The 144,179-nt window shown below is 43.9% G+C and overlaps 5 protein-coding genes across 16 annotated transcripts in view; 2 read left to right on the forward strand and 3 right to left on the reverse strand.

Moving 5' to 3' along the window:
* Window positions 1–649: 649 nt before the first annotated feature.
* On the reverse strand, window positions 650–57,323 carry slc25a42 (solute carrier family 25 member 42). 2 transcript variants are annotated; one of them, XM_080212689.1, is made up of 8 exons: window positions 56,635–57,323; window positions 38,448–38,539; window positions 33,352–33,463; window positions 32,495–32,520; window positions 13,364–13,530; window positions 11,356–11,472; window positions 8,873–9,024; window positions 650–5,866 (listed from the first exon to the last, which is right to left on the reverse strand). In XM_080212689.1, the coding sequence occupies exons 2-8, from the start codon at window positions 38,490–38,492 to the stop codon at window positions 5,541–5,543; spliced, it is 945 nt and encodes a 314-aa protein (XP_080068815.1). In that variant the 5' UTR covers window positions 38,493–38,539; window positions 56,635–57,323; the 3' UTR covers window positions 650–5,540. The 2 variants fall into 2 exon arrangements, with proteins under 2 accessions (XP_080068815.1, XP_080068816.1); XM_080212690.1 differs by lacking the exon at window positions 56,635–57,323 and adding an exon at window positions 43,625–43,868.
* A 7,999-nt stretch (window positions 57,324–65,322) lies between these two features.
* armc6 (armadillo repeat containing 6) lies at window positions 65,323–80,895 on the reverse strand. 2 transcript variants are annotated; one of them, XM_080213047.1, is made up of 8 exons: window positions 80,867–80,895; window positions 79,406–79,560; window positions 77,497–77,576; window positions 74,517–75,087; window positions 71,583–71,728; window positions 69,396–69,527; window positions 69,100–69,237; window positions 65,323–67,362 (listed from the first exon to the last, which is right to left on the reverse strand). In XM_080213047.1, the coding sequence occupies exons 2-8, from the start codon at window positions 79,524–79,526 to the stop codon at window positions 67,150–67,152; spliced, it is 1,401 nt and encodes a 466-aa protein (XP_080069173.1). In that variant the 5' UTR covers window positions 79,527–79,560; window positions 80,867–80,895; the 3' UTR covers window positions 65,323–67,149. The 2 variants fall into 2 exon arrangements, with proteins under 2 accessions (XP_080069173.1, XP_080069174.1); XM_080213048.1 differs by lacking the exon at window positions 80,867–80,895 and adding an exon at window positions 80,587–80,649.
* An 8,585-nt stretch (window positions 80,896–89,480) lies between these two features.
* Window positions 89,481–90,293, forward strand: LOC145358511 (testis-specific serine/threonine-protein kinase 6-like). The gene has a single exon (XM_080212631.1). The coding sequence runs from the start codon at window positions 89,481–89,483 to the stop codon at window positions 90,291–90,293; it is 813 nt and encodes a 270-aa protein (XP_080068757.1).
* Window positions 90,294–99,890: 9,597 nt separating this feature from the next.
* LOC145358510 (testis-specific serine/threonine-protein kinase 6-like) lies at window positions 99,891–100,703 on the forward strand. Its single transcript, XM_080212630.1, has one exon. The coding sequence runs from the start codon at window positions 99,891–99,893 to the stop codon at window positions 100,701–100,703; it is 813 nt and encodes a 270-aa protein (XP_080068756.1).
* An 18,402-nt stretch (window positions 100,704–119,105) lies between these two features.
* The window catches only part of gatad2ab (GATA zinc finger domain containing 2Ab), a 126,964-nt gene continuing 101,890 nt past the window's right edge, over window positions 119,106–144,179 (reverse strand). For 8 of the 10 annotated variants that reach the window (XM_080212601.1, XM_080212592.1, XM_080212597.1 and 5 more), the window contains 7 exons: window positions 138,590–138,721; window positions 136,704–136,895; window positions 134,198–134,474; window positions 131,204–131,406; window positions 127,540–127,626; window positions 125,167–125,350; window positions 119,106–124,054 (listed from right to left, as the gene is read on the reverse strand). In XM_080212601.1, coding sequence (XP_080068727.1) covers window positions 123,921–124,054; window positions 125,167–125,350; window positions 127,540–127,626; window positions 131,204–131,406; window positions 134,198–134,474; window positions 136,704–136,895; window positions 138,590–138,721 — 1,209 coding nt within the window. In that variant the 3' untranslated portion in view covers window positions 119,106–123,920. The remainder of the gene's footprint in view (window positions 124,055–125,166; window positions 125,351–127,539; window positions 127,627–131,203; window positions 131,407–134,197; window positions 134,475–136,703; window positions 136,896–138,589; window positions 138,722–144,179) is intronic. The other 2 variants (XM_080212602.1, XM_080212599.1) reach the window with 1 other exon arrangement.

Below are 144,179 nucleotides of genomic sequence, written 5' to 3' on the forward strand. Positions count from 1 at the left end.
ACTACCAATCTTGGTGTCATTTGCAAACTTACTGACCATGCCTCCTATATTCTCATCCAGTCAATGTTATAATGTAGGAAATACGGCAGCCAATTTGTGCACAGCAAGCTCCCACAAATAGCAATGAGATAATGATCAGTTAACCATTTTTAGTGATGTTGACAGAAGGTAAATATTGGCCAAAATTTGGTCTGGTCTTCAGAATAGTGTCATTGAATATTTTACTGCGGAGGAAACAGTGGTGTAATGGCATTGTCACTAGACTAGTAATCCAGACACACAGGGAATTCTCTGAGACCACCCACCCCCCCACAACAGGTGGTGGGATTTGAATTCAATAAAAATCTGTAATTAAAAGTCTAATGATGACCATGAAACCATTGTCGATTGTTGTAAAAACCCATCTGGTTCCAGGTTCACTAACATCCATTAGGGAAGGAAATCTATCATCTCCTGGTCTGCAGGGGTGTGGTTGACTCTAACACAAAACCCTCAAATGGCCCTGCGAGCCACTCAGTTCAAGGGTAATTAAGGATGGACAACGAATGCTGGCCCAGTTAATGACACCAACATCCCATGAATAAATTTTTTAAAATGCATCCAAGGCAAAAGTTTTAAAGTAAAAGTTTATTTATTAGTCACAGGCTTACATTAACACTGCAAATGAAGTTACTATGAAAATCCTCTGGTCACCACACTCCAACACTTGTTTGGGTACACCGAGGGAGAATTTAGCATGGCTAATGCACCTAACCAGCACTTTGTTCAGACTGAGGGAGGAAACCAGAGCACCCAGAGCAAACGCATACAGACACAGGGAGAATGTGCAGACTCCACAAGACAGTGACTCAAGCTGGAAATTGAACACAGGTCCCTGGCACTATGAGACAGCAGTGCTAACCAATATGGCAACGTGCCGCCAAGGCAATGCCTTGGCCAGAAGGTACCAGTGTTGGTAACCAGTGTCAATATTGCACATTCAGCTGAATCACTGCCTCAATTTTTGCACTGCAGTCTGTGAATAGAATTTGAACACAACCTTCTGTGGCTTATTGGGTAGCATGCTCACCTGCGTCATAAGGAAGATTAGGGCAAGCAAGCAAGAGCATGGCAAAAGTTTTAAAGGGGCACCTTAAAGGAGATAGAGAAGTTTAAAGAGGAAATTCCTTAGGCAGCTAAAGATACAGGAGCAATGAAAGCGGGGGAAAGCACAAGACCCCAAATTGGAGGATTAAAGAGATTAGTGCCATCATTCCACTCTGAAATGTTTTAAATTTTGAAAATAAAGTAGCACTGCCATAAAACCAAACGTTGCGAGGGTGAATGCATTCATGGTGTAGCCAAGCATCTAACAGTTATTCCTGTCTCTTCCCTTTCAAAAGATGGCAGTATCGTCTTCATAAAAACCATCAAATCTTCATCTCCTGTGGAGCAGCACCCTCTGCTGCCAAAAAAATTTACTTCAGAAAGCAATGACAAAAAAGGGGAAGAGGTCTCCAAGTTTGGAGATTTCAACTATATTTATGACCCTCTTCTCTTAGGAAGGCAAGGCGGTCATCGTGTGGGGCCTGGATATAGTTATTAGAAGGTTTTTATTCACAGCAGAACCCAATCTCGTCCAGATTCCACTATTCCAACGTTCTCCTGGCTGGGCTCCAATCTTTAAACCGATTAAACATCATTCCAAAACACTGTTGCTCCATGTCCTAACTCGCACCAAATCCTGTTCACCCATCCTTCTCTGCTGTTTGACCTCCAACTCCCAGTTCAGCAATGCCTCAAATTTAGAATTCTCATTCTTGTTTTGAAATCTCAATCACTGATCCCAAACTCCTTAACTCTGCATTGCCTGCAGCCCTAGACACTGCTGGTTTCTTGCACATTCCCAATTTTAACTACTCGACCATTGGGTGCCATGCCTTCAGCTCCCCCTGCCCTAAAGCTCTAGAATTCTCTCTCTAAACCTCTCCCTCCTCCTTCAAGAGACTTCTTAAAAACTCTTCTTTGACCAAGTTTTTGGTCACTTGTGCGAACAAATACAAGGTGTTGCTCTCACCAAACGTGAACTGTATCAGGAGCAAGAACCTCCAATTTGCTTCCCCTGTCCTTTCCTCCCTCTCCGGGAAAATGAATGGGGACATCTGTTGGCACATACCAGCACAGCACGTCTCTACCAGGAGCAGGAACAGATTGGCTGAGGATTAAGTTCAGTGTTGAAGCAACTTTGAATGACTGATGCTTAAAACAACCCCATCTGTGATGCATTCACTCATTTCCACTGACACATCACACATGAGATACTAGAGGATAAAACATGCAAAGGCAACTTCTACATCAGGCTTTTTGAGACGCTTCTTCCCATTCAGACAGGATAACTCTCGTGCATCGATTCCCATGAGGAGTCTCCCATCCATTGGCTCTGGCTACACTTGCCCCTGCCTTAGCAAAGCGTCCAGCATAATTAAGGTCCCCACGCATCCTGGACATTCTCTCTTCCACCACCTTCTGTCAGGAAAAAAACTACAAAAGTCTGAGGTCATGTACCAACCAACTCAAGAACATCTTCTTCCCTGCTGCCAGACTTTTGAATGAACCTACCTTACAATAAGCTTATCTTTCTCTACAGCCTAGCTTTGTCCGTAACACTACATTCTGCACTCTCGTTTCCTTCTCTATGAATGGTATACTTTGTATAGCACACAAGAAACAATACTTCTTACTGTATACCAATACATGTGGCAATAATAAATCAAATCAAAACCAAGCCCCTTGGGTTGAATCAAGTTTGTGCAGACATAACTAAAAACTTAAGTCATGGCACTGGTACCACATGGAACTACAAATGAATTCTGCATCCTTGTACTTCTTTGAAACAAAATGAGGAACACAGACAGGATTCAAGCTCAGTTTCGTCTCCTCCCCCAGGATCATTGAGAGCAGATTACAAATGGAGATGAGAATTAAGCTTGACACATCCCATGCTCAAACAGCTGACAGTGTTCCTACTCTAGGCTGGCAATCCTGAGATGGGGGCTGACATTGGTAGAATGGCCCCTTATCCAGAGTCAAACCTTCAGGAGACAAGGTGGAATCAGATGAGGGTACATCTCAGTATACTCCACAATTGCCAGGTCCACTCCACAAACCTTCCCCCCACCTCCCCAAACCAAAACAAAATGCAGTCTTCTTTAAACTCAAATAATTTTATTTTTCATCAACGGAATCACTCAAGTAACTGACATCCAACATCTTTCAATCAAAGTCAATTGTGAGAAAAGGCAATTCCCAGTGGTCACATTGGGTCTTGATGCAGTTTTGGAATCTGGCAACAAAGGAATTAAATACAACTGGACTGACCTCTTCCCCCATCTCTCTCCCCACGCTGCACGTGGCCACACCAGGTCTACCCTGCTGGACACAATTACCAGCGCTGTAGCTTGTGGGTTTGGATAACAGACCAGGCCCCAAAGAGTCCTCACAAATATGAGGCCCCCATGGCTGAGATCCATTCCCTCCTGTTTGGTAACCAGGAATAGCAAGACAATGCCAGGGGGAAAAATATCATACAAGATAATGAATAGATTTTGTGAAAACGAGATTGAATGAGCTTTGCCAGAGAGATACTTTAGGGTTGGCCATGGTATGGGGAAAGGGAGAACTTTTGAGTGGGCTGAAGTAGAGGAGAGACACTTCGGATGAACTAGGCAAGGGGCAGGGAAAGTGTTACTTTGCTCCAACACTTCCTCATCTCCCATCAGAACCTCTGGGATTTCCTGTTCTCTACAGATTTTGTTGGGACCCCTGTTCCAAAACTGCACCTTTAGCAATGGAATCTTAAAACAGGAAAGTAGGAGTGTGTTCTAAGAAAAAGCATGATCTCCTTTCTATTTTTATTTAAACATCTCTCTTGGATTTATATCCTTTCCTGAATGTCTGGGGCACAGGCCAACGAGTGCCATTTCATCTCTGCACCACATCCGAGTTCTCACAAATTAGGAGCGCTCCTTCAATTTGGCTTTAAAGTTTTGTGTTCATCAAGGCAAGGGAATATTACCTGCTGCAAAATGGAACCTAATGCATTTCAGGCATCCAATGTCAGCTCAAGAAGTTCCAGATAAGATGCAAAGGTTAGATACAGAATAAGACTCCCTCTACACTCTCCAAGGCAGCCACAGCAAGAGCTTAGGGAAATGAAGATGTGCATTCCTTAAAAGGAATGTCATCGCCTCAAGAGATATATTAGAGTGAAACAGAGCAGATTTAGATAAGGAGCTTCAGTGTTTGGCAAAATCCAAATCACATGTCAATAACTCCATAATAAACAGACCATTTTAAGAAGTTATTAGTGCGCTCAAACTTTTCAAATGAGAGAACTGCAGGTTTGGCAACAATAAAATACTAGGATTCCCAAGTTCACTTGTTACTAAGAAAGTGGGAAGGAACCTTTGCAAGAGATGAGAGAGGAATAGTTGTTGCTATTAGGATTTGGATGATCCAAACAGTGTCAGGTTAAAGCCCCACATGTAATGTTCTAAACATCAAGAAAACGTCATCTTACCCAGTTCGGGTTTTTTTTGTTGGGGAATGTGGGCAGGAGCAGGAAAGAGGTGTAAGGTGCTCTGTGAATATTTTAAAAACTAAAATAAATTACTTTAAAATTTGTTAACGTGCAGTTGGAGACTCCTATTTTTTCCTCCCAATAGACTGCTGATTGTGAGCATGCAGCTAAACATTTTTAGTAGCGAGTTCCAGCTGTATTATAGTTCACAGTTTGGCTCCCAAGTAACTGGTCTTCAAGGGTGAAGCAGCACAGTTGTTGCTGCCAGCCATCCTTAGTGAAGCTGGGGGTTTGGGGGCAGGATGGGGGTAAGAGTACACACCTTGCTCACCCTTGACATGTCCAAAGAGTGCTGGGCAGCAATCAGAAATTCTATTTGCCTCCCACCACTCTCTTCCACCTGCCCACAGCTTTCCTTAATGCTGAGATCTGGGACATTCCACATGCATGAATCAATCATAGCCTCTCTACTGAATGGCAACATTATTCTCATATACAGTTGCAAGGAAGCTATGGAGGATACAGACTGTATTCCAGTGCTGTGTGAACTCATTACAACTTTATCTTGAAAAAGCAGACAACTTAAATCAATTTTAAATTAGGTTATTTCAACAGTGTCAGGTTGGAGAGGTGTGTCTGTGTGTGTGTGTGTGTGTGTGTGTGTGTGTATGCGCACAAGTAGTGTGCATGCGAGTCGTGTGCATGCGAGTGTGTGTGCGCACATAGGAGTAATGTGCGCAAATGCGAGTTGTGTGTGTGAGAGAAAATGCGTGCAAGTGATGTGCGTGTTCACGTAGTCACATGAGTAGTGTGCATGTGTGGATACCAGCCTTTCAAAAGTTATTATGTCACTGCCTGACACACTGTTGCTCCAGTTTGTAAATACTCATCCAGCAATAGTCACTTCCCATCCTGGGCACTTTAGTGTGACACTTCGTTCTTCATTCAGTCTCAAGTTCCAGAATGCCCGTCCTTCTAGTTACTACCTGTGTAAGGTTTCATGGTCCTGAAGTTTGCGGAGCAAGATCTGCATGAGGTCGAAGGTGGTGAAGCTGGTCCCCACTGCAATGGGGCCCTTTAACCAGTTCATGCTTAGGCCCTTGTACAGGCCAGCGATAGAACCTTCTTCTGCCACAATCTGGCGCATGGTCTCAATAATACCCGTGTACTTGCGGTACTGCACCCCTGCTGTCTGCATTCGCCGTCGCACCACATCCAGCGGATAGGAGGCCGATTGACCAATCAGGCCGGCACATGCTCCGAAAAATAGACGCTCATGGGGGTACGGATGAGGTCTCCCGGTGTACTCTGAAATCAAGTCACAGATTTACATTATAAGCTACAGACCCAATAAAGCACATCCTTTCCTAAAGGATGGTTTCACAAGATATTTATGAATGAGGAAGACTATTCAGCTCGCGTTAGTTAATCCGTACAGCACTTCAGTTATGTGGAGAAACTGGGCTTGCTTTCTTTAAAAGAGAAAAGGGGATGGGAGATTTGACAGAGGCGTTCAAAATTATGGAGGATTTTGATAAAACGGGGGAAAATGTTTTTCCTGGCAGGAGAGTTGGTAACCAGAAATCAGCGATTTAAGGGGATTAATGAAAGAACCAGAGGCAACACATGGAGGATTTTTGTGACTTTTTTTATACCACGATTAAATTCTGGAACATGCTGCCTGAAAGGGTTGTCGAAGCAGATTCAATAGGAACTTTCAAAGGAGAATTGGATAAATATTGGAAGGGAAAAGGGACAGGGCAGGGGACTGGATAGCACTGGTTACCAAAGAGTTGTCACAATCAGGATGGGCTGTATGGTCTCCACTTGTGTTGCATCATTCTTCAATCAATCTATTCATTTGCCCATTCAATGTATTGATCACACTTCTCAGATCTTCTGTCCTGTTGCATTTGATACTTCCTGCTTTACATGTTTAAGGCTAAAGGCTGCTGAATAAAACAAACCTTGGAGAACAAGCTTCAAAGGCCAATACTCAACCATAATCACTGCTCTGGTGATGCATCATTGAAAACAGAGAGAAAGATGCTGGCCTAAGTCTCTGACTCCTCAATCAATACTTTATAGGAAGTGTCACTTTCACACATGGGATTGCAGCGAGGAGGGTCAGTGGACAAAGTGGCATCACAAGGTGCTCTCACTTCTCACTCCACTCTCTCAGTGCCGGAGACCCGAGTTCGATTCCCAGCTTGGGTCACTGTGTCTGTTTGCACATTCTCCCCATGTCTGTATGCTCTGGTTTCCTCCCGCATTCTAAGTAGTCTTACAATACCAGGTTAAAGTCCAACAGGTTTATTTTGTAGCACGAACTTTCACAGCGTTTGGGGCAACGCTCCAAAAGCTCGTGCTATCAACTAAACCTGTTGGACTTTAACTTGGTGTTGTGAGACTACTTACTGTGCCTACCCCAGTCCGATGCTGGCAACTCCACATCATGGCTCCCACATTCTGAAAGGTGTGCTGGTTAGATTGCTCTCTGACTACAGCTGTAGAAACTGACACAGACCCTACAGAGCAGCACAACATAAGTGACAAGCGGAGTAAACCATAAAACCATCAATCCTACTCTGCCATTCAATACAATGAAAGCTGATCTTGGGCTTTAATTCCACTTTCCCACCCATTTTCTCCATATCTCTCAAGTGGGACTCACTAATTGGGCAGTACAGTAGCTCAGGGTTGACACTGCTGCTTCACAGTGCCAGGAGCCCAGGTTTGATTTCCAGCTTGGGTCACTGTTTGTGGAGTCTGCACGTTCTCCCCACGTCCACATAGGTTTCCTCCCACATTTCGGAAGACGTGCCGGTTAGGTGCATTGATCCCAAAAGGCGCTGAAGTGTGGTGATTAGAGGAATTTCACAGTAACTTCATTGCAGTGTTAATGTAAGCCTTACTTGTGACTAATAAATAAACTTTAGCTTTAACTAACTCATGGAAAGAGCTTGCGCAGACACACTGGGTTGCATTGCTTCCATACTGTACTCTTCCATGACGCTCTGTGATCTTTACCCAAGTTGTGTTAACTTTGCTGCATTTGGTCCTACACCCAGGCCAAATGACCCCTCCTTCTGTCCTCAGCATAAGGAAGATTTTTTTTTAAAATGGAGAAACCTGGGCTTTAACAGGGTGTGAGACACACAGTTAGATAGAATAGTTCAGGATACGAAAGAGATAAGCTGCGATTTTAGTTTTAATTCAGTTGTGATTAGGAAAAAGGGAAATAGATACAAACAAGTAATGCTAGCTCCAGCTCTATCATACACCTTCTCTTTCCTTTTTCTTCTTCCTCTATTACTTTCCTTCCTCTGTACTTGCTTAAAATCCATTATATTTCCAACATTCGACAATCTGACAAGGGGTCAGTGACGTGAAATGTTATCTTTGTCTATCTTTCTACTGACACTGCCTATTGTGCTGACTGCTTTCAGCATCATCTATTTTCATTCTAATCAAAAGGTAATGTTAGGACTGATAACAGGAAAATCTTTATGAATGAAGAACATGCTGCAGTATTACAGGGCCTTTGTGAGGCCACATCTTGAGAATTGTGTACAGTTTTGGTCTCCTAGTCTGAGGAAGAACATTCTTGCTATTGAGGGAGTCCAGCAAAGGTTCACCAGACTGATTCCTGGAAAGGCAGGACTGAATATGAAGTGAGATTGAATCAACTGGACTTGTACTCACTTGAACTTATAAGGAGGGGGGAATCTCATAGAAACATACAAAATCCTGATGGGAATGGACAGGCTAGATGCAGGAAGAATGTTACGGTCACGGTCTAAGAATAAGGGGTACAGGACTGAGATGAAGAAGAACTTCTTCACTCAGAGTTATGAACCTGTGGAATTCTTTACCACAGAAAGCTGGCGGGACCAGTTTGTTAAATATATCCAAAAGGGAGCTGGATGTGGCTAAAGGGATCAAGGGATATGGAGAGAATTAGGGATAGGATACTGAATGTACACGATCAGCCATGATCAAATTGAATGGTGGTGCAAGCTCAAAAGGGCCGAATGACCTACTCCTGCACCTATGAAACGGAATTGCAGAGGGAATAGTGGAGGCAAAAGTCTAAATTATATATCTCATGGGATGGGTGGGGTGGAGACAGTAGGATTACCACCCTAGATCAAATAGCCACCCTCAGTCAAAACAATATTGTAAATTGAGTTAAAAACCCAATCTGTTGATGGGACAGGGGTCTCACAAACCTAGTTCTACTCCCACTTGATCAATGTGGGAACTGCATTCTGAACACTCCAAGGGTCACCATGCCGTGAGTTGCAGTCATACCTGCGTGTAATTTCTTGCACGTTTCGTAAGTGAAGAAGCTGAGTCCAGCGTATGGAATTACTCCAAGGATGGTGGGCGAGAATCCGCTGTAAAGAGTTCTGAATCCTTCTTCACGTGATATCCGGACAAAGACGTGCAGAATATTACCATACCTATTGGCACAAGAAATAAAAAAATGCACCATCACCGTCAGGAAACACGCTCACAACATACCTTGATAGGAGTAAATTAAGAACATGTTTCCAGTGGCAACCAGAAGATAAAGATTTGAGGCTTTCGGCAAAAGAACCAGAGGTGACATGAGGAAACATTTTAAATGTCTACCTGAAAGGATGATGGAAACATTCCGTAACATTCAATGGCAACTCCCAAATCCTTAATTCCACAACTACCTAGAAGGACAAAGGCAGCAGATACATGGAAATACTCAAAGTACAAACAGTTTAGAGTTATGGGGAAAAAAGAAAATAGGAGTGGAATTAATTGAATCGGTCAGAGAGTCAGCACAGGAATAATCCTACGATGCTGTGACCCACAGAATAACCCACTGAATAAATATGTGTATATACCACACCATCAAAGTGTATCTAGCAGATAATTAATTGCCTTTGGTGCACTGTTCATGTTAATGGTTAACTAATCCAGGGAATTCAAGTTAAATTTTTAAACTGATATGGTTACATGTTAAGTTAATTTGTTTTAATGATTTAGGAATAAGAAAAACATACTGGAGTCTGCAACACCATCCAGGATAAAGCTTTACTGGCACCTCCTCCACCAGTAACTCATTTTCCCTCCACTTGTGAGCTCTGGCTTTTTATCTCTCTCAGAAGTACCACCCTTGGAATTAAATATGAAACTAAGACCTTGTCAGTTCAGTGGGTGCAAACCATCACATGGCATCATTGGTGCACAGCAGCACCATCTACAGGAGCCCCTACAGCAACTCACCAAGTCTTCTTTGACAGCACCTTCCAAATCCATGACCTCTACCACATAGAAGGGAAAGGGCAACAGATACATGGGAACACCACAACCTACAACAGTGCCCCCCCCCCCCCCCCACCCACTCCAAGACACACCATCCTGTGGGCTATTCCTTCATCACCTCAGGGTCTAAAGCCTGGAACACCTTACTTTAGAGCACTGTTGGAGCACCACCAGAATGCAATGGTTCAAGATGATTCACCACATGCTCAAGGGTAGGGATGGGAAAATAAACGTAGTTATTTTACTTTAGTGCAGTTTATTCCAAGCAACATCTAAGTCCTGAACAAAGGAAAAAAAGCCAATAAGAACAACGTGGCTGTTGTGTTTTAAAAATGCCTGGTTCACTAATGGCCTTTGGGGAAGGAAACCTGCCATCCTTACCCAGTCTTAGGCCTTTACATGACTCCAGTCCCACCCCAACAGCTATATGAAGTGGCTTAGCAAGCCAGGCAACTCAGGGCAACAAAAAAATGGGCAATAAATGCTGGTTTTGCCAGTATTGCCCATGGTTCAAGAATAAATTTAAAGAAATTGTTTAAAATATATGAATAAGATACGGTTTATGAATGTTGATTAAGGACATCAGAGCTCTCTGCTCTTTTTCAAATAACACTGAGATGGATTACACCCACTGAACAATATCTTAGTTTCATAACTCATTGCAAAGATGGCACATCCAAGGGAAAAAAAAGAGCCATAGCTTGTGAGCGAAGGTAAAGTGTGAAGAGACAAAGGGAGGGGAAGGGGAAACATTCATCCTGCATAACTGTCTGGACACTCCAAAGTGCATCACAGTCAACAATGTACTACTTGAAGTCTAGTCACTGCTGTAAAGAATGGAAATGCCACGGTAAGGTTGCACACAGCAGGATTCTACAAACAGAAAGCTGATAACGACCAAATAATCTGTTTTAATGATGTTAATTGAGGGATAAATATTGACCAAGGACTTCAAGGAGAACTCATGTTCTTCTTTGAAATAGTGCCATGGAACTTTTAGATCCACCTGAGAAAGCAGATGGATCCACAGTTTAACCTCTCATTTGAGCAAAGGCATTTCCAACAACACAGCACTCACTCAGTACTTGCACTAAAGTTTTTTTCTTTTGAGCACGTGGGTAATTTAAGTGTGCGATTCCTATCGAGCCACGCTTATGCAGTAACTTACATTATGTTAACAATTTCTCCCATCAATCTGACAAAGTTCTGAGTCTCCCGTTGATTTCAATGCGGAATACATTCCAGATTGTTGTATAGTGTGTGGTGCACAGACCTTTGAGGGAACATTGGAGCTGCTCTAGGTCAGTGAGCCCTGCATCATGGGTGAGCAGGATCTGTGCAGCTTAGGCTGGAGGGCAGCAGAGTCTTGGGCGAGCTCAGTTTTACAAAGAGTGCACAGTGGCCTGGTCAGGGAAGTCCTTTTCGAACGAGTTACAGATTATGGAGGATTCCTTCATTCATTCACTGCTTATGGGGCTGCTTTCAATACTCACATTTCTTTTGGAGTTACAGCCATCCGTGCTCGCACAAGGTCCAGTGGGTAGGTGAGTGTGGTGGCCGTGATACCAGCCATTGCACCAGCCAACAACCGTGGGAGGGGTGGCAGAGGCCTGGAAAAGAGAAACAGACAATCACAAAATGAAAATCCAGCAGAATGGTCTGTTGATGGATGCTCAACACAAGGTAGGACAGAGGAGGACACTGAGACCAACAACCACATTCCTTCTGCAGACTGTGTGTGCTTTCGTAGATTCCCAAGAGACCAAATTAATCTCCTCTGGGAACTTGCCCAGTTAAACTCTCATCCTATCTGGACAACCGGTGCCACATTTCAGAGGTCACAGTAACTCAGGAACAAATCTATTAGGATAATATAGTTCTCAACCCAAGAGACCCCAAGTCAACCAAATTATCCCAAAAACTGAGGGGATGTCAATAAATAGCTCCTTGCTTCACATTTACCCTTTAGAACCAAGGTTTGGACCCTGGGAGATAGAATTCTATCCATAACTCCATGTTACATCATCCATTGTTCATCAGTGTCCAAGCTACAATTTGCCAGCCCTCTCTCAGCTTCGTCCCTTGTCATCTATCCACTCTCTGTCAGGCAACTTATATTAATCTGTGCATGGAATATTTTATTTAGCTCATTCAAAAGGCATAAATTAACTCCAGTGCTCCTCATTTCATATTTTCTCAAACACAATTAACTCATTTAAACAAGTTCACAACTGCTTTAAAACAGCACAGAAAGGAGTCTTACTTATGATGACACATTAAAGTCACACAGCCGTAACCCCACTTCTGCTCCCATCAGCTCCCTCGCACTCAGGCTCACTGGCTCCTTCCTTCAGAGTGCTATCGTCCATAGTGGCTTTCCAACCTTCCGCGTACAAGCATTAGGAATGGGGTGCAAAGAGAATGACAAGGCAGTCTTTTTCTATTTTTGTCTTCTGAAGTATGATTGTTGAAAAAAAATGGAGAACCTTGCCCTTTATTTACAGATTTACTGTAAGAATCATCAAGAGAATCTAATTGGAGGCATTAGTGTGGTAAATAAGACAGTACAGGGGAACTCAGGGGCAACCATTGTTCTAAACAAATAGGTAAGCAAAGGACAAAGTTCTTGCTTTTCCAAAGACAGATAATCATATTTCAGAGAGCACAGCCTAGAATCCAAGACTGCTACCTGGTCCATCCCACTGCGCAAACTAATTAGGCAAGATTGGTACCAACTAAGCCTGACTCAGGACATCCATACAAACCCCAAACTTGTATTTGAATGTATTATTCAAGGTCAATATGCCAATGTACTACTGAAGAGGGTGTGTCTTTGTTGGAGTTGCTACCCTTTGGATGAGACACCAACTAAGCTTATTTGTCTGCATTTTCCTGTGAAAGCTGCACTGGATAGGTGGTCAGGCTGGGAAGAGGAAAGTGAGGAAATGTCACCACCAAATGGGCAAAAGATGCAACTACAGTGTGACAGGTGACCTGGCAAAATTGGAAATGTTGACGTGGCAATTTGTAATGGTCAAGGTAGAGACAACACATGGCCAAAAACATTGGAAAGTCAGGTTTGCAGACACCTTCTTTTAACGGACAGATCCTGGATTGATATCAGGAGGGAAAGTTGTCATGTAACTATTATTGCTGGATGAATCTGGAGGTTTGGTTAGATTCTTTAGATGCCTTTAGCACAACTGAATCATTAGTAAGTCATTCAAGACTAAAGATTTGGCCTTTGTGTAAGAAAACTTTCCATTATTAACTCCAGACAGGACCACAGATTCTGTTGCTTTTAGACCCCAAATACATACAGTTTATACACTCTGTAGCCATTTGAATTTACAAAGATTTCAGGGAAAGGGTGAAGAGATGGGAGTAAGAGAATGATCTATTCTGTGAGTTGGTGTGGTCGTGATGGGCCAAATGCTGCAAGATTGCATGACAGTCCCTGATAAGGACGCCTCAGTAATGGTCCAGTTCCTGCGTACTGACCTTCCATGGGTCCCGAAGTAGGATCCCAGAATCTGTTTATACTGTTCATGAGAGCAGAACTGAAGTGCAGCGTAAGGGATAACTCGGACCATGGTGGCAGAGTTACCCCGCCAGAGGCTGAAGAAGCCTTCATTCCGATAGGTTTGGTAAATCAGCTTCACAACTTCCTATAGCAAACAGCAAAAACAACAATTACTCTTTGGTGTGAAAGACGGAACTTGCATCTATTTCGAACCATTCAGCCCTCAAAACATTGCAAGCTAACTTGAGAGACAGTGAAAGCACACACAAGGGAGAGAGAAAGCATGCACACAAGAGAAAGAGAAAGAACACGGATGCAAGGGAAAATCTGCAGAGCATTATTTCAAAAGCAAAATTGTGCAGGGTGACAAGAAAAGGCAACAAGTAGCACTAAGTGAATCGCTCTTCAGCGCAAACACAACTGGCCAAATGGCCTCCTCTGTGCTGTGACCTGACAGAGGTAAAGAGCACAGATGAGGACGGCGGGCGGGCGGGCGAGCGCGAGGCGGAGGGGGAAGAGAGAAAAGGGAGGGGGAAGAGAGAAAAGGGAGGGGGAAGAGAGAAAAGGGAGGGGGAAGAGAGAAAAGGGAGGGGGAAGAGAGAAAAGGGAGGGGGAAGAGAGAAAAGGGAGGGGGAAGAGAGAAAAGGGAGGGGGAAGAGAGAAAAGGGAGGGGGAAGAGAGAAAAGGGAGGGGGAAGAGAGAAAAGGGAGGGGGAAGAGAGAAAAGGGAGGGGGAAGAGAGAAAAGGGAGGGGGAAGAGAGAAAAGGGAGGGGGAAGAGAGAAAAGGGAGGGGGAAGAGAGAAAAGGGAGGGGGAAGAGAGAAAAGGGAGGGGGAAGAGAGAAAAGGGAGGGGGAAGAGAGAAAAGGGAGGGGGAAGAGAGAAAAGGGAGGGGGAAGAGAGAAAAGGGAGGGGGAAGAGAGAAAAGGGAGGGGGAAGAGAGAAAAGGGAGGGGGAAGAGAGAAAAGGGAGGGGGAAGAGAGAAAAGGGAGGGGGAAGAGAGAAAAGGGAGGGGGAAGAGAGAAAAGGGAGGGGGAAGAGAGAAAAGGGAGGGGGAAGAGAGAAAAGGGAGGGGGAAGAGAGAAAAGGGAGGGGGAAGAGAGAAAAGGGAGGGGGAAGAGAGAAAAGGGAGGGGGAAGAGAGAAAAGGAAGGGGGAAGAGAGAAAAGGGAGGGGGAAGAGAGAAAAGGGAGGGGGAAGAGAGAAAAGGGAGGGGGAAGAGAGAAAAGGGAGGGGGAAGAGAGAAAAGGGAGGGGGAAGAGAGAAAAGGGAGGGGGAAGAGAGAAAAGGGAGGGGGAAGAGAGAAAAGGGAGGGGGAAGAGAGAAAAGGGAGGGGGAAGAGAGAAAAGGGAGGGGGAAGAGAGAAAGGAGTGAGAGAGAGGGTGAGCACGCACGTGAAGTAGAATTAAGTGTATGGGTGTGCAGGAGACGGGGAAACTAGGTAGGAAGAGAGGTAGCTCGGGGGAGAAGGTAATGAGAAAGACAAATGTTTACTAAGTTCTTTTAACAACCTTAGAATGCCCCATCCATTTTACAATCAAATGTTTGTTGAAGTTTGCAGTCACTATTGTGCAGGTAAATACAATAGCCTATTTGCATGCCACAGTTTTCACAAGTAGTGAGGAACAGGACTGCACCACTTTAAGTGATGTCATAGGTTGACCTGGACACTAAAAGGAACCAAACTGATCTTCAAATAATGCATTGGGATCTTTTAAATCCAACTGAAATAGCAGCTGGGATCTTCACTGAAATGTCTCATCTGAAGACTGGAATCCTGTACAGTACAGCACTCCCTCGGTACTGTAACAGAGTGTCAACCTGGGTTATAAGTACAAGGCTCTGAATTGGGACTCGAGTCCATAAATTTCTGGCACAGATGTGCGTGGGAGTTTCTTTCCCAGTGGAACAGCATATATGAATTTTGCTTCTTCTGCCCACATCAGGACAGTGTCATACAATTTGTGCTAGATTATTCAAGAGTGAAATGAGGAAGCGCTAGATAATACAGGCCCGATGTTAAAACTTAAAACAAAGAATTCGACTCAGGCAAGACTTTTTTACAAAATGTTATTTTGCACACGGTAGTACCATAGAAAAAATGATCATGGTTAGAGTCTCTAGATCAAGTTTTGAACTGCTGTGAGCAAGAGCAAACGCACAATGTCAAATACTGGGGGACAGGAGTGAGAGCATTGGGATGAAAAAGAAACAAAGAACAGGAACAGGCCCTTCGGCCCATCAAGCTTGTACTGACACATGATGCCTTTCTAAACTAAAGAATTTTTGGTTCTACACAGTCCGTATCCCTCTATGCCCCACCTATTCAGGCATGTGTCAAGATGCCTCAACTACTGCTATTGTATTTGTTTCCACCATCCCCTCTGGCAGTGCATTCCAGGCACTTACCACCCTCTAAAAAAACTTACCTCTCACACCCCCTTCAAACTTTCCCCTTTCACCTTAAACAAAGACCATAAGTACCATATTAACATGAGTAGATCATTCATTGGAACACAGGACTTAGCCCTTCAGCTCTTCAAGCTTGTTGCACTATTTGATAAGATCATGACTGATCTGATTGTGGTCTCAACTCCACTTTCCTGTTTGTCCCCATAAATCTCGAGTCCCTTGTCGATCAAAAATCTAGCTACCTCAGCCATGAATACATTCAATGATCCAGCCTCCACTGCTTTCTGGGGAAGAGAGTTCCACAGACTAACAACCTTCAGAAAAAAGTTCTTCTCATCTCCATCTTAAAAGGGAGAGCTCTAAATTTTAAACCATGTCCCCTGGTTCTGAGCTCACCACAAGAGTAAACATCTTCCGTTATTGACCCTATCAAGTCTCTTCAGGATTTTATATATTTCAACAAGGTCACCTTGACCTTGGAGCAGCACGATGGCACAATGGTGAGCACTGCCGCCTCGCAGCGCCAAGGACCGGGATTCAATTCCCAGCTTGGGTCACTGTCTGTGCAGAGTTTGCACACTTCCCCTGTGCCTGCATACATTCCCTCCAGTTTCCTCCCAAGGTCTAAAAGACGTGCTGGTTAGGTGCATTGGTCATGCTAAATTCTCCCTCAGTGTCATGAACGGGTGCTGGAGTGTGGCGACTAGGGGATTTTCACAGTTAATTCATTGCAGTGTTAATGTAAGCCTACTTGTGACTAATAAATAAACTTTAACCTTTCTCATTTTTCAAAACTCCAATAGGCATAGGCCCAGCCTGTTCTCCCTTTCTTTAGGAGATATTCCTGGGCTGAAGGGCATGAGTTGTGATCCACTCATTCTTTTTCAAATAAGGAGTCCAAACATCTAAACAACATCCTTAAGTGGTCAGGTTATTAGCCATAATCCACGAGGGTCCAGAGGCATCTCTCTCTAACAGAGGGAGAGGGAGAGTTGATTATTTAATTGAAATGCACAATTCCATATTAGAGCAAGGAGCAGACAATGAGGCAGGTGCTAAGTCTGCCTCAGCCAGAATTGAACCTACGCTATTGACATTATTCAGAATCAGACGCTAACCATCTAGCCAAGGCCCCTCCCCTTCCCAAACAAAATCCCATCCACTTCCACCCAGAAAGCTCTGACTGGCCCAATGTGCACAGCCGTTTGGGGACAGATTTTCCCGAATTCCACCAGTCCGTATTATCTAGTGCTTCCTCGTTTCACTCTTGAATAATCTAGCACTAATTGTATGACAGTGTCCTCTCTGCTTTAGATTACCTTCAAGGCACATGACAATGCAGAATCGCTGAGCAGAAACTGATAGTCAAGTTCTGCATGAGGATGGCCTCAATCAGGATCTTGGGTTCATGTCACACTATCTGTAACCCCCACCACTTGCCTAGGCTTGCAGAATCTCACTAACTATCCTGGCTGGAGATAATGCACACCTCTTTAATCTGTGCTTAACCCTCTCTCCACTCACACTGTCTGTATCTTTAAGACTTGACTACCTGTAAAGACTCACATTCCAACCATCATCTTGTAAATTGAGTTTATGTCTATATATGCCCTGTTTGTGAACAGAATTCTTCACTCACCTAAAGGAAGCTTGTGCTACCAAATAAACCTGTTGGACTTTAACCCGATGTTGTGAGACTTCTTACTTGGATTACCCCATCAGAAGAAGCAGATTCTCTCTTTCTCTACCCCATCAAATTATTTCATCATTTGAAACATCTCAATTAGATCACCTAGTGGCAACAGCCATAATCCAAGGATCCTTGTGCATGAGTTGCAAAAACCCAGCTTGCAGGTGGTCAGGAAGGCGAATGGGATGCTGGCCTTCATAGCGAGGGGGATTGAATATAAAAGTAGGGAGGTCTTGCTGCAGCTGTATAGGGCATTGGTGAGGCCGCAGCTGGAGTACTGTGTGCAGTTTTGGGCGCCGCACCTGCGCAAAGATATTTTGGCCTTGGAGGGAGTGCAGAGGAGGTTTACTAGGCTGATACCAGAGTTGAGGGGGCTGAGCTATGAGGAGAGGCTGAATAAACTGGGCTTGTACTCATTAAAGTTTAGAAGAATGAGGGGAGATCTCATTGAGACGTATAAGATGATGAATGGGATGGATAGGATAGAGGTGGAGAGACTCTTCCCGCTCAAAAAAGACAGTAGGACTAGGGGGCACAGCCTCAAGACAAAGGGGGGGGGGGCGGTTTAGAACGGAGTTGAGGAGGAACTTCTTCACTCAAAGGGTGGTGAATCTGTGGAATTCTCTGCCCGTTGAAGTGGTGGAGGCTGCCTCACTAAATATTTTTAAGAAGCAGGTTGATGGGTTTTTGATAAGAGAGGGGATTAAGGGTCATGGGGAGAGGGCGGGAAAGTGGAACTGAGCCACGACAGATCAGCCATGATCTTATTGAATGGCGGGGCAGGCTCGAAGGGCCAGATGGCCTACTCCTGCTCCTATTTCTTATGTTCTTATGTTCTTATCTCTCTCTATTAGAGAGATGAGAGAGAGAGAGAGAGAGAGAGAGAGAGAGAGAGAGAGAGAGAGGGAGAGAGACAGTTGATTATGTAATTGAAATGCACAGCTCCACAAATAGAGCATGAAGCATTCAGTGAGGCAAGTGCCAAGTCTACCTCAGCCAGAACTGAACCTACACTCTCCCCATGTCTGCATGGGTTTTCTCCGGATGTTCTGTCTTCTTCCCATAGTCCAAAGACGTGTGGGTTAGGTGGATTGGCCATGTTAAATTGACCCTCGTGTCAGGGGGATTAGCAGGGCAAATATGTGGGGTTATGCGAATAGGACCTGGGTGGAGTGTCACTGATGCAGACTTGATGGGCTGAAAAGCCACCTTCTGCACTTTAGGGATTCTATGGGATATGGTGCCATTTAGAAAAGCATAGTAATCATGTTTCTTTGCAGGTTTTTTCATGCAGCTCCAAGCATTTTACTGGTACCATTTTGTCTAAAAACGGTGTCCTCTAATTGTCACTGAAGTAACATAATTGATATCATGTTTATTTTTAATCTGGCATTATGCAGTGTCCTGGAGTCTTATGACCTTTTGTAATTGTTGGGTAGAGCATGGTTGACCGGTCAGCTGCTGCCTGGAGGAAGTCGTTCCATGTTAGTTTTACTTTTCTCAGATCTTGTTTGGACACAAGACAGAAAGCAGTGGCTCCATAATCCCGCCCACCTCCCCGGAGTTGAAAATTCTACTAAATTTCTGTTAGAAGCTACTGGAAGGAGGCAGTGTGCTTCTGTCTGTCAGTCTCTCTCTCTCTCCCTCTCTTCAGGGGTATGCTGATAATCCCAGGACTACAGAGCCTCAGAGATTTGAGCAGTGACCAAAATTCAAAAGGACCAGTTCACAGCAGGTGTTAAAAACTGCAAAAGTCAGCATCACATGAGCATATTTGCTTTTTTTGTGACAAGTCTGGAAAGAGATGCATTATTTGAGTGTAGTTTGACTTGGGTCATAGTCAGCTGGCTGCTAAGGTTTATATTGTATTATTCTTGTAATTGGTAGATGTTATGCTAATTTTCCTTATTTTAACTGTGTTCATAAATAAACTTTGTTTGATAAAAGCTTCCTAGTGGGTCATTTGGAGCATACCTGGAGTGAAACACCTTACGCTCAGCCTAATACCAAATTCAAATGTAAAACTTAGGGTCTAGGCTAGCTTCATAAAACACATTGGAGTTTCAGGCCTGGGTCATAACAACCCACAGACTTGAACACATAATCTAAGCCAACACTTTGGAAAGTACTGTACTGTTAGAGATGTTCTCTTTAGTTTAAGACATTAAATTGAGACCTGACCTGCCCTCTTAGGTGGATGTAAATCAATCCAAGGCCACCATTCTGAAAAAGAGCAGGGGACTTCTGAGACCTGACCTTGGCCAATATTTACCATCAAAACAAAGTATTTCTTGCTCACCATCACACAGCTAATCAGAGGATCTTGCTGAGTGCAAAATGGCTTTTGTTTCCTTCATTACAACAGTGACTACACTTCAAAAGAATTTTATCATCTGTACAGACATTAAGATATGAGATCATAAAAGGTTCTATGTAAACGCAAGAGTTTCTTCAAGTAGTTTCACCCTTTAACCCTGGGTACCAGAGCACAAATCTGGTTAACAGTTTACATTATTTTTTATTGCACAAAGAGTGGCTTCTGACTAAAGCTGCGCAATCTGTTTGAACAGCACATAAAAATAAACAATCAACACAAGGCAAGGACATACTTTTAACTTTAACCATTTCTGCAGGTTCCACACACTAGTGCTACCACCCTCCTCTCACTCCAGTCCAGCAAAGATTAGAGGTGTCACAGCTAATTTTTTTCACAAGTGTCTTGCAAAACCTATCCACCTTTAATCAAACCTCTTGGACCAAGCTCTCAGAAGCTCTCCTAGTTACTCCCCTCTATCATGAGCAGTTTTGGACCTCGTATCTAATGAAGGGTGTGCTGGCCTTGGAAACAGTCCAGAGGAGGTTCACAAAAATGATCCTTGGATTGAGGAGCTTGTCATTTGAGGAACGATTGAGGACTCTGGGTCTGTACTCGTCGTAATTTAAAAGGATGAGAGGGGATCTTATTGAAACTTATGGGAAACTGCTAGGCCTGTTTAGAGTGGACGTGGAGAGGATGTTTCCATGAGTAGGAAAAACTAGAACCAGAGGGCACAACCTCAGACTAAAAGAACAATCCTTTAAAACAGAGATGAGGGGGAATTTCTTCAACCAGAGTAGTGAATCTGTGTAACGCTTTGCCACAGAAGGCTGTGGAGGCCAGGTCTTTGAGCATCTTTAAGACAGAAATAGATAGGTTCTTGATTAACAATGGGATCACGTGTTACGAGGAAAAGGCAGGAGAACGGGGATGAGAAAAAAAAAATCAGTCATGATTGAATGGTGGAGCAGACTCAATCGAGTGGCCTAATTCTGCTCTTATGGTCTTATGATTCAACAACTGTCTTTCCTTTGGGAAGTCTCTTGGGACACAAACTTAACACAGCTGTGTGAAGAATGGACAAGTGTGCATTTATAGTGCTTCTGCGCACCTTCTCAGAACACAAAGTGCTGCAAAGACAAATTATTTCTGAAGTATAGTCATTGTTTGGTAAACAAACGCAGACCCAATTTGCACACAGCAAGCTCCCACAAATAACAAAGCAACAACCAAGTAGTTCTTCGTTGGTGTTTTGCTGGAGGATGGAATGTTAGCCAATGCACTGGACAGACCCATTCAAATGCTGTTTTGACAGTTCCAATGTCTAGTGCAATGCAACCACCTTATAATGTTGAAACTAAGTTATGGATTTTGCTCCCTTCCTCCCTCTCTCCTTAACAATGCTTCTTAATTCTACTCCTTTGAACAAGATTTTGGTCACCTGCCCAAATATCTCATGGTTCAGTATTAAATTCTGTTTGATAATGCCTCTGTGAAGTGCCTTGAATAGCTTTTGTATGAAGTTGCTACTTAAAGGCAAGTTATTACCACATTGACGTCAGTTCCAATACTTGTCAGTTGCAAGTCTCAAACTCAACCAAACACACCAGTGAAATGTTGAGTGGGGTGCACTGTACATTTACAATTGGATTCATATAGAATCTAGGTGCTAGCAGCATTTCTTAAGACTTTTCACCCCTGCCATAGCACTGGTTCACCTTGCCCATCATTCCCCCAGTGAGATCGCTGAAGATGTAAGGTCACTTTTCCCATTAATAGCTAAAATCACTGGCATAATTTGTGATGTAAAACAAACTACAAACAGTAGCCTCTGGATTATTTGACAGAACATAGAACATAGAACATTACAGCGCAGAACAGGCCCTTCGGCCCACGATGTTGCGCCGACCAGTTACAAAACAATGACCCACTAACCTAAACCAATCCCTTTTCGTCCATAAACCTATCCACGGATCTCTTAAACGCCCCCAAACTAGGCGCATTTACAACTGCAGCAGGCAGGGCATTCCAATCCCTCACCACCCTCTGGGTAAAGAACCTACCCCTGACATCCGTCCTATAACTACCACCCCTTAATTTAAAGCCATGCCCCCTCGTGCTAGATTTCTCCATCAGAGGAAAAAGGCTATTACTATCCACCCTATCTAAACCTCTAATCATCTTATATGTTTCAATAAGATCCCCTCTTGGCCGCCTTCTTTCCAGCGAAAACAACCCCAAATCCCTCAGCCTCTCCTCATAGGACCTCCCCTCCATACCAGGCAACATCCTGGTAAACCTCCTCTGCACCCTCTCCAAAGCCTCCACATCCTTCCTGTAATGTGAGGACCAGAACTGCACACAGTACTCCAAGTGCGGCCGCACCAGAGTTGTGTACAGTTGCAACATGACGCTGCGACTCCTAAATTCAATCCCTCTACCAATAAACGCCAAGACACCGTATGCCTTCTTAACAACCTTATCTACTTGACTCCCAACTTTCAGGGATCTATGTACACATACACCTAGATCCCTCTGCTCATCCACACTATTCAAAGTCCTCCCGTTAGCCCTATACTCGACACATCTGTTATTCCTACCAAAGTGAATTACCTCACACTTCTCCGCATTAAACTCCATCCGCCACCTCTCGGCCCAGCTCTGCAACCTAAGTCTTCCTGCAAACTATGACACCCTTCATCACTATCTACCACACCTCCGACTTTGGTGTCATCAGCAAACTTACTAATCCAGATCATTAATAAAAATTACAAACAGCAGTGGCCCCAAAACAGATCCCTGAGGCACACCACTCGAAACCGAACTCCATGATGAATATTTACCATCAACCACCACCCTCTGTCTCCTATCCGCTAGCCAATTCCTGATCCAATTCCCTAGATCACCCCCAATCCCATACATCTGCATTTTCTGCAGAAGCCTACCATGGTGAACCTTATCAAACGCCTTACTAAAATCCATATACACCACGTCCACTGCCTTACCCCCATCCACCTCTTTGGTCACTTTCTCAAAAAACTCAATAAGGTTAGTAAGGCACGACCTACCCGCCACAAAACCATGCTGACTATCTCCAATCAGTTCTTTACTCTCCAAATAACTATAAATCCTATCCCGAATAATTTTTTCTAAAACCTTGCCCACAACAGAAGTGAGACTCACCGGTCTATAATTCCCGGGGAAGTCTCTGTTCCCCTTCCTAAACAATGGGACAACATTCGCTAACCTCCAATCTTCCGGTACTATACCAGAGGCCAACGACGACCTGAAGATCAGAGCCAGAGGCTCTGCAATCACTTCTCTTGCCTCCCAGAGAATCCTGGGGTAAATCCCATCCGGACCAGGGGACTTATCTATTTTCAGACCCTCCAGAATATCTAGCACATCCTCCTTATCAACTGCAACACTGTCAATTCTACTCCCCTGCAATCCAGTGTCCTCCTCAGCTATATCCATGTCCCCTTGTGTGAATACCGAAGAGAAATATTGGTTCAATGCCTCTCCAATCTCCTCCGGTTCCACACATAACTTCCCTCTGCTGTCTATAACTGGCCCTAATCTTGCCCTAACCAACCTTCTGTTCTTAACATACCTATAGAACGCCTTAGGATTCTCCTTAATCCTATCAGCCAAAGACTTCTCATGTCCTCTTTTAGCCCTTCTTAGCTCACTCTTCAACTCACTCCTAGCCAATCTAAAGTCTTCTAGTGCACTACCCGAGCCCTCACGTCTCATCCGAACATAAGCCTCCTTTTTCCTCTTAACCAACGAAAAAACTTTTTTGGTGCACCACGGTTCCCTAGCCCTACCAATTCCTCCTTGCCTGACAGGGACATACCTATCACGGACTCGCAGTAGCTGCTCCTTGAAAAAACTCCGCATTTCAGACGTTCCCAGTCCCTGTAATCTCCTAGTCCAACCTATGCTTCCTAATTCTCTCCTAATAGCCTCATAATTACCCTTCCCCCAGCTAAAACCACTAGCCCAAGGTTCATTCCTATCCCTTTCCATCACTAAGGTGAACGTAACCGAATTGTGGTCACTATCACCAAAATGCACACCAACTTCCAAGTCTAGCACCTGGTCTGGCTCATTTCCCAGCACCAAATCCAATATAGCCTCACCTCTAGTTGGCCTATCTACATACTGAGTTAAAAAACCTTCCTGCACGCTTTGTACAAAAACTGACCCCTCTAACGAGCTAGAGCTATAACAATTCCAATCAATATTAGAAAAGTTAAAATCCCCCATAACAATTACCCTATTACTTTCACTCCTAACCAGGATCGTCTCCGCAATCCTTTCCTCAACCTCTCTAGAACTTTTAGGAGGTCTATAAAAGACTCCCAACAGGGTGACCTCTCCTCTCCTATTTCTAATCTCCGCCCATACTACCTCAACAGACAAGTCCTCATCAAACTTCCTCTCTGACACTGTGATACAATCCCTGACCAATAAAGCTACCCCTCCCCCCCCTCCTACCTCCTTCTCTACTCCGACTAAAACATTTGAACCCCGGGACCTGCAGCAACCATTCCTGCCCCTGCTCTATCCATGTCTCTGAAATGGCCACAACATCGAAGTCCCAGGTACTGATCCACGCTGCAAGTTCATCCACTTTATTGCGAATACTCCTCGCATTAAAGTATACGCATTTCAAACCCTGCTCCACCCCACCCCTGCGATGCTGTGCATTGCAGTCCCCATCTATGCCCCCCTCACTTTCAACCCCTCTACTCAGGATCCCACCCCCCCTCCGAATTAGTTTAAACCTAACTGGATAGCCTTAGCAAATTTACCCCCCAGGATATTGGTCCCCCTCTGATTCAGGTGCAGACCATCCCTCATATAGAGGTCCCACCTTCCCCAGAATGAGCCCCAATTGCTCAAGTACCTGAACCCCTCCCTCCTGCACCCCTCCCTCCTGCACCAACCCCTCAGCCACGAGTTCAAACTTTCCCTCTCTCTATTCCTCTCTAAACTATCCCGTGGCACAGGCAAGAGTCCGGAGATAACCACTCTATCAGACTTGGCCTTTAGCTTCCACCCCAACTCCATAAATCTCTGCTTAATATCCCCTTCCCTTAACCTCCCTATGTCATGTGTCCCCACATGAACTATAACTTGGGGTTGTTCTCCCTCTCCCCTAAGAGTCCTGAATACCCTTTCCGATACATCCCGGACCCTAGCCCCTGGTAGGCAACACACCAGCCCTGAGTCCCTACCTTTACTTCCAACTCTCTTATCTGTCCCTTTAACTGTGGAGTCCCCAATCACGAGGCCCAATCTTTTACAGCCCCTAACCACCTGAGCTTTCACACTAGGCTCTCCCCCAGCAGCCTGCTCCCTTTGGCTATCCCCAGTTGATTCCTCCTCAACTGTAGCCTCCAGGACCGAAAACCTATTTTGGAGGGGAACAGCCCCAGGGGATTGTCCCCCCACCTGCTTCTTTCCCCTCTTCCTGGCAGTGACCCAAGACTGATTTCTAGGAGTGACAATCTCCTTATAACTCCTATCAATGTCCACCTCTGCCTCCCGAATTATGCGGAGTTCCTCTAACTCCACCTCCAGCTCCTTTACATGCTCCTCCAGAAGCTGCAATCTAACACACTTCCTACAAGTAAAATCACCTGTTGCAGATAATGACTCAAATTCAGCATGGAAATGTACACCATGGAAAGAGGCCATTCAGCCCACCATGCCTGTGCTGATTCTACAGAAGAGCTATCCAATTAGTCCCACTCCTTCTGCACTTTCCTCATAACTTTAATTCATTCACGGGATGTGAGCGCCGCTGGCCAGGCCAGCAATTGTTGCCCACTCCTGAGGGCATTTACAAGTCAACCACACTGCTGTGGATCTGGAGTTACAAGTAGGCCAGACCGGGCAAGGGCAGCAGATTTCCTTCCCTAAAGTACATTCATGAACCAGATGGGTTTTTACGACAATTGACAATGGTCACGTGGTCACCATTAGACTTCCACTCCCACGTTTTTATTGGATTCAAATTTCAACACCTGCCATCTGGATCCCTAGAGCATTATGCTGGATCTCTGGATTTCTAATCCAGTGACAATACTGCTACGCCACTGCCTCCCCCTTAACCCTGCAGGTATTTGTTTTTCCAAGTAGCTACCCAATTCCTTTTGGAAACTGCTAATGAATTTGCTTCCATCACCCTTTCAAGCAACACATTCTAGGTGATACTCATTGCATAAAAAGAAATTTCTATCTCACATCAGGCTGGTTTACCACTTATCTTAAAATCTGCATTCTCTTCATCAACTCTTTTCCCAATGAAGACAATTTCTCCTCATCTGCTCTCATGAAAACTCTTTGGAGTTTGAATTTGTCCACCAAATCTTCCCTTAGCCTGCTCTGTTATGAGAACAATCCCAGCTTCACTGTTCTCCCCGACCCCTAGTAAAACTCCTCTGCATCCTCCCAAGACTTTGACATCCTTCATAAGGTGCAGTGACCAAAATGGGACACAATTCTTCAGCTGAGAGACGACAGGTGATTTATATCACTCAGTCTTTTCACAAGAGACACTGTTCGATTATCTCTCAATGTGGAAATAGAGTCAGAGGTTTACAGCATGGAAACAGGCCCTTTGTTCCAATTTGTCCATGCCGCTCTTTTTTTTAAACTGGTAAGCTAATCCCAATTGGGCACATTTGGTCCATATCCATCTTATCATGTAGCTATCTAAATGATTTTAAAAGACAACATTGCATCCGCCTCTACTACTACCTCTGGCAGCTTGTTCCAAATACTCACCACCTTGTGTGTGAAAAAATTGCCCTTCTGGACACTTTTGTATCTCTGCCCTCTCAGCTTAAACCTACGCCCTCTAGTTTTAGACCCCCCTACCTTTGGGAAAAGATATTGACTTTCAAGGTGATCTACGCTCATTATTTTTACAGACCTCTATAAGATCACCCCTCAGCCTCCTACGCTCCAGAGAAAAAAGTCCCAATCTATCCAGCCTCTCTTTATAACCCAAGCCATCAAGTCCCAGTAGCATCCTGGTAAATCTTTTCTGCACTCTTTTTAATTTAATAATATCCTTTCTATAATATGGTAAGTGTGGCCTTACCAAGGTCTTGTACAACTTCAACAAGCTGTTCCAACTCCTTTATTCAATGTTCTGACCGGTGAAACTAAGCATGCTGAATGTCTTCTTCACCATTCTGTCCACCTGTGACTCCACTTTCAAGGAGCTATGAATATGTACTCCTAGATCTCTGTTCTGCAACTCTCCCCAGTACCCTACCATTAACTGAGTAAGTCCTGTGTGGCCAAATGGGCCATCTAAAATGACGATTTGTAAAGCACTCTGGGGCAGTTGGCAAGAACTAAACCTACAGGCTGCAGTTTAAAGACAGAGACAAACAGGCTGCAATCCTGACGAGTGAATAAACAGGATATGGGTCATCTCCAGGATAAAAGGGACTTTATGGTCACACTGGGTTGTTTACCAGACATAGGGCACTGTGAACCCTTATTTAGGAAGGAGGTATGTGACTTAGGTACCTACAGACATGGCCATTGGGGACACAACCAGAGACTGGTGGTAGCAACTGACCGGACTCTTATCGATCAGGGGGATCAAGTCCTGATCAATTGATTGGCAACGGCCAAAAGGGGCATGAAACCCAACGAGGTATAAAGAGTGCTGCGCAATCAGGAATCTCTCTCTGACCCCACGAACGAGTTACAACAATGGTGACCATCGCCAGTGGTGACCAGCACAAGGACAGCCACCACACCTGAGAAGGAAGGAAGGCCAGAGCCAGAGTGCCAGACCAGGCCAGACCAAAGGACCAAATTACGCAGACAACTACTAAGACTAGTGCACAAATAAAGGCCAATTTCTGCTTGGGTACTTGCCAGTCGTGCAAAGTCAAGGTCCTGTAGTGGACTTGAACTTTAGAATTTTCCTGTAAGATAACTTATTGTCGGATGGGTGGGTGATTATTGATTGTGTGGGTTTAAATAAATATTGGTTGTACTCATAAGACATCTACTCATAGTTATTTGTCCACTGTATAAGGGTTACAACAGACTGTGTGGCAGGCAACACCTGCCCTGGTTCAATCAAAATGCATCACCTCACATTTATCTAAATTAAACTCCATCAGCCATTCATCAGCCCACTAGCCCAATTGATTAAGATCCTGTTGCAACTGGAGATAACTTTCTTCACTGTTCACTATGTCACCAATCTTGATGTCATCTGAAAACTTAATAACCATGCCTCCTATATTGTCATCCAAATCATTAATAGAAATGACACCTAACAGTGGACCAGCACTGATCCCTGAGGCACACTGCTGGCCACAGACCTTCAGTTTGAAAAACAACCCACTACAACCACCCTTTGACTTCTGTCAAGAAGCAAATTTTGTATCCATTTAGATACCTCACCCTGGATCCCGTGAGATTTAATCTTATGCAACAACCTATCATGCGGTACCTCGTCAAAGGCCTTGCTAAAGTCCATGTAGATATCAACTGCACTGCCCTCACCTACCTTCTTGGTTACCCCTTCAAAAAACTCAATCAAATGAGAAGTAAAATAAATGAGGCTGCAAACACTCAAAACTACCTTGCTGAACACAGCACCCTCAACCACTTCCCTAACTCCAATTCCAACTCCCAATCAAATGTTCAAACATGAAGGAAGCCTTTCTAGATAGTACGAGTAAGAGCTGTGGATGGATCCCACTGATTCCTATTCACTTACTGACAGCGGTATGTGATATCCAGGTATTCCGCCTCTACAGATACTAGCTATCCTGCTAACCATTTCTAGCATTTTCTGTACATATTTCAGGTCGACAGTATTTTGCTTTTTTTTTTAATTGCTTGTTATTTTGATGTGGTCTTGATCTTCTGGTAAATTTTCATCCCCTCCTCTAGCAGATTAATGCTCCCCAACCAAGAATATTAACAAGCCAAGGCAAAGTGCAGATGTCTGTGATCTCCTGTGTTTGGGTTGGAGGCAGTTAGTCACTGGGAAGTGAACAAAATTTGTACCCAACAGGCAGCAAAGTATATGAATTACTATGCGGGCCAGAATTAGAATAGCACGTTCAGTTTTAGGAACCATACTTTAGGAAGGATGCTGAAGCCATGGAGAGGGTGAAGAAGGAATTCACCACTATGATACCAGGGGCCGGAGTCATAACATCTAATAAAGCTATTCAAAATTTAGGTGAAGGGTCAAGGAAAATTATCTCGATTATTTCGAGAGGGGTACCATGAGGATACCAATTTAGATTTATCAAGAGGACGAGGACAGAAATTAAGGATTTATTTTATGCAGAGAGTTTGTTGAGCATGAAAATCCAAAGTGATGACGCAGAGTGGAAATGGAGTAAAGGGAAAGGAGGCTTCTGGCTGAATTCTGTGCAAGTTAAAAATAAAAAACCAAAAATAATCTCAGGCAAAAACAGGGTAACGTCGGTGCTGTAGTACATCAGGTGTGGAGTTTTGATAACATGTTCCATGAAAATATCAGCTTATGTTCCAGCAGTAATTTAACACCTGAACTCTTAACTCATCTCTGCATTTCTCACTCTTCACTACTTAACATAGACACTAATAAGCAAGTTCTCCTTGAAATCAAATGAAACTCCATGAAATTAACAGGAGGGTGTGTTGATTCACAGGCAATAATTTATTTTCTGTTGGACAGTTCTCCAAATAAAGAAGTGCAATGGAATTTCTTCCCTTAAATTAAGATTGAACAGACTGGGGTCTTTTCTCTAGAAAGAGAGGGAGGGGCTGAGGGGCAACATGACAGAGGACTTTGAAATTAAAAGCTCCCATAGGGCAAAATTCTAAAATGTTGCCATTTCTGAGGGAGTCCAAAACTAGGGCTCATAAATCATAGAATTCTACAGTGCAGAAAGAGGTCATTTGGCCCATCAAGTCTGCACTGACCACAATCCCACTCAGGCCCTATCCCCATAATCCCATACATTTACCCTAGCTAGTCCCCCTGACACTAAGAGGTAACGTAGCATGGCCAGTCCACCTAACCTGCACATCTTTGGACTGTGGGAGTAGACCGGAGCACCCGGAGGAAACCCACACAGGGAGATTGTCTGTAGAGTTTGCACAGTGACCTGAGCGAAGAACTGAACCTGGGTCCCTGGCGCTGTGAGGCAGCAGTATTAACCACTGTGCACCATGTTGCATGGTGTATAAAATACAAGATGGTCACTAAAACACAAGATAGTCACAAATGAATTCAATAGGGAATTCAGGAAAAACTTCTTTGCCCAGCGAATGGTGAGAATGTGGAACTCGCTACCATAAGGAGTAGTTGGGAGTGAATAGCACAAATATATTTAAGGGGAAGCTAGATGAGGGCATTTGCAAGAAATGAACAGGAGGATGTTGATAGGACGAGATGGGAAAGTGTGAACAGGCTTGCGTGAAGCAGAAATGCTAGCACAGATCAGTTGGGTTTAATGGTTTGTTTTTTTTTAAGCTTTCAAACAAGAATTTATTTTACAATTGTTAGTACAGAAAAATCTGCCAAGCAGAACCCATTGCATAATTTCAATGCTGAGCGAGCGCTAGATAAACAGTTGTATTCAGGAACTGGGGGCCAGAGTTTATCTCAGTGGAAATGGATTGGTTTTGACTAAGTTAAAATCAGACCTTAGATCTTTGCAGAGTTTGTGATCCAAAGAACATCTCTACTGCATTGCAAATTAAAAAAAAAATTAATAGATAGAAAGCCAAGTTTTGGTGCTTTAAAAATCTATGTAGTTAATTCCAGGAGATGCCCCATCACTCGCCACCAACCATCACAGCTTACAGCTCAGATGGCAACTAGTTGGTCCTTCACACCTGTGCAAGCGCTTTAAAAGCGCTGTTCAATTAAACCACACATTCCAGCTTTCTCTCATTGACTTGCAAATGAATCCTCTTCAAACACTGAATGAAAGCAAATTACTGCGGATGCTGGAGTCTAAAACAAAAACAGAAAATGCTGGAAAATCTCAGCAGGTCTGACAGCAAGGGGATTTTCACATTGCTTAATGTAAGCCTACTTGTGACAATAATAACTAAATCTGTGGAAAGAGAACAGAGCTAACGTTGAGCCTGGATGACTCTTGGTTAAAGTCATCTTACAAAGAATCGTCCAGACTCAAGGCATTAGCTCTGTTCTCCCTTCACAGAAACTGTCAGAACATTGAATGAAAACGTCTTCTTGGAATTTGCTTATTTCAAAACTCCATTTTCCCAAACTTTAGTAAGTGGGATATTCATCAGAAATAGATAAATATACCGCTCAGGAACAGGCTATTTCCACCCCATACATGCCAGCTACACTGCTTCACACAAGATAAACTGGGTGAAAAACAGAAGTTTACATTCACTCTTGAACTAAGCTACAGAGTTCCCTCCATTAGCAGTGGAAAGATACAGCAGCATATTATACATTCATGCGCAGTGCACAAAAAAAACTTGCATTTATATACAGTGCCTTGGAGGGCCTCAGGAAAACCCAGAGTACTTTACAGAAGTAAAAAAATGTTCTTAAAATGTAACCACTGAAAGTTTAAACATCATGGGGGTGATTTTCCCATTCCGCTGTGCTGCTTTTGTAGCAGAGTGAGCCAGGAGAATCGAGCGGAGGCTGTTTCATGCACTCCCCCAGTGGGTGCCACAGTCCCATGGGTCTCCCAGCGCCAGATTGCCAGCGTGGTCAGCTCCGTGCCAGAAATCGGCGTAGAGCAGCCTAATGTATTCACAATCTAATTTAAATATGATTAGTGGACCCAGGACACAAATCTCCAGGCCCATTAGTCCCCCCCGGCCAGTTCTGGTTCACTCCAGCACAGTTTAGTTTACCTCCCCTCTTGCAGGGAGCTGGCAGCTAGCCCCACTGGAGTGAACGGGGGAGCCATCAAGGTCCAAAAGAGGGTTGGCCAGCCTGAGTCAACTCTCTGCCACAGGGGCAAATTGCCAATGCCCTGGGGGTGTCTTGGTGCTGGCCACAAGGCATAAGGCGGTGCCAAGGGGACAATCTGTGGGGGTGGGGGATCCTGCTGCCCCTCTGCACTTTGAGCTAAGTAGTCATGATATGGGTATGCCGGCGTTGGACTGGCGTAAACACAGTAAAAAGTCTGACAACACCAGGTTTTAGTCCAACCGATTTATTTGCTATTATCAAATAAATCGGTTGGACTAAAACCTGGTGTTGTCAGACTTTTTACTTTGAGCTAAGTGACAGGGGTGGGACGGGGAGGAGGGGGTGAGATTTAAACTAGTCTTTCTGTGCAAAGACTTCCCAACATCAGTCATGAATTGCCTGGTTCTAATTTAAAAGGTCACGTTCCCTCATCTCTGAAACCATTTTGACAAATCTCCTTCACACCATCTCCAAGGCCATGACATCCTTTCTAAAATATGAAGTTCAGAAATGGACATAATGCTCCAGCTGCGATCTAACCAAAGATTTATGGTTCTATTAACTTAAATTCAACCTCAGGTATATTCACAAGACACTGCTCACACTAGATATAAGGAAAAATCACTGTATTTTGTACATGAATGGAATGTATAATGTATCGTTCTGCCAATAAAGGTGGTGTATGGTGTATACCTTTAAGACTACATGGTCTAAAGGGAAAAATAAATCCTCACCTTGGCCGAGAACCCTCTTGAAGATACTGTGGATAGGAGGAAGAAGAAAGTAACAATTAGACTTGACAGTGTTACAACAGACATTCCATCAACACCTATACAGAGGCTTGCATTAGGATGAATGCTGGTATCAAACACTAATAAGTCAGGTACAACATAAGGAAATCTCCCTCTAATCTTGACCCAAAAGTACCTCCACCCACTTTCATTAACTCAGCACATCTTGCCTCAGGCCAAGTAGCTTTAATTTCTTCTCTCTCCATTCCCCACATCAGGAGACTTAACAGTTGGGTTGAGGTAGCCGGTTCTGTGCTGAATTATGGGTGAGTTTTGTAAACTTACATTGTGAAGGAAGCAGATTGAATTCCCAAATTGATGGGGAGGAATGACAGGAAATGGGGACGAGACACAAGTACATTCAAGTCAAATGAGGGTGAGGGGCGTGTGGCGAGGGGCAGTTTGAAAGGAGATGGGGTTTAAAAAAAAAGACAAATAGAAAATTTACAAACTGGCTGTGAACCCAGGGTTCTGGGCCAGTAAAGTGGGAACTCTGGGTGATTCTCCCCCTTCACCCTAGCCCTGGTGCCAAACACAGTGATCACTGGTCTACTTAGTGTAAGGATGAAGTGTCTGTATGATACACATCAGGCATTAACTTTACCCACAACTTTGAGGCTCAAGTCTCTAGTGTATTCTACAAACCAGGTTCTAATCTGTCCATCACTACAACATATGTGTGAGTTCCACTGAACAGAGAACACATGAGTTTTTACCAAGACATTCTCCATCATATAAATTAAACATGCAGAACACATCCAGTATAAACAGTGACTTCCATTGTAGCCACCACCTCCTACCTTGAAATATTATTTTGGTTCTATCCAGTGGTGCCACCGTTGTCTTCGCAACAGCTCCAGCAATCGCCCCCGAGATGAGGGAATTAATGATTTGTTGCTTCCCTCTCGTATTCTGGAAAGTCAGAACAAAACACGCATCAAACCAGAGTGGTAATACCTTAACTTCCATTGCATAAGTTTGTGAATTTTTCAGTTCTACAGGGTGTTGGGATTTGGGAAGAAAAAGAGTTTCCAATTCAGGCATCAAGTGCAGATCATGGGTTAAAGTAAAATTCCCTTTACACTGTTCCCATCAAACATTCCCAGGACAGGTACAGCATGGCGTTAGATACAGAGAAAAGCTCCGTCTAAACTAACTAGGGTTTATTTTCCCATTGCTTGGCATTTTTAAAAAGGCAATCCATATGGTGAAGGTACTCCTGTTAAGGTTCGAGTGCCAAGATTTTGACCCAGTGATGAAGGAGGACTGAAAATATCAGAATGGTGACTTGGAGGTGAATGTGGAGATATTGATGTTCCCATGTGTCTGCTGCCTTTGTCTCCTCGGTAGCGGAGACTGCAGGTTTAGAAGGTCCTGTCAATGGAAGCTTGGAAAATTGTTGCAGTGCATCTTGTAGATGGTGCACATGCAGCCACAATGCATCAGTGGAAAAGCAAAACGAATCAGCAATTCGCTAATCGTGGTTAAGGCAGCAAACATAGAGCCTTCAGGATAAAACTGAAAAAAAGCTAGCAAACACCAACAATAATAAAGCACGTGGCTGTAGATACGACAGAACCTTAGTGTGAGTGCAAGTACGTGTATGGGGCGGGGGGCAGGGGTGCGCACGCGCACCAGGGAGCATGAGAAGGGCATTATAGATAACTCCAAGAAAAATAGGAGGATTTCAACTTTCCTAACATTGACAGGGAGAGCCAGAGTATTAGAGGTTTGGATGGAGAGAAATTTGTTTCAGGAGGAATTTCTCATTCAGTATGTGGATGGCCCGACTAGAGGGTGGGCAAAACCTGACCTCCTCTTGAGAAATAAGGAAGGACAGGTGACAGAAGTGTTTGTGAGGGACCACTTTGAGGCCAGTGACCATAATTCCATTAGTTTTAAAGATAGCTAAGGAGAATGATAGGTCTGGCCCAAAAGTTAAAATTCTAAATTGGAGCAAGGCCAATTTTGATGGTATCAGACAGGAACTGTCAAAAGCTAACTGGGGAGTCAGTTGGCAAGAGCGGTGTCTGGTAAGTGGGAGGCTTTCAAAAATGTATTAACAGGGTTCAAGGTAAGCACATTCCTTTTAAGAGTGAAGAGCAAGGCTGGTAGAAGTAGGGAACCCTGGATGACTTGGGATATTGATGCCCTGGTCAAGAAGAAGGAGGCACATGATGTGCATAGACAGCTGGGATCGGGGGGGGGGGGGTCCTAAATAAATTTAGTTTATTCAATATTTCTGTTATATTCAGTGATTTATTTTATTTTGCAAGCTGTTCCAACTAGATATGTACAGTTCTGCAAATGTACGTTATGGTATTTCCCCTTTGTGCCAGTTTTAAAGAAGTCATACTGGTTTTTCTCTCTTCACAGATGCTGCCAAACCTGAATGTCGCCAGCACTTCTGGTTTTTATTCTAGCTCGCACATTGTTTTTTTCAGGCATGAAACGTCCAAAAGAACCTAACTCTGGCTTTAACATATGTTCCGATAGGAATCAATCACTCACTTTGCGTTTTCCTTTGCAATTTTCAGAAGCAGCCACAACTTTATGTGAGGACTTAAGGCAGCACAGCAATATGATAATGACCAGTTATTTTGGGCCCTTGAGGGATATACAGTAGAGTTCCTACTCTTCACAGTTGCTATGCAACAATGAGGCAGAGACCAGCCGCTAAAAACAAATGTTCCTTGGTGGTAGGATTGTCTATAAAGAACCTCTTCGAATACACAGTCAGTTACAATTGTGCCAGTGTTAAATCTAAGGTAAATGCTTTCAGAATTTGAAATGTTAACAGGGAAAAGCAAACTTATTTACTGTTTAAAGCAAAAGTTTATTGATCAATTACAAATAAGACTTACATTAATACTGCAAGGAAGTTAGTTACTGTGAAATTTCCCAGGGGAGTTAATTCTTGGAAAAGTTTGTTACTTGCTTTTCAAAATCAAATATTCCAAATTGCAATATTCTGAAAACATATAAAATGGCTTCTAGTCTGACTGGAGTCATATCAAATACAGGAAGGGAATAAATTCTAATAACAGATGCAACATAATGGATGAATACAGTGTTACCACCAGATTTATTTAACATAGTGAAATCAACACCCTCCTTCTTCATCAGGTACCATGTCCTAGGAATACATTGGTGACCATGGATTTTCATTGCAATGGTCCATGGTTATGCTTGGCAAAGTACTGCAGTGGTTTGCCATTGCTTTCTGCAGTGTGACTGACCAGGAAACTCTCCTGCTGTTATCACTCACCATCAGCGATTTCATCCGCTGATAATAGACCAGTTTGGCCATATTATGAATGCACCTTCTGGTGCCATCAAGACCTGACGTGGTACTTGAACCCAAAGCTTCTGGCCCAAATATAGGCACACTAACACACTGCCATGAAAAAAAAAAGCATGTTACTTTCTTTGTCTCCCATTTACTAAATTCCTTTTCTAAAAGGAATGTTGCCGTTCAGGGCTATTTTTGTTTGGTTGCCCTTTTAATGCTCTCCTATTTGTTCATTAAATTGCTTATTCCTGATTTGAGAGCATTGACGAGTGTCAGAAAAGTATTTCACCGTGGAGACAATTGCAGGCAAAGCAAATTCAGTCCTCATCCAGTGGTTGATTTTTCTCTCCCTTGCTCACTGAAGCCCAAAATATCATCCCAAATTATCAGCTGTCTTTGTACAGATTATGGAATCTGACCCGTGTAGCAGTATGTTAATTGTATGATTAACACAAATTTCTCCACTCAATACATGCACAATAGTCACTGTCAAATCTGTATCTCCCAGTACTGCACCCATGTTATACAGCACTAACCTGTACCCATTACTAAGGTACCCAAGTGTTACAGTGACAGAGCTATACCGAATTCAACTGAAGCATACCTACTACATAGAACATAGAACATTACAGCGCAGAACAGGCCCTTCGGCCCACGATGTTGCGCTGACCAGTTAAAAAGCAATGACCCTCTAACCTAAACCAATCCCTTTCCATCCATAAACCTATCCACGGATCTCTTAAACGCCCCCAAACTAGGCGCATTTACAACTGTAGCAGACAGGGCATTCCAATCCCTCACCACCCTCTGGGTAAAGAACCTACCTCTGACATCCGTCCTATAACTACCACCCCTTAATTTAAAGCTATGCCCCCTCGCGCTAGCTTTCTCCAACTGAGGAAAAAGGCTATCACTGTCCACCCTATCTAAACCTCTAATCATCTTATATGTTTCAATAAGGTCCCCTCTTAGCCGCCTTCTTTCTAACGAAAACAACCTCAAATCCCTCAGTCTCTCCTCATAGGACCTCCCCTCCATACCAGGCAACATCCTGGTAAACCTCTTCTGCACCCTCTCCAAAGCCTCCACATCCTTCCTATAATGTGGGGACCAGAACTGCACACAATACTCCAAGTGCGGCCGCACCAGAGTTTTGTACATGCTTCTCCGATAAATAGAGTCATAGGATGTTTACAGCATGGAAACAGGTCCTTTTGCCTAACTTATCCAAGCTGCCCCGCTTTTAACCACCAAGCTAATCCCAATTGCCCACATTTGACCTATATCCCTCTATACTCATCTTACCCATGCAACTGTGTAAATGCTTTTTAAAAGACAAAATTGTACCTGCCTCCACTACTGCCTCTGGCAGCTCATTCCAGATGATCACCACATTGTGTGTGAAACAGTTGCTCCTCTAGACCCTTTTGTATCCCTCCCCTCTAACTTTAGAGTCTGCTACCTTTGTGGCAAGATGTTGACTATCTAACTGATCTATGCCCCTCATTATTTTATAGAACTTTGGCACCCCTAAGCCTCCTACGCTTCAGGGAAAAAAGTCCCAGTCTATCCAGCCTCTTCTTATAACTCAAACCATCAAGTCCAGGTAACGTCCTAGTAAATCTTTAATAAGGTGACCAGAACTGTACACAGTATTCCAAGTGTGGCCTTACTAATGTCTTGTACAACTTAAACAACACATCCCAAATCCTGTATTCAATGTGCTGACCAATGAAACCAAGCATGCCAAACACCTTCTTCACCACCCCTGTCCACCTGTGACTCCACTTCCAAGGAACTACGAACCTGTACCCCTAGATCCCTTTATTCTATGACTCTCCCCAATGTCGTACCATTAACTGATTTAATCTACCAAAATGCATCACCTCACATTTATCTAAATTAAACTCCATCTGCCATTCATCGGCCCACTGACCCAATTGACCAAGATCCCTTTGCAATCCTAGATAATCTTTTTCACTGCCATCAATCTTGATGTCATCTGTAAACTTACTAACCATGCCTCTTAAATTCTCATCCAAATCATTAATATAAATAACAAATAACTGTGGACCCAGCACACCTCTGGTCACAGTCCACCACTTTGAAAAACAATCCTCTGTAATCATCCTCCGTCTTTTGTCATCAACGCATTAAGAAATCTCACAACACCAGGTCAAAGTCCAACCAGTTTATTTGATAGTAAATGCACAAGCTTTCGGAAATGCTGTTTCTTCATTTGGACTTTAACCTAGTGTTGTGAGACTTCTTACTACGTTTACCCCAGTCCAACGCCGGCATTTCCACATTCTGTCATCAAGCCAATTTTGTATGCAATTGGTTAAATAGGAATCATACCAAATACCCAAAGTCTAGTAATTCAGTTCTATGCCAGAAACTGTCTGTCTTAGCTATTAGATCATTGGCACATTTTTTTCGTTTGTAGCCTCGTGCGGACATACCAGGCTACAAACCATGGTCATCATTTACCACATGGATATTATCATTTCCATTCTGAGCATCAACATACTAAATATTGGCTTGACAAGGTTATCAGAATCTTCGGTAAGGTCTCGGATCATTCTACTTCACTCTTACCATTACCTGAGTGGGAGTAGTTTCAAGAGATTTCTTCGCAACATTCTCCATATCAATCACCCTCACACATTCAGGGCAGGGTGAGGATCACAGGACTCCTGCAAAACAAAGGATTACCGTTAATGACTCATTGCAGCGCTGACTAAATTCACAGCTCGTGCGCCACATGCAGCTCATCTACACAAAGTGCAACTCGAAGAAAAATATTGTGCAGTGGTGGGTAGAGCAAGCTCACACTGTGTGGCAGTGCTGGAGACAGTGGGCCAGTCAGTGGGGTGGAAGGGATGGACAGACAATTGGTGGAGCAGCCTCATGCTCTAATGTGAAGGTAATGAGCTGATTGGCGACCATGCACTGTTTGTGACCACACCTGGAATCCTTCCTTTTCTTGGTGTTTGTTATTCATTCATTAACCATTCGGCAAACACATGTAAAACCTTTGCTGCGATCTAAACACAATGCGAATCGCGTTGTAAACAGTGGGCATTCTGGCAGGGCACCAGGTCTCTCCTCAATTGTGTGTGGGCTTGTGAAGAAGGAAGTTGGTATTGTGCTGGAGGTTGGCACAGTGATTAAAGCTGAGCTGGGGAAGGAACGCTAGATCACAAAATAAACTATGGGGATGGGAAGATAAATAAATACATATATGTTAATAAAGGTTCTTGCATACATATTTTTTTCTGCTACTTACATTTTCACTGCTAAAAATATTTCCTCATGAGGGCCCACAAACTGACAAAAATGTAACTGTAAATAGTATATAAACACACACATTAGAGACATCATCTATAACTCAGCTGACCACCTTTGGCAAACACAAGCAGCAGCATTCAGATTGGTTTAAAGCCCACTTGAAGAGATGGAACTATAGTCACCAACTGTGATGCACTGCTGAACTACAAGCAAGCCCCCAGCAAGAAAATATCCTCAGCTCTTAAAGCCTTCAGAAACACCACACAAAGAACAGCTCTGCACTGGGCAAAGGACTACTGGCAAGACCTATGCAGTCATAACCAGCTGGCCTCTGACACCAGAAACATCAGAGAAATGTACAATGGCATTAGGAAGGCTTTTGGGCCAACCATCAAAAACACCACTCTCCTCAAGTCTGAATCAGGGGAAACAATCACTGTCCAAATCAAACAAATGAACCACTGGGTGGAGCACTACCTAGAACCGTACTCTAGGGAAAACGGTCACTGATGTCGCGCTCAATGAAGTTCAGCCTCTGCCAGTCATGGACGAGTGCAGAGAACTGCTAACGGAAACAATGCTCAATAACAACACTGATTGTCTATCCAGCAGAAAGGTGCCAGGAAAGGGCAGCATTACTCATCAAATAATCAAGGCTGCCAAACCAGCTGTACTCAAAACTCCATGAACTGCTTTCCACTGCAGGGACGAGGGAGCAGTACCACAGGGCATGCACAATGCCAACATCATCATCCTCTATAAGAACAAGGGTGACTGCACTGACTACAACAACTACCATGGAACGTCCCTGCTTAGCACAGTAGGGAAAGCCATTGTACAAGTCATTCTAAAACATACTTCAGGAACTGGCTGATCGTGTCAACTGGGGCACAATGCTGCTTTCATGCAGAGAGATTCACTATCGACATGTTGTTCACCCTTCGCCAGCTACAGGAGAAATACCATGAAAACGGAAGCCCCTCTACATTACCTTCACAGATTTCGTCAGCAAACTAGCAAAGATCCAATGTCTGTCAAAACTACTAAGCACCACTGTTTAATTCCATAACAACAGTGCCTCATCAGACTCCTTTCCCATCTTGAGTGGCGTGAAACAGGACTATGTCCTTGTACCCACATTATTTAGGATCATTTTCTCATGCATTTAAGTCCTCCGCACAAAATCAGATGGCGGCCTGTTTAACCTTGCCCATGTCAGAGCGAAGGTAAAACTATGGAGAGTCCTCATCAGGGAGCTCCTATGGGACCCACATGAAGAGTGTCTGTAGAGACTTGTCATCAGGTTTAGGGCTGCTTGCAATGAATTTAGCCTAACCATCAGTCTCAAGAAAACAAACATCATGGGATAAGATGTCAGAAACGCTCCATTCCTCCTCACTGGTGATCACAATTTGGAGGTGATCACAATTTGGAAGTGATCCTAGAGTTCAACTACTTGGTCTCACCCACTAACAGCAACCTGTCCCTCAAAGCAGAAATCAACAGGCACATTGGAGTGGTTTGTTGTTATGATCAAGAGGGTGTGGGAAAATGGAGCACTCACATGGAACACAAATGTACGAGTATTTTAAATCTGCGTCCTCTCAGTATCCTGGACTGCAAAGCCTGGACAATGTATGTCAGCCAAGAAACAAACCTCAATACATTCCACCTTTGCTGCCTCCAACGAAACCTTTGCATCAGGTGGCAGGATTACATCTCCAATGGAGAAGTCCTCGAGGTAGCCAATATCACCAGCACATACGCCATACTGAGCCAGCGGCGCTCAAGATGGTTTGTACATATGATCCTTATGGAGGATGGCAGGATTCCAAGGACGCATTATACAGCGAGCTCACCAGCAGTACCAGACCTACTTTGCTGCCCATCCCTTCCCTTCAAAGAGGTTTGCAAATGTGACATGAAGCCCTGTGACATAGACCATAAGGATTGGGAGCAAGTTTCCAGAGACTGCCAAAGCTGGTGGATAGCAGTGAAGATAGGAGTGAAAAGAGGCAAAGAGAAGAGATGCAGCAGCTGACAAGACATGGCACGGCAGAGAGCAAGGCAGGTGCTGCCAAACCAGTGACTCATTTGCGCACACTCACTTGAGACAGGGAGGCCAAGAAGAATATTTTGTCATATGTGCGCACAATAGTAACAAAAATGTTTCTATACAGGTTGTCTTTTTCTTGTGACACAAGATTTTGTTGGAGCCGCAGAGTTTAGTTTTTGTCCCAAACAATTCAATCAAATTGGCAACAGTGAAAGTAAATATTGGTTTCCATATTTTGGTTTCTTTGCCCCTGTCCAACATGACCATTACAAATTTCAAGAACATTCTCATGGGGAGGCTCGACAGAATTCAGCACTCATTTTGCAAGGACAGGGAAACGGTTATGTAAGCATTCTCAGCTCAGAAAAATGTCCCACTGCACTTCAGAGTTGTGAGGGATTAGTGCACAACAAGCAAAGGTGGTGTACCTGAAGACATTTGGCCAAAATCTTTGCCAGATAGGAAGCTCCTACCGGAGGGGGAAGAATGAGTGTGTTTTGGGAGAGAACTCCACACAGTATGATCTTAGCAGCTTAAGGGAGAAATCGGTAGGGTAAAAAGTTGGGGATATGCGAGAGGTTCTAATCAGGGGAACAACTGATTGCACAGTGGAGTTATGGAGGAAGCTTTTGAGTAAGAGATTGAGGATGGAGCCATGGAGAGATTCAAATAGTATTGCAAAAAATTAATTTTGTTTTAATAGAATGTGGACATTGCTGGCATTTGTTGCCCACGCCTAACTGCCCTTGAGTGGCTTGCTCAGCATTTCAGAGGGCAGTTAAGGATCAACCACATTGCTCTGGGCCTGGACTCAGATATAGGCCAGGCCAGGCAAGGATGACAGATTTTGACGCCTAAGGGACACTAGTGCACCAGATGGGCTTTTATAGCAATTAATAATAGGCTATGATTCAGTCTGAAATCACGATGAGTGTCTGCTTGTATTTGTATAATGTCAAATTAGATATTCCTGCAATTCTTCTATTGCCAATTAGACAGCATTGCATAGTCTCAAATGTAACAAGCAGGTCATTTGAATGAGTAGCAGAAAGGCTGTCAGTGTTGCTGGAAATGCAATATAGCAAAAGTCAACAGCTTCTGAAGAGAAGCAAAAAATTTGCTGAAGAAACAAAATAGGAAAGGAAATATGGATGTATACAGACAAGAAAAGCTAAACACTAATTTAAATTAGAAATGAAGTGTGTAAAATGCAGATGAGTAAGCACCCAACAGAAAGAAACAGGCAAAGTATCAGCATTGATTAAAGATTAAGCTTCAGTTTCTGCTTATTTCAAATTTCAAGCATTCATGGTCTCTCTCTTCATCTTTGCTAGACTAATGCTAGATCACATGATGTCTTTCAAAGCAAACATTTATTCTTGGATTCAAGCCAACCTGTATCAAGGGTCAGTGCTGTCAATGTTTCTCAGCACCTGGCAACTGTTGCATGTCCCATGTTCTAAGTTACCAAGCATTTTGAAATGACTGATGTTGAAACACCATCTGCAGTCTGGCCCGCACGCGGTCACTCAGCACATGCAACACTAAATACAATGCTGTTCCAGCACAATCTTGTCTTACCAATAATGATTAAAGCTAAACATAGCATTTTATCCAGAACACAGAGCAGGAGGGTGAAGCAGGGAGAGACAGAGATGCAGAGGAAATTTCTCTTCATATCCTCAAAAGCAATACCCTGTGAATGTTGCAGATGTGCCAGTCCAGTTCATTTAACAGTCCAGTGCTGTTCTGAGAAAGTGCTGCATTGTTGGACGGGAGAATGACAAAACACAAAAGAACTTGCATTCATATAGCACTTCTCACCACCACAGGGCTTCACAAAGCACTTTCCAGCCAATGAAATTCTTATTGTATTATAGAATACACAACAGCTAATTTATGTCCAACAAGGTTTACAAATGACAACATAATACTGACCAGATCATTTACCTTAAAAGATATCAGCGGGGATTAAGTATTAGCCTAAGGAAGAAATCACTATCTCTTTTCAATGTAATGCCGTGGTATCTTTTATAACGACCAATAGGGTGCCAGTTTGACACCAATGCATAAAGCTTTGAAATAATGGGCCACAACCCAAACTGAGTAGACTGTTCGCACCGACTTTTAGAAAGCATTCTTTCTGATTGTATCACAGCGTGGTATGGCTCCTGCTGTGCCCAAGACCGCAACAAACTACAAAAGGTCACGAATGCAGCCCAATCCACCACACAAACCAGTCTTCCATCCAAGGACTCTGTCTACACTTCCCGCTGCCTCGGCAAAACAACCAGCATAATTAAGGGCCCCACGCACCCCATTCTCTCTTCTGCCTTCTTCTGTCGGGACAAAGATACAGAAGTCTGAGGTCATATGCCAACCGACTCAAGAACAGCTTCTTCCATGCTGCTGTCAGACTTTTGAATGGACTTACCTTGCTTTAAATTGCTCTTTCTCTACATGACTGTAACATTACATTCTCTCTCATTTCCTTCTCTATGAACGGTATGCTTTGTCTGCATAGTGCGCAAGAAACAATACTTTTCACTGTATGTTAATACGTGCGTCAATAATCAAATCAAAGACTATTCCTCCAGATCTGTCTCATTTCAGTCCAACAAAATTAGTGGGACATTTACTTGGAACTCGGCACTGCCTGTGACTAAAAACTGCACTGTCCCTGATTTGAGGCCAAAGTTTCACACTATTTTAATAGTCAGTATGACATACCTGGGCACTTCTGGACTCTGAACAGAATTCAAATATCTCAACTAAACAAGCATGGCTAACCAGCTGTTAAATATTGGAAGAAGATTAGTATGCTCATAGTGTAAATAATGAGCAAATCAAGCCAGGGCAGACTTTGTATCACTGAATTCAGCGCTGGAAACTCAGATCAAAATAAGCAATATCAGTAATTCAGAAATAAAAGGGGAATGGAAGTCACTTACATTTATGACAACAAAATCACAAAGTATATCTCAAAAATTATTGAATTGCATTCACTTATGGACAAACTTAGCAACCAACCAGTTACATATTGAATAGTTAACATGTTTAATGTGTTGGTTGGTGGGCATCAGGATTATTCCCTACCTTCTTTGCATAAAGGTCATTCAAATTCACATAAAGCAACCAATGAGCCTTAACCAATAAGCTTATCCTCAAGAGGATTTCTCAACAAGAACCAGCATTCATATACTGACTTGAACATATAAAAATATCCCAAGATATTCCAAAACAGTGTGTTAAAAAATCTGACAATGGGCCACCGAAGACAACATTAGGAATTGGACCGAGAACTTGGTCAAAGAGATAAGTTCTAAAGAATGGCTTAAATGAGAGGCTAAGAGGGTCAGAGAGGCAATTACAGAACTTACAACCTGGGCATCTGAAGACAGAACTACCAATGGCAGTGTTGGAAATCAGGGAGACCAGAGTGCAGAGCATCTCTGCAATAATATTCTGAAGCATTGAAGAGTGCTTAACTCGACTGTTGCTCAATGCTAATTATCATCTGATTCTCGTTCACTCCCAAGCTGGCTTAATGCTTCAAAACTGCCAGCTGGAGGCAGGGTTTAAGTCCTTTGTGCATTCCATCACGGTTTGCTCCAGTAACATGGAGAATTTGGCAGAAGGTTAATGGTATCACTGCATTGAAATCTGATATCAGATGTAAAGTTTACTTTATTCATTAATGAGATGTGGGCGTCACTGGCAAGGCCAGCATTTATTGCCCCAGGAAGGTGGCAGTGAGCTGCCCTCTTGAACCGTTGCAGTCCATACGGTGTAGGTACACCCACAGTGCTGTTAGGGAAGGGGTTCCAGGAATTTGATCCTGCAATAGTGTAGAGCGCAAATTGCAACACAGGCTGTTCAAATGCTGAATTGGTTGAAGTTTAAATCGGTCTTCATTCACTAGCAGCTATAATAGACCACTATCACATTAAGCAGAGAAGTATAGAAATTAGGATCTCTTGGATTGAGTACAAAAACTAATCTGAAACATGATAAAGTGACAGAATATCAGAAAGCTGAGAAGTTCTGAAAGAGATTTAGACTTAGATGATTGTCACAAAAAATTAAGAAACACAGCCTCCTTGTAACAGGTGCTAACTGGTAAATCTGACATCAGCCTCTCACCCTGTTGAAGACAGAATAGTTCCTGTTAATAGATTTTTGTTATAATTTTGATTACATTTAACATCCAACCTTAACTGGCAACCAGTTGGATGTGTGTTATTTGGAACTTCAGTTCTGCTTCCATCTCAGATTCATTAGAGTCAAATGATCCTTGCCACACAGATAGTGACACTGTTATGGTCATTTTTGTTTTAAAGTGCTAAATTATTACTGGATTAACACCCTGAAATTCCCTAGGAGCAGCTCAAGAAAAATAATTGCATTTTAGCCTCATCGGCCCATTAACTTCTTGTGAAGTATGGTCACTGTTGACCGCAAGGTCCCACAAACCAGCAACAATTTGATTTTTTGTCACATGCATTAGCATACAATGGAAAGTATTGTTTCTTGCACACTATGCAGACAAAACATACCGTTCATGGAGAATGAAAGAGAAAGTGCAGAATATATATAGTGTCACAGCCATAGCTAGGGTCTAGGGAAAGATCAACTTAATGCAAGGTAAGTCCATTCAAAAGTCTAATAGCAGCAGGGAAGAAGCTGTTCTTGAGTCGGTTGGTATATGACCTCAGACTTTTGTATCTTTTCCCCAATGGAAGAAGGTGGAAGAGAGAATGTCCGGGGTACGTGGGGTCTTTAATTATGCTGGCTGCTTTGTCGAAGCAGCAGGAAGTCTAAACAGAGTTAATGGATGGGAGACTCGTTTGCGTGATGGATTGGGCTTCTTTCACGTCCTTTTGTAGTTTCGTGCAGTCTTGGGCAGAGCAGGAGCCATACCAAGTTGTGATACAACCAGAAAGAATGTTTTCTATGGTGCATCTGTAAAAGTTTGAGAGTTGTAAATAACATGCCAAATTTCTTTAGTCTTCTAAGAAAGTAGAGGCGATGCAAGCTTTCTTAACTATAGTGGCAAGTGGGCAGATAAATTGTCTTTGGTTGTGATATAAATATTGGTTATGACACACGGAAAAACTCTGCAGCTCCTCTTCCAATAGTGCCATGGAATCTTTTACATGCACTTGAGGGGACAAGCAGAGACCCAGCTTGACATCTAGAAAATGACACCTCCAACAGTGCATCAATCCCGCAGTACAGCACTAGCAGCATCCAGACTATATTTTGGCACTAAAGTTTCTGGAGTCAGAAAATTGTAGATTCTCACTAAACCAAGGCTGACACCAGTGGGAGCACCACAAGGACTGAAACAGTTCAAAGAGAAATCGCCTACTCAAAACAACTGGGGATAGACAAGAAAATAAGAATCCTGTCATTGGTAATCATAACACAAGAATAATAATGGCAACAAAGACTGTAGCTGACACTACACTCATCAAGTAAAGGAAGTTGCAGCTTTTATGCCATTCCAAAATTAATTGCTGCACCAATAAAGAGGTGCTCGTATTCCAGAGTGTGATGATGATCCCATCCCAAACTCAGACAAGAAAATCTCAGTAAGAGCTCCTGCTACAATCCAACTGTGTTTTGCATCAGGATTGCTCTTCATAGATGTACACCAGCTAAATACAGAATCTACATCATGATAGTAAAAATTCTCTGTTCACAATAACAGCAAGAAATAAGGATCACAACTGTAATGCCACAGACAGTACTAAAAATTAAAACATAAAAGAGCATCAATACACTTGGCTAAATGTCTGACTGGAGGAAAGAAGGTCTCAATGTTGACAAAGAACTTGAGACTCAGTTTCAAGTCTTACATTGTTTTTTACATTCATTTCACGTGGGAAACATGCAGCAGAGATGTTGGCGCACCATCACCTCCAAATCTCACACCATCCTGACTTGGACATACGTCTCAATTTGTTTGTTGTCATAGAATCCCTATAGTGCAGAAGAAGGAGGCCATCCAGCTCACTGAGACTGCAGCGACAATCACACCCAAGTACTTTCACTTTAACCCCATGTATTTGCCCTGCTAGCCACCTGAGACTAAGGGACAATTTAACATAGCGAAATCAACCTAACCCTCATATCTTGAGGAGGAAACCAGAGCACCAGGAGGAGATCCATGCAGACTCAGGGAGAATGTGCACACTCCACACAGACAGCCACCCAAGGCCGGAATTGAACCTAGATCTCTGCTGCTGAGGCGCAACAGCGCTAACCACTGACTCACCATGACACCCCATTCGATCAGAATCCTGGAACTCCTAACTAACAGCACCTTCACACAAATTGTAGCAGGTCAAGGTGGCTCAAACACAACCTCAAGGGCAACAAAGGAAAGGCAAGGGTCTGTTTATTGCCAACAACAGCAACATTCCCAACACTTGATTTGCTACAGCCTTTAGAAAACTGTGAAAGTATATGAATTACGTCTCGATAAGAATCCAAACATGTCCTCCTTAATATCCCTACCCTAACAAGTGAACAAGGAGAGAGGTTCTTGCCCAGTTTTATAGCTACAGACTTGTGCTCAGGAACAGAGCAAAGAGGCCCAAAGGACAATTGCTGCCACCTCAGTTGTGTACCCATTTCTCAGATCAACGAAGGATTTTCCTTGCTGCCCAAAGTGGGTGTTTTTACAATGTGGCAGATTGCTAAGCAACTTCAGCAGGCGTTAATTAACGACTAAAATAAAAGCTAAACACTGCAGATGATGGAGATCTGAAATAAAAACAAAGTGCTGGAAAAGCTTACTTAGCAGGTCAGGCAGCATCCACAGGCCTGCTAAGCTTTTCCAGCACTATACTTTCATATGAAATCAACCACACACCAGCAGTGAGGCTACGTAGGAGTATAAGTTCATTACTTCCCCGAGGAGCAGTGAACTTTCCCTTAGTTTTAGGCAACTCATCACCACCTTCCCAAAGGCAACTAAAAATGGTCAAAAAGCTGAGCTAGCTATCCATATCCCATAAATGATTTTTTTTTAAATTTTTCTTGCAAAAATATATTTTATTCATATAATATTTGAAAGAAACATTACAAAACATTTCAAATTGTCCTAACATTAAAGTGCAATAATATTCACATTTTTCTCTAGATATCAAGATATACTCTGAAGTGCTTTAATTCAGTAATGAAAACATTACAAACACTGCAATATTTTCATTACAGGGAACACAATTCTTTTCAAGTGATCTATATCAATCATGTTGCATTCTGAGGTGCTTCAATACAGTTACATACAATAAGAATTAAGCACAGTCCAAGAGATTTTACAGTTACCAGCCCCTCAGTGTATATTGGTTGAAGGGGTGTACACAGCAGGCTTTCCCCATTGTTCCTTGGTGGTGGCAAGGCTTCAAGTTGGAGTGTGTTCCTCAGCATTTAGCCCTGGACGTTGGAATGTGCCAGTCTGCAACATTTCGTCGAAAACAATTCTTCGCACTGGAAGATCAACACGTTTTGGGCAGACTCAAAGAGCTCCTTTCACCAAGTTGATGACCCTCCAACAGCAATTGACGTTTGCCTCGAGGTGCTTTCCTGGCAACAGGTCATACAGCAAAGTCTGCATCACAGCTGCTCAGAATGAACTTCGACTGCATTTCTGTCCAGACCTTCTTTGCAAAGACACATTCCACAAGTAGGTGTGCAACTGTCTTTCCTAGTAGATTTCTGGACATACTGCAACAACTGCATCTTCAGCCACAATACAGCCTGTGTTTCCCGAGGCCATGTACCACATCCTACTGCTGGCCAACTGCTCAGAAGCATGAGTGAACTTTCTTCATTCCTCCCTTACATCGAACAACTTAGCAAAATTCCAATCTGCAAGCACCCATGCGTTTATCTGATTTCACTCCAGCACTTACCACTAGGACCCAAGTTTTGGCATACCAATTCCAATAAATCTATTCTCAAACACATGTAAGCATCATAAAAATTAGGCCCCATTCAAAAAGTGGCAAAAGCCAAAGAGAGCAGAATCAGTAAGAAATTTATCTGACAATTAAATGCAGATTAAAGTACACTTACAATTAATATGCACAAGGGCACGTTTTAAGGACAGGATATCAACAATCTACATGATGATCCTTATATAGGAGCCCAGCAAAGAGTATAACTTGTTTAAAATACTCTGCTTCACTATTAGGCACTGCCACTGACTCTGACTCAGGTCTGTTGTTGATTTTCCTTCTAATCAGGTTCCTGCAGACTCTCATACTAAATACTTTAAATGATAACTACATCATAAGCCAACCCTTCCTATTCCCCCTTTCACTATTGCTACTCTTTATCCCAAACCAGGAAAGCATAATTAATATCTTTCTACTGCTCCACAGAGCAGCCTCCTCACCATCTGATTCAACACAGTTTTCAATACACTATGAACTGTTCCTTATTAAGCAGCCAGAAGTGGAAAATTGGCACTGCTACAGCAACTCCATGAATTCTTGGGTCTCTGTTGGAAGGAAAGATCTGTGCCCTATGACATATGTTTGCATCACACAAAGCAAAAGGGGGAATTGCAGTGACTGCCACAATCTATCCAACAATGTGGAAAGCTGCTCGAGTATGTCCAGCCAAATCTATTACGCTCCATCAGTCTATGCTCAATCAGTAAAGTGATGGAAGGGCAGAGCAGTCAAGCTCTTGTTTTGCAATAACCTGCTCACTGACACACAGTTTGGGTTTCTCCTGGGCCTGACCTCACTACTATCTTGGTTCAAACACGGACAAAAGACTCAACTCTAGAGGTGAGAGTGACTGCCCTTGATATCAAGGCAACATTTGAATAAGTTTGGCATCAAGGAGCCCTAAGTCAATAGGAATCAGGGAAACTCTCCACTGATTGCAGTCACACCTAGCACGAAGAAAGATGGTTGTGGTGGTTAGAAGTCAGCCATCTCAGTTCCAGGACATCACTGCAGGAATTCCTCAGGGTAGTGTCCACAGCTCAACCAACTTCAGCTGCTTCAACTAACTTCTTCCCATCATAAGGTCAGAAGGAGGGACATTCACATAACATGCAACTCCATTCGCAACACCTCGCCATCTGCTCTGTGCGTACTGAAGCAGTCCATGTTCAAATGCAACAAGACCTGGGCAATATCCAGGCTTGGGCTGACAAGTAGCAAGCAATATTTGCATCAAGTGCCAGGTAATGACCACCTCCAACAAGAGAGAATCTAACTGCCCTCCCTATACATTCAGTAGCATTACCATTGCTGAATCCCTCACTATCAACAATCGGGAGTTACCATTGGCCAGTAACAGAACGGGACCAGCAATATAAATGTGTTTACAACAGCAGATCAGAGACTAGAAATTCTGTGGCGAGTAGCCCACATCCTGACTCCCCAAAGCCTGTCCACTATCTACAAGGCCTAAGGCCCAAGCAGGCTCGAAGGGCTAGATGCCCTACTCCTGCTCCTATTTCTTATGTTCTTAAGTCAGGAGTGTGATGGAATACTCCCCCCCTGCCTGGATGAGTTCAGCTCCAGTCAGGACAAAAGCTTGATTTCACCACCAACGCAGTACCATTTATAAGGTGCACGACAGGAACTCACCAAGGTTCCTTGAACATTATCTTCCATGCCCAACACCACTACCGTAAAAGGACAAGAATAACAGATACATGGGAACACCACCATCAAGAAGTTCCCCTTCAAGTCACTCATCATCCTGATTTGGAAATATACTGCCATTCCTTCACTGTTGTAGGCTCTAAATCCCAGAACTCCCTCTCCAACAGCACTGTGGGGTATACCTACATTCCATGGACTACAGTGGTTCAAAATGGCACCTTCTCAAGGGCAGTTACCGATAGGCACTGAATGCTGGCCTATCCAGTAAAGCCCACATTCCTTGAATGAATAAAAGCAAAACTGAGGCAGCTTTTTGCTCAGTATTGTGGGGAAGACCTTTGCTCGCATTGCTGTTTGATACAGACCCTGGCATCACTCAACTACCCTGCGTCTCAGTGCAGATTCAGAGCTGGCAGATCAGCAGAAATAATGAAAACAGTGCAAGCTACTCTATATTGCCTTAAAAACCTCACCAAGACAGAGGACTCTCCAAACTGCCATAGAAAATAGGCTGCCTCCTGGACTCCCGGGGGTCATTTCTCCTTACCATAAGAACTTGCACAGTTCCATCGAGTATCACTGGAAGCTTTCAAGATCAGCAGCAGGATGAAGCAGAGCTGCGTACTGGTGCCATCTCTCTGCGGGATAGTCTGATCCACGCTGGTATTGTACGCACAGAGCAGATGGCAAGGTGTTCAATTGGGCAAGATTGCATACCAAGACCACGGGGCATAAAAGTTCTAATTGGTGAGTTGCTGATGACAACATCCTGACATCCAATGCTAAGTTTTATTCGCAGCAGCTTGTAGATCTGCTTTTCCAGGTCTGCAAAGAGTTTGGACTAACAATCAACGCCAGGAAGATCAAATTAAAGGGGCAAAATATTGAGGCTCCACCTTCCAACAACAATGATCTCACTGTGGAGGTCGTTGACCATTCACATAACTTGAATCAACAATCACCAGCAATCTGTCCCTTCATGCTGAAATCAGCACTAGGTTTGCCAAGGTGGGAGCTGTTATCTCAAAGTTACTTGTGGGCTAACAGCAAACTAACCGAATATATAAAATTTCATACGTACCAGGCTTGCAATCTCAGCACCCTCCTTTACAGTAATGAAGCATGGATAACTTATGAAAACCAAACAAACTGAACTGCTTTCACCTCCACTACCTCAAATGAATACTGAGCACCTCCTGGCAGGACAGAGTGCTGAATACAAGAGTACACTAGTGAGCAGGGATCCCCAGCACGTTTGCCCTTGAGTCAGCGGCAACTCTATTAGCTGGGTCACAAGAGCTGAATAGACAATAGCCACATTCCCAAAGACACGCTCTATAGCAAACTATGGTACAAGACCAGCAGGTCACCCACACCAGCGATACAAGGATGTCTGTAAGCGAGACCTCAAGTTGAGTGGGATCAGAGTCAATCCATGGGAAGTCCCCGCAGCTGACCAGAGTGGCTGGAGACAGGCAGTCAATCAAAAAAGGGTATGAAGAAAGCAAAGAACAATAGAAAGAAACAACGAACGTACAACCCACCAGATGGGGAGAAAAGAAATCAGCCCTCAGGCCAACAGTATTCACCTGTGGAAGGGATTGCCATTAACAAGCCAACCTCCATACCCACAACGAACAATGTTCAATTCTGAAGTGATATGCATCCTGCGCACAGTCCATGATTTCCACAGACAGACAGATGCCTACTACTAAAAAGCCAAACAACATATCCAGAACATCACATATAAAAAGGATATCATTAAACTAGAATAAGTGCAGCAAAGATTTACTAGGATGCTACCCGGACTTGGATGGTTTGAGTTATAAGGAGGGGCTGGATAGACTGGGACTTTTTTTTCCCCTAGAGCATTCTAGACTTAGGGGTGATCCTACAGAAGTCTATAAAAAAATGAGGAGCATAGATCAACTAGACGGATAACATCTTCTCTCAGAGGGCAGCGAATCTTTGGAATTCTCTGCCCATTAAAGCAGTGGAGGCTACCTCGTTAAAGTGTTTAAGTTGCAGGTACATAGCTTTCTGATCAATAAGGGAATTAAGGTTTATGGGGAGCGGGGGTAAGTGGAACTGAACCACTGTCAGATCAGCCATGATCTTACTGAATGACGGGGCAGGCTCGAGGGGCTAGATGGCTTACTCCTGCTCCTATTTCTTATGTTCAAAGGTAGGGGAGACTAAAACTAGAGGGCATAGTTTAAGCTAAAAGGGGAGAGATACAAAAAGATCCGGGGGCAATTTTTCACACATAAGGTGGTGAGTATCTGGAACAAGCTGCCGGGAGTAGTAGTAGAGGCAGGTACATTTTTGTCTTTTAAAAAGCATTTAGACAGTTATACGGGTAAGATGGGTACAGAGGGATATGGGCCAAACACAAGGCAATTGAGACTAACTTAGTGATTAAGAAAAGAGATGGCATGGGCAAATCGGGCCGAAGGGCCTCCTTCCATGCTTTAAACCGCTTTGACTGTATATTCTATGACAGGACCTGAATTATCAGCCTCTGAACATTCCAAAACATCTTACAGCCAATTAAGTACTTTTTCGATAAATAATCGCTGCAGTGTCAAAAAAAAATAGGTAATTTGAGACAACAAAGCCACAAAGAACAATGTGATGTTGGTTGACATTTAAATATTGGCCAAGCCAATGGATAGAACTCTTCTACTTTCTTTCCCCAGTAATGATTTGGGAATCTTTTGTATCCACCTGAGAAGGTAGACAAGGGCCTCAGTTTAACATCTGCATCCAAAAGACTCTGATGGTGCAGCACCTCCTCAGTACTGGCACTCAACAACCTAATCCTATTAATCTGTGTTACATTGTCACTGCTCTATTATAAGAAACAACAGCCGAGAGTTCTCCTGATCTCTCTGAATGCTGTTCTAAATACCAGCAAAACAGAAAATTGTTTACTAATATTCAAAGGCTTACAATGATCCAGCATATCACCTGCAAGTGCTTTCTTTGCTCCAGATGCAACTACTTTGCAGAACTTTATGGAGTTAATGGCATAGAGTAAGTCAATTAGCTTAATAAGAAAAATAAACCCAACTGTCAGTCTGGATGTTGTAACAGTATATGCCCCCCTCATCTGCGCAGCATGGTGTCACAGTAGCTAGCACTGCTACCTCATAGCGCCAGGGACTTGGGTTCAATTCCCAGCTTGCGTCACTGTCTGTGTGGAGTCTGCATGTTCTTCCCGTGTCTACATGGGTTTTCTCTGGATGCTCCAGTTTCCCCCCCCTAGTCCAAAAGATGTGCTGGTTAGGTGCATTGGCCATGCTAAATTCTCCCTCAATGTACCTGAACAGGCGCTGGAGTGTGGCAGCTAGAGGATTTTCACATTAACTTCACTGCAGAGTTAATGCAAGCCCACTTGTGACATGAATAAACTTTACACCATACATTACAAAGTGAAGTCAAAATTACTTTGGAACAATGCAAAATATGCAACAGAATTGCCCATAAACCTGCCTTTGGGAACTCAAAAGATGACCCTTATAAATAATCCAAGCAAAATTAAAATCCTTTGCCCTGCAGTCTGGTAAATACACCATTAAAAACCTTCATCAGAGTGATGAGATGTCTGCATTTTCTCTGGCGCAGCTACAAAACCTCTTGCATCTGAAACTGAGGAGGCATAATCAGAAATGAAAAGCACCCATTTATGTTTTGATCAAAAGGAGAGACATGTGATTGTTTCATTAAAAAAATAAGCCCCTACAAATTTGAGAACAACAGAATGCTGAAATCTGAAAAGGAGGATTAATAGGCCTAATCAGAATTCCAAGAAATCACACCATCTTTTCAGATCTTACCAGGCATAGATCCATTATTTTCTTATTTTTTAACCTGCTCTTTGAAACTTATCAGAAATCTTTAAAAGACACATCATTTTTTTCTCCAAATATAAACTGTTCCCAAGAAAGCAATCTGAACTAAAGAACCAGGACATATTTTGGAGATAGTCTGAAATATTGCCTAACCAGACAGGTTCCCTAGATACACAAACAAAATGTAAAAATCCAAAATCAAAAACAGCAAAAGAGAGAATTTACAGCCATATTGTCAAATCTGAAAGACAAAAAGATTTAATTAATTAAAGACCATTCAGTATTCTGCACAAGTCTCTCCCCAAAACACCAACCTGTCAGTTCATTCCATAGACGGTGGCCCTCTAAGAGGCACATCACTGCATGTACTTATTCAAACTGTTCAAACATCAAACTGAACGTAGAAAATTCAATTTAACACTTTTAACAGATTGCAGAATGCCACCGACAGACCTCCACTGCATTGCTGGATCATCGCTGGATTCCGGGGAAGTGCCAGAAGATTGGAAAACGGCTAATGTTACGCCGTTGTTTAAGAAGGGTGGCAGGCATAAGGCAGGGAATTATAGGCCAGTTAGTTTAACATCTGTTGTAGGTAAAATGTTAGAATCCGTGATCAAGGAGAAAATAGCGAGGCATCTTGAGAATTGTTTGATAGAGCAGACGCAGCACGGTTTCGTTAAGGGGAAGTCGCGCCTGACGAATTTATTGGAGTTCTACGAGGATGTGTCTCGGGCGGTGGATAGAGGAGAGCCGGTGGATGTGGTCTTTCTTGATTTTCAGAAGGCATTTGATAAGGTGCCGCACAAGAGGTTATTACAGAAGGTTAGAGGGCACGGAGTTGGAGGTAGGGTGTTAGCGTGGATAGGGGATTGGCTGTCAAATAGGAGGCAGAGAGTGGGGGTCAATGGGTGCTATTCAGATTGGCAGTTGGTGACTAGTGGAGTGCGCCAGGGGTCGGTGCTGGGGCCTCAGCTATTTACCATTTATATAGATGATCTGGAGGAGGGATCCGAGTGTATGGTGTCAAAATTTGCTGATGACACCAAGATTGGTGGAACAGCAAATTGTGCAGAGGGCGTGGAAAGTCTGCAGAAGGATCTAGATAGGCTGGGCGAATGGGCCAGGAACTGGCAAATGGAATTTAATGTTGGCAAGTGTGAAGTTGTCCACTTTGGTAGGAATAATGGTAGGAAGGACTACTACTTACATGGCGAAAAACTGCAGTATGCGACGGTGCAGAGGGACCTCGGGGTCCTTGTTCATGAGTCGCAAAAACCCAGCCTGCAGGTGGTCAGGAAGGCTAATGGGATGCTGGCCTTCATAGCGAGGGGGATTGAATATAAAAGTAGGGAGGTCTTGCTGCAACTGTACAGGGCACTGGTGAGGCCACAGCTGGAGTACTGTGTGCAGTTTTGGTCGCTGCACTTACGCAAGGATATTTTGGCCTTGGAGGGAGTGCAGAGGAGGTTTACTAGGCTGATACCGGAGTTGAGGGGGTTGAACAATGAGGAGAGGCTGAATAAACTAGGCTTGTACTCGTTAAGAGTTTAGAAGAATGAGGGGAGATCTCATTGAGACATATAAGATGATGAATGGGATGGATAGGATAGAGGTGGAGAGGCTCTTCCCGCTCAGAAAGGACTAGAGGGCACAGCCTCAAGGTAAGGGGGGGGCAGTTTAGAATGGAGTTGAGGAGGAACTTCTTCACTCAAAGGGTGGTGAATCTCTGGAATTCTCTGCCCGTTGAAGTGGTGGAGGCTGCCTCACTAAATATATTTAAGACGCGGGTTGATAGGTTTTTGATAGGCAAGGGGATTAAGGGTCATGGGGAGAGGGCAGGAGAGTGGAACTGAGCCACGACAGATCAGCCATGATCTTATTGAATGGCAGGGCAGGCTCGAAGGGCTAGATGGCCTACTCCTGCTCCTATTTCTTACGTTCTTATTTACCTTAGTCCACGTGGTCACTGGATTGATCTTTTGCAAGGAAGGCTCTCTGATGTCCTCGTTCAGCCTAGCTGGAACCTGTTTAACTCAGCTATCCTGGCTCAGTCCACCATCCTGATCCTCACTATTCTAACTCACTCTGACTTATCCCTCACATTCAGAATGCTCTATTCTGCTTGACCTCCTTTACTCACTCTATCCTGCCACAGACTCAATTCCTACCCTACCTTCCCTTACTGTGGCCTATCCTTTTCTATCACTTCCTCAGTCTGCACTGCCCCTCAGCCCAGCTGTTTCCCACTGTACCTTGCCCCACCCTATCAATCTGTACTGTTCCAGAACACCAACTTGGGCAACCTTTCCCCCACTCTGGTTTGAATAAGGCTACCTCTTTTTTACTCTGACCTGGTCATCCCTTTGCTAATTCAACTTTCCTTACCCTGGCCTTGCCCTCCCTCAGTTCTCCCACTTACTCTGGCCTGGCCACTCAGACCCCTTCCCCTGACCTGCCTCAGTTTGCCTTGCACTGGCCTGACCTAATCCACTTTCAGCCCACCACAAGGCTTGGAGTAGTCTTCCTTCAGTGCTCCACTTGACACTGGCCTAGTCTTCCCTCAGTCCGCTTCACAGGCTTCCGCTTCACCCTAGCTGTCCCCTCACCTGAGCTCCCTCTCAGTCCCCATCACTTTCTATCTCCCTCAGTCCCCCACCTCACCCTGTCCCTCCCTCAGTCCCCCACCTCACCCTGTCCCTCCCTCAGTCCCCCACCTCACCCTGTCCCTCCCTCAGTCCCCCACCTCACCCTGTCCCTCCCTCAGTCCCCCACCTCACCCTGTCCCTCCCTCAGTCCCCCACCTCACCCTGTCCCTCCCTCAGTCCCCCACCTCACCCTGTCCCTCCCTCAGTCCCCCACCTCACCCTGTCCCTCCCTCAGTCCCCCCTCACCCTGTCCCTCCCTCAGTCCCCCCCTCACCGTGTCCCTCTCTCAGTCCCCCCCTCACCGTGTCCCTCTCTCAGTCCCCCCCTCACCGTGTCCCTCTCTCAGTCCCCCCCTCACCGTGTCCTTCTCTCAGTCCCCCCCCTCACCGTGTCCCTCTCTCAGTCCCCCCCTCACCGTGTCCCTCTCTCAGTCCCCCCCTCACCGTGTCCCTCTCTCAGTCCCCCCCCTTCACCCTATCCCTCCCTCAGTCCCCCCCTTCACCCTGTCCCTCCCTCAGTCCCCCCCCTCACCGTGTCCCTCTCTCAGTCCCCCCCCTCACCGTGTTCCTCCCTCAGTCCCCCCTCACCCCGAGTACCCCTCGCTTTAAGACCCCCTCAGACCACACTTCACCTTGAGCCCCAGTGCCCCCTCACCCTTCACCTCTCAGTCCCCCTTACCTTGCTGCCCCCTCGCCCTGGCCTCTTTCAGCCCCCACACCAATCCTGAGCTCAGATCCCGCCCCGCTTATCCCACTCGCCCTGCCTCAGCCTCTGAGAGTAAACTTCCAGCTCAGCGCAAGGTAATCTGGGATTCTGGAGGACCAATCTGGCACCTCGACCGCGAGGTGAACAACCGGCGGCGCGAGCAGCGGCCCCACCCCATCGCCTGGGCCCGGGCCTGGATTGGTCCAACGGAAGGGGCGTTCGCATCATTTCATTGCTGATATCCAATCAGAAAGCGGTATTGACAAAGGCGCGGCTGATTGGTTGTTGCTCTAGAGGGGCTTCATGACGATTGGCGTAAATCTGAGCCAGTCAGATGTCGGTATTGGAGGGCTGGACGCTAATTGGGCCGAAAAGCGATTGATGGACTAGGCTTTAGACCAATCACTATCCAGCTTGTGTACTACGTCGGGTGTAAACATAGACTGGGCCAATCAGGAAAGGGAGGAGGCGAGACCAGCGGCGCCGTGGGGAAGATCATTGATTATTTGTAAGTATGTGTATTTGCGACGCGACATGACAGAAAATTATTTATAAACGAAGAGAGCGGGGTGGAGGTATTTAATATGCTCTGACTTGGATGCTGCTATAAATTAAATTTCATTCACTTTTACTTCAGCTTCAATGCCGTTGAAGGGGAGGTTCGATGCTGTCAGCTGATTGGCGGACGGTCTGGCCAATAGGAGAGAGGGGCTGGGCCATGACCCGTCAATCAATTGAGTAAATGGGCGGGGCTTAGCAACTTGGAAACGAACTCCAAAAGTTCACATTATTAATAATGTCATTTTTCTCCCTTTTTTCCCTGAAAGTGCTCTTTGCTTGGGGTGCGGTCAGCTCTGGTGATGCTATGTGGGAAACACAGTAAGAAGTCTCAACACCAGGTTTAAGTCCAACCAGTTTATTTGATAGTAATCCCACAAGCTTTCGGAAACGGTGTTCCTTTGTCAGGTGTGTGGAAGGTTCTGATCAGAGAAAGACACACACACAGTTTACAGAATACTGATTAGAATGCAAGCCTTTACAGCTAACCTGCTATTCAAGTCTTAAAGATGCAGACAATGTGAGTGGAGATAGCATTAGCATAGGTTAAAGAGATGTGTATTGTCTCCAGCCAGGACAGTAAGTGAGATTTTACAAGCCCAGGGGCTTGTAGAAAGGGGATAATGGGGACATTGATGCTACGTGGGGGCAGCTCAGCCCTATGTGTCAATCAGCTGTTTAAATATAGGGGCTTCACAGGTCAGCTCTCCTCGCTCTAGGTCCACACACATCTCAACACTCCAGCAGAAATCACTGATCAAGAAAGGGAACCTTGAGTGAGTGCCCTAACTCCCCAAGCCTCAACACATAGTTCAGGGAAAAGACCTCATTTATGTACACCTTTCACAAGTAGGCTTCAATTAATACTGCAATGAAGTTGCTGTGAAAATCCCCTAGTCGCCATACTCCGGTGCCTGCTGGGTGCACTGAGAGAGAATTTAGCACGGCCAATGCATCTAACCAGCATGTCTTTCGGACTGTGGGAGGAAACTAGAGCACCCAGTGGAAATCCACGCAGACACAAGGAGAACATGCAGACTCTGCACAGACAACCCAAGCTGGGAATCAAACCCAGGTCCCTGGTGCTGTGAGACAGCAGTGCTAACCACTGTGCCACCATGCCACTCATATTGGCTGTCCCAATTCTACTTCTTGCAGCTTTCATGTATTGACTTCAACAGGGCCAATGAAGTGGGACTCTTGGAGTATGAGTTTCCTGATTGAAGTAATGATTGCCTCCCTGGACCTGGCAAAGCTTGCCATAAACAGGTCCAGGCAGCGGGCGAACAAGGGCGTCATCAGACCTAATTGGCTACCCCTCTACCACAGCTATATTCGCGACTGGGTGTCCCTGGAGAGGGAGCATGCAGTGTCCGAAGGTATTGTTAATGCCTTCCATGCCCGCTGGGCACCGCGGAGTTGGGGTACATTATTGACCCCATTAATCACATTTGTGTTGTTTCCTTTATTTCGAGCAGTTCCCCTCCTTTTGGGACTGCCCATTTTCATCTGACCACTTGTTAATTTGAGTTAGTTTATTTAGTTGGTCAAAAAGATTGCTAATGATTGCCTGCCCATCAGAGAGTCTCAACTGTGTATATATATTGAGGAGCGTCAGGTCTACTGGCACTCCGGATTCTGACTCTATACCTGAAGCTCTCTTATTAGTAGAGGTAAGTTTGTAAATAAAGGGAATCTGATGAAGGGACACCAGCCTCTGAGGAGTTATTTCACTTTGAAGTGCAGTTACTTGTTTCTTATGAAGTAGGGAAATGTGAAAGACAATTTGCACAGAACAATGTCCCGCAAGCAGCAATTAAGTTTTTGATGTGATTTATTGCTGTCACATGGATTAACTTACAGTGAAAAGTTTTGTTTCTTGCACGCTACACAGACATAACATACCATTCATAGAGAAGGAAACGAGAGTGTGCAGAATGTAGTTTTACAGTCATAGCTAGGATGTAGAGAAAGATCAACTTAATGCAAGGTAGGTCCATTCAAAAGTCTGACAGCAGCAGGGAAGAAGCTGTTCTTGAGTTGGTTGGTATGTGACCTCAGACTTTGTATCTTTCTCTCAAAGGAAGAAGGTGGAAGAGAGAATGTCTGGGGTGCATGGGGTCCTTAATTATGCTGGCTGTTTTGTCAAGGCAGTGGGAAGTGTAAACAGAGTCAATGGATGGGAGGCTGGTTTGTGTGATGGATTGGGCTACATTCATGACCTTTTGTAGTTTCTTGCAGTCTTGGTCAGAACAAGAGCCATACCAAACGGTGATACAACCAGAAAAAATGCTTTCTATGGTGCATCTGTAAAAGCTCACTCAGAGGGTGGTGAATCTTTCAAATTCTCTACCCCAGAGGGGTTTGGAGGCTCAGTCATTAAGTTCAAATCTGAGATTGATAGATTTCTGCCTATTAAAACATCAAGGAGTAGAGGGATAGTCCAGGAAAATGGTGTTGATGATGATCAGCCATGATTTCATTGAATGGCAGAGCAGGCTTGGAGGATTGAATGGCTTCCACCTGCTCCCATTCCTGGTCTGTACATTATTCTGAATCCTCTGACTCAAAAGGGACGGTGCTAGGACAGAGCCACAGCTGACAATCAGATAATTTGCACTGCCTCTCCTGTCATTTGAGATCAGCTAGTTAGTACTGACTCTTGTATCAGAGACCATATTCAGTACAGTTCAATATTGTACCTACTCTTATCCTATTAATTCTTTGCAAATATTCAACCTTTTATGGTGGGAAACTATGTTTCATTTTCTTCATCGCAACAGGACCTGGGCACATAACACTACTAGGTGATCTAGTCACTGGGGATTCTCACATTGCTGAAAGTTCTGTCCTTGATGTTAAACCAAGGGCATGTAAAGATGTTCTGCTGATAGTTGAGGATTGCACAGATTCCCTAGTACTATTTGAAGAGGAGGGAAATATACCTGCTATTCTGACCGAGATGTCTTCCCAAATATTCACCACAAATAGATAAGCTGGCTATTTATAAAACTGCAGTATGTCAGACTTTGCTGTGTGTAAAATGGTTGCTTTATTTGTTAGAGGAGTGTAATGCTAAGTGTAAGTACCATTACATTGCACATACATGATATAGTTGTGGGTAATTTTTTTTTCCAATGCTGCATGTTTTTCAACATAATTTACATCAGATCAGCTCATAATTTTTGGCTGAAGGAAATGTGCACAAATTTCAATTGTAAATTAGGCACACAGTTCAATATTTTTTGTAGATTAAGAGGGACAAGGATTTAAACTTGCCAAGATGATATGCAGCTAATTCACCCACGAACACTTCTTCAAGTACACCAAGTCCATGCTTTATAAGGAACCAGAGAGATAGAGGATGGAAGGGATTATAGTAACTCTGCAACTCATTTAGATCCCAGCCGATCTGTTCTTGACTCAATCCCATTGAGCTGTCTTTGCTCCACATCACTAACTAGCTTTGCTTAACAAAAATCTATTGATCTCAAAATTGACCCCCAACATCCACACACTTTTTTGGGGGAGAGTATTATTGAATACTAATATCTTCTTTATGAGGAGGTACTTTCTGGTTTTACTTCTGAGTGTCCTGGCTCTCATTTCAAAATTATGTCCCTTTCATTCTAAATTCCCCCACCAAAGAAAATAGTTTTTCTGCATTGACCACATAAAATCCCTTTATTATTTTAAAAGCTTCAGTAAAATTGCCCTAAACATTCTGTAATCAGTCCAATACTAGCCAAGATTATACAAACTTGTCATAATTTAACCTAAATTTGGTGGCATAGTAGCTAGTACTGCTTCAGGCCCACATGCTGGTCTTGAGTCACTATCTGTGTGGAGTCCGCGTGGGTTTCCTCCAGGTGCTTTGGTTTCCTCTCTAGCCAAGATTATACAAACTGTTGTCATAATTTAACCTAAATTTGGTGGCATAGTAGTTAGTACTGCTTCAGGCCCACATGCTGGTCTTGAGTCACTATCTGTGTGGAGTCCGCGTGGGTTTCCTCCAGGTGCTTTGGTTTCCTCTCACGGTCCAAAGGTCTGCAGTTTAGGTGGATTGGCCATGTTAAATTGCCCCTTAGTGTCCCAAGATATGTAGGTTAGATGGATCAGCCATGGGAAATGTGTGTGGTTACAGGGGCAGGGCCTAGGTAAGATACTCTGTCAGAGAGTCAGTGCAGGCCCAATGCACATATTACACTTCATCCTTAGTCAATCATAGAATCCTTTCTTCAAGGCCATTTGGCCCATCGAGCTTGCACTGACTACGATCCCATCCAGGCCCTGAAGCCGTTGCCCCACTCATTTACCCTCCTAGTCCTCCTGACACTAAGGGGCAATTTACTATGGCCAATCATAGTAGGTGGTGGCGTTGTGATATCATCACTGGACTACTGATGCACCGTAATGCCCTGGGGACCCAAGTTCAACCCACCAGGGCTGATGGTCAAATTTGAATTTAAAAAAGTCTGGAATTTTTTTAAAAATCTAATGATGATAATGAAACCATTTTTAATAGGGGAGGCAATGGCGTAGTAGTGTTGTTGCCGAACTAGTAATACAGGTAATACTCTGGGACTCAGGTTCAAACCCCACCAAGGCAGATGGGGAAAATTTGAATTGGGGAAAGTTAAATTAAATTTTGGACGGCATGGTGGCACAGTGGTTGGCACTACTGCCTCATAATGCCAGGGACCCGGGTTCAATTCCAGCCTTGGGTCACTGTCAGTGTGGAGTTTGCACGTTCCCCCAGTGTCTGCATGGGTTTCCTCCCACAGTCCAAAGATGTGCGGGTTAGATTGATTGACAATGCTAAATTGACCGTAGTCAGTCAGGGGGATTAGCAGGGTAAATATGTGGAGTTATGGGAATTGGGCCTGGGTGGGATTGTGGTCAATGCAGACTTAATGGGCCAAATGGCCTCCTTCTGCACTGTAGGGATTTTATGATCAACCTAACCCTCACATCTTTTGGAGCGTGGGAGGAAACTGGAGTACCCAGAGGAAACTCATGCAAATCGGGGAGAATAGGTCTGAGTTATGAAATTTTGCAACCAAATTCCAAGCTTTCGACAGCTTTTCTTTGGGTGGGGTGAGCAACAAGTTCTAGATTTCCACTCCCCTTTGTGTGGTGAATTGCCCCTAACACCTCTTCTGAAAGGCCTGGCTCAAATGTTAAGGTTATTCCACCCTTGCCTCTGGCTGATGAGTCAAAATTACAATGCAATTTTAAAGGAAAATAATATATTTACAAGGCACTATGCAAGTCTAACACTCACCCACTCCACCCACCTCAGTTGACAGAGGTAGACAGACTTTGCTCTTTAGCTATTTTTGCAGATCATGCTGACAATGCGGCAATGTTTGGGGCCGAGTTGACGCTATCAGTTCTTTCCAGAACCGCACTGCAGTGAAAGACCTTCTGTTTCTATTTTTAGCTGCATCAGTCCTACTGTTACAACACTTCACCCTTCAGTGATGACCGAGAGAGGCAGATGCAATACAGTAATGGTTGATACAAGGACAGAAGACCATTCAACCCCTCTATCTTAATCCATCATTCAATTAGATCACAAATGATCTGTAACTTAACTCCATCTTACTTACTTTCATAACCCTTAATATATTCCTTAACCTGGTTCTAAGGGGTGGCATGGTGGCACAGTGACACTGCTACCTCACAGGGCCAGGAACCAATTCCCAACTTGGGTCATCATCTTCACCGAGTCTGCACATTGTCCCTGTGTCTGTGTAGACTTATTAGTGATAAGCAGCATGCTTTTGTGAAGGAGAGGTTGTGTTTCACAAACTTGATTGAGATTCAAGAAGCAATAAAAAAATTGACCAGGGCATGGCAGTGAATGGTGCATACATGAACTTTAGTAAAGCCTTCAATAACGTTCCCATGGCAGGCTGATACAGAAAGGTGAAGTCATATGGGATCCGAGGTGAGCTGGTAAGATGGATACAAAATTGGCTTGACGTGTTGGTTAGATGCATTGACTGTGCTAAATTCCCCCTCAGTGTACCCAAACAGGCGCCAGAGCGTGGCAAGTAGGGGATTTTCACAGTAACTTCATTGCAATGTTAATGTAAGCCTACGTGTGACACTAATAAATAAACTTTAAACTTAAAAACTTGTGAAATTATTCATCAATATCCAGTCTATACAGCTATTTTTGTTAGGGAGGGGAAGTGGATCTTACCACCTTTTGTATGCAGAAGTGCTTCCTGACATCACCCCTAAGTGGCCTGGCTCGAATTTTAAGGTTCTGTCCCCTCGTTCTGGATTCCTCCCACCTCACCAGAGGAAACATCTCTCTATCGCCTCTATCAACTCCTTTCAGCATCTTAAACCCCCTTCATCTGATCACACTTTAATTTACCAAATTATAGATTATATGAGCCCAGTCTACGTTAACCGTTCTCATAATTTAACCTTTTTAGCTCCAGTGTAATTCTGTTCCACACCCCTCCAAGAATAATCTATCCTTGCTGAGGTTCTGTGTCAAGAAACTTTCCTTCTTCCGTCTTATGGGTGGTTTCACAAGGAGAAAGATTCTTGCAGTCTACTGTTGCATAGTTCCAACAGCAGGGTAAAAAATTCTCTAAACCTCTGACCCAATAAGCAGCTGGCACTACAGCACCTCCACAATTGAAAGGTTATAATTATAATGCAACACTTATATCGGCATTTCCATTATAAATATGGACAGAAGAATTTATAAAAGGAAAAAAGTTACACATGAATGCAACATTTTTAATACATTAGAATACATTTAAAACATCTGGGTTTGACTACCAACAAAAAAAAACAATAAAACAGCAAATGATGGAAATACACAACAGGTTAATCAAGTGAAAGGTTTACATAAGTATTGTCAGAGTATGGGTTAGCAGTGTGAAAATCAGTGAATATAGCGTGGGCTGAAAACTCATCCTCTGACTTCCCACAGACAGAACGCAAGTGACAACCTTAGTTAGAGCAGACATTCCTCCCAATCTCAAGGCTATGAAATAAATGCAACTTTGAATCCAAAGTTCAACCCAGCTGTTGTAGAATCACTTCACGATTCATACAGGACTTGCCTAACCCAGCAAAGCCTCAATCATTCATCCGTGATGTCAATAACACCCCCCCTAGATTCCTATACAAGCCAGAGCCTCAGTTGGGTGGGAGAAAGGGGACTGGATAAGAACAAAGAAAATTACAGCACAGAAACAGGCCCTTCAGCCCTCCAAGCCTGCTCTGACCATGCTGCCCGACTTAACAAAAACCCCCTACCCTTCCAGGGACCATATCTACCATAACTGGTAGAGAAAAGAATTGCTTTAAAATGCAATGGCAAAGATATCAGGCGGTAAACAACTTTGGCTGGGGGATTCTCAATTATAGAATCAATTCTGTTATCAGCCAAGAGAGGAGAACCTCCTCTCAATTATTAACAGAACTCCCATGTTGCAGGGCTGAGACACTGGTAAGCAGTCTTCAATCCTGGTGATAAGATTTAACATTTCCTTTTGGATGTTTTATATTACAATGTGTAACATTAACTAATAGCAGAAATCACTGCATCTAAAATTAACAGCTTTGTAATGTAAACTAAATTTTGCTCACAGACCCAGTGACATTGTTTTAGTTTTAAGAGTCATTGGGTTCTATGAACACAGAGACCCTTTGGCCGAACATGCCTGTGCATGTTCTATTCTAATCCCATTTTCCAGCACATGGTCCCAGCCTTCAATGTTATTGGGTTTCAAGTATTCTTCTAAGGCTTGTGAAATGTTGTGAGGGCTCCTGCCTCTTAAACCCTGCACCTTCTTACTGTCGACTGATATAATTAAGGAAGCAAGTGAGAGGGCAGTGTGAAAATGGAGGCACTGGGGCAGCACGGTGGTTAGCACTGCTGCCTCACAGTGCCAGGGACCCAGTGCCTTGGGTGACTGTCTGTGTGGAGTTCACATGTTCTCCCAGTGTCTGCACAGGATTCTTCCGGATGCTCCACTTTCCTCCTGGATTAGGTGGATTGGCTGTGGTAAATCCCAAGATGTGTAGGTTAGGAGGATTAGTGGGACAAATGTGTCGGGTTATGGGGATAGACAATATAATATTCATAACCACTAGTCTCGAAACACTTTGCATTCTGTTGCTGAAGTTCTTGGCGAGTAAAATAGGCCCTTGATGTCAAAAGAATGGGATTTCTAGAACCTGATTACCTGTCAAACTAGGAGAATGTTCAGATGTGGCAAATTTTCAGGGAAGGATCCTCAATGAGTTTGGCAGTGACCATCAGGCAACAACCTGTTCCCAGTCTCCCAGAACCTATCTGCAACGTGGGAAGTCCCAATCATTGAAGTAGAGGTGAGGCTGGTCGTTGGTATATCCTGAATCGACTGCAGCTGAACAGTCACCTTAGAGCTTTTCCGGTCGCTTAGTCATCGTCTCAGATGGCCACAGAAGAATTAAATGTTTGAAAAATCCAGCAATGTGCAACAAAACATGGATGTATGTTTTCTGGGTCCATTGTCTTATCTTAGCCCAAAGTGGCGTTCAACGGGAAATCCCACCTTTCTCCCCCGTCCAGAACTCCTGAAGCTCCACTTTGCAGCCGAGATCCCTCAGGGCAGCTTTTGCCAAGTCCTCGCAGTCTCGATGTGTGGTCTTAGCCTGCAGGATGAGCACCTCGGCTCCCATCTCCAGGATCAGCTGGGAGAAGTCAGGATTGCGTGCCACCAGGTTACGGAGCAGCATGCAGGCCTGCTTCTGTAAGGAGAAAAACATCAGCCAACATTAAAACGGAGATTCAGCAATGTTAACTGATGTTTACTTGTACTACATTCAGGTGTTGAACATTAACTGAAGATTTACTTGTGTTCCTATATACAGAACCTCAAAAATTACATTTTCATCTATAAAGTTCCCTTTAAAGTTTCAGTTTGTTTTCTTATAGTGGGTCAGCAGTGCCTTTCAAAACTGGCACTTAATTGCTAATGGGTTTACAACAGAGGTACAGTAGGAGCACTGAAGCTGCATTTGTTTGAGGGAACACACATGAAATAGATCAGTCTATGAATAAAAGCAGTGTCTAAATGTTCTATCCTTCATGGCCCAACTGTGAAAGAGAACAAGCAGTATATTCTTCAAGCTATAAGACAAAGGAGCAGAATTAGGCCACTCGGCCCATCGAGTCTGCTCCGCCATTCAATCATGACTAATATTTTTCTCGTCCTCATTCTCCAGCCTTTTCCCCATAACCCTGATCCCCTTATTAATCAACAGCCTATCTATCTCTGTCTTAAAGACACTCAATCGCCTGGCCTCCACAGCATTCTGCGGCAAGGAGTTCCACAGATTCACCGCTCTCTGGCTGAAGAAATTCCTCCTCATCTCTGTTTTTAAAGGATCGTCCCTTTAGCCTGAGGTTGTACCCTCTGGTTCTAGTTTTTCCTAGTAGTGGAAATATCCTCTCCACGTCCACTCTCTCCAGGCCTCGCAGTATCCTGTAAGTTTCAATAAGATCTCCTCTCATCCTTCTAAACTCCAATGAGTACAGACCCAGAGTCCTCAACTGTTCCTCATACGACAAGCTCTTCATTCCAGGGATCATTCTTGTGAACTTCCTCTGGACCACTTCCAAGGCCAGCACATCTTTCCTTAAATACAGGGCCCAAAACTGCTCACAATATTCCAAATGGGGTCTGACCAGAGCCTTATACAGCCTCACAAATACATCCCTGCTCTTGTATTCTAGCCCCCTTGACATTAACGCTAGCATTGCATTTGCCTTCCTAACTGCCGACTGAAACCGCACGTTAATCTTAAGAGAATTTTGAACAATAACTCCCAAGTTCCTTTGCGTTTTTGATTTCCTAAGCATTTCCCCATTTAGAAAATAGTCTTTGCCTCCATTCCTCCTTCCAAAGTGCATAACCTCACACTTTTCCACATTGTATTTCATTTGCCACTTCTTTGCCCACTCTCCTAACATGTCCAAGTCCTTCCGCAGCCCCCTGCTTCCTCAATACTACCTGTCTCTCTACATATCTTTGTATCATCTGCAAACTTAGCAACAGTGTCTTCAGATCATTCCTCCGAATCATTAATGTACACTGTGAAAAGTTGTGATCCCAACACTCACCCCTGATGCTCACCACTAGTCACTGGGTGCCATCCTGAAAAAGATCTCTTTATCCCCACTCTGACTTCTGCCACTCAGCCACTCCTCTTATCCATGCCAGGATCTTACCCTTAACACCATGGGGACTTAACTTATTTAACAGTCTTCTATGTGGCCTTCTGGAAATCCAAATAAATCACATCCACTGGTTCTCCTTTACCTAATTTCCTTGTTACCTCCACGAAGAACCATCAAAAGCCCTATCTCTTTGCTTTCCCCTGCCCTTTTCCTCTCCCCCATCCCTTCCACACCATTCACCATCCCTTTCCACACCACCGTGTTCCCCTTCCTCTCCCTTTCACCCACTTGCCCTACCATCTCACCTGGACGTTCACCTCAGCTGTGTGCGTCTTCATCGCCTGCAGTGCCATCAGTGCTCCACCACCCTCCATGATCACACGACAGTTTTCAGGTTTCCGTAGGGCAAACATCCCCAAGGCAGCACATCCCTGTTCACAGATCTGCGCCAAAATAAAACACAAACAGTGACAAAACTTCAGTTTCATCCTTCAGTTCTTTTGAGCAACAATGGGGGGAGGCATTACCTCCCCCATGCTGCCAAGCCTTATGAGTTTTTCCAGCATTTTCTGTTTTTATTCCATTTCCACTGACTCTATACCTGTGGGCTTCCCATGTGACGGTTCATGGCTAACACGATCAGGTCTGTTCCACCAGCATTAATGATTGCATCCTTCACCTCGTCATTACCTGCGATGGCTCGAAACACACTCAGTACCTGCTTCACCACTTCCTATAATTTGGGATGACACAAAAAAAAAGTCATGAGTACTTTCTTAACAATGGTGCACATAGTCTGGTATGCCAAGGGGGCTGTGGTGGCCAGCGTGGGCACACTGTACATTTGCAGTCACCATGTGCAATGACTGAGTTACCAAACTTACCCATGCCAATGGGAGCAGGAAATGGGAAAATACCCAAGTGAATCTGTTACCCACTGCCTCCTACCTCAGATCTCAAAGATGGATTGCCTTAGAGCTTGATCAACTTAATTCTAGCCATGGAGCCAGATCTTAGCCCCACAAAAAGATCTGCATTCATTAAGACCATTGCCAACTGTTCCCCCAATACACAACTTTCAAATACTTCATCCTGAAACTTCCCTAGAATTTTCTTCAGTCTAGTTTGCACCATTCATTCTTCCAACATTGAATCCTTTTGTCTGTTATGTTAACAACAACAGCCTCTAGCCATTAGACTCTATCCAAATGCCTTTACTACAATTCTTTCCAGGCTTTAAAACCCTCTTTACGAATCAAACCTTTGGTCGTCTCCCGAATCTCTCTCTTGTACTAAGTCTGCAACACATTCGAGGTACTTGCTAAGTGAAATCACTAAATGTAAATGAAAGGCTGTTGGGCAAAAAGTAGAAAGGTCTCCCTCTCACTAAAGAGAAAGATGTCACATGTTGGGATACTTACAGAACTACAACGCGTACTATAATGCTTGAATATCCTCCATTGATGAGGCCCAACAGTCAGGGTAATGGACATTTACCCAAGGAGGTTTCCAGCTAGCCATTTTTATTTCCTTTAAGTTTGAGTGAGTCGTTTTCAACTCCTTCACATAAAATAATTGCAAGTCTCCCTCATGCCCATGACTGCATATTTATATTGTCAAGTAATTCCTCATCCTATACATAATGTCAGCTATATAATTTAACACAAAAGGTTACAAGGAAGAATGAAATGATGAGAAATAGAGCTGAAGAAAAAGCCTTTTAAGAGGAATTATATAGAATTTACAGAACAGAAGCTAGGCTCTGTTAATGCTCGATACAAGCTTTCTGCTGCCTTACTTCATATCTATCAAAGTACCATTCTCTTCCTTTCTCCCTCAAGTATTTAACCAGCTTTCTCTAAATGTACAAAGAACAAAGAAAATTACAGCTCAGGAACAAGCCCTTCGGCCCTCCAAGCCTGCACCGACCATGCTGCCCGACTTAACTAAAAACCTCTACCCTTCTGGGGACCATGTCCCTCTATTCCCATCCTATTCATGTATTTGTCAAGGCACCCCTTAAAAGTCAGTTCAGTATCTGCTTCCCCGGCAGCGAGGTCCAGGTACCCACCACCCTCTGTGTAAAAAATCTGCCTTATATATCTCCTTTAAACCTTGCCCCTCGCACCTTAAACCAATGCTCCCTAGTAATTGACTCTTCCACCTTGGGAAAAAGCTTCTGACTATCCACTCTGTCCATGCCTCTCATAATCTTGTAGGTTCCTATCAGGTTGCCCCTCAATCTCTGTTGTCCTGGTGAGAACAAACCGAGTTTCTCCAATCTCTCTTCATAGCTAATGCCCTCCATACCAGGTAACATCCTGGTAAATCTTTTCTGTACCTTCTCCAAAGCCTCCACATCTTTTTGGAAGTGTGGCGACCAGAATTGTACACTATATTCCAAGTGCAGCCTAACTAAGGTTCTATACAGCTGCAATATGACTTGCCAATTTTTAAACTCAATACCCTGGCCAATGAAGGCAAGCATGCTATATATACCTTTTTGACTACCTTCTCCACCTGCGTTGCCACTTTCAGTGACCTGTGTTGCCACCTGAGTATCTGTACACCCAAATGCCCTTTGCCTTTCAATACTCTGTACTTAAACATAAATTCCTTACTGAATTTATGAGTCACTCTCTTATGGCCCTTTGTTTCGGCCTCTCCCAAAACTGAAAACTTCCTCTCAATGTTTACCCCAATGAATCTTTTTGTTATTCTGATTCTTCTTTCAGAATCAACTCTCAGCCCTCTGCTCTCTAGAAAAATGAAAGGACCTGGTCCGTACCCGATGTTCGATGCAGTCTGCTAGCAGGGCTACCATGAAGTTAAGGCCTCCAAGGTCCACGATGTCTTGACAGAACTCATTCCTGACAGCAAGGCGAGACAGTGTGGAACACAGTTCACTGAGGACAGACGGATTGTCCGTGAAAGCTGAATGAGAAAAGGAAGAATTTGCATTTAAGCAGATCCTTGCATGAGCTCAAGATGTTCCAAAGCATTTTACAGTCAATGAGGTTCTTTTGAAATTGTAGCCACCGCTGCAATGTGGGAAATGTGGCAGCTAATTTGCACAAAGCAATCTCTAACAAATTGCAATGTGATAAATAAATTTGGTTGAGGAATTCAGTTTTGAGCAGGACACCAGGGAGAACTCACCTTTTCTTCTTAAAAATAGTGGCTGCGGGATATTTTATGCTCATCTGAGAAGGCAGATGGGGTCTAAGTTATTTTCATCGGAAAGACAGAGCTAAGGGGAGAGCTGATAGAGATCTACAAAATTATGACAGGCATAGACAGGGCGGATAGTCAGAGGCTTTTTCCTAGATTGGAAATCTCAGTTTCAATCTCAAGGGGGCACAGGTTCAGGATGAGAGGGAGAAAGTATAAGGAAGATGTGCGGGGAAAGTTTTTCACACAGAGAGTGATGGGTGCCTGGAATGCGCTGCCAGAGGAGGTGATGGAGGCAGACGTACTGGCAACATTTAAGAGACATCTGGATGGTACATGAATATGGAGGGAATACAGAGGTATAGATTCAGTAAGGGCAGTAGGTTTTATTTTAGTTTAGTTAGGGCATCATGATCGGCACAGGCTTGGAGGGCTAAAGGGCCTATTCCAGTTTTGTACTTCTCTTTGTTCTTTGCTTAACACCTCATATGAGAGACATGTAGCACTCCCTCTGTACTGCATTGGAAGTGTCAGTCTAAACTCTGTGCTTAAGAATGGAACTTGAACCCACAATCTTCAGATTCAGAGGGGAGAGTGCTCTCCATCAAGCCATGGCAGAAGGAGACAGAGCTATATCAGCAAGTATAAATGTTAAATATTTGTTCAGTTGGTGGCAGGCTGAGAGCTGGGACTTATTTAACTGTATGGAAACATGTTACTCTATTTGGGCAGCACGGTGGCACAGTGGTTAGCACTGCTGCTTCACAGCTCCAGGGTCCTGGGTTCAATTCCCAGATCGGGTGACTGTCTGTGTGGAGTTTGCACATTCTCCTCGTGTCTGCGTGGGTTTCCTCCGGGTACTCCGGTTTCCTCCCACAGTCCAAAGATGTGCGGGTTAGGTTAATTGACCATGCTAAATTGCCCCATAGCGTCCAGGGATAGGTTAGCGGGATTAGTGGGCATAAGATGTAGGGATATGGGGGTAGGGCCTGGGTGGGATTGTGTTCGGTGCAGACTCGATGGGCCAAAGGGCCTCTTTCTGCACTGTAGGGTTCTAGGGTTCTGTGGTTCTATTTCTGCTGTGGGAAGGGGAAAAAATAGTCATCCTCACTCAAATTTTGTAACCAAATCTTCAATCTGTCTACAAACCATTCTAAAGGCTTAGGTAGTGACTGACAGAATTGAGATGGGGAGCTATTTGAAAAGGTTGTGCTGGTCTTGGCAGGGGAATAATGGTGGGTCTGCCCAACATGTGGTCTGAGACAATGAGGACAGGATGAGGCATAGTGATAATTCCTTAATGCTGAAGAGTTTCTTGTGCTCACTACTTAAGCTTATACGTGAATGGTTATTCTGACAGTGCCTGCAAAGCAACAAACACAAAAATAGGTGCAGAGAAATACACATGCAGAAGCAAAGAGATAACCAAACACATACACTAACATATTGACAGCACTGGATCATGGTCAAATATACAAGTAACAATACAAATACACTCACATAAAAGACTCTCAGAACTGGTACAGCATGGGGTTAGATAGGGTAAAGCTCCCTCTATACTGTCCCCATCAAACACCCCCAGGACAAGATGAGAGGTCACACATCAGGTTATAGTCCACATTTGAAATCACAAGCTTTTGGAGCACTTTTCCTTCATCAGGTAACTTCACCTGATGAAGATGAATAGAGTAAAGCTCCTTCTACACTGTCCCCATCAAAACACTCCAAGCACATGTACAGCACTGGGTTATATACAAAGTAAAGCCCCCTCTACACGGTCCCCATCAAACATTTGTAGGACAGGTACAGCACGGGTTTAGATACTAGTAAAGCTCCCTCTACACTGTCCCCATCAAACACTCCTAAGGCTTCTAACACAAGCAATCTATGAACTGAGACAGACAATTAATGAGGCAGAATAGAAGGAGATCTATGCTATTTATAAAATAGGAATGCTTAGTACTAACACTCCAAGCAAAACCTGGATAAAGAATTCATTCCCCTACCAATCATATCCTTTAATAAGGCCAATCCCTCCAATCCTTTCATTAGAGAAATTACCATATTCCTGCTGTTTCTGTGACTACAATGTTAGAATTATATAGAATACAGAAGCAGTAAAACATGCCAGTTGCCCTGACTGATCCATACTGGTATGACGTTCCACACATCTCCTTTGCCACTTCATCTAACCCTCCCAGCAGATTCTTCCATTCCATCCGCCCCCCCAATGCATTTATCTGACATCCCCTTAAATGCATTTATACTATCTCCTCACACATTCCAGTTGGTATTGAGCTTTCCATTCTAACCACACTAGTTTCTGCTGAGTTTACAATTGGATTTACTTGCAGCCCAAAGTTCTGGTCTCCCCAGTATGTGGATATAACTTCTCTTCCCCTATTCTGTCAAACCCTTTCATAATTTTAGGTGCTTCTATCAGACCACCCTTCTCTTGAGAAGAATCCCAGCCTGCTCAGGCTTTCCTGATAGTGGTAACCATTTAGCTTTTGGATATATTAGTGACAGCATTTCCTGTTGCAGTTTCTACCTTTTGCAGCTTCAATGATGATACGAAGTCCATCGTTCTCCATCACAATCAACTTGGCATGATCGTGGGCACGGCCAAAGGGCACTCGGATGTCGTCATCAAAGGTCATAACCCGCAGGGCTCTGCCCGCTTCCTTGACCACATCAGCCTGGGTGCCATGCTTCACAATGGCGCCCACCAGCAAGGCCAGGACCCCAAGCTGCACCAGGTCCTGGCGATTCTGCTCGTGTTTCAGGCAGCTGTGACGGATGGCGCGGATGGTCACAGTGGTCAGGGCCGCATGGTCCCGGTGCTGCTTTAGGATCTCCATGAGGAGTTGCCGGCCGTCCGAGTCAAGGAGGTCTGGCTGGCCATCCAACAGGGCAGCCAAGGCCTGGACACCCTTCAGCAGACTGGGCATATCAGACATCAGCTGTTTGCAGGAGGAAAGGACTGTGGGATAGGCAGACTTTTCAGCTGCCAGGTGGCGGTGAGCGAAGTCCAGGCTGCACTGCTCGCTGAAGTTAGTCAGGTGATCCCCCATTTTGTCAAGGGCTAAGAGATCCAGGGCTTTCCGAAGCTCATCGAGGGCCTAAAAACACACAAGTAATCGCTTAATCAGCCAATAAAAAATGTAGTTAAATAGCATGCAGTAAACTGTCCAGAGGTGCTTTACAGGATCATAGGATTGTGGGGCTGAAAGTTACAGAAATAGTAAGGGGTGAGGCTATCAAGGAATCTGTAAACAAGGATGGGAATTTTGAAAATTGAGGCATTGTTTAACTGAAAGGCAATAACAGTCAGAAAGCAGCGAGCATAGGAAAGGTGGGTGAACGGGACTCTATGCCAGTTGTGACAATTTGCCCTGTTACAATCTTTGTGTCACAATAAAGTATTCCACCCAAACCATGCACCCTCCCCAACACATGCCCATCCCAGCCCCAACCAATTGTCATGTTGAAACAAAGAATCAAGACAATGTGCCCAATGCTGACTTTGGCTCATCACATAATTTGCTCTATTAAAACAAGACATAAATTAAGCAGAATTCCATCCACCCACCCCGCCCCCACCTGCCAAATACCAGATGACGCCCAGTGCATCCAATGGCTCAAGCAAGGACTCCATCGGAAAGTTATTAACATTGATATGTTAATGCCATTAAGACTATTTCTTGCCAAGAATGTTTACTTGAGGTATTAACACTTGATGCACAAGTTCTGATGGAGTCACTAACTTCTCCCACTGAGAGCACGGGAAGCATGCCTCTGCCCTTCATCAAACCCCATTTGGATACACACCAGAAAACATGCAATAGCAGATCAGATAAACTTTCCCATCCAATTCTCTTCCAATTGGAGGTGGAGCAGAATTGTCACATTCAGAATATGAAAGCCAAGATTTGGAGTTGCTGGTGTTGGACTGGGATAAGCACAGTAAATAGTCTCACAACACCAGGTTAAAGTCCAACAGGTTTATTTGATAGCACGAGCTTTTGGAGTGCTGCTCCTTCATCACCTGAGGCTCAGGGATAGCATTCTTGCCTCCAAGTCAGAAGGTTGTGGGTTCTAGCCCCACTCTAGAAACATGAGCACATAATCCAGGCATTTTTGCAGGAGCGTTCCACTGTTAGAATATCAACTGTTGGATGAGACATTAAACTGCAGCCCATCTGCCCCCTCCAGTAGATATAAAAGATCCCATGGCATAATTTATACAGTTGGTGTGTTTTCCCTAGTGTTCTGGTCAATATTTATCCCTCAACCGACATCATTAAAATATATATAATCTAGTCACTATCAAATTGCCAATTGTGAAAGCTGGTACGCAAATTGGTTGGCACGTTTCCTCCATTACAATGACTACACTTCAAATATACTCCACTGGATGTCAAAGCCTTTTTAACAATTGTTGATGAAAATGCACATGTAAAGAAACAGGAAATCAAGCAATCTGGTGAAGCAGGACACCGATGGATGAAGAAGCTAACTCAAAGACTCCCATTTGATATCTCCCTCTCCCTAGGTATTTGCATCAAAACATCACCAGTCCACCCAAAGAATTGACAACCTGAGCCAGGCTCTTCATCACTTTGTAACCAAGACATGGATAGATGTAAAGCAATGAAGTGGAGAGACTGCACAGATATTGTTGTCCTCTGGTTTCAGCAGGGTATGGCTATGATCAAAAACTTGCTCCATGCACAGAATTGCACGATGTTGATGCTGGACAAATAATTGGGCAGCAGGAATGGTTCGTCTGCATGTATACAGAAGGCAGGCTGCGAATAGTGCTGTCACAGGAGCAAAACGCAGATGAGAAATAGGAGAGAGAACCTTAATGTAAGCCTGAGAAATCTGTGCAAGGAGGAAGAGAGAAAGCATTGCAGGTTACTGGTTACAATGTGGAGGAGAACCAAGTGAAATTGATGTCACAGAAGAGAAACAGTGCAAGAGAATGAAATGGTGCTACAGACCAGAGGAACATTAAATGGGAATAAAGAGACCAGGTCACTGACATGAAGGATTGTGGTTGTGACTTGGACCACCAGTCTCGGTATAATGATAAGACAGAGAGCATACCTGCGGGATTTGGACAGTGGCCAGTGGAAGAGGCAAGTAGTCAAGATTCTAGAGGCAAAGGTTAGAGATAAAGCAAAAGCTGAAGAGAATGGAAGTTTTGATGCTGGACTTTTTAAGGCAGAGTAAGAACATAATTTTTGGAGGATGAAGAGTAGTACTTGTGAAAAGGGAGTTGCTGATGACTTCAACATGAGCAATATGGCTGGTAGTCTGACATTTGATTTGGACGGGGCTGAAAGCACAGGACCTGCATTATCTGGTAAAAGAAACAGCTGTTTCAAAATAAATGGAATTGGCTCTTTGAAGATAGATGTCAGAGAAACATACCTATCATTTGACAGTTTCATTTTAAGAAAAAATATAAAGAGACAGATTTAAAATACATCAGAAGCATGCAGTGTCTCACACACTATCATCACCTGTAGGATATTATGCTTCTGGTCACTGGCTTCAGCAGCTGTATTCTGGACAGCTTTCACTACGTTAATGAGGTCGACACCTGCAGAGAGAGGGAAATAGATCCGAAGTTAAAAATCTCACACATTATCAACAGCTTTACCGAAATCTTTAACACATCCGGTGCCAATGCTTCTTGTTAACCATTCTTGGGCCGTGGTCATAGAATCCCTACAGTGCAGAAGGAGGTCATTCAGCCCATTGAGTTTGCACTGACTACAATCAACCCCACCCAGGCCATTTCCCCATAACTCCACACATTACCTTATCCCAGCTAGACTCCCTGATACTAAAGGGCAATTTAGCATGGCCAATCCAACTAACCCACACATCTTTGGATTGTGGGAGGAAATCAGAGCACCTGGAGGAAATCCACTCAGACACTAGGAGAACATGCAAACTTCACACAGACAGTGACCCAACCCATGAATTGAATCCGGATCTCTAACACTGTTAAGCAGCAGTGCTAACCACTGTGCCACTGTGTTGCCCCGGTCGTCACAGCATTCACTGCCTGTCATGATTTGACCTTGAGAACATAAGAATTAAGAGCAGGAGTAGGCCATCTAGCCCCTGAAGCCTGCTCCACCATTCAATACGATCATGGCTGATCTTTTCGTGGACTCAGCTCCATTTACCCAGCTGCTCACCATAACCCTTAATTCCTTTACTGTTCAAAAATCTATCTATCCTTGCTTTAAAAACATTCAATGAGCTAGCCTCAACTGCTTCACTGGGCAGGGAATTGCAAACATTCACAACCCTTTGTGTGAAGAAGCTCCTCCTCAACTCAGTCCTAAATCTACTTCCCCTTATTTTGAGGCTATGCCCCCTAGTTCTAATTTCACCCACCAGTGAAAACAAGTTCCCTGCTTCTATCTTTTCTATTCCGTTCACAATCTTATATGTTTCTGTAAGATCTCCCCTCATTCTTCTGAATTCCAGTGAGTATAACCCCAGACTACTCAGTCTCTCCTCATAAGTCAACCCTCTCAACTCCGGAATCAACCTAGTGAATCTCCTCTGCACCCCCTCCAGTGCCAGAATACCCTTTCGCAAGTAAGGAGACCAAAACTGTACACAATACTCCAGGTGTGGCCTCATCAGCAGCAACATAAGCTCCCTGTTTTTAAACTCTATCCGTCTAGCAATGAAGGACAAAAATTCCACTTGCCTTCTTAATTACCTGCTGCACCTGCAAATCAACTCCTTGAGATTCCTGCACAAGGACACCCAGATCCCTCTGCACAGCAGCATGCTGCAATTTTTTACCATTTAAATAATAGTCTATTTTGCTGTTACTCCTTTCAAAATGGATGACTTCACATTTACCAATATTATACTCCATCTGCCAGACCTTCACCCACTCACTTAGATTATTTATATCCCTTTGCAGACTTTCAGCGTCCTCTGCACACTTTGTTTTTCCACCCATCTTAATGTTATCTGTGAGGTGGTGGTGAGCCGCCTTCTTGAACCACTGCAGTCCATATGATGTAGATACACCCACAGGCCCAAACGTTCTGTAGTGGTTTGGTACAATTGAGTGGTTTGCTAGGCTATTTCAGAGGGCAGTCAAGAATCACCTGCACGTAGGCTAGACCAGGTAAGGAGAGCAAACTTCCTCCCCAAAGGACAGTAGTGAACCAGGGTGACATTTACAACAGTTTAATGAAACTAGCATTTTTGTCCACTTTTATTAAATTAATTTAAATTCCCTCAGCCACTATGGTGGGATTTGAACTCATTTCTCCAAGGCACTAGGCTAACTTGTGGATTACTAGCCGAGTAACAATACCATTATGTTACTGTCCCCATAGTGTTTTGTCCCAGTGTGATCCTTTCACTCTCAATATTCCAAACTTCACCCACCTTGCGACTCAAATTGTTGTATCGCTTCACTCAGAGCCTCCTCCGGCTCCATTTCAAACTCAGTTATGTTTTCTTGCACTACAGAATCAAACGTCTCCTGAGTAATCCGTCTGCTCGCCATTCTTGTGTAAATTTCACTGACTTACGGTAGATCTCTATGACATTAAAAACAATGTACAATTAGAAAACTAAAAAGTACTAATGGATTTGTTAGGGAAAGGTATGTGAAATCTCAGGGAAAATATTAGGCATGTCGTTTCAGATAGCCTCTGGGATAATTCCTGTAGCATGTAACGTGTATCGATTCCAGAAGGCAGCTGTGAGAGAAAAGGAAAATTCTACTTATAAAGAATAAGTTGCAGGTTAACTTGAATTCGAAGAACTTGGAATCACAGAATCTCTACAGTGCAGAAGCAGGTCATTTGACTTATCAGGTCTATACTGACTCTCTCCGATGCAGTATCTTACCCAGACCCCATCATTGTGGTTAGCACTGCTGCCTCACAGCACCAGTGACACAGGTTCAATTCCTGGCTTGGGTCACTATTGCATGAGTTTCCACCGGTACTCCGGTTTCCTCCCACAATCCAAAGATGTGCGGGTTAGGTTGATTGGCCATGCTAAATTGTGCCTAGTGTCAGGGGATTAGCAGTGTAAATATTGGAGTTACAGGAATAGGGCCTGGATGGGATTGTGGTCGGTGCAGACTTGATGGGCAAATGGCTTCGTTCTGCACTGTCGGGATTCTATAAGTGGCAAGTTAGCATGGCTAATCAACCTATCTCGTGGTGGGTTCAGGAGGGAGAACGGAATAGATTACATCAATGGAGGAAAATTAAGTAAGGGAGGCTCGCATGCAGCATAAAAAGCTACTGTACTGAAACACCCATTCTCGTGCTTTGTCTATATCATTGCTAAGTTAAACTCAGTCTTTTTTATTACCTCTCCCCTGGTTCAGCTGGGGGGGGGGGGTAAACCAATGGCAATACAATGTCAGGATAATTCCAGTTTGACTATTGTTGCTCTTTTCTTCACGTTTGCAGTCTGCCTGATCTCTTTCAAAAGGGAAATGAACAAAGCATCATACTCTTCCACACCGATAGGCTGGGATAGGGACAGAATGATCAGTGTGATTTCTGAGTTTGAACAATATGACACCAGGAACATCCCTGGCACCTTACCTTCTGAGCCAGGAGAAGCCACAAGTTAAACACATTTCATATCGCCCAATTCAGTAATTTTACACTTTGTGAAATGAATGAAAGTTAGGGATGATCCCTAAAATGTGATGCATCCTCGTGGTGACTACAAATGGCTTTTATTATTTTATAACCAATTCATCCTTTTTCTGAATAACATGCTCATGTGTTTGCAGATAGAAAGATCCCATTGCTGTGCTGGCAGCCGCTGAATTTATGGGCTTAATAATAATTCTTCATAACCTTTCTGTCTGCCACCTACCTCAGCTTTGCAGTGCCTCCAAGTGCCACACCCTTATCCCTCCCCCCACACCGTGGCTCCTCCTGTTACTATGGTAGCGGCGGAGATTCGTTCCTATCCACTTAGCTATCCACGGCGGCGGAACAGTTTTAACTGCGCACCCACTTCTGGTAAAATAATTTTTGTGGTTCATGGATTTGTTTTTTGAAGATGAGGAGGAGGGAGGATTTCTATTTATGTTCAAATGTGACTTTTGGCCACACGCTGAGAGTGACCTGGGCTTGCTTCAACCTCTCTGTTAGTAAATGCATTCTTTAATATTTATTAACTTAATTGTACAGAAACTCCTGCTAAAACATATGCACAAAATTAGATCACAAGCATTGATATCAAGTCTATAAAGAGGCCATTTGGCCCAACTGGTCCAGGTCTTTATAATTCATATGCTAGTTATGACTGTAACATTACATTCTGCACCCTCGCCTTTCCTTCCCTATGTACAGTGTACTCTGTCTGTATAATGTGCAAGTTACAATACTTTTCACTGTATACTAACTAATACATGTGACAACGTAATAAATCAAATCAAATTAAATTCACGGGACATTCCTCCCAATCTCTCCATCAAAGCCTATCAGCACGTTCTCACCACTCCCTTGGTAAAGAGTTTCTTTGGAATTCTCTGTTGGAGTTATTAGTGACTAATTTACAATTATGGCCAGTTGTGATCTCATCCACAAGAGGTGTTGTTGCTGTCACTCAAAAATTGGGTTTTTTTTTCCAAAAGTAGACTGTATTCATAAAAAGTCTGCAAGAACATTACAAACATTCCAAAATGGAGGTCCTTATAAAATGGTGCAAAGGTATTTCAAGGTTTCCTACATAGAACAAGTTGTACTCCAAGGAAAATTGAGCTATATATCATTCTTCTCTACATAATTTAAATTGCTTTACTGGAGGTGCGGTGGCAGAGTGGTATTATCGCTGGACTAGTAATGTAGCGAGGCAGAGTAGTGTTCTGGGGACCTGGGTTCAAATCCCACCAAGGCAGATGGTTAAAATTTGAATTCAATAAAAGATATATGGAATTAAGAATTGACCGATAATCGTGGAATCATCTGATTCACTAATGTCCTTTAGGGAAGGAAATTTGATTTATTATTGTCACATGTATTGACATACAATGAAAAGAATTGTTTCTTGCACGCTATATAGACAAAGCACACCGTTCATAGAGAAGAAAACGAGAGAGAGTGCAGAATGTAGTGTTACAGTCATAGCTAAGGGTGTAGAGAAAGATCAACTTAGTGCAAGTTAAGTCCATTCAAAAGTCTGAAAGCAGCAGGGAAGAAGCTGTTCAATTGGTACATAACCTCAGACTTTTGTATCTTTTTACTGATGGAAGAAGATGGAAGAGAGAATGTCCGGACTGTGTGGATCCTTAATTGTGCTAGCTGCTTTGCCGAGGCAGTGGGAAGTGTAGACAGAGTCAGTGGATGGGAGGCTGGTTTGCGTGACAGATTGGGCTACATTCACAACATTTTGTACTTCCTTGCAGACTTGGGCAGAGCAGAAGCCAAGTTGCGATACAATCAGGAAGAACGTTTTCTATGATGCCTCTGTAAAAGTTGGTGAGAGTCGTAGCTGATGTGCCAAATTTCCTTAGTCTTCTGAGAAAGTAGAGGTGTTGGTGGGCTTTTTTAACTGTAGTGTCAGCATGGGGGAACCAGGACAGGTTGTTGGTGATCTGGACACCTAAAAACTTGAAGCTCTTGACCCTTCCTATTTTGTCCCCATTGATGTAGACAGGGGCATGTTCTCCTTTATGCTTCATGAAGTCGATGACAATCTCCTTCATTTTGTTGACATTGAGGGAGAGATGATTGCTGCCACCAGATTCTCTATCTCACTGCTCTGTGTCATCATTGTTTGAGATCTGACCCACTACGGTGGTGTCGTCAGCAAAGTTGAAAATCGAATTGGAGAGGAATTTGGCCACACAGTCACAGGTGAATAAGGAATATAGTAGGGGGCTGAGAATGCAGCCTTACGGGGCATCGGTGTTGAGGATGATTGTGGAGGAGGTGTTGTTGCCTATCCTTACTGATTGTGGTCTATGAGTTAGGAAGTTCAGGATCCTGACAATTTCCAGGGTTTGGCAGACTACGTTCGGCTTGGTTTGATAATAATCAAGTCAACTCCGGATAGAAGATTTATACCTTTATTCTTCTATGACGTCGGGGCTAGTTTTCCTTAAGGTGGGCAGGCATCAGTGGTCCCGCACACCCAGGCAAAACTAGCTCCTTTGTTCTACTTTTTCCAAACATTTATCCCAGTCTGTAGGCGGGCTTCCAGAGCATTAGCCTATTACAACTTGTCCCCAACTCTTTTACACCAGTAGAGCGGTAGTATAGCTGCATGCACATTTCATGATGTTCTGAAAACCAATCAAATCTGTACACACTTTTATCGCAACAAATCCTTACATGACAGTTAAAACACTTGGTACCAGGTACAACTAGTCTACAAAGTGTGATTAATTACACTTCTGTATACGTGCAGGACAGCATGTTCACAGCATGAGAGTACAAAACGAGACATAAACCTCATGGCTTTTATATTCTCAATCCAGTCGCAGAAGGAGGTGCCGAGGCCCAGGCCATGGAGTTTGAAGATGAGTTTCATTGGAATAGTGGTGCTGAATCTGACCTGTAGTCAATAAATAGGAGTCTATCATAGGTGTCTTTGCTATCTAGGTGTTCCAGGGTTGAGTGCAGGGTCATGGAGATGACAGTCTGCTGTAGACCTGTTGTGGCAGTACGCAAACTGTAGTGGATCCAGGTAGTCTGGGAGGCTGGAATTGATTCATGCCGTGACTAGCCTTTCAAAGCACTTCATAATGATGGATGTCAGAGCCACCAGCCAATAGTGAGAAGGGACGCTGCTTGGTTTTTCTTAGATACTGGAATGATTGTCGTCTTCTTGAAGCAGATGGGGACCTCAGATTGTTGTAAAGAGAGGTTAAACATGTCTGTGAATACCGCTACCAGCTGATCCATGCAGGATCTGAATGCTCATCCAGATACCCCATCCAGGCCAGTCACTTTCCATGGGTTGACCTTCAAGAAAACTATCCTGACATCTGCAATAGTGACCCCAGATACAGGTTCATCCAGGGCTTCCAGGATGGAGGGCAGGCTCACATTGACCTCTTGCTCAAAGTGGGCATAGAATGTTTTGAGCTTATTAAGGAGGGCTGTGTTGGGGCCTACGACTTTACATGCCTTCATTTCGTAGCCTGTTATGTCTTGGAGACCTTGCCATAGTCTGTGGGGGTCGATGTGGGTAGCCTGGGACTCTAACTTGGTCTAGTACTATCTTTTGGCATCTTTGATGGATTTCCTTAGATTGTATCTGGCTTTCTTGTGTAAGTCAGTGTCGCCTGACTTGAACACCTCAGACCTGGACTTCAGCAAGCAGTGGCTATCCCTGTTCATCCATGGTTTCCAGTTGGGGAACACATGAATTTGCTTCTTTGGCACACAGTCTTCTACACATTTACCGATGAAGTCAGTTACTGTAGTGGCGCACTTGCTCAGGCTGGTAGCAGAGTTTTTAAATACTGACCAGTCCACTGACTCCAAGCAGCCGATTCCTCAGACCAGCATTGCGTGACTTTCTTTGATGAATGCTCCCGCTTCAGTTTTTGTTTGTAAGCTGGGAGCAGGAGCACGGCCTTGTGGTCTGATTTCCCAGTGTGGGCAGACGATAGAGTGGTTGGCATGTTTGATATTTATGTAGCAATGGTCCAGGATGTTTGGGCCTCTGGTGGAACAGGAGACGTATTGGTGGTAACTTGGTACTACGCTCTTCAGTTTGGCCTGATTGAAATCCCCGGCCACGATGAACAAGGCCCTGGGATGTTTTGTCTCAGGGCGATTCATAGTGGTGTACATTTTGTCCAGTGCGATCTTCACGTCCGCATGGGGTGGGATGTAAACTGCCATCAGGATAACGGAGGTGAACTCCTGTGGAAGGTAGCAGGGGTGGCATTTTAGCATCAGGTATTCTAGGTCTGGGGAGCAGAAAGTTGCCAGTGTTGCTACATCTAGGCACCACAAGGTATTGATTAAGAAGCAGACCCCATCTCCCCTACCCTTGCCTGAGGCCGCTGTACAGTCTATTCGATGGATTGAGAAACCCTCTGGTCGTAGGGCACTGTCCGGTGAAACAGGAGTGAGCCACGTCTCCATGAAACAGTGTACACAGCAGTCCCTCAATTCTCTTTGGAAAGTGAGTCTGGCTCTAAGTTCATCTAACTTGTTTTCCAGAGCCTGGACATTTGCGAGCAGTAAGGTGAGGAGGGGGGCCTTAGGATTACTTTGTTTCACACTTACTTGAAGGCCTGCACGTGTGGTGGCACAGTTGTTTTGTTGCTGGACTAGTAATGCAGAGAACTAGGTTCTGGGGACCTAGGTTCAAATCCCATCACAGCAGATGGTGTGAAATTTGAATTCAATAAAAGATATCTGGATTTAAGAATCTACTGATGACCATGAAACCATTGCTGATTGTCGTAAAAACCCATCTGGTTCACTAATATCCTTTAGGAAAGGAAATCTGCTGCCCTTACCTGCCCTGGCCTACATGTGACTTCAGACCCACAGCAATGTGGTTAACTCTTAAACACCCTCAGAGATGTGTAAGAAATGCTGGACCAGCTTGCGATGCTCACATCCCATGAACAAGTTAAATAAAATAATTACTTCATATTGCTATTTTGGCACAGTTGGTAGTATTTTTGCTTCCAAGTAATATGTAGGTTAAGCTAGCCTCACTTAGTTGTACTTAACTGATGCGATGTTGACTGTGTGCTGTACTGTCAGAGGGGCTGCCCTCAGAGATCACTGACTTCCTCAGCCTAGTTAATTACTTGGATGATTAGATACAGCATTTGCACCAAGTCTAAAGAGGCTAGCCATTTGCTCCATGTGGTCCATGCTGGTATCATATCTTTCACCGGGAGTCTCCTTAACACCACTTTGAAACCCTATGAGCAAATGAATCTATTTTCTTCACTCTCATGTTTATCTTACTACTTCCCCTTAAATCTACAATTTTCTCTAACAACGGGAAGACCAAAAGGTGTTGTCCTTGGTCCCTGCTACAAAACCCTCACCCTCTTCACCTACTCCATCCCAATGACCAGTCAATCCTCAAACTAAACCATTGTTAGTAATCTTGACCCTGAGTTGAGTTTTCACCCTCATGTCTGTTCCTTCATCCAGACTGTCTTATCCCCCTCTGGAATACCTCCTGCTTTCTCAGTTTATCAACCCGAATTGATGTCATTGGCAGCCTCCAGGTGTGAGTGTTAAAATATAAAAGCAAATTACTGTGGATGCTGGAATCTGAAACCAAAAGAGGAAATGCTGGAAAAATCTCAGCAGGTCTGGCAGCATCTGTAAGGAGAGAAAAAGGGTCGTCTGGACTCGAAACATCAGTTCTTTTCTCTCCTTACGGATGCTGCCAGACCTGCTGAGATTTTCCAGTATTTTCTCTTTTGGTGAGTATTAAAATGCGTTCCCCCCCCCACCCCTCCCCAAGCCAAACCTCACACCTACTCTAAATTTCACATCATCCAACACTTTGCTGCCCATATCTTACTATACCCAGTTTTCACGCCTCTCTGGAGTGTGACTTGAACTCACAATTTTCCAACTTAGAAGCAAAAGTGTTATCAATTGAACAAAGAACAAAGAAAATTACAGCATAGGAACAGGCCCTTCGGCCCTCCAAGCCTGCACCAATCATGCTGCCCAACTTAGCTAAGGTCCCCTATCCTTCTGGGAACCGTATCCCTTTATTCCCATCTTATTCATGTACTTGTCAAGACGCCTGTCAAAACTCACTATTGTATCCACTTCCACTACCTCCCCTGGCAATAAGATCCAGGCACCCACCACCTTCTATGTAAAAAACCTGTATCCCTTAGTAAATGACCTTTCCACCCTGGGAAAAAGCTTCTGACTATCCACTCTGTCCACGCCTCTCATAATCTTGTAGATTTCTATCAGGTCACTCCTCAACCTCCACCATTCCACTGAGAACAAACCAAGATTCTCCAACTTCTCCTCATAGCTGGTGCCCTCCATCCTGGTAAATCTTTTCCGTAACCTCTCCAAAGCTTCCACATCTGTCTGGTAGTGTGGCGACCAGAATTGAACACTATATTCCAAGTGCGGCCTAACTAAGGTTCTATAAAGCTGCAACATGACTTGCCAAGTTTTGAACTCAGTGCCCCAGCCGATGAAGGCAAGCATGCTGTATGCCTTCTTGACTACCTTCTCCACCTGCATTGCCATTTTCAGTGACCTGTGTACCTATACACCCAGGTCCCTTTGCCTATTGATACTCATAAGGGTTCTGCCATTTACTGGCTATTGGCAGGCTTTAAGAACATTGGAAAGTGAGGAAGAGTAAAAATAATTATTCACCCTATCAATCCCTCATAGAGATTTTGAACAATATTTTAGATTCTATCCCACCCATACGATTCCCTCTTGAGGAATTCTGAAAGGTTTTCGAATGAGTGGCACGTTGGCACAGCGGTTAGCATTGCTGCCTCACAGTGCCAGGGACCCAGGTTCAATTCTGACCTTGGGTCATAGAATCATAGAATCTCCAGCCCAGAAGGAGGCCATTGGCCCATTGAGCCTGCAACAACAACAATCCCACCCAGGTCCTGTTCTATCCCCGTAACTCCCCCTTAATATTTACACTCCTAGTCCCCCTGACTGTCACCGTCTGTGTGGAGCTTACACATTCTCCCCGAGTCTACGTGGATTTTGTCTGAGTGCTCCAGTTTCCTCCCTCAGTCCAAAGGTGTGTGGGTTGGTTATGCTAAATTGCCCCTTAATGTCAAGAGAACTAGCAGGGTAAATTTGTGGGGTTACGAGGATAGGGCCTGGATGGGATTGTTGATGGTGCCAGTTCGATGGGCCAAATGGCCTCCTTCTGCACTGTAGGGATTCTATGACTATCTCAAAGTTATGTTAAACAAACCTTCCTAATTATTGGCCTAATCTTACATCCAGTCCTGTAATTCGTAGACCAATTGCCTCCCTTGGCAAACATTTCCATACTTCCATGTAAGTATTATACTCCAGGCACACCTAGCACTATATTATCTTTCTCACTCTTAATTTTCAATATATACATTTCTCCAGCCCACTTTATAATTACAATGCGTGCAATCATGTTCATACAATCATTCAATGATATGATTTTCACACAGTTTAACTCATCATTGCTGCGCTGGCTATTTGATGAAGTCTCCATTCCATTCCATTCCTTCACTCCTTCCCCAGAGCCCTGTAAATATTAATCTATGAAACAAGATTAATCTATGAAACAAGCCAGAATTCTCCTGCCTCACACACCCCACTACCGATGCCAACGAGAATGGAGAATTTGGGGCCCAGCCGAATCTCCATTCACTGCAGCAGGACTGGAGAAGCCCAACAGCGGGTGAGGTCAGAGAATTCCGGCCATATTGTGTACAAAGGTACCTGAGAAGTCCTCGGTGCAGTTCGTTATGGAGAGGGCAAGAAGTTTATCTGTTCATTGAATACCACGATTACCTGTGTTATAAATAAGGATCACAACTAGGAAGGATGTTTGCCTCATGAATTAAACATATATCTCCCCTCCTTTCGTCTTCTCATTAAATCAGTGTTTGTCCCAGTGAAGTTACTCTAACTCATCAGTGAATCCCACAATGTAACTGACCTATTAGAGTAATGACCCCCTTTTGCCTTTCAACCCTATGATGTCATAGAGGTCAGCATATCAGTTTGACCTCTTGCCTCGAAGCGAGCTCAAAGATCACCTGATGTCATCCATGGAGATATCAAAAGGTTGCGTCAAGCTCGACATAACATATACGACACAGAATAAAAGCAAATAGGCAGTAAAACCACATAAAATAGTTTGTAAAGACACATTCAGTTAAGAAATTAAGCTCTGATTTGTGCATCAAGCAACCTCAAGATCTAGATATATCTCTGAGTTCAGTAAGAAATCTCACAATACCAGGATAAAGTCCAACAGGTTTATTTGGAATCATGAGCGTTCAGAGCACTGCTCCTTCAGACTCACCTGATGAAGGAAGAGTGCTCCGAAAGCTCATGATACCAAATAAACTTGTTGGACTTTGACCTGTGGTTGTGAGACTTCCTATTGTGCCCACCCCAGCCCAACACCGGCATCTCCACATCACATATCTCTGAGTTGATAGGGTAAAGTTCACTTAGCCTAAAGTGGACTTGGGACCAAGATAATGCAAATTTTCTTCTGCCATTGTTGATCTATCATTTAGCTCTTTACAATCTAATTCCTTTTCATAACCTACTGCACCATAACCTTTTTGGGGGATTCTCAGAATCAAAAAGATGTGACTTTTGACAACATTTTGAAACATTTCTTCCAAGGCCATGTCTATAAATGGCCACAGGGTGCATGATGCCTGCAGAAACTTCATAATTGCAAATTATTACAGCAGACGTGTGAACAGGTTTACTCATAAGGCTAATACCTCAAAAAAAAATTAGAAAAAAAAACATGGCTATGCACCATGTCCGGAGACACATTTCTGACAGAGTTAGGTTATAAACTAGGGAAAACAATCGGAGAGGGCAGTTATTCTAAAGTGAAAGTAGGGAGTTCCAAGAAATACAGGGAGAATGTTGCCATAAAGGTAGTAGACAGGAAGAAGGCGCCACCAGACTTTGTTAATAAGTTTCTGCCAAGGGAGTTGGCCATCTTGAGAGGAATCAAACACCCTCATATTGTTCAGGTTTATGAATTCATTGAGGTTTGCAATGGGAAGCTTTACATTGTTATGGAGCAGGCAACAACAGATCTTCTCCAGTTGATCCAGCACAGGGGCCACATCCCGTGCAATGAAGCCCGTCATTTGTTTACGCAGATAGCCTGCGCTGTCAAATACCTTCATGAGCACGACATTGTCCACCGGGACCTCAAGTGCGAAAACATCCTGTTGACCGAGGAAATGCAGGTAAAGATCACCGATTTTGGATTTGGCAAGAAGATTCATGGCTATCCTGACCTCAGCAGCACGTACTGCGGCTCTGCTGCCTACGCCCCTCCTGAGGTGCTCATGGGGGTCCCTTATGACCCCAAAAAGTACGACATTTGGAGCTTGGGTATCATCCTTTATGTGATAGTGACTGGGTGCATGCCTTTTGATGATTCGAACATTAGTAAGTTACCCAAGAGCCAGCAGAAAGGAGTGGTCTACCCAGACAGCATCCAACTAGAGGAGAAATGCCAGTCTTTGATTAGGGAGCTGTTGCAGTTCTGCCCCTCAGGACGACCGGCTGCCAACCAGATTGTCAAGCACGTATGGCTTAGAGACAACAAGTAGAATGACCCCAAAACCCTATGGGGCGTGAACATTAGTTTCTTCATAGTGTTACCATAATGAGTGTAACGACGTTTCTAAAACCATTCGCAATTAAAGCTTTGAAAATGCACACACTTCTTTTTTTCCGCTCACTAATGAAGCCTGGATGGAAGGAGATTCTACCCAATGAATCGTGCCTGAAGGAAAACCATTTTCCTGTTGTCACTTAAAACTCTACTGCTATCTTCACTGAGGCACTTGGCAGTTTGGAAAAAGAGCAGCCGCATATAGATTAAAAATCTGAACCAGAAGATTATGAGGGAGTTTGATATGATAAATGTTTCCACTTGTGAGAAAGAATGAGGGATCATAAACATAAGGTAGTCACTGTTAAATCCTAAAGGGAATTCAGGAGAAATTTTTGTACCCAGAGAGCGGTGAGAATGTGGAACTCACCACCACAGGTTGAGATGAATAATATTGACACGTTTCACAGAAACTAGATAAACATATGAGGGGAAAGGAATGGAAGGGCTTTTAAAAATCCATGTATAGAATGTAGGTGTCGCTGGCTAGGTCAATATTTATTGCCCATACCTAATTGCCCTTGAGAACATAATGAGCTGCCTTCTTGAACCGCTGCAATCCCTGAGGTGTTCACCAACAGTGCAGTTAGGAAGGGAGTTAACCCAGCAACGGTGAAGAAATAGCAATGTATTTCCAAGTCAGGATGGCATGTGACTTGGAGGGGAACTTCCAGGGGGTGGTAGTTCTCTTGTGTCTGCTGCCCTTGCCCACTTAGGTGATAGCAATCATGGATTTGGAAGGTGCTGCCTGAGGAGCCTTGGTGCTTTGCTGCAATGCATCTTATAGATGCTATACACTGCTGCCACTGTGTGTCAGTGGTGGAAAGAATGTTTAAGGTGGTGGACAGGATGGTGAGCAATCCTGTTTCACACATGGGAAGGAGAGAATTGAAAAAGCAAACTTGGCCCTAATTAAATAACGGTTAGTTCATTAACATGTATTAAATGAAATGCTATTAGTAATCTTTCAGCATCATAGGAATTGGGCAACTTTCCACCATCAAGCAATGTAAAATATACAATGATAATGTCATCTTTTGTTTTCCATTTTCAACTGAACGGAATTTGATCATTGTTTTTAAGAGCAATTGTATTTTCTCAACTTTTTTTCTAAAGAGAGGAACACAAAAGATATTCCAAACGGAAATTGATTTTCATTAATTAATGAAGAATTTATTCAGTCAAGAAAGAACGTAGTGACTGAAGGTATTTAGCCCCCTCAAGCCTTCAATTACATCACGGCTGATTTGTATCTTATTTTCCCATTTTCTTTCCCTAATAATTTGGGTCACCAGAAAGCCATCTTTCACCCATTGCTCCGGAAATTTTTTTGAGCTTGGCTGACCTGTGAAATTAGCCTTAATTCTAAAAGATAGATTCCGAAAAAGGCAATCTGGAGTTTGTAAACAGAACTCTGCATGGACAGCCAGGTCAGAAAAGCTTTTGGAAAAAATAGGAATCTGCAGGGAAAGGGGATCCTGCCCTGGACGATAGGTTAAAATGTAGAGAAGTGGGTAATATAGCATCATCGTCATTTTTCTGCTGTTATCTGCCCATCTCTGCATGATGTGGAGATGCTGGCGTTGGGCTGGGGTGGGCACAGTGAGAAGTCTCACAACACCAGCTTAAAGTCCAATGGGTTAAAGTCCGAGCTTTCGTAGTGCTGCTCCTTCATCAGGTGAGAAGGGGCAACGCTCTGAAAGCTCGTGATACCAAATAAACCTTTTGGACTTTGACTTGGTGTTGTGAAACTCTCTCTGCTGGCAGAGGGAGAAATGTGTGTTGACAATGTGAAAGGTTTCGCTCACACAGTTCCACAGGGTTGTGGTATCATAATATATGATATAATGGCAGCAATTCCTTGAAAAGTAAGATGGTCAACTCACTTCTGGTGGGAAGAGCTTGGGGGTGGGGGTGTTGTGGCGAGGAGAGAGTAACAGATTCAACTGAACCCAATAAGGTATCTACATAAATTTGGAAGTTGCTAAAATACATAAAAAAGAGAAACAAGGCTAGGAAATCTGGCCCTTTGAATATGCTCCATTATTTAACATGATCATCACTCATGCTCTACTTTCCCAATCACTCAATTCCACTTTCCCATCCAATCCCCAAATCCCTTGATTCCCGTAATGCCCCGAAATCTATCAATCAGCATCTGGAATATACTCGACAACTGAACATCGACAGTCCTTTGCCATAAACAATTGCAAAGCTTCTTAACTCTCTGAGTGAAGAAATTTCACGCAATGAAAGAATTGTCACAGCCTCATTTGGCCCCCCATCATGTCTGCACCACTCTCCAAATGGCTTAGTGCTATTCCACTGCCTTTTCCCTGCACCCCTGTACATTGTTTCTATTCAAGTAATCATCTATTGCCCTCTTGAATGCCTGAGTTGAACCCGCCTCCACCATACTTCCAGGCAGTGCATTCCAGGCCCCAACCACTCGTCGTGTGGAAAATAAATTCTCCTCGTCTTGGTCCTTGACCCTTTATCCTGAGATATCACCCCCAAGCTCTAGATTCCCCTTCCAGGGGTAACAATCTCCCAATGTCTAGCACTTCAAGCCGTCTAAGAATTTTATACAATTTCACGAGAGCACCTCTCATTCTTCTAAACTCTAGAGAGTATAGGCCCCTCTACATTATTCCTGTTGAACAACTCTGTCAGTGCAGGAAGTGAACCTTCATTGATCCTCTCTCTGTAAGACAAGTATACTCTTCCTTTGGTACGAAGACCAAAGCTGGGGAAAAAAAAAATTCTTTTAATTAAGGTGATTTGAAACACCTACAACATAACAGTTACTGGAAATAGAAACAGCAATACTGAGAGATTTGGGGGAGGCGGTGGTGTAGTGGTATTGCCGCTGGATTAGTAATCCAGAGACTGAGGAGCAATGCCTCAGCAGATGGTGAAATTTGAATTCAATAAAAATCGAGAATTAAAATCTAATGATGACCATGAAATCATTGTTGTAAAAACCCATCTGGTTCATTAATGTCCTTTGGGGAAGGGAATCTGTCATCCTTCCCCAGGGCACGTGACTCCAGTCCACTGCAAGGCCTTCAGGGATGGACAATAAATGCTGTCTCAGCCTGTAACACCCACATCCCATGAATGAATTAAAAAAAAATTAAAATCAGAGGTAGTTGTGCTTGAATTTTGCCAGATTGGGGGCTAATGAGGAAGCAAAGGAGTTCAAGCGAGAAATTGAATTTGAAATCAAGAAACATTACCACAGGAGGACATCATTCAGCCCACCAAGCTTGTTCCAACCTTTTGTCAGATCATGGCTGAATCTTAACTTTATCTGCTTACTTTGGTTCTATAACCTCTAAATACTTCCTCATAGCAAAAATCTACCACAGTCAGTTTCCAGTCTCTACAAGAATGTTCTTTGTGGAAGGGCCGGGGAGGGCAGGGGCTGGGGGAGTGGTGGGGAGATTTACACTAGTCTTTCTGTGCACAAAGACTTCCTAACATCAGTCCTGAATGGCCTGGTTCTAATTTAAAGGTCACGTTCCCTCGTTCTGGATTTTTTTCTACCAGAACCTGAGGAATGAAGAGCAGAAGATAATTGAGAAAAGGAGCGATGCAGATTGCAGGAGTGTCAATGACGTGATGGGTCACGTGAGTTGGTAAGTTATGGCAGTGTAGATAGATTGTCTCTGAAGAGAACACCAGCCCCAAGGGAGCACAACTAGACAGGTGGGATATGCCATGATTCGGAATGATTTTTCCAGAAATAGTTACTGATAAGCTGGGGGTTTTAACAACAATGCGTATTATTGCAGAGAAAAAGGTGCAAGCAAACAAATGGGCTAAAGTTGTTTCTCCCAGAGACCAGGCAATGAATGGTTTCCTAGCTTGTCTGGGTATTCAGAAACGCGCCTCTTATCCATTGTGCTGGAAAGCCCTTTGATCTGGATCTCTCCGTGAACACAGTAAAAAGTCTGACAACACCAGGTTTTAGTCCAACCGATTTATTTGATAATAGACTCACGAGCTTTCGAGGTTTCCCTCTTCGTCAGGTGAATGGAGAGTTCTGGCCTCAGACAGAGCATATAAAGCACAGACAGTTTAGAGATAATCTCAGCTTGTGAGTCTATTATCAAATAAATCGGTTGGACTAAAACCTGATGCTGTCAGACTTTTTACTGTGTTTACGCCAGTCCAACGCCGGCATACCCACATCATCTCTCTGTGAAGCCAGGGTGCTAAGAGCACCCAAACACAGAAATCAAAAAAAGACAATTCTGACCTGTGCAAACAGGACCCTGCACACACACACACACACACAGAGTCAGTCAATTAAAAACTCAGAATAGACAGGCACCTGTAACAAGAGGAACTCCTACTCTCAGCTATATACAAGAAGAGTTAATTGTTTAAAATCTGAGTAATGCAATGAAACGAGACAGTAAAGCATCTTCATTATTTTTCTATCATCAAATGGCAATAAAGAGTTGGAGCAGCACAGTGGTTAGCACTGCTGCCTTACAGTGCCAGGGACCCAGGTTTGATTCCTGTGTCACTGTCTGCTTGGAGTTTGCACATTCTCCCTATGTCTGCGTGGGTTTCCTCTGGGTGCTCCAGTTTCCTCCCACATTCTGAAAAACGTGCTCGGTTAGATGCATTGACCTGAACAGGCCGGACTGTGGTGACTCGGGGAATTTCACAGTCGCCTCATTGTGTTAATGTAGGCCTTATTTGTGACTAATAAATAAAGTTGCATTAATTTGAGCCTAGCAAGTCTCAGAGCACTTTTGAATTAATAAAGCTTTTTTTCATTATATCCATTCAAAGTCCAATTCAAAAGTCTCAATCAGTGAGACGTTATAGATCCAAGCTGACAAGACAGGCAAAGTTTTGCCATCTAGTGGCTGTTTTAATAGACAAAATGCATTGTTTGAACTAAGAAAACCCAATTGTGACTATTGCTCTGCACATTCAACTCACTGTGGAATAAATGAATCTCGAAATAAGTCTGAGTCTATTTGCTAAGATTGAAAAAAATAAACATGCTAAATAAAGTCACAGCCACCTGGTTTAGGTCACAAACTTCACTGTTACCCACCCACATCCCATTCCATACACACACTTACAGAACATAGTGGTATTGACTTGTAATATACAAATGAATGTTCATTTCCAAGATTCAATTCCAAAAGGATATTTATGTAACCGACTAGTGTATGTTATGTTGGACTTCCAAAGAGAGGGGAACTGATGTTGGTGCCAATTAAAGTTCTACAAAAATAAGGGAGTTGTCAGTTAATCATCACAATAATTCTCACCAATGAGTCTTCAACAGACCCAGACATGAGGTGAGAGGATTTGGGATGGATTCAGTCACTCCATGACATTGAATGCTTGATTGATGATTGCAGGACTGACAGATATTATCAATTATCAGGCTATCACAGTAATAGAACATAGAGTATTATGGCACAGGAGTCAGCCCTTCAGTCCATGATGTTGTGCTGAACATGGTGCCAAATTAAACAAATCCCTTCTGCCTGCCCTTGGTCCAGATTCCTCTATTGCTTGCATATTCATTGGCTTATGTAAAGGCCCCCATCGTATCTGCCTCCACCACCACCTCCAGACGTTCCAGACACCTATCACTCTCTGTGTAAAAAACTTGCCCCTCACATTTCCTTTAAACTAGAGGGTACTCTAATCCAGGCAGCATCCTGGTAAACCTCTTCTGCATGCTCTCCAAAGCCTTCACATCCTTCCTGTAATGTGGCGACCAGAATTGAATGCAGCCTATCCAAGGTTTTATAAATCTGCACAGTAACAATTGGATCTGCAATAAAGTGACAGAAAACGACTGGATTCTCTTTGAAAGAGCTATATAATAGTTTCACTCCCCATTGTTTTTTCCCACAAGCCCTGCAAATTTAGTCCCATTCAAATATTTTCCAAATCCCTTGTGAAAGTTCTTGTTGAATCTGCTTCTCCCACCCTTTCAGGCAATGCATTGCAGATCATAATCACTTGTGTGTGATGATTTGGAGTGATTGCCCCTTTAAGGGTAACACAGGAGAGTAGGAGTCACATGGTCTGTACAACCAGTTGGGAGTCAGAGTGGGTAATCACCCAGGGGTTAGTGTACTCTCTTAGGCAGGAGACATGTAGGGAATGAGGTGCAGCCATGTGGCTTCTATACAATTCTTCTTATTAATGAATACTCTTGTTTCTAATGAAGTATGTAAAAGTGCTGATATCATTACATCTGGCGATGAGGGTAAATTTGTCACAATACTGCCTCTGGCCCGACACCTGTGAGTATCCTGTTTTAATTGAAATCTGACAAAATGTACTCACCTGAATACCTCTCATTTGGTGAAATTACCCATTTGAGATAAACCAACCTACTTTAACCAATAATATAGCGGCCATTGTTCCTCTGATCTTCAATCAGACTATTATTTATTATAATATCTTCTGTTGAAGCCAATATTCATTGCACTGTCTCCTACTTGAATATTTTCTTTGTCAGGGCCTCAAAACTGGCCTTCTCTTCACTTCCCTCACCATTTTCCCCTCCTGTCCATGAGATGCAGAGCTTTGAAACTCCAACTTAGTGTCAGCCAATCCATTACTTCCTCACAAACCCCAGTTCCATTGTGCTCTCTCAAACGCTGGTCATTTCCCTGTGCAACAGGCTGTGAGCCTACACGGGGTTCCTCAATAAACCAAACACTAAAGAAAACATGCCATGGCCATACTGAGGTGACAATAGTGCTTGTTCTTTCTTCAAAGGGATACTGATTCCAAGAGCATAGCAACCATTAATAACAGGTTAATGTGGCCAAATGGTGCCCAAAATAATAAAGGGAGAGTATCCCAATGGGGATAAATCTCGTATTTTCTTTAAACCATCTCAGAGAACTTCATCGTGGACTGAGGGAGTCTGACTGCCTGAACTCCCGGTTTAAAGGCTTTCAAAGGAGACACTCTTTTTAAAGGACATTAAGAAGGTGAGACTTTGCACAGCTCTTAATGGAAACAGTTCATCAAAGTGGCAGCCTAAGCACAAACAACTGGGTCCAAAAAGAAGCAAAACCATGTTTATTGGCCTGCTGACAGACAATGATATCTTTAAATAGGAGAAATATAATCATTGAAAAGTACAGCACACAAAGAGGCCATTTGGTCCATCAAGTCTGTGCCATTTTTTCAAAGAATTCAGGGGTTGCCATATTTCTGAATGGTTTTCTTCATGTATTTATCCAATTTCCTCTTAAAGGTTACTATTGAATCTGTATATACCTATCCCAACAGGTAATGCAATCTAAATTCTAATTGCTTTTTCATAAAAGAACTTTTCCTTGTGTTGTCTCTGATTCTTTTAAATTTGTGCTGTTGGATTACCAACCCTGTAGCCATCAGAAACAATTTATCTTCATTTATCCAATCCAAACACTATTATTTTGAATATTTCTGCCTCTCAGCCTTCTCTGTAGGGTGAACAACCCCAACTTCTCCAGTTTCCCCATGTAACTACAATGCCTCATCCACAGAACCATTTTTGTAAACCCCTTCTGCCCCTCTCTGAAGATTGCATATCCTTGCTAAAGTGTAATGCCCAGACCGAGACACAACACTCAAACTAGGAATGAACCACTTGTTTTTGATGCATTATCCCCACTTGCCTGGATAGGTGCAGCTCCAACAACACTCAAGAAGACACCATCTAGGACAAAGCAGCCCACTTGATTGGCATCACCACAAACATCCACTCCCTCCACTTCCAATGCTCAGTAGCAGCAGTGTGTACTATCTACAAGATGCACTGCAGCAATTCACCAAAGAATTTTAGACAGCACCTTCCAAACCCACAGCCATTTGCATCGAGAAGGACAAGGGCAGTAGATACATGGGAACATCACCATCTACAAGTTTCTCTCCAAGTCCCTCACCATCATGACTTGGAAATATATCATTTTTCCTTTGCAGTTGCTGGGTTAAAATTCTGGAATTTCCTCCTAGAAGGCATTAGGTCAACCCACAGTATGTGGACTGCAGTAATTCAAGAAGGCAGCTCACCACCACCTCCTCAAGGGCAACTATGGATGGGCAATAAATGCTGGCCAGCCAGCGACACCCATGTCCCATGAATAAATAAAAAAGAATCCAACTTTCACAGATGTGTCTAGCTGTTCTCTGAGCAATTATTTATTATTTTGAGATTCTCCGGTTTTTCATGTTAATTATTTTCTTTAAACAATACTTAATTAAAGGGCTGTAAACAACTTTTTTCCCTCTTCTAAGCACTTTCTTTTCAAAAATATACTGATACATAAAATTTGTAAAAGTGCATTCCAAAACATTTCAAATTGAAAATGCAATATTTTTTCTCAGTACAGCAAGTTCCGCCCTGGGCTGCCTCAATAAAACTTCAATACTCTTGATATTCAGAATGTACATTCCATATCAGACATGCAACACGAGTTCTACACTCCTTGGACTATCTGTGACATGATATAAGCTGAATGTTGTCTGACTTTTCTCTCAGCTATGGTCTCCAGTCTAATTCCCTTCCTACCAATCTACTGTAACCAATAATATTGAGGCCATTGTTCCTCTTATTTCTTTTCTTCTGTTGAAGCCACTATTCATTGCATTGCTTCCTACTGGAATATATTCTTTGTTGGGACCTCCAAACTGGCCTCCTCCTCACCTCCCTCACCGCCTTCCCCTCCTGTCAATGAGCTGCAAGAGCTTTGACTTGGCGTCACCTGACCCATTCCAGCCCATGGAACAAGCCTTCCCCCCAACTCTGAACCAGACTGAAGGTGAGTATCCCTGTTTTACCCCTTCCCCAGGCAACACCTTTCAGAGTCACCGTAGATATTTCCAGTGGGATTGTGATTCCAGGTGAGCCAGGATGATCCTATTGAAGGAGCAAGAGAACGAGAGCCAAAACTCCTTGAGATCATCCAGTCAGAAATCTCAAGAAAGTAAGATCATCCAGTTGGAAAATAACTGCAAGTCAAGCAGGAAAACTTGCTCATTGGCCAGCCAGCCTGCCTGCCTTAGGTGATGCAATGCGACCTATCCTATCATTGATGAGGGTGATGTCATAACTCATGAGTGATGAGGTCAAGGGTCACCCCCATCTATGAAATACAGAAACAAACATGTCACATGTACCATTTCTATACTCTATTTTTAGCACCTTTAGTTCCTTATTTTTCTCCTTAAAGTTAAAATGAATTTGTTTGCGCCTTGCAATGGCTACAGTTGCATTTCATTATGAGGTAATAAAGAATTGGCAATTTTGGAAAGCTCAGGTAAAAGAGAGTCTGATAACTGGAAGTGATGAAGCTATTTATACTTACCTGCAAATATATTGCAATCAATACTTTTTGAAAGCATTTGGGCACATGTCTATAAAAGGTGATGGGTTGCGGGTGTGACACAAGGGAAACTTCACAAGTGCAAATTATTACAGCAGATGCATTGATAGGACAATTTCGCTCATCAGGGTATTGCCTTAGCAAGATGGCCGTGTAACATGTCGGGGAGCAAACTACTAGCACAGTTAGGTTATAAACTGGGAAAAACTATAGGAGAGGGCAGCTACTCCAAGGTTAAAGAGGCCATTTCAAAAAAATACAACAAAAATGTAGCAATCAAAGTGGTCGATAGGAAGAAAGTTCCAAAGGATTTTGCAAGTAAGTTCTTGCCAAGGGAGCTGGCCATTTTGAGAGGGATCAAGCATCCTCACATTGTCCATGTCTATGAGTTTATTGAGGTTCGCAATGGAAAAGTCTACATTGTCATGGAACTGGTCTCTACAAATCTTCTACAGTTGATCCAACAAAGAACCTGTGTCTCATGCCAGGAAGCCAAGTGCTTGTTTTCTCAAGTCACCAAAGCCATCAAATACCTCCATGAACGTGACATTGTCCATCGAGATCTCAAGTGTGAGAACATCCTACTGACAGAGCAGATGCAGGTGAAGCTGGCAGATTTTGGATTTGGGAGGAAGAGCAGAGGTTACCCAGAGCTCAGTACTACCTATTGTGGCTCTGCAGCCTACTCCCCTCCTGAGGTTCTCCTGGGTGTCCCTTACGATCCCAAGAAGTATGATATCTGGAGCATGGGAGTCATCCTGTATGTGATAGTGACTGGATATATGCCATTCAATGACTCCAGCATCAGCAAGTTACCAGAGAAACAGCTTATGGGTGTTGTTTATCCTGAAGAGATTACACTAGAGGAGAAATGCCAGTCTTTGATAGAGAAATTGTTAACGTTCAGTCCACCGATGCGTCCAACGGCTAACCAAGTTACAAGACATGCATGGTTTAGAGAACGCAAATAAAGGAATATGCTCTAAAGAGGGTCAAAAAAACAGCCTTGTTGAATTATTCCTGCGGGCACTATTCTAAATTTTCCCAAGTTGGTAAGTTGGTTTCAACAGACTTTGGTTGTCAATAAAGGTAGAATTAGGTACATGCCCAAACTTATCATAAGAAGTAAGAATAGGAGCTGGAGTAGACCATTGGCCTTTCAAACCTGCTCCAGCCTTCAGCAAAATGGCTGATCATTGACCTCAACTCCACCTTCCTATTCCATCACCATATCTCTTAATTCACTTAGTCCCCAAAAACTTACTGACCTCCATCTTGAGTACGCACAACAACTGAGTATTCACGCCTTTCTGTGATAGAGAATTCCAAAGATTCACAACCATCTGAGTCAACTAAAAGTTTCTTTTTTTAAAATTTGTTCATGGAATGTGGGCATCACTGGCAAGGCCACCATTTATTGTCCATCTCTTATTGCCCCCATGAAGGTTGGGCTGCCTTCTGGAACGCTGCAATCCATCTGACATAGGTACACCCAGAGTGCTGTTAGGGAGTTCCTGGACTCTGACCCAGTGACACTTAAGGAACAGTGATAAAGTTCCAAGCGTATGACTTGGAGTCCTTGGTGCCCTGGTTCTTCTGGGATTTAGGGGTCGCAGGTTTGGAAGCTGTCATGAGTCTCAAGGAAGTGAGTTGGGGGAGAAATATACAAATATATGAGAGGGAAAGAAAGACTTGCGTTTATATAGCACCAATCGCAACCTCATCACATCCCAAAGTAGCTTACAACTTTTGAAGTGCAGTCGCTGTTGTGATGTAGGAAATGCAACAGGCAATTTGCCCACAGCACACTCCCTGAAACAGCAATGAATAACGATCAGATTATTTTGTTAAAGTGCTGTTGTTTGAGGAATTAATTTTAGCCCCAGACACTGGGGAGGACTCAACTATTCTTCTAGGTAGTGACACGGCATCTTTTATATCCACCTTGATGGTCAGACAGGGTTTCAGTTTAGCGTTTCATCCACAAGGTGTAACTCTGACAATGCAGCAGTCCCTCAACACTAGCACTGGGAGGGCAACCTGGATTATGTGCTCAAGCCTTTTGTGTGGGACTTGGACACTGAATCTTCCAACCCAATGCCACCCATTGAGTTGCAGCTGACACGGAACTGTCAGGGTCATGGGGAAAGAGCTGGGGAGGGCGGATTAGTGTGAGGCTCAGCCTCACTGACTCAGTTAAGGAGATATTTTCAGTTCATGAGTTTGGAAGGTTGATTAATGGAAGACTATTAATGGGTTTGGTTATGGGGGTGGTGGGTACGGAAAGGCATCGGCAGAGTCTAATCCAGTCACGTAATGAGAAGCTTGGTAACTAGCTGGCCACTTGGACATGAATCCAGGGGTTTTACTAGTGCCCCTTATCCTGAATTGAACATTTAGGAAATAAGGGAAGTAACTGAGAGAGAATTAAAACTAGAAGCGGGCGAATAAATTCAGAGTCTTCTCAACCAATTATCAATTTGAGCAGATAGTCTAACTGCCACTCGATTGAATGGCTAATTGAACCAGTACAAAAGCCAATAGTGCTCTCTCCTGCAGAGGAATTTTCAGACACTGGGTAACCTTCACTCTGCCTTTGAACATCGCGGCTGGAGGAAAGTCAAGGTGAGTGAGTTTCACCTCCAGGACAACGAGACTGGGTCCAGAGTTTGGATGGATGGAGGATCACGTGGGATGGAGGGGAACTTCTGTCTCTTTCTGTCCACAACTCAATGTTGACGTCACACAGGCCAAGCGTCCTGTTGCTTGATACAGAGTTTGGCAGTTTCATTGGCCGGGTTATATAAATTACACACGACCTTCCCCTTCGGAACAGGGACAAATCCACTCAAAGTTCCGGCTCCTGATTTCTGTCCGGTGATGTTTACAGGATGTCTTCAAAGGATAGAATCATAGGATTATATGGCATGGAAACAGGCCATTCAGCCCAACAGGGAAAGGCCTGTGATTGTGCGGAACAGCAATGCACTCAGTCCCATTATCCACTTCATCTCAATAAGCCAGTGTGGTGAAGGTGTTTCTGCAGAGTTGCTGTGCTGGAGTTGGACCCTGCTACCTTTGGAGACACCAGTGAGACACTTCCATCCATTCCAACTGAGTCACTTCCATCCATTCCTATATTAGACTCATTGAATATCTGCGGGGCAGAAGGAAGCCATTTGGCCCAATGAGACTGCACCGACAACAATTCTACCCATCCTTGTTATCCCACGTATTTACCTGTTAATCCCTCTGACACTAAAGGTCAATTTAGCATGGCTGATCCACCTAACCTGCACATTTTTGGACTATGGGAGGAAACCAGAGCATCCAGAGGAAACCCATGCAGACATGGGGAGAATGTTTAGCGTTTTAAAGTTTATTTGTTAATGTCATAAGTAGGCTTACATTAACACTGCAATGAAGTTACTGTGAAAATCTCTCTAGTCGCCACACTCTGGGTACACTGAGGGAGAATTTAGCATGGTCAATGCACCTAACCAGCACGTCTTCCACATTGTGGAAGGATATCGGAGCACCCAGAGAAAACCTACGCAGACACGGGGAGAACGTGCAGACTCCACACAGACCGTGACCCAAGCCAGGAATCGAACTCGGATCCCTGGTGCTGTGAGGCAGCAGTGCTAAGCTAACCACTGTGAATGTGCAAACTGTGATTAGATGTTTCATAATCAAATGTTACACAAGATCAGGTGTTAAGCAGAATATTACTTGGTCAAATCTCCAAAAATGCCTCTAAACAAAGCTGGCAACCCTATTGTGAAACAGGAAAGGCTCACTTAACAAAAACAGGATATATCAGATGAATACAATGCTGGAGAAATGGTGTTGGAGAGAAGGATTCAGATCCCTGGCACATTGGGAACAGTCCTGTGGAAGGTGGAGCCAGTACAGACAGGAGGAAGGATATATACTTGGGCTGGACTGGGACCACTGACCTCTAGAGGCACAGCAAGGGCTGGCAGGGGGAGTGGTGGTGCTAGATGATGTTTCCTACTGCTGTCAGGGAGGGTTTGAACTCAGACGGCAAGGGGGTGGGAAACTAATAGACACATAGACTCATAGAACCCTACAGTGTAGAAAGAGGCCCTTCAGCCCATCGAGTCTGCACTGAACATAATCCCACCCAGACCCTACCCCCACGTCCCTACATATTATACCCAATAATCCCTCTAACCTATGCATCCCTGGACACTAAAGGGCAATTTCTTAGCATGGCCAATCGACCTAACCCACACATCTTTGAACTGTTGGAGGAAACCGGAGTACCTGGAGGAAACCCACACAGACACGAGGAGAATGTGCAAACTCCACACAGACAGTGACCCGAGCTGGGACTAGAGAGGTACCACAGGGATCAACATGTGGGTCCCAGCTGTTCACGATATATAGGAATGACCCGGATGAGGGAACAAAACAGAGCATTTCCAAGTTTGTTGGTGACACAAAACTGGGTGGAATTGTGAGTGGGTTGCAAGGATGTTTCAAGGTGATTCAGACAAGTTGAGTGAGTGAGCAAACACATGCAGATGCAGCGCAATGCGGCTAAATATGAAGTAAGTGTGAAAAACAGAAAGGAAGAGTATTATTTAAAAGGTGACATATTGGGAAGTGTGAATGTACAAAGGGATCTGCGTGTCTTTCTACACCTGTCAATGAAAGTGAAGAGGCAAGTGTAGCAAGCAATAAAGAAGGCAAATGGTATGTTGGCCTTCATTGCAAGAGGAATTGAGTTCAGAAATAGGCTGTCTTACTGCAGCTATACAGGGGCCTTGGTGAGACCACGCCTGGAGTATTGTTTTTGTGCAGTTTTGGTCTCCCTATTTAAGAAAGGATATATTTACCATGGAGGGAGTGCAGCCAAGGTTCACTAGGCTGATACCAGGGTTGGTGGGTCTGTCCCATGAGGAGAGGATTGGTTCAACTGGGCCTGTATTCACCAGAGTTTAGAAAGATGGGGAGGAGATCTGATAAAATTCTAACAGGGCTGGACAGACTGGATTCAGGTAGGATATTTTTCCTGGTTGGGGAATCTGGAACCAGGGGCACAGTTTCAGGATACGGGACAGACCATTTAGGACTGAGATGAGGAAATATTTCTTCACTCAGAGGATGGTGAACCTGTGGAATTCTCGACCACACAAGGCTGTGGAGATAAACACACAATATATTCTAGAAAGAGATGCATTTATTTTTCAGATTTTAATAACATCAAGGAATCTGGGGAGAAAGCAGGAACATGGCATTGAGACTATGGATCAACCATGACTGGCAGAGCAGGCTTGAAGGGCTGAATGGCCTACTTCTGTTCCTAGTTTCTATGTTCAGCAGAGAGGTCAGACACTATTGATTTGAAGTGATTGATATAAGATTAGAGGGGAGGTGAGGAAAAATGGTATTAATGCAGCGGGTAGTGGGGGCCTGGAACTCGCTGCCTAAAAGGTGCCTGGATTTGCACCTCAAGTGCCGAAAGCTGCCAGCTTACAAACCAAATGCTGAAAAACGGGATGTATAGGTGGCTTGATTCTTGGCAAGCACAGAAATGATGGGCCAAGTGGCTTCTTTCTGTCCCCTAAACGTTCTATACTTCTAACATAAAACAGTCAGAGGACTTAGATCGAAGGTATAACAGAGCAAGCCTTAATAATAAACTGAATTTAATACAAATGATGGAACCAACATTATATAACTGAGCCGCTTTGTTCAAGATAAAGTGGCAGAAGTTCTAAAGAAGGATCAAGCCGATAAGTGTGAGGGGTAAAAGTTCCAACTTTAAGTGAGGGCAGCAGAGCATGAGGACTTCACCAGCTGATATGCCCCTGACTGGCATCAGAATATTCAGGAGAATGGGGAAGAAAACTTGTGGGCAGCACAGTGGTTAGCACTGCTGCTTCATAGCACCAGGGACCTGGGTTCAATTCCAGGCTTGGGTCACTCTGTCTGTATGAAGTTTGCACGTTTCTGCGTGGGTTTCCTCCCACTGTCTGAAAGGTTTGCTGGTTACATGCTTTGACCCAAAAAAGCACTGGACTGTGGTGATTAGGCTAAATTCACAGTAACTTCATTGCAGTGTTAATGTGACTGATGTGACACCTTACTTGTGGCTAATAAATGAACTTTAACTTTAAAAACTCGCCCTCGCTGGACACAGATTCTGCTGTTATCCTGCCTGCTATATCATTTGCAAAAACACACTTTATCCATAAAATATCTGAAAGGACATGACAAACACTTCAACATGGCCATCACATCAAGTGCAATAATACTCAGATTTTTTACAAGCATCTTGTTACATTCTGAAACGCCTCATTACAACCGTGGAAACACTGCAAACATTTTAAAATGGTCGCTACAAACAGTGCTCTGAGCAAAAATAATAAGAGGCAATAAGAACATAAGAACATAAGAAATAGGAGCAGGAGTAGGCCATCTAGCCCTTCGAGCCTGCCCCGCCATTCAATAAGATCATGGCTGATCTGTCGTGGCTCAGTTCCACTTTCCCGCCCTCTCCCCGTAACCCTTAATCCCTTCTCTTATCAAAAACCCATCAACCCGCTTCTTAAAAATATTTAGCGAGGCAGCCTCCACCACTTCAACGGGCAGAGAATTCCAGAGATTCACCACCCTTTGAGTGAAGAAGTTCCTCCTCAACTCCGTTCTAAACCGCCTCCCCTTTATCTTGAGGCTGTGCCCCCTAGTCCTACTGTCTTTTTTGAGCGGGAAGAGTCTCTCCACCTCTATCCTATCCATCCCATTCATCATCTTATACGTCTCAATGAGATCTCCCCTCATTCTTCTAAACTCTAACGAGTACAAGCCTAGTTTATTCAGCCTCTCCTCATAGCTCAATCCCCTCAACTCCGGTATCAGCCTAGTAAACCTCCTCTGCACTCCCTCCAGGGCCAAAATATCCTTGCGCAGGTGCGGCGCCCAAAACTGCACACAGTACTCCAGCTGCGGCCTCACCAATGCCCTATACAGCCGCAGCAAGACCTCCCTACTTTTATATTCAATCCCCCTCGCTATGAAGGCCAGCATCCCATTCGCCTTCCTGACCACCTGCTGCACCTGCAAGCTGGGTTTTTGCGATTCATGCACAAGGACCCCGAGGTCCCTCTGCACCGTCGCCTGCTGCAGTTTTTCGCCACGTAAGTAATAGTCCTTCCTACCATTCTTCCTACCAAAGTGGACCACCTCACACTTGCCAACATTAAATTCCATTTGCCATTTCCTGGCCCATTCGCCCAGCCTATCCAGATCCTTCTGCAGACTCTCCACACCCTCCGCACAATTTGCCGTTCCCCCAATCTTGGTGTCATCAGCAAATTTCGACACCCTGCACTCGGTTCCCTCCTCCAGATCATCTATATAAATGGTAAATAGCTGAGGCAAGGACAAATCAAGACTACAAGTAAACACAACATGTTCAGACTGAGAGAAATGAACCTGAGGGCAAATTGTCACTGAATCTGCTAGCCATTGCTGGTGTGACAAATAGGACTAAGGGATGGGTGGCACGGTGGCACAGCGGTCAGCACTGTTGCCTCACAGCACCAGGGTCCTGGGTTCAATTCCCGGCTTGGATCACTGTCTATGTGGAGTCTATACGTTCTCCCTGTGTCTGCATGAGTTTCCTCCAGGAGCTCCGGTTTTCCCCACACATAGATGTGTGGGTTAGGCTGATTGGCCATGCTAAACTGACCCTTCGTGTCAGAGGGACTAGCAAGGGTAAATACATGGGGCTACGGGGATAGGGGCTGGGTGGAACTGGGATCGGTGCAGACTCGATGGGCTGAATGGGTGGCACGGTAGCACAGTGATTAGCACTGCTGCGTCACAGCTCCAGGGACCTGGGTTCGATTCCTGGCTCGGGTGACTGTCTGAACAAAGAACAAAGAACAACACAGCACGGGAAACAGGCCCTTCGGCCCAACGAGCCCGCGCCGCCGTCCCATTGTCTCAGTGACCTATTCATGATTTTAGTCTACGCCTAATGTGCGAGGATCAGGGAGGTCCAATATAGGGACAATTTGTTACCCAATCAATCAGCCTAAAAGCGCATCTTTGGGATGTGGGAGGAAACCGGAGCACCCGGAGGAAACCCACGCAACCACGGGGAGAACGCGCAAACTCCCACAGACACAGGCCCAAATCCATGTGTCCGCACAGCAACAGAGATAGTCTCTGAGCTGTCATGTTGCCCTCGAGATGGTCCAGTTTAAGCACACTAACGACATGAAGCAATAGGCAACTCCCGAAGCAACATCCAAGAGCAGCCCACTACAACCTGCCGCATGCATGTCCCTTGCTGGACTTAAATGCCTGTGGAGACAAAAAATTCATTATTAAACAGGCAAGACTGTAACATCCCTGAGGCAAAAACAGAATCCCAAGCCTACAATGTTTAGTAAGGCCTGCTATATCCCCCTATATGTAGACCGCTCATATGGCTGTCTAAGTGACTCTTAAACAACCCTAGCGTGCCTGCTTCCACCACCTTACTCAGCAGTGCATTCCACACCCCCACTACCCTTTGCGTGAAAAACTGCCCTCTAATATTTGTCTTATACCTAGCCCCCCTCACCCTAAGCCCGTGACCCCTCGTTCTATCCATTTCTAATAGCGGAAAAAGCTTACCACCATTTACTCTATCTATCCCCTTCATAATCTTATAAACCTCTATTAGATCCCCCCTCAGCCGACGTCTCTCAAGGGAAAACAGCCCAAGTTCGCTCAATCTTTCCTCGTAAGACAGCCCTTCCATACCAGGCAGCATCCTGGTAAATCTCCTCTGCACTCTCTCCAGGATCTCTACATCCTTCCTGTAGTACGGCGACCAGAACTGGACGCAGTATTCCAAGTGAGGCCTAACCAACGTTCTATACAACTGCAACATCAGACTCCTACTCTTATATTCTATACCCCTTCCTATGAAGGCTAACATACCATACGCTTTCCTCATCACATTCTGCACCTGCACCGACACCTTCAGGGACTTGTGCACTTGCACCCCCAGGTCTCTCTGCGTATCTATACTCCGGATAGTTCTACCTTTTATCGTATAACTCCCCTCCACATTATTCCGGCCAAAGTGCATCACCTCGCATTTCTCCGGATTAAATTCCATTTGCCATCTATCTGCCCAATCTACCAGCCTGTCTATGTCCTGTTGCATTGCCAGGCACTGCTCCTCAGTACCCGCCAATCCAACCATCTTAGTGTCATCAGCAAATTTGCTGATCACACCACCTACCCCCTCTTCCAAGTCATTAATATATACTACAAATAGAAGAGGTCCTAGTACCGAGCCCTGCGGCACGCCACTGGTGACAGACCTCCAATTGGAAAAGGAGCCTTCCACTACTACCCGCTGTCTCCTCCTCCCAAGCCAGTTCTCCACCCATCTACATACCTGGCCTTGTATCCCATGAACCTTCACCTTTTCTATCAGCCTACCATGAGGGACCTTGTCAAACGCCTTACTGAAATCCATATAGACGACATCAACGGCTTGTCCTTCGTCAACCGTTTTTGTCACCTCTTCAAAAAATTCCACTAGATTCGTAAGGCACGACCTCCCTGTAACGAAGCCATGCTGCGTATCCCTGATCAGATTGCAGCGCTCCAGATGTTCATACATCCTATCCTTGAGGATCCTCTCCATTAGCTTGCCTATAACTGAAGTCAAGCTCACCGGCCTATAATTCCCTGGGTTATCCCTCTGACCCTTTTTAAACAACGGTACTACATTTGCAATCCGCCAATCCTCTGGGACCTCACTCCTGTGTGGAGTTTCTCCTCGTGTCTGCGTGGGTTTCCTCTGGGTACTCCGGTTTCCTCCCACAGTCCAAAGATGTGCAGGTTAGGTTGATTGGCCATGCTAAGAAATTGCCTCTTAGTGTCCAGGGATGTGTAGGTTAGAGGGATTAGTGGGTATAATATGTAGGGATATGGGGGTAGGGTCTGGGTGGGATTGTGTTCAGTGCAGACTCGATGGGCTGAAGGGCCTCTTTCTGCACTGTAGGGTTCTATGATTCTATGATCTCCTTCTGCACGGTAGAGTTTCTATGAGTGCTGTGCTTTCAGAGGTACCTGCTTTCCGATGATGTCCCATCTACCCCTCAGGTGGATATAAACCCATCGCTCACCCCTGCACTCGCTGATCTAAGAGACTGGTGATACACTGGATTGAGATCTACACAGTAGACAATAGCTGAAAGATAAGGCAACATAGACACAAACCAACAAAAGGGAAATTCAGGACAAATACCAGAACAATTTTCTTCACACACAAAGTTTATTTATTAGTGTCACAAGTAGGCTTACATGAGCACTGCAACGAAGTTACTGTGAAAATCCCCCAGTTGCCACATTCCGGAGCCTGCATGCTGTTAACCTGACGTGATTAGAACATACAATCTTCTGATCTGGAGTCAGACGCCCTCCCAATGCGCTACAAGGATTCTGGTTAGAGAATTAGAACAACTGTAGGAACAGGGGGCATTTAACCAATCATTCTGTTTGATCTTTGTTTATCTCAGTTCCAGTTACTCACTTTACAACTGAATAAGAAACAACAAACTTTCCTTCCTGACATCACCCTTGAACGGCCAACTCTAATTTCAAGTTTATGACCCCTTCCTGTGAACTTATTGTCCACCTCGCCTACCAACTCCTTTAACTAATACACAAAATAGAAGCAGGAGTGGCCATTCGGCCCTTCCAGCCTGCCTCACGATTCAATACTGTCATGGCTGATCTGTGCCGCTCTCGACTCCTCTTCTCTGCCATTTCCCCGTCGCCCTCTATTCCTCAACCAAGTGAATATTTATCCATCTCCACTTTAAATACTTCGAATGATCCAGCTTCCCCCACCACGCTTTGGAGGAGAGAATTCTAGAGATTCCCCACCCTCTGTGGAAAGAAATTTCTGCGCACCTCAGTTTTAAACGATCAGACTTTTTATCTTGAAGCGATGTCCCCTTGTTCAAGACTCTCCCGCTTAGTGAAAATACCTCACCATCTCCCCTGCTAAGCCCCCTCAGGATTTAATGTGTTTGAATAAGATCACCCCTGACTCTTCGAAAGTCCAATGAATACAGACCCAGACTATTTATTCTCTCTTATACGATAACCCTCTGTCTCATCACAGGAATTAGCCTGGTGAATCTCCTTTGGACTTTCATTTGATTTGATTTATTGATACATTAGTATACAATGAAAAATATTGTTCCTTGCACACTATACAGACAAAGCATACCGTTCATTGAGAAGGAAATGAGAGGGTGCAGAATATAGTGTTACAGCCCTAGCTAGGGTGTAGAGAAAGATTGGCTTAATGTAAGGTAGGTCCATTCAAATGTCTGATGGCAGCAGGGAAGAAGCTGTTCTGGAATTGGTTGATACGTGATCTCAGACCTTTGTATTTTTTTCCCCATCAAAGAAGCTGGAAGAGAGAATGTCCGGGCTGTATGGGGTCCTTGATTACGCTGGCTGCATTTCCGAGGCAGTGGGAAGTGTAGATGGAGTCAGTGGATGGGAGGCTGGTTTGTGAGATGGATTGGGCTTCATTCATGATCCTTTATAGTCCCGACCAAGTCCGCAAGAAACTATCTCCAATGTTACTACATCTTTTTTAGCTTAAGGAGACCAAAACTGTATGCAGTACTCTGGGTGAGGCTTTCTGAATACCCTGTACAATTGCAACAAACCCTCCCTATTTTTAAACTCCTACCCCTTTGCAATAAAGACCAAAATGTTGTTTGCTTCTTAATATGGTGGCACAGTGGTTAGCACTGCTACCTCACAGTGCCAGGGACCCAGGTTCCATTTCCAGCGTGCGTTACTGTCTATGTGGAGTCTACATGTTCCCCCCGTGTCTGCGTGAGCTTCCTCCGGATGCTCCGATTTCCTTCCACAGTCTGAAAGATGTGCTGGTCAGGTGCATTGGCAATGCTAAGTTCACCCTCAGTGTACCCGAACAATATGTGGCGACTAGGGAATTTTCACAGTAACTTCATTGCAGTGTTAATGTAAGCCTACGCGTGACACTAACAAATGAACTTTAAACTATCTGTTGGACCTGCTTGCTAACTTTTTATGATTCATGACTACAACACAAAAATCCTTCCACCAGGTCATTAATGTAAATAGTGAACAATTGCAGGCCAAGAACTGATCCCGCTAGTTACATCTTTCCATTCTGAAAAGGACCCATTTATTGCAACTCTGCTTTCTGTGTGGCAGTCAGTTTTCAATCCACGCTAACAGCACTGTGGGTGTACCTACACAGCCTGGACCACAGTGGTTCAAGAAGGAAATTCACCCTCACCTCCCCAAGACCTATAAAGGATGAGAAACGATGCTGGTGTGGCCAGGGCTGACCACAGGGCATTAAAAAATATTTTTAAAATTGTTTAAGACAGTCCTGTTAATTTACCAGTTCATCTTCTATACTGGAGGTCAGGTCTATGTAACCTGTCCTCATAATTTAATCTTTTTAGCCCCAGTTCCTGGCTGATGAGCTAAGGGGGGGGGGTAAATTAATTTGTTTATCCACATCTATTGCATGAACAATGCAGTAGTGTAGCCTCACGCACACTGTCCATTTCTGGGGGAATTTAGATTCAACCTGGATTGAAGGGGTGTATGTAGACCTGGAACTATTTAATGGGAACAGTGTAGAGGGAGCTTTACTCTGTATCTAACCTCATACTGTACCTGTCCTGGGCGTGTTTGATAGGGACAGTGTAGAGGGAATGTTACTCTGGGTCTAACCCCATGCTGTACCTGTCCTGGGAATGTTTGGTGGGGACAGTGTAGAGTGGAGCCTTATTCTGTATCTAATCCCGTGCACTACCTCTCCTGGGAGTGTTTGGTGGAGACAGTGTAGAGTGGGGCCTTAATCTGTATCTAACTTCTTTGGTACTTAGTTTTTGTTTAGAGTGGGTGTGAAAAATTAACATTCTCCATCCCAGATCTTGTTGTGGTCAAATAAATCACGAGGGGGGTAAAACAACAGCAATGACAACCTTCAGCATTATTCGTTCATTAAACAAGCTATCAGTCTCTCCCGGCCACAACTGCAACTGTACCTCTGCTGCTAACATCCACACAATTCAAACTCAACCCATCACTGCACATTCACTTCTGTCTACTTACCTCTGAGGATTCAGTTTGCAGAGTGCAGAGCAATGCAAGCCATCCTGGTCAATGTTGCTCCAAGACAACACAGTGGGTTAAAGGTTGCAGCCGTCTGGTGCTCAGTCTGTGGTAAAGCTGGCAGCCCACATATTGAAAGCACAGTATTGAGCTGGAGGCAAAACATCTTAAAATGGTTTCGCTGCTGATTATTTGGGGTGAGAAAAAAATAATTTAGACATAATTGTGCGGGAAAGGCAGAATCAACATCCACACACATACACACCCATGGTCACACATTGACACAAAGAGAGGTCAGTCCTAGGATGGGCCCTAAATGGGCTGTTGCCACGTGAGTGAGGTCACAGTGGGATTTTCAGTGTTGTTAATCTGCTGATGTCACAGACGGCGCCTTTTTTTGAGCCTCTCATTTGTGTCACTGCCTCTGGAAAACAAAGGGAAGATGATAAATTCTCGCCTTCCCTCTGGCCAATGGTGCGGGATGGGATTTCTCTTTACGGGGAGGTGAGATTGACCTCGGCTCATCTGGGCTCAGGAGGTGAAAAGGAGAAAAGGATTTTGGCCTGTTTTATGGTTAGTGAATCCTCAGAGGTAAGTAGACAGAAGGTGCAGTGATGGGGTTGAGTTTGAATTGTGTGGATGTTAGCAGCAGAGGTACAGTTGCAGTTGTGGCCAGGAGAGACTGACAGCTTGGTTAACGAATGAATAATGCTGAAGGTTGTCATTGCTGTTGTTTTAACCTCTCTCATGATTTCTTCGACCACAACAAGATCTGGGATGGAGAATTTTAATTTTTCATACCCACTCTGAACACCAACCAAGTACTAAAGAAGTTAGATAAGAACAGGATCAGTTCAGGATCCATAAGCCTGGGCCAAGGCATGGGTCCTGCTGCATTTAAGGTATAAAAAGTAAATTTTGTTTTTGAGTGGGCTTGTTTCTTTTACCCTATCTGGATCCTGGGTAACTCACCTTCTCACCATATTCCTTAATCCCGTCCACTCACCATGTCCCTCAAATCCAGTTAGTCACATTGTCCGTCAACCCCATCTACTCATCATATCCCTCAATCTCTCATCTCTTCATAAACACCTAATTTTCTGAAACAGTCTTAGTGCACAACTGTATTACTACAATGGTCAATACTGAGGAAATGTCAGGAGAGCTATACTCAGAGTCCAACTAGCCGCTCAGATCTACAAGTATAGTAATCCAGGAGGAACACCCTGAGATATTGGACAGGACAATTGTAAAGAGAGAGGAAGTACCCGAAGGGTTGGAATCTTTGACAGTTAAATCACCAGGGACAGATGGATTGTTTCTGAGACTGCCGAGAGGTCAGAGAGGAGTTAGCAGATGCTGTGAGGATGATTTTCCAACCCTCACTAGATAAAGGGAAGGGACCAGAGGATTGGAGAAATGCAAACGTAGTTTCATTGTTTAAAAAGGGATTGAAAGAAATGCCAAACAATTGTAAGCCAATTAGTCTTACATCAGTAGTGGGCAAATTAGTAAAATTAATCCTGAGAGATAAGATTAACAGTCACATAGAATGGCATGGGCTAGTCAAGGATGGTCAGCATGGATTTGTTAAAAGGTCTTGCCTCACAAACTTGATTGAATTCTTTGAAGAAGTGACCAGAAGGGTTGACGAAGTTAGTGCAGCGGATGTTGTCTACACAGATTTTAGCAAGGCATTTGACAAGGTCCCACATTGCAGTTTGTTCAAAAAATATAGGGTAATGTGGCAAACTGGATAAAAAGTTGGCTCATAACTGGAAACAAAGGGTAACGGTCGATGGTTGCCTTACGAATGGAAAGTTGCTTCAGTGGTATTCCATAGGATCCTTACTGTATATGTTCTATACATTAACGATTTGAACATGAATGTGGGGGGCACAATTGGGAAATTTGCAAATGACACAAAGATTGGCCAAGTAGCGGATAATGAAGAGATTATATAATTGATGGGTTGATGGAATAGCAGATGGATTTTAACACAGAAGAGTGAGATCATGCATTTAGGGTAGTCAAAAGGTTATAGGGAATATACTAGGAGGGGTAGAGGAAGTGTGACATCTTGGTGTACAAGTACACACATCCTTAAAAGCAACAGTGCAGCTAGACAAGGTTGTAAAGAAAGCATATGGATTGCAATTCTTCATTGGCAGAGATATAGAATATAAAAATAAGGATATAATGTTAAAATTGTATAAAACACTGGCAAGGCCACACCTGGAATACCGTGTGCAGTTCTGGTTGCCATATTACAAGAAGGACACAATTACTCTGGAGAGAGTGCAGAGGGCTTGACAAGGAAAGATTGGATAGGTTGGTGTCATTTTCCTTGGAACAAAGAAGGCTGAGAAGTCACTTGATAGAGGTGTACAGAATTGAGAGTGAAAGAGACAGAGTGGACAGAATAAAATTGTTTCCATTGGCAGAGAATTCTAAAACCAGGAGATGTAAATTTAAGTGGCAGAAAGGGTGGAAGGGACATGAGGAAGAACTTTAATACGCAGAGAGTTGTGGGTGTCTGGAATTCACTGCCCAAATTAATGGTTGAGGGAAGAGATCCTAAACTCTTCTTAAAAAGTAGCTGGATCTGTAAGCTACAGGGCTATGGGTTGAGTGCAGAAAGGTGGGATTAGAAAGGACACCTAGGTGACCTCGGGCTGGCACAGACAAGAGGGGCTGAATGGCCTCCTCTGTGCTACAACATTTCTATGGTTCTATCTCATAAAACTCTGAGCCTTTGCAAAAAAACAAATTGATGCAGTGTCCTTCGTTCTCTCAGAGAGCCCCAAAATGAATCACAACTGATTAACTACCTTTCAGAACGTAATCACTGTTGTGCCTGAACAGCAGGGTCTTAGAAATAGTGAATGCAATAACTAATTAATTAGTTTGCTCCTTAAAGTTTGAATGTTAGCCCAGGAAATGAGGAGTGTTGCTCTATTGGTCTAACTGCTGTTTATATTTCACACACGTTAGTCTGATTTGTTTTGAGTCGGGAGGTTTAGAAGGGCTGCTCTTGCCACTGTTGCCTCATTGTTCAAATCCACAATTTAGCTCTGTTAATATATCAGTGACTGAGGATCAATGCAAATTAACAGGGGCACAGCTTTAATCTGTACAACTGGTAGCCTCCAGGCATTGCATTATTCATTCATAAAGACAATGGCTTTGAGTTCCCTGGTACATGTCTCAGGAAGCCAAATATGGGCCTAACTCCACTTTCCTCCTCTACAGTATGTGTGTGCATGTGTGTCTATCCATCAGCCGAGGGAGGGATTCAGCTGTGACATGGGCACCTTGTCTCAAACGTTATGCAAACAGTAAAGAGTCAAAATTGCAACCAACTCCATGCAAATACTGCTTGCACTTATACAACACCTCTAACGTAGCAAAGTCTCCCCAGTTGCCTTACAGGAAGGTGATCAAACTAAATTTGATAAAGAGCCACACAAATGTTTTAAGATTGGAATCAAATTTAAAGTTTGTGTCACAAGTAGGCTTACATTAACACTGCAGTGAAGTTACTGTGAAAATCCTCTAGTCGCCTGTTTGAGTACACTGAGAATTCAGCTCGGCCAATGCACCTAACCAGCATGTCTTTCAGATTGTGGGAGGAAACCCACGCAGACACATGGAGAATGTGCAGATTTTGCACAGACACTGACCCAAGCCGGGAATTGAACCCAGGTCTCTGGCACAGAGGCAGCAGTGCTATCCACTGTGCCATGGTGAAAGTGTGTCTTCGTGAATCAGAGAGAAAATGACAGTGGTATTGTCACTGGGTTAGCAATCCAGAGACCCAGGGTAATACTCTGGAGATGGCTCAGTAAGCAGTCTCACAACACCAGGTTAAAGTCCAACAGATTTATTTGGTAGCACGAGCTTTCGGAGCACCACTCCTTCATCAGGTGAGCAGCTTTCACAAATATATAACATCCCAGAGTTTACAGCTAAAGAGCCTTTTTTTTGGAAGCACAGTCACCATTGCACTCCTCTTCTGTGCATCTCTTTTTTTTGAATGAGAGCTGGGGGCTGGAAGAGGAGTAGAAAGGAAGGGGGTCCCAATGAGATGATGGGCAACAAACTGAAGTTATCAACCCACTTCATTGTGAAGAACATTCTGATTCTTATTTAGATTTAGGGGATTACCCTTTAGGGAGAGTCCAAAGAACAGGGCACATGCTGTTTATCATCAGCAATGCATAATATTAACATATTGTACATACCTCTCCAAAACTAGTAGTATTTGTATCAATTGATGCAATCAACTGCAATATGTAAACAGCTAAGGGAGCAAGAGGAGAAATAACAATGGAACCAACATTCTCAAGGATGGACGCAAGTCTCTTACTGACTTAACGAGCAGTCAACCAGCCAGCCCAACTCTAATCAGGGGAGAGTGACATAGTGGTAATTTCACTGAATGAGTAACCTGGAGGGTCAGACTAATGCCCTGGTGAGAGGGGTTCAAATCCCACCACAACAGATTGAGTTTAAATTCCACCAATTAGTCTGAAATTGAAAGCTAGTCTTAACAATGCCATGAAATTATTTTCCTACAAGTGACTCCAGACCCACAGTAAGACAGTTGAGTCTTAACAACCCTCTTAAATTACCCAGCAAGCCACTCAGTTCAAGGGCAATTAGGGATGGGCATCAAATGTTGGCCTTTTCAGTGACACCCACATCTCATGAAAGAATAAAAACTCATCACTGATGATTGTAAAAATCATCAGATTCATTAGGGAAAGAAATCTGGCCTTCATGTGATGATTTTGTGGGTATACTCACACTAGATGGACTGCAGCAGTTCAAGGCAGCAGCTCATTGCCACATTCTCAAGGGCCATTAGGAATGGAAACAAAAGGATAAAAAGATCTCGTAACCAATTTGCACACAGCAAATCATAACTTGATAAAAACCTAAATTAACGCTGGTTGGGAAATTAAACCGTGGCCAAGGCGCCTCTCATCTGTTGTCCAAACTATGATCAAAGGCTCTCAATCTGGAATGAACCAGCCCCCACAACTAACTTGTTAGATTTGAGCTTTTATTTCTTGCTTGGTTGACTGGACCTGTGTATGAATTTTGATGGTTGGGTTGGGAACATGGACAAAAAAACTGGGATATCTCACCAGATGCCTCTCAACTATTTAACACCCAATGCACATCATCCATTGCATGAGGCTGTAGCCCTTAGAGGTGGAGGTAATACAAGGCCCCTTGATCATTCAATAGCATTAATTGGAAATTTTTAAAAAACCTTTCTCTGCACTGCAGATTATTGGCCTCCATTTTCTCAACCAAGCTGATTGGCACAAACCCACTCATATCCTTTAAGTGTGCCTTCAGCTAATTGAGTATAGCTCTGGAATTTACTCCCCAAATTTCCCCACACCCTCCTCTTTACCTTTTCCAAGTCCAACAGGTTTATTCAGCAGGAGGAACTTTGAGGACTGCCCCTTCATCAGGTGAGTGAAGGAGCAGCGCTCCGAAAGCTTGTGCTACCAAATAAGCCTGTTAGGCTTCAACCTGGTGTTGAGACTGCTTATTGTGCCTACCTCAGTCCAATGCCGGCATCTGCACATCATATCTTTTCCAAAACCTCTTAGATCTTGGGAGTGGCCATTTTCAATGTAGACTGGGTCTGCCTGAGCGTTTCATTTAACAATGCAGTGATATTTTACTCTCAAATGTATACCTTACCCATGTGAATGACACTGAGAGGTGGTGGCGGTATAATGGTAATGACTAACAATCCAGGCTAACGTTCAGAAGAGACAGGTTCAAATCCCACCACAGCAGCTCATAGAATTTAAATTCAATTAAAAGCTGGAAGTGAAAGCTAGTCTCAGTAATGCTGGCCACAAAATTATTGACCATCATCAGAGCCCATCTGATTCACTAATGTCCTTTAGTGAAGGAAATCTGTCATCTTTATCGGGCCTGGCTTACACTTGACCCCACACTGAGAGCAGTGTGGCTGACTCTTAACCTGCCTTCTGAAATAGCCGAGTAAGCCACTCAGTTCAGGGTAATTAGGGATGGACAGTAAATGCTGGCCTCGCCAGTGACACCCACATCTCATCAAAGCCTTCGGAAGACTTCATTCATCATCAGTAATTTTCAATTCAAGGAGCACAAATAGGGTAAAACAAACATCATGAAGAACAGACAAAAGTGCCAGAGTGCTGTTTGTCCTGTTTATTTGTCATTCAAATGCTAAAAATCCCTCACAATACAATATACATAATCCATTTCAAGCATGGATTGAAATTCCCCAGCAGGGCTTCAGTGGGAATGGACATCTTGAGCAATTTCTTTGAAACTTCTTTCTATTAAAGGCTATAGTCACAGTAAATAGAAGGTCCAGAAGATAACCAACTCACATATGCATCGACTTGTGACTTTAGTCACCCGGAATATAAATTTGCTGACGATGCAAAGTGGAGATAAAAGTTCTTTTGCACAGCGCAAGTTTTCTGTTAAATCTGCGATTATTTCCATGAACACAGTCACTGCTCCCACTTGAAAACGGTTTCTGCTTACAGACAGTATGTGCTTGAGGTTTCTGGGGTGTTTGCATTCATTCTAGAAAAATACCTGTCAGTTGCTCTTTCTTCACTCTCCTTTCCCCTGGCAACCAATTTTGGGGAAGGGAGGGGAAGAGAATAGGAGTGGGGTCCGAAGAGGAAGGTGGGAGTTGTAGGTTTCCGATTATCCTGCAACCCAAACTCTCGCTGTCGCAGTGAAGCTGGGTGCTTTATTTGGTATCAAATTTGTTACTGATCATCCAAATGAGGCACAGTCGATCTCCTGTAGAGACTACATTTCCACCAAAGTATAAAACAATTGTCAAACATGGTTACTTGTCCCTCCCCCAAAACCAAAACATGACCACCTCATCCAACCTGATTAAAAAGATCTAGCTGTGGTCCAAACATATTATAATGTGTGTGTGTGTGTGTGTGAGTGAGAGTGAGGGAGATAGAGAGTGAGAGAGAATGTGAGTGGGCCCATGCCCATTAGGAAGTGCACTGATCAAGTGTGCCCCAAACTAACACAAGAGCCAGCAGAAGAAACACTTTTCATCCAGAGGAGGTCTCAGCCTGAACTCTGGTTCCAAAGGTTGTACCCCTTGCGCCTGCATCTCATTTTTTTGAGGGGGTTAAAGAGGAGCAGAAAGGTGAGGGGGTCCCGATGAGATGGTGGACAACAAGCTGAAGTCATCAACCCACTTCACAGTGAAGAACATTCTGGTTCTCATTTAGTTCCTAATCCCAGATTTAGGGTATCACCCTTTAGAAAAGAGTCCAAAATACAGGGCACACACTGTTTATCATTGGTAATGCGTAATATTAACACATTGTACATGCCTCTCCAAAACGAGTAGTATTTGCAGTTGATTGCATCAACTGAAACAATGTGTAAACAGCTGGGGGACCGAGGAGAGAAACAATGGAACCAACACATTCTCAAGGATGGAAATAAGTCTCCTACTGGCTCAATAAGCAGTCAGCAAGCCCAACTCTCCCAAGAAAGCACGTGAGACAGTGAGAACAGAAGAGGGAGTGAATCAGGGACAAAAAAAAAACCAGCACACGGTCTAACTCAGTCTCTGGGTGGATTATAGCCAGGTCATTTTCTGCACCCCCCACCCCACTCCCAGTCTACAATCCACCCTGAATCTTGAATTCAATAACCGTGTAAAGATCCAACAAAGTTCGCAACAAACTCAAACTTCTACAACAAAAAAAACATTTCAGTTATGTACATTGCAACAGAGAACCCAAGTCTCCAAGAGAACTTCCAACTATCGAGCTCCACCCAATATGTTACAAAATGGACAAACTTCCTAACCTTGCCACCCACCCCACCCCCTTCACGTCAATCAAAAATATAATATACTGAAAGACACTGGTACGACATATCCAGAAAAATGTGTGTTCTGTTTTGAAAAGATGGTACAAAATCGTTCTGGTCGTCACTCAGAAACAGTACACAGGAGGCAATCTGGAACAGTGTCTGGTATGTGAAGGCCTCCTCCTTTACTCCACAGAAACTGGGCAGTCTTCTGGAATCTCATCCAAGTGGTTACTCTTCATGTACAAATTGGCTGAGGAGGAGGATTTTTAAGTTTGGGGCAGGGTCAGGGAGGGGGCTGTGCCAAACACTTGAGACCAATCTTGACCTCCACACATGCAACTGGACTTCCCAATAGGAGTCACTGGATGGCCACCAGCAGCATAAACTTTGGCAGATCTTTCCTAGCTCAGGGGGCATCAAAGGCAAAAGGGCAACAACTCCATGTACTTCCCGGTGCCTCTGTCCGCTGGGATCAAACCTGGAACCTGTTCAAATGGTGCTCAGCACTGCAGTGCATTGGCGCAATTATCACGTCTCTACTGTTCCTTATTAGTCCTTGGGAGCACGCGGTCAGGTTTTGAAGCTGGAATACCATTTCTCTATCTCCAGGTTTTATATCAGAAACACACTAGTATTGAATAATTTCCATGAATGAGACTGTGATCATTTATAAATATTGGGGGTCTCTGAAAATTATACCTTTCAATCTCTGCAGTGGTCCAAATGCTTTCTGTATTGTTATTCTAACTCTGGTGGAATTAAATTTCTCATTCCAGCTAACCAATCATATACAAAAAAACCCTCATATTCAAAGCAAAAAAGAAACAGGGACAACTGGCAAAATATTTTTTATAGCTTCCTAATGACTAATCGGATATCAGAAAGGGGGGAGAAATAAAAATCTCTCTAAATGTCAAAAGAAATTATTCACACTGGAAGGAGAAACAAGCTGGGGTTGAAATGACTGTCAATTCCAGTTTTCCCGAGGTTTGGAATGGAGTGCAGAATCATCTGGCTACACTTGAATGCTGTGGACATTCTTCACTGTGTCTGCTAGTTCTCCCCCTTCTTCCTACCCCAGATTTGCCTTCAAGGAGCAACTTTTGCCTGAACAAAATTGTCTTGATCCACCTCTGCCAGCCCATCACTGCCCAAATGTAAACACAATGCTCAACATTGATGAGAGCACTGGAGCATCCAGATAAGGGCAACTGACCTCAATGGCTTGGGAGCATAAATGAAAGTCTTAAAAAGAAAAATTTGCACCCCGCCACTGGCCCCCCATGAATTTAAAAGGCAGAGCCAGACACCTTTAAAAATCCAGTATTGAAACTAGGTTCGCTTGGATACAAGCCCAAGCACTCCAATGTGGGGGTGCTTAAATAGCAGCAAAGCCACAATTGTGGGAGCTGGAGGGCAGTGGAGGGTAGAAAGAAAGGAATATTAAACAGAGAAGAAATTATTCACCCTTTCTGAAATGACTTCTGCAAGTGGAGCAATATGCGCTTCTGTGATGTCCTTCACTGGAATGGATATTTCAAGACTGCCTGCCTAATTTCACACAGAATCCCTGAAAATCTCAGATTCTTTGCTGAATGAATCTCCCCACTTGAGCAATAGAAAATGACCCATGTCTCAGGTTACTCATCGCTTCCCAGCTTGTAAACAGTGATGCTCGTTGATGTGTGTGTTGTGGTCGGGGGGGGTAGGTGGGGGGTTGGTGACCGTGAAGGAGAGGAAGGAGTCACTGGGTTGTTTTCACTGTGAAAAATGGTCTCTGGGCAGATCGGAAACTGACACACTGGACATTCCCAGCAACATTGCACATTATCTAACATAGGGCACAAGCACCTATTTCTATTCTCCAAAATGAATCCTCATTGTGAAAAAGATGACCCCCTACCCCCAGCCATTTAAAATGAAGACAAATAGTCAGTGGGTATGGGCAGGCAGAGAAAGCCCAAAGAAATCACATGCTTTGCTTAAAAGCTATTAGGCAAGCATGCTTTAAAGGTGGAAGATGAGGAATTACAACATCATCTCTAGACCATGGTAGAAGGTAAGGATCCTCAGTTTGGACCGCACCAGTTCAGATGTTTGGTGGTCCTTCAACACTGCCCAGACTTCTTGAAATTCCAAGTCTCTGTTCCTGAAAACGGAACACTCCAAACTGCCTGACCGTAATTGGCTTAGTTGGCCCCTTCTCAACTCTGCCCTTCACACTGTTGAACACAAGGCTCTTGTATTTGTGGTCACGAGAGAAAAAATCAAAAGGCTACACTATTGTAGAACTTGAGACTTATGATGGCGTCTTTTATACTATAATGGTGAGAAACAATACACAGACATACAAGCTTGTGCTCTCACACACATGGGCCCATGCTCTCTCACGTGCGCATGCACACAGGCCTGCACACTCATGCACGCATGCGCACATGAACCCACGCTATCATGTGCGCACAAACACATACTCGCATGCTCTCACATGCGCACGCGCACACATGGGCCCGTGTGCTCTCATGCATGTACACACACACGGGCCCGCGCTCTCTCATGTACACGCACGCACGGGTCCGCGCTCTCACATGTACGTGCTCTAATGTACGCGCACACACATGGGCCCGCACTCTCTCACATGCGCACACATACACATGGGCCCACACACTCTCATGCACTCACACACACTCAAACTCACTCTCACGGGCATGCATGTAACACAGAGGCGCGTGCGCACGCACATACACACACACTCACAGGTGCACACGCATACACACACTCTCAGGCACAAGCACACATACACACACAGGCGCAAACACATACAGACATGTTCAAACTCAAAGAGCAAGTTAAAAATATTCTCATTTCCCCATACAGCTTTCATTATAATCTGACAGTGAATACCCATTTCTATTAGTCACGTTGTACTTTTTCCTGATAAATTTTTTGAAGTGTCCGAAGGGCAAAGAAATCCAGATTTCATCCAATAGGATTACAGGAAAATCGGCAGGTTGCTGTGGGCCCCACACCTCTGACTGTTGGACTGCATGTCAGCAGTGAAGAAGGGTGCAAGGCGTTGGCAGCTGTCTCTGAGCTATTTCCCTCCCCCCTACCCCCATCCCGATTTATTTCCATGTGGTGGCCGATTGGCTGATGGATCGTGAGGGGATCATGTCCAGCAGGTATTCGCGCTGACGATCCACGGCTGAAGTTGTCTTGTGCACTGATAGATTCGGGCTAACGTACGCCATGGTAACCCCTGGAAATGGAGAGAAGTGGCAAGACTTAGTAACTGCACCAAACAAAAACATCATCCTAACGGAATTTGATGAGCAGATTCCAAATCAGTTGTCTGAATGGAAGCTGGCAGGTTGGCCTGAGATTCCAATTCCTTTCCCCTCTCATCCTTGTCCTCCCCCTTCCCACATTGACTAACAATCTCGACTGTTACAAATCCTTTAATGTTTAGAGTTCTTTTGTTTCACTTTCCACCCTGGTTTGCACTCAAAACGTATGTCCTGAGGTTTCCCAGTAAGATTAGAAAGCAGCTGCCTGACTCAGGTGGGATCATTTCAACTGAATGTCGCAGCAATGACACTGATGCTTCCCATGTCATTTCCTGGACCCAATTCACATGGTAGGTGGGTAATGGATAAATGGGCAGACATTCCCTCCCCTCCACCAACTGGCAACTGTGTCTCCATTCCCCAAATGTCAGCCTCTCTCCTCCTCCTTTTAAGACTATCTGTGATCAAGCTGCTGCAACAAATTTTGATAGTGTGCCCGTGAAGCCCCTTGCAACATTTTGCGATGTTAAAGATGCTCAATAAATGCAGGTTAGCACTGCTGCCTCACAGTGCCAGAGACCCAGGTTTGATTCCTGGCTTGGGTCACTTGTCTGTGCGGATTTGCACATTCTCCCCGTGTCTGTGTGGACTGTGTATATTCTCTCCGTGTCTATGTGGAATGTGCACATTCTCCCCACGTCTGCATGGGTTTCCACCGGGTGCTCTGGTTTTCTCCCAAAGATGTGCAGGTTAGGTGAATTGGCTATGCTAAGTTACCCCTTAGTGTCAGGGGGACAAGCTAGGGTGAATGCATGGGGTTGGGCCTGGATGCGATTGTGGTTGGTGCAGACTCGATGGGCTGAATGGCCTCCTTCTGCACTGTAGGATTCTATGATTCTAGGTTGCTGTTGTACTAAATGCCCTAATGGTCTTGTTGAGGTCAGGATAAGCTCTCATCACCCGCTCTGTATTCAGATTGACGCAAAGCATAAAGTTGTTTTGATTGCCGGGGGGACAGACGCAGACTGAGGAGGAATGGGTGGGGAATGGAGAGAGACAAGGGCATAAATAAATGTTGATCTACCTGTGTTGGTAATCTGTTTCCTCCAGGTGGCAGTGTTGCCTTTGCTCCCAGCTCTCTCTGTATGCTTACTCTGCCTGCTGACAAGAACTGCGTTCTGCATCTGAGACGCTTGGCTAAACGTGTGCAGCACACCTCGGGGATTGGCTGTAATCGACTGCGGCCCTCGAGACAGCTGCCCAGAGTTCTGGATAAAATAAATTCATCATAGTTAGCTTCAAAAATGCAGGATTTAATTATCATCTATTTACTGAAGTCCGGTTCTGTTCTCAAAAAGATAACGGATTTTGGACCTTAAGGACTTTCACACTGAATACAGAAGGTCGACATAAAAAATCTCAACAGGTCAAACACAAGGAGGGTTGGATGCAAAATAAACCTCCGACTATTCTGCGGAAGTCCTAACTTTCGAAGGAAACACTCGGCTCAATGCACCAGTATCACAATTACTCACTTCCAACTATGGTATATCCAAGTGAAATTCCAATTGCTGTCAGTCTTATAGCATTCAGGTGAAAAGCACTTTTGAGATATGAAAACAAGGTTTATTTCAGATCAGTTGAGTGGACAATGTTTCCTGTATAGGAAAATTCTCAGTAATTGCAACATCATTTTTAAAGGTTCAAAGATTCTCTTTAAATTTGGTAATTAATTAATCCCATTCTTGCCAAGTTTTCAGCAGATCTAACTTTCTTCTCAGAATCTAGCTGATCTCCCTTGGTGCACTCAGTATACATGCAACTGACAAAAAGCTGGGGCTTCGCGAGAGAGGAAGTCAAGCAGGGATTGAGGCATTAGAGAAAGATTTATTCAGTCCACCTGTGCTGGCCAAATTAGCTTTTCCATCCGACCCCACCTTTCAGGTCTTGGTCTGTAGCCTGAACGTCACAGTGCCTCAACTGCCTATCCAAGTATATTTTAAAAAAGTGATGGGAGTTTCTGCCTTGGTCGCACTCAGGCAGAAGGAGCTCCAGACCATCACCACCACCCTCTGTCAATCACTGATGGCGGAGAGACTGGGCTCACTGCAACGTTCAGGAAGTCAGCTGAATATCACCACTTGCTTTGAAGTTCTGTGGTTTGATCAGCCCATTCAGGTAAATTATGCCATGCATTGCTGCATAAAATGGTGCCACAGGCAAATTTAAAAGCTAATACAAGCCAGATCAGCTGCTTCCGATCAGATGTGTTTCATTTCCTGCTCCCTGGTCTATTGCCACAACAAACACCATTGTGTGTGGAGACATGATATATTTAAGGCACAAAGATACTCTCCACTAGTGAGAGACAGTGTTTTACATTTTCTTCTCACCCTGGCTAACGACGATAATTAATAATGATTGTGCACTGAATGAGAAAGTGTTTTGTTTTTGTTTCTAGCAGCTTTCAAACAGTAATGTGACAAGGAAGTTGCTGACACAGGTGTATTTTATATTGCAGCCTTTCACTATTATCTATAGGTCTTTTTCTGGCCACTTTTCTACATCACAGCTGTGACATGGGACAACATGACCAATCAAATCTAAATTAGGAACAGGGAAGGTATTAATTGTATCAATTGCGAGTAAACACATACAGGTAGAGGGCAGTGATCATATGGTTCTTTCAGCACATATAAAGAGACTCAGGTTCTGGATCACGTGAAGAGTTACTTATATATCTGTAATATTTTACACTGAATAAATCAATTCCAAATAAATAGTGACTCTGGTTTCTCTCTCCAACTGGCCAGCAGAATTATAACAGAAGGAACTCCATGAATATTGAAAAATATATTCAACATTCAAGTACCGTCTCACTTCGGATTGGATTTTGCTTCATATCTATTGTTTTCTGCAATAAATTTTGATTTCTGCAGCCTGAAATATATGACCTTCAGAAAGACCCTTTTCCACCTTACCCTTGTACCCTCTGATTCTAGTTTTTCTGACTATGGAAACATCCTCTCCATGTCCACTCTATCCAGGCCTTGCAGTATTCTGTAAGTTTCAATAAGATCCTCCCTCATCCTTCTAAACTCCAACAAGTACAAAACTGGAGTCCTCAACTGTTTCACATATGACAAGCTCATCATTCCAGGGATCGTTCTTGTGAACCAGGGGAGTTGAGCGACATCGAGTATATCTTTCCAATGTGGATATAGAGGAAGGATCACTTGCTAATCCTGCAGCATTCATCCCACTTGCGACGTGCTTAAGTTTCAGTCCCACAGAGTGTGTGGATTCTTCCACGGAAAATACTTCACCTGCTGTGAGCACGAATACAATGTTGGGAGAAGCTACAGTTGGAACAGTTAAAACTAACCATAGAGACAGTTCTGCATTTCAATGCTTGCTACTTTAGAGGTTAGTTTAGTGAATTATTTGTCTCCAATACCTGTTTCAACGTGTGGTGTTGTACTGCAGAGTCCTGCTTGCTCTGTACAGTAGATGATGTCTGTTGCAGTATCCGTTGTTCAATCTCCTGCAAAATAAACAAGTGGTTTTTCCTCTGCCAGAATCATCCTTACACACATGCACCAAAGAGAAAGGTAAATGCCTGCAGTGGGGGCCACAAGCCTCTTTCTCTCCTCCCCAAGCTGATTGCATTGCTTTTGCAGAAGACATCTTCTGCAAAAGATGGAGAGGGAGGGAGAGTTGTGCAAGGAACCTGGTTACCTCTTGATGAGTCAAATTCTCTCCCCCACAAACAATAAGTTTATCCTCCAAAGCTGACAGTCGCTCACTCAATACAGATGGTACATGACACAAGTAATGGAGGAAGAATTAAATGTATTGCTAAAATACACATGGCTGCAGTATTATTACATATATTGTATTAATTATGTAATTCTGTGGGTGCTGTACTGATGTGTGATACAAATCTATCACTGTACAACACTTGGGTACAGTACTGGTGGGGATGGGTCTGTCGTTGTACAACACTGGGGTACAGTGCTAGGATAGGTGTCACTGTATAACACTGGGGTACAGTACTGGTGGGGACGGATGGTTCTGTCATTGTAAAACATTGGGATATAGTACCGATGGGGATGGGCTAAAAGGGGTCATGAAAAAGCATTGGCCAGCAGGACTAAAGAAAATCCCAAGGCTTTTTATACATATATAAACAGCAAGAGGATAGCCAGGGAGAGGGTTAGTTACCCCATTCAAGGGCAGGGGAGGGAATCTATGCGTGGAGCCAGAGGAAATGGGCGAGGTATTAAATGAGTACTCTGCGTCAGTATTTACCAAAGAGAAGAACTTGGTGGATGATGATAGGATGTGTAGCTAGTTTGAGTCATGTCGAGATCAAAAGGGAGATATTGGGGTTCTTCAAAAATATTAAGGTAGACAAGTCCCCAGGGCCTGATGGGATATATCTCAGAATACTGAGAGAGGCAAGGGAGGAAATTGCTGGGACCTTGAGAGAAATCTGTGTGTCCTCGCTGGCTACAGGGCAGGTCCCAGAGGATGGGAGAATAGCCAATATTGTTTCTTTGTTTAAGAAAGGTAGCAAGAATAATCCAGGTAATTACAGGGCCAGTGAGCCTAACATCAGTGGTAGGGAAATTATTGAAGAAGATTATTTAAGACAGGATTTATTCCCACTTGGAAATAAGTGGACATATTAGTGAGAAGTAACATGGTTTTGTGAAGGGGAGGTTGTGTCTCACTAACTCGATCGAGTTTTGAGAGGAAGTGACAAAGATGATTAATGAGGGTAGGGCAATGGATGTTATCTACATGGATTTCAGTAAGGCCTTTGACAAGGTCCCTCATGGCAGACTGGTGCAGAAGGTGAAGTCGCATGGGATCAAAGGTGAGCTGGCAAGATGGATACAAAACTAGCTCAGTCAAAGAAGTCATTATGTGGAGATGCCGGCGTTGGATTGGGGTAAACACAGTAAGAAGTCTCACTTTTGTAGAAACTTGATGTCTGCGCCGATATCGCAACCTTCTTGGAGATCCTCTCCATTTGGAACTGGCAGGTGTCGATGGTAGTCATAATGTGGAGATGCCAACGTTGGAACTCCCACTTACCTGACAAAGGAGCAGTGTTCCAAAAGCTAGTGGTGTTTGCTACCAAATAAACCTGTTGGATTTTAACTTGGTGTTGTGGGACTCCTTACTCAGTCAAAGAAGACAGAGGGTAGCAGTGGAAGGGTGCATTTCGAAATGGAGGGCTGTGACAAGCAGCGTTCCTCAGGGATCAGTGCTGGGACCTTTGCTGTTTGTAATATAAATAAATGATTTGGAGGAAAATGTAACTGGTTTGATTAGTAAGTTTGCAGACAACACAAAGGTTGATGGATTTGCAGACAGCGATGAGGATCATTGTAGAACACTACAGCACAAACAGGCCCTTCGGCCCACAAGTTGCGCCGATCATATCCATACCTACCTGGCCTATCTATAACTCTCAATCCCATTAAATCCCATGTACTCATCTAGAAGTCTCTTAAAAGACCCCAGCGAGTTCACCTCTACCACCACCAATGGCAGCCGATTCCACTCACTCACCACCCTCTGAGTGAAAAACTTACCCCTGACATCTCCTCTGTACCTGCTCTCCAGCACCTTAAACTTGTGTCCTCAACACTAAGAGTCCTACCCTTGATATTGTACTCCTCCATCCCACTGGACCTGCCAAAATGGACCACTACACATTTATCTGCGTTGAAGTCCACCTGCCACTTCTCCGCCCAGTCTTGCATCCTATCTACGTCTTGCTGCAACTTCTGACATCCCTCCAAACTATCCACATCACCAGCCTTCGTGTCGTCGGCAAACTTACTAACTCATCCCTCCATCCAGGTCATTTATGAAAATGACAAACAGCAAGGGTCCCAAAACCGATCTCTGGGGCACTCCACTGGTGACCGACCTCAGAGGATACAGCAGAATATAGATCGGTTCGAGGCCTGGGCAGAGAGACGGCAGATGGAGTTTAATTTGGACAAGTGAGAGGTAATGCATTTTGGAAGGTCTAACACAGATAGGAAATATACAGTAAATGGCAGAACCCTTAAGAGTACCGATAAGCAAAGGGATCTGGGTGTACAGGTACACAGGTCACTGAAAGTGGTAATGCAGGTGGAGAAGGTAGTCAAGGAGGCATATGGCATGCTTGCCTTTGTCGGCCAGGACACTGAGTTTAAAAACTGGCAAGTCATGTTGCAGCTTTATAGAACCTTAGTTAGGCCGCACCTGGAACATAGTGTTCAATTCTAGTTGCCACATTACCAGAAAGATGTGGAGGCTTTGGAGAGGATACAGAAAAGATTTACCAGGATGTTGCCTAGTATGGAGAGCATTAGCTATGAGGAGAGGTTGGAGAAACTTGGTTTGTTTTCACTGGAAAGACAGAGGTTATGGGGAGACCTGGTAGAAGTCTACAAGATTAAGAGAGACATGGACAGAGTGGATAGTCAGAAGCTTTTTCCCCAGGGTGGAAGAGTCAATTACTAGGGAGCACAGCTTTAAGAGAGGTGCAAGGTTTAAAGGAGATGTATGAGGCAGATATTGTACACAGCGGGCGCTGAGTGCCTGGAACTCACTGCCAGGGAGAGGTAGTGGAAGCGGATACGGTAGTGGCTTTCAAGGGCGTCTTGCAAATACAAGAATAGGATGGGAATAGAGATATGATTCCTGGAAGGTGCGGGGGTTTTAGTGAAGGTGGACAGCATGGTTGGTGCAAGCTTGGACGGCCGAAGGGCCTGTTCGTGTAACGTAATGTTCTTTGGGTCTATCACTGTATAACACTGGGGTACAGTACCGGTGAGGACAGGTCTGTCATTGTATAACACTGGGGTACAGCACTGGTGGGGATGGGTCTGTCACTGTATAACACTGGGGTATAGTACTCGGACATGTGTCACTGTTAATACTGGGGTACAGTACTGCTGGGGCACATGGGCTGTCACTAAACTGGAGCACAGTATTAATGGATACAGATCTGGCACTGTAACACTGGGTGACAATACTAGTGGGTACAGTCTGCCACTATAACACTCGGGTACAGTACCACTGGATATGTTTGCAGCTTCTCGCCTGCTTACCTGTTCTTGCTGAAGGGCCTTCACAAATGCTGCTTTCAGACGATTGGTATGCTCAGCTTTCAATGCCTTCTTCTGGTTGGACGTCACGCATTGCTCACACATGATAGTCCCAGTTTTTCCTTGCCTCCAGCGACAGGTGAAATCAGTTTTACATTGAGAACAGGCATATGGCTCTTGGGTCAATCCCTGCGCTGAACCTTTACCTGAGAAAGCATGAAAACACATACAATCAGAACACAAAGTAAACTCACTCTGTTTCCCCACACCCACTCTCCCCACCTCTCGAAAGTGTTCACCCCTTAATCACAATTATTGCAGAAGCCTGCTCAAGAACAACAAGCATTGTTCCACCCTACCATCCACTCGTATAAATCGCAAAAAGTTGGTTTGCAGGTGCAGCACGTAATTAAGAAGGTAAATGAAATTTTGTTCTTCATTGCTACAGGGATGGAGTTTAAAAGCAGCAAGGTTATGTTGCAGCTGTATAAGGCACTGGTGAGGCCACATCTGAAGGTCTGTGTAGTTTTAGTCTGCTTACTTGAGAAAGGATATACTGGCACTGGAGGAGAGGCAGAGGAGATTCACTAGGTTGATTCTGGAGTTGAGGGGGTTGGCTTATGAGGAGAGACTAAGTAGACTGGGGCTATACTCACTGGAATTTAGAAAAATGAGCAGGGATCTTATAGAAACATAAAATTCTGAAGGAAATAGAGAAGACAGAAGCAGGGAAGCTGTTTCCACTGATGGGTGAAACTAAACTAAGGGGCGTTGCCTCAAAATAAGGGGGAGCAGATTTAGGACTGAGTTGAGGAGGAACTTCTTCACACAAAGGGTTGTGAATCTGGAATTCCCTGCCCAGTGAAGCAGTTGAGGCTACCTTATTGAATGTTTTTACTGCAGAGATGGATACATTTTTGAACAGTAAAGGAGTTAAGGGTTATGGTGAACAGGCGGGTAAGTGGAACTGAGTCCACAAAAGATCAGCCATGATCTTACTGAATGGCGCAGCAGGCTTGAGGGGCCAAATGGCCGACTCCTGCTCCTAGTTCTTATATACCCTGGACAGCCAAGGCTCAGAGTTTAAGCCTATGTATCCTAACTCACACCAGGTGCTGGACTCTCAGCACTGAAACGCCCTGGGATGTTTTACTATGTTAAAGGCTCTATATAAATACAAGTTGTTGTTTGTTCAGTTGGGAAATAAATTAATCACTATGTAACTGAGCTGTACACCAGGAGGGGAAGATTTGTATTTCTACTGAGCCTTTCATGATCTCTGGATGTCCTAAAGTGCTTCACTACCAATGAAGCACTCAACCACCAACCAACCTACAGCAGACTAGCCAAGCATCAGCCTGGTGTAGTTATACTACTTACAATCCCTCCACCATCAATGAACAGTGGCAGCAAAGTGCACCATCTATAAGATGTACTGCAGGAACTCTCCAAGGGTCCTTAGGCAGCACCTTCCAAACCCACAACTACCATTTGAGGAGGACAGGAGCAGCAGGTACCTGGGAACACCAACGCCTGGAAGCTCTCCTCCAAGTCCATATCTATTGTGACTTGGAAATCTATTGCCATTTCTTCACAGTCGCTGGGTCAAAATCCTGGAACTTCCTCCCTAACAGCACCTGGATATAGCTACACCTCAGGGACTGTAGCGATTCAAGAAGGCAGCTCACCACCACCTTCTCAAGGGAAACTAGGGATGGGCAATAAATGTTGGTCTAGTCAGTGAAGCACACATTCTATTGATGAATTTTTAAAAATCCCATGTGTACTAAAAAGGAGTGGATCGAATTGGTAGAAACCTTGGTCTATCTGAAGATATCTGATAATGAAGGCGGTGTAGTTGCTCTCAAACAGCTGAATCCTAAAACTGAAAAAAGGTGGAGCAAACTTTTCAGATTTATATCACTGCCTTGTAATTCTTGGTTCAGCCCATCCATGACCTCACTCTATGTACACCTGCCAAATACACACATCTGTTGTAACCATGGATTGATGAACTGTCACCCTGCCAAAATCTGCTAATCGTGAAAACTGGGTTTAATTGGAACTGATTTAATGACGGAGAATCAAAGACAGAAAATGCTGGAAAATCTCAGCAGGTCTGACAGGATTTGTGGGGAAAGAATAGAGCCAACTTTGAGTCTGGATAACCATTCGTCAGAGCTGGTCACTTAGACTCGAAACGTTGGCTCTACTCTCTCCCCACAAGTGCTGTCAGACCTGCTGAGTTTTTCCCTACATTTCCTGTTCATCAGATTCCAGCATCCGCAGTATTTTGCTTTTATAAAGATGGAGAATATTAGTTTAGTTTTAGAAAAAAAGAGCAGATGAGGAAAAAGAATGACAATGATCTAGATCGGGAGTGGAAGCAATTTCAATGATAACTTTCAAAAGGGAATTGGATAAATACTTGAAAAGGAATAATAAAATGTAGAGTTGAGCAACCAGAAAAGAAATGACACCAACTGGACAGCTCAGAGCTGGAACGGGCAAGATGGTCTAAATGGTCGCCTCTTGTAATGCACTGCTCTATGAATGTATTGTGGTGCTTCCTAGCATCACATGGTACTACCACTTTGTTGACTTTAATTTCTGAAACCCAATACTTGACTAATGTGGGCGGTACAGTGGCAAGCACTTTTGCGTCTAGGGCAAGGGACCTGGGTTCAATTACGGTCTTGGGTGACTGTGTGGAGTTTGCACATTTGCCCCGTGACTGCATGGATTTCCTCCAGGTTCTTCAGTTTCCCCTCAGTCCAAAGATGTGTGGATTAGTTTGATCGGTCATGCCAAATTGCCCCCTACAATCAGGGGGACTAGCAAGGTAAATATGTGGGGTGGATTGTGGTCAGTGCAGACTCAATGGACCAAATGGCCTCCAGACCAATACTGTACACAACACTGCTATTTAATCCATAGTTAAGTTTCTATAGCTCTAAATGATTGATAAAATATTGTGCAGGAGAACGAGCGCTCTACCTTGGGTTTCTAGAAGATTATGTACCACTTCCTCTAGGCCCACCAGGTAGATAAACTCATTATTGGCAGCACTTGGCAGGAAATTCAGTTCAGGAGCTGGTGGTTTGGGTGGTGGAATTTCCAGCAGCGTCTTTTCCAGCTGCTTCCGGAGAGCAAGTTTGGCCGCTGCTTGCCGACTGGCAGGCGAGTCATTGGAATTCATAACCGACGACACAGTGTTGGAGTTGGCATTCGACTGAGCCGTATTCAGCGTCGAAGCTTTCATCGTACTCGATGTCTGTAGAACAATTCAACATTAAGCAGCTCAGTAGAAATACGGCACGGTTAAAACGCAGACAGAACAGAGCTCTTACCCACCAAAAACAGCAAAATTCTTTTCCTCCCAAAGTCGCGGATTCTTATTGCAACCGAGTTCAAAAGGCACCATTAATCCACTTTGCTACTACCCCCAAATTTCATTTAATCACTCACAGGTATGGGCAATGTTCTTCGTAAGTTAATGCGTGCCTGGTCATGCAGTCACCTAAAGGGTACTGTGCAGACTGCTCTAAGTTGCCTTTTTAAAGTTGTCTCTCACTGATAAGATCAACATATTTCCCTATCTCTAATTGCCCTTGAGAAGCCACTAACTTGTACTAAAGTCCGCATTGTGAAGATGCTTGACCCATCAAGACAGCGCATGTCCAAGTCGGAGGCACGTGACTTAGAAAGGAACTTGGAGCTGACATGTGAGAGTCTTGACCAGCGAGCAACAATAAGCAGATTGACCATGAATAGGCCATCAATGATCCAATCCCTGACCTGGTGCATTTTCGAGGAATGGGGCTAATAAGGACACCCATTAAGAGACTTTCTTCTGCCTTAACACAACAAACTTATGGCTCTAGCTTTCAGTGACCAGGGGATGGACTCAAGAACACAAAAAACAGGAGTAGGCCTGTTGAGCCTGCTCTATCATTCAATACAATCAGGACAGATTTTGGGCTTCAACTCCAGTTCCTTGCTTGCTCCCCAAATCCTTGACACACTAAACATCTGTCTGGTCCAGCCTCAAATCTATTCAATGATGGAACATCCAAGGCACCCTGGGGTACAGAATTTCAAAGATTCACATCCTTTTAGGTGAACTAATTTCTCCTCATCTCTGTGCTGAATGATCCACCCCTTATTGGCTTATTACAGCAGCTTTTAGAACTTTGCTGAGTGGACACAGCTCTCTGGAACCACAGCCTTAAAAACAGCAGGCCTAATGGACATGTTTCCCTTGAACTGGACTGAAGGCACCAAGATGTGGTTGGAAGCCACATTCTACCATGTTTCCAATCTGAAGTACATCAAGGCAAAAACAAGGTTGGATTTAGCTGCGATTCCTTCCACAGCAGAACAACTCCCATTCAAAGAGGTGGAAGAGACAGTGGTTCAAGAAGCTATGAAATGTCACGACTTCAACGTGTGGTGTTCTTCTTGGGGGGAGGCAGACGGAATGGTTAATCAAAGGAAATTAAGATAGGGCAGGTGAATGGATTTAACATTAAAATCAGCATATTCTAATGGCGTTTCTCAAACTGGATCCCTCGGACTCTTTCCAGAGGGTCCACGACATAGGGCTGACTTTTCAGTGGGCAACCATCCAGGGTACTGTGGTCAAAAGTGAGTGAATGAGTAGTGGCCAGAGCTGTTCTGATCCTCCTGCTCTCCCCTCACTCCCAACAAATGCTCTGCTATCCCTGCTCCAAGTCTCTTCCACACTCCACCCCTCTGCAGTGAGAAAAAACATTAATCTCACAAATACCTATAAGTACTATTTTCTTAAAGTCATTATTGAAACACACTTACATATAACTCTGAATATTATATATTATTAGAATTTAGATGGGGAGTCCCTGTGATTGATGCCTTTGGAAAAGGGACCTTCAACCAAAACATGTTTGGGAACTGCTTATCTAACAGAATTAGAGTACAAGTTCGAGCGGCTGAATGGTCTTGGGTTCTGATGCAGAAAGGCACCTTACTATACAGTTCACCATTAGGACTCCCTAACCTGGCAGTGTTCAAGTTAACAGGGGAGGGGGGAAGAAATCTGATAATCTCCTATTTACTGACAGTAATGGGGTTGGGTACAAAACCCCCACGTTCTTGAATATCCACAACAGATTAAATAATGAGCCCTGGGTCTGATCACCATCATTTTGAAAGCAAGATGTGCGATCCATCACCAACCCCAACTCATTCAGGAGAATGGGGATGAAAAAAATATCAGTCATGATTGAATGGTGGAGCAGACTTAATGGGCTGACTGGTCTAATTCTGCTCCTATGTCTTATGGTCTTATTTTTTCCCCAGGATCCCAAAGCTGTGGAGCCTCTCAACTCTCAATCCCCCCTTTCCTTTCTTGTCAAGTCTTCCCGAGTTTCAAAACCCAGACTCGCGTCACCTGTCCCTCACTAAACATCCTCGACACTAGACTCCGGCCTGAGATCTACTCAGTTGAGGAATAGCCACTTACCTGTGGAATGTTGACGAGCAGGCTGGTGTTGGGTACATTGGCCACACGGATCAGTCCCTGCTGAAGAATCCTTTGGCCCTGGATCTGCACCGAACTGGGCACCGATGCCCGGGGGGCCAGTAGCAGGGGCGGTGGAACAGTGCTGGCATGTGGCCTGATGGCATGGATTTGCTGGGGAGAAACAGACATTGGCTAACAGAATGGGACAGTGATGGATGGAATGGTGTGACCAGGATGGCAGAAAACAAAAGTAAGGCAGAAAAGAAAGAGAAGAGGTTATTTAGAGTTCCTACCAGGTATGTCACACTACTGTGCAGCCCACAGCTGCAGTTGCAAGTTGTATCAAGGGAGAATTCCAACATTGAACAATTAACACTTTATGAAGAAGATTCCACAGATAAGATGTGAGCAAACTTTGCAAAAAACAAGTTTAGAAAGAGGAAGAACAACTTAAATCTATGGAAGACAAAGGAGAGAGAGAAGAGGACAAATATATTTGCAGCACACATTTACGTGGGCAGCAGGAAAGTATAGCAAATATTTAAAACTTCACACGCGCAGGCACATTTGTCAATATTTATAGATTCCCACAAAGACATAGCGAACATGCACGCCGGTCATACAAACAACTCAGTGGCATGATATTATAATGTGGAGATGCCGGCATTGGACTGGGGTAAACACAGTACTAAGTCTCAAAACACCAGATTAAAGTCCAACAGGTTTATCTGGTAGCACAAGCCACTAGCTTTCGGAGCACCAGCACTCAAAGCTAGTGGCTTGTGCTACCAAATAAACGTGTTGGACTTTAACCTGTGAGACTTCTTAGTGATATTATAACTCAGGGCAAAAACACAGCAGTGTTCAGGATGAGCAAGATCATCTTGCATATCACCAGCACACGGTTTACTACAACACGTGTGGCATTATTCAACCCAAGTGATTTACGCAATTGGCTTGTATTAAGATTTTCTGTCCAAACACTACACAAATGGAAAGTCACTAAGGCTTTGTAAGCAGGCATCCAGTTATAATTCGGGGTGGGGTGTTCAGCATTTTTGTTATTGCTGACAGCCAGTCATACACAGGACATGATTGTGGCATTCCAAAATTGCCACTTTGAGGTGCTATGCTTAAACAGTGCACATGTTACGTTAACTTCACTGTAGGCACAAGAAAATGAGAGTTCCGCTGAGGGAGCATTAACTCAGGTTTGGGTGAGCTCCCCCTGCATTGAAATTAACATTTTTTTTTAAAAAAGTACTCTTCTTGGGCTGAGTAACACAATCAAGGCAGCATTTAACATGCTGCCAGAGGTATGGAGACATGAATGAGTCACTTGGGACTTCTGTAACAATCCGGCAATTTTTAATGTTAAGTTGCCAAGTTACTCAGGAGCCCCAAGTAAAGTTGCCCTCAAATAAGGAAGTCAAATCATCAAAAAAAGCTGCAGTTGAATTCATTTTGGTTCTCATCAACATGCTATATGCAAAATGTATGGGGTGGATTCCCTCAAGTTCATAGAGGGATATAAGTGGTTGGTTTAGATAGGTAAACATGATGAATAGAGGCCTGGAAGGCCAAAGGACCTGTTCTCATACCCTACTGTTCTTTGTATGTCAGGCATCTACAAATATTCAACAGTTGCAACAAACTGCTCTGAAGATACAAATTGGTTTGTTTGAATATTTTTTTAGATGGGACAAAAGCCAACTTGGGAAAAATTGCTGGAACTAATTGTAAGGGAGATGAATTATGATTATTGCCAGATCCATTTTTGTATTGAACTCCATGCAAAATAAAGGAAAGTTATGTATTTTTAGTAGTTACTTCACCATTCCATTAAATCAGGAGACACGCAGTGATTCTTTGAGCCAGTTGCTTACCTGTGCTCCTCTCACTAGTGGTGGCATCGTTATCTGAGAGTTCTGCTGGGATCCAGGTTTTGAGCTTCCTTGTTGACCACCACGAACCAATGGTGGTGGGATTACTGTACCCATTGTGCGGGCAGTGGTCACCTGCAAAACAGGTATGTATGTTTAGGAACACTTTTTAATTAAAAAAATGACACCTCTCTCCCTCAAATTTCTAAGCCAATTTGCCCTCTTCCTAAAGCCTAGTAGGATTTAACTTTAATGGGCACTGGTCAATCTCTGCCCTTTGCCCAAGTGACCATTATTCATGCATCAGGCTTGTCAGTAAATACCAGCAAGTGTTCATCAAATCCAGACACAATCATTTCTCAACCTAAAGACTGATTTAGGTGACACTATAACAGACAAGCAGAAAATGCTGCAACTACTCAGCAGGTCAAGCAGCATCTGTGGAGAGAGAAAAATAATGTTTCAGGTTGACATCCTTTCACTTTGTTAAATTAATACTTAGTACTCATTTTCACAGTAAGAAGTCTCACAACATAAGGTTAAAGTCCAACAGGTTTATTTGGTATCATCAGCTTTCGGAGCACTGCCCCTTCATCAGGTGAGTGGCATTTTCACAGCAGAGGAAGAGGACCAAACTCCAGTGCATAAAGGAGAAAATAATGTAATTTAAATAGATATCTCCCAGACCCAATGCTTCCCACTCCAGACTAGTAAATGAAATGGGTGAGCAGATTGCAGATGCATCACGCGAGAATTTTTCAAAGCCTTCCTGGTATCGGAATCGTATTTTGGAGTGGAAAATTGCAAGTGGTACTCTGCTACTTCATAAGGGAGAGAGATAAAAATGAGGTAACTACGGATCTTTCAATTCATCAGCAGCAGTATGGTACTTTACTTGTTACTTGCAGTGACATCTTCAAAGCCTTTCAGTCAACTTTTTCAACTGACAAAATGCCAACTCACTGAGTTTCTAACACACTGCAAACTGGGCTGTACAGTAATAATTCGCTCTCAAATTGACTGCACAGCTACCACTCGCTCCAGACCTGTAATCAGTACTTCACCTAACATCAAGATATTCTCTCTAAACAGTGTCAGGCACAGCATTAAAATCTACAATCCAATACATATTATGAGGCCAAGCATACATCAAAATGCTTTTTAAAAAATCAACAGGCCCAATTCATTTCACTTCAAATATGCTGTCCTTAGATTCTTTTCTTGTCCCCCTCTCCTTAGTGATCATTGCTCGGGCAATGCTCCCTATATGTAAAATTTTACTTTGGTCAAGTTTGCAATCAAGGTAAGCAATGTTTATGGACGACTAGTGTCAGCATCAAGCTCTCCGCGCTCTACCCTAGCAAGATGCTTCAAGCCACAGAGGTTTGCTCTCTATGTGACAAACGTGCAAATTACCAAATTGCACTCCTTTGTGAGTGGAGACATTTTTGTTGTATAAAGGGTTAACAAACGGGATCTGCAAATACACGGTGCAGATGTATCACTGACAATAGTCAGATTAAGACATTCTCTAAAAAGAGATAGGTTGAAACACCTTGTCTGGAAGCAACATGCCGACTCTGTAACCTGTTTAGCAGCAGCCCTGTAAACCTGTTAATAAACAAGTGTTAAGGAGATACCAGTGTATGACTGCAGTCTGTCAACTAAATGCTATGCTTGGAGTCCACAGATGGAGGGACCACCTCAGAACATGGTGGCAATGGTGGAATATTGATATAAAAAAATTGGTGTTATTGAAGGAACCAGAGAGCAAAGGAAATATTGGGAGCAGCTTGTAACAAATTGACAGAAGGAGGCAACACACCGGAGAGAGGTAACCATGGCCATCCCTGGTGAGTATTCCCGGTCCCTAACCCAACCATGTAGCCTCCTTGAGGATCCGCGCAGAGGCCAGTGGTGAATGTGATGAAAACACCATTTTATTTCAGTATTGAAGCACTTCATGAGAAAGAGCAAAAGCATCAAGTCAGCTCCTTTCTTCATGCTAAGGGTTTAGAAGCAGATGATGTTCTCTTAAGGCCAGATATGGAGGAGACCACCAGTGACTGAGGTCAGTCTTAAAATATTGGAACCTATTTCAGCCAGCCACAGAAACTCAGTGCCCAGCAAGCAATACGTGACAAAGGCTAAACTGCAAGCCAGTTCAAGGTTATAATCCAGGGCAACTCTAGGCTTCACATGACTCTGTTGACTGGGTAGGCCCATGGACAGCAGCCCTATCCATAAGGATGCAACATTCCAAGGAGGCAGCCATTTTGAGAGTGGTGTGGAAAAATAGGACACCAGAATTGCCCAACAAGGGATGCCAAATACTTTTGTGTAACAAAACTGAATATTTGAAGCATTTTGGCAACTCTGAAAGACAAGAAAATATTTCTGAAACACAGAACCAAGAAATTGGAAAATCAAGGTAAAGATCAAATTACACAGTTCCTCGAGCAAGTTGGCAGTCTTAGTCCATACCACTGGTCAGTTACAATGCAAATTAAAGCCTTCAATATCACCTTTAAAATCTATACCGGATCAGCTGTTAAAATATTAGATTATCTCAACTGACTTCAGCGATGACTCTTCGTCCATAAGACATCTAATTACAAAATTCAGACAGCACAGACCTCTTAATCAAAGGCAGTATTATTGCTCTACACTGCAAGGGGTGACAGATCACTGATTCTACCTACATTCCCCACAATCAATGTACACCGCTATTGAATGGGAAGGTTGGCATACTTTTAGGAATCCAAGAAAAAAAGGTTGACATCCAGCATTTGAACAATTTGCTGTCTTTCAGGCAACAATCTTATTTCAAAGCAGTGGAAACTCAGCCATTGAAAGCTGGGGGAGTTTGTACAGCCAACTGCAAGCTCCTTTATTTCACAGAGACACCATCCACTAGGCCCTGTGTGGAGAGTAAATCTCTCTGTTTAAGATGGGGGATGCAGAAGCCAATGGTGACCACCTGCACGAAGATTTGCTAGAACTGAATTGGCTTTTCCCTTAAAGGCAATGATGAGGAAGAAGTCCTTGCAGCAAAGACTGAGCTGTCGGAGGTTGTGGTCCTGGAGGATCTGTCTTTCTAGTTGACAGACGCCCCATATGAAATCTCTCGGTAGCATTCAGATCTTTGCTCCAGTTAACCTACTGATTGGACAGCTAGAGATAGACGAGACAAAAAAAGTCTTCCAGAGGGAATACTTTGCCAGATACCATGTCAGAGTCCTTGGAGCAACACAATGCCAAAGAGCTGGTAGTGTCCAGGAATGAGAGTCAACTGACACACATACTTCAGTACCAGCTGAAGGTTTTCCTCCAGACGTGGAGGTCAGCACAGAAGCTCTGGCAAAACCTTAAGAACTTCTGATGTTGCAGAATCCTGTACAGCAATACTGTCTCCAAGCTAACTGCCTACAGGAAATTTGGCTCATTAAAGAAAACGAGGCTCCCTTGCCTCCATATTTTCAGCAATTCTTCCCATTGCCCCGAGTGGAGCAACTGCATGCAGAAAGAAGTGTGGCTGTATTACCACTGCCTCCAGAAAGCAGGCAACCCTTCTGGAATATCAGGAACTTTTTACTACCTCTCTTCATGAAAGGCTTACAGTTATGTTTTTCTTCTTTCATCACCCAAGCTCATTGAAATCTTGGAGATTCAATGCCTTCAATCCTCAATGCTTCAGAGAGTTATGTGGCTGTGACAGTATTCCCTGGAGTTGAAGACCATTCCTCTGGTGCAGCTCTTTCCTGGAGTGTTTTAAGGGAGCAGAATGTCCTCTCAGTCCGGAGTTCTTCTCCTTGAGCTCTAGAGTCTGAAGGTTGAGGCTCTTCAGTCTTCCCTCTTGGGTCAGTCTTCATGGTTATTGCAGCTCAGTCATTCTGATTCATCCCGCTTCCCGGCAATGATGCTAAAATGCGGTCCCGTTCTGATGATGTTCTTTGGTATAAAGGAGGAAACCCCACGTCTCCAAAACATCTTCCCTGAAGACTGAGAATACCAAGGAAATGGAATTCCTCAAAACTGTGACTTAGGGAAGGGTAAGATGAGGAGTTGGGTAGAATGTGCAGTTGTAAAAAGGGAGTTACAAAAATACAATGCAAACAGTTAAAGACACAACTTCATACTATTTTTGAAGATTTGGTAATGTATTTGAGAAAAGTGCAGAATAAAAGGTTAACAGATGGGATATACTGATGTCTGATGCAGATGATGATATATCACCAATGTCAGAGGGAGGTTGGAATGCCAGACCTAGGAGCAACACGGCTACTTTGCAATCTGTTTAGAAGTAGCGCTAACAAAGAAGTTACAGCTTGTCAACTAAGTATCACACCTACAGTCCATATACAGAGGCATAACCTTACAGCAACTTCCTCTGATAAAAGATCATTGATCTGAAACGTTTCCCATTTCTTTCTCCATGAATGCAGCTTGACCTGAGTATTTGCAGCATTTTCTGCTTTTATTTTCTGTCGACTTGCTTTTGGGAGACACTGCACAAACCTACGAGATGGACTCTTACGGAAGTATACAGACTTCCATTCGAGAAACAGTGAACCAGGGTCTAGATCACTGCATCATGCAACCATCTCTCCCATAATCACAGGCGACTGGTAGGGTTGACCTGCGTATCACAGGCTGATGCTTGAACCAATCTGCAGTAATGGATATGAATGGATGCCTGGTGATGTCACCATTCACCAACAACAGGACAAATTATAGCCAGTAACATAAAACACAAGACTTCGAAGCAGTAAAATATAGTTTAAAAGTGGCTTTGTAAAACATCAGCACAAATTAAAATTCAAGGAAAAACTCTTGAAAAAAGAGCGAGAGATGACAATCCAGAAGTCAAGTAGCTAAAAATTTTAATTCCAAAGAACAGGCTTAAGAATTCCCATCCTATGGTTACTTGTCATTCAGAATTGTTGCTTTAGCTACGTGAGTTCATGGATAAGGAGAATGAATGCAAGAGACATTACAGCTCAGACAGTAAGGAAAAGTTTGAAAATGCTGAATTTCAACCTGTTTTCAGGTAGCCCATTGATACACAACTCAGCAACACAGACAAAACAAAAAACACTTCACACAACGCTCTTGGCTGACGTGTTCGATATACAGAAAGATGAGGGTGATCAATGACTGTTGGTAACATTAACAACAATTAAATTTAACCAATTGAGTGGTGGGTATTTTCGTTCTTAAAAAACTAACATCAGAATATGTACACCGTGTTGTCATTAGTCTTATTTAATAGAAGTCCCAAAGGAATTTCCCTCTGGTTACTGGTGTTTCAATTTTACGTGACGTCCTTCATCCATCATTTCATGTTACCACCAGGACGCCCTTCTGCCAAACTAAATGGTCGCTCCAGAAACAACACCGAATTCCAGAATTGTTCAGTTCCGAGGGAAAAGCTGCACTTTGGTGATATCCTAGTGACAACACTTGTGCTTATATTCTACTGAAAATAGATACGAAGGGGATTATAAGGTTATTACTCAGTTTTCAGGTTCTGATGACTGTGCATTCTTTCGGAATGACTCCCAGTGGGGAATAACATCCATGAAAAGCCCAG

This window comes from Carcharhinus amblyrhynchos, chromosome 26 (genome assembly GCF_965287045.1).
Source record: "Carcharhinus amblyrhynchos chromosome 26, sCarAmb.v2.hapA, whole genome shotgun sequence".
Taxonomy (NCBI): Eukaryota; Metazoa; Chordata; class Chondrichthyes; order Carcharhiniformes; family Carcharhinidae; genus Carcharhinus; species Carcharhinus amblyrhynchos.

What these genes read in the sequence shown, in the direction of transcription:
- slc25a42 (XM_080212689.1), bottom strand. Translation starts at nt 38,492, where the DNA reads ATGGAGAATGTTGCGAAGAAATCTCTTGAAACTACTCCCACTCAG. An exon ending in AACCAAAATAATATTTCAAG is followed by an intron (nt 32,521 to 33,351) that starts GTAGGAGGTGGT and finishes TCCTATCCACAG; the next exon opens with TATCTTCAAGAGGGTTCTCG. An exon ending in TACTTCGGGACCCATGGAAG is followed by an intron (nt 11,473 to 13,363) that starts GTCAGTACGCAG and finishes TCTCTTTTCCAG; the next exon opens with GCCTCTGCCACCCCTCCCAC.
- armc6 (XM_080213047.1), bottom strand. Translation starts at nt 79,526, where the DNA reads ATGGCGAGCAGACGGATTACTCAGGAGACGTTTGATTCTGTAGTGCAA. An exon ending in ACAACAATTTGAGTCGCAAG is followed by an intron (nt 77,577 to 79,405) that starts GTGGGTGAAGTT and finishes CTCTCTCTGCAG; the next exon opens with GTGTCGACCTCATTAACGTA. An exon ending in AGAAGCATAATATCCTACAG is followed by an intron (nt 75,088 to 77,496) that starts GTGATGATAGTG and finishes GTGTGTTTTTAG; the next exon opens with GCCCTCGATGAGCTTCGGAA.
- LOC145358511 (XM_080212631.1), top strand. Translation starts at nt 89,481, where the DNA reads ATGTCCGGAGACACATTTCTGACAGAGTTAGGTTATAAACTAGGGAAA.
- LOC145358510 (XM_080212630.1), top strand. Translation starts at nt 99,891, where the DNA reads ATGTCGGGGAGCAAACTACTAGCACAGTTAGGTTATAAACTGGGAAAA.